Genomic DNA, 144179 nt, shown 5'->3' on the forward strand with positions numbered 1-144179 from the left:
GGCAACATTGCAACAACCGTATCCGGCAGAGAATCTTGCCTAGCGGTTATTAACGGATCTGTTTCTGTCGGATTCTTGCCATACAAGATTGGCAGAACCGTTTTGAATCGGTTCTACATTTTAGGCGTCTTGGTTAAAATATATGAAAGGCAATAAGTTATTGCCCTTCATATATACTAATCATGGATAATGTTATTGTCAATAACATTTCTTTCTCACTACCAAACATACCCATATTTCAATCTCATTTACCTCGTCTCAAGATTCGTTTTTTACGTACATGCGGGATTGACGAATATCAAATGAAGTCGAATATAAAAAGAAAAAAGAAAGTGGGGGGACATAAACAAGACACGTACGGCAAGATAATGACGCAATTTCGCCTGGACAATTTTGACCGCAGCCGGAATGCAGCCAGCCTTCTGACGGTTGCCAGAATTCCTCACAAGCGGGTATAGTTGATCACGCAGAAAATTGCTTGATTGTTGAAGTCAACGTAACGATTACGTATCTGAGCGTTGCGGAATGGATTACGCATTGCATTACGTATGCATTACGGATCAATATGAACCATCAATCCTCTGGTTGGAAGCAGAAAAGCCAAGTCTGCGGAATTGTCTGTATATATCCACATTATCAGATCCGAATGGATTCCGAATCAGCGAGAAATTTTCATTCGGAATTTCATGTGGAAATCATAATGGATTCCGAATCAATTCCAACTCCAGTGCAACAACCGATTCCGAATGAACCGGTTCGCCTACAACCGGTTGATTCGGAAATCATTCGGAATTGAGTGAGAAGATGCGGACTGAATTGTCAATTCGTCTTCTACTTCTTCTTTCCTAATTTTGCACGTTTTCGTGCTGATTTTCAGTTTATTTTTAAACGAAAACATTATATAACTCAAAATACAAATTTAAATCTTCAGGTTTTTCGAATATACAGAACTAGTAAATAACCAGTTCTTCTTAGAATCCCAACATAAACTATTGAAATTCGCTGGAAATTAACAAAACGGCCTACCTTAGTCAGCATCATCCATTCCTCTAGCTGGAGTGTAGTGAAATGGCTTAAGTCGCTTAAATTTGACACTAACACATTCATAAAATGAGCGAATATTCAATGACATTTCAGCTGTTTTACAAAGAAGGACGTATCTTACAAAAGTAAACAAATCGAGGTTCTCTCTCCTACCAGTAAATGCTTCAAAATCCTACAATTTTGTCTAAAAATTCGTATACTACAAAAATCTCAATCTTAGTAATACAAAGAACTATAAAAGGCGAAACTGTCATTCCATTTGTTTACGCAAGTTTCGCCCTCCGTGTTCCATGCCAACAAACAGGGCGATACTTCAATTGCTGGTAAGGAAGGGCGAAACTATTTATGTTCTTTATTTTAGATGGTTACCGAACCTTTTATTACTGGAAACAGTAAAAGAGACAATAAAACTACTCACAGATTTGTCTTAGTAGCGAAAACCAGTCAATTTCATGAAAAATGCGCAAGGGCGTATCTTTATAATTCACACAGGAAGTATAAAAGTAAACAAATCGAAAAAGGGCGAAACTCTTTTTATGTTGATTTATTCAGTGGATATAGAAGGAAAGTGGTAACATTTTCGTGCCTTTTGAAAATAAACAAACAATTCATCGACTAATCATAAATTGATCAGAGAATATACGATAATTTCTAAACACGATTTGAAACCGAAGTCGAAACATTCATCGATGATTTTCTCCATTTGCTGTCAATGTTAGATTCGCCGTTCTTTGAAAAACAGCTGATTTATAATGTCACTGTCAATCAGGTTGATCGAGCAGCCAACTCAGGCGAAAATTCTAGCACTGAACCGATCGAGCACTAAAAAATCATGCAATCGAGTAAGAATTCATTGCTCATTCCGTCATTTCGATAATGTGGGTACCGTCAAACACCCTGCCATGAATAGTGGTTCTTGAATCCAACACTTTTTGTTGTGTAGGCGTTGTTGTCAACAATATGTTAAGCTTACGTTCATACTGTATTGATTTTTCTGAAAGATCACTTACAACCACAAATGCAAATTATATAATGCAGGAAACACCTGCATTAAACACGATTCAGACGATCAATCAATTTCGGTCGACGTTAAAGTTAATAAGTTTTTAGCCAAATATTACTTGCGTACCTGACGTTAAAAGGTTCCATGAACTTGACGTTGTGTCCCTTCATATGAATTGCTTACAATTAATGTAGTCGTTCCTTAACCGTTCCATGCCGGTGTGGCTAGTTCCTACATATTGTTTTGTTTCCATCAGGAAATATATTGGGCACCCATTTTTCGCCGGACATAAAAACCTCAATTCGGTACTAACATTTTGATGCGCACAGTATATGATTATGCAAATGAATTTTTGTCTGATACTGAAAATCATGAATTTCTCAATCCGAAACAAAGGATTCTAAAGTCAAAGAATTTTCATATTAATTTTTGTAATGTAAATGTAATGTAATGTAAATACAATATCTGTTACAATTACGTTGCATCTAATATAAATATAATTCAAGCTTTGTGTCCTATGTACAACCGTTAGTTGACGTTGAAGTAATTGAATCCTCTGAGTGTGTTCGTGAGATTTACCACCAGTCACCATAAATATAGCGACTCCTTGAAAATGATGAAAATAATCTTCTTAAGGAACGCTTTAAGTTACTACGCACAGGTGCAATATTATTTCTGACGTCTCAGGCGTAAACGAGTGACGGCTTATTACTGGCCGTCGCAGAATGTTAACAACATGAGCCAAAGGCGAAACGCGGGTACGGGTGCCGAATTTTCTTATTTTCAACGGATACAGGTTGGGTTCGGGCTAAAAAATATGTCGGGTTTCGGAACATGTTTTGAGTTCGGGTCGGGTACAAATAAAGATTTTTATTTTTTATCGGGTACGGGTCGGGTTAGGGGTTTGGAAGTAAAATGGATCTCGAGTTCAGGTCGGCTAAGGGTAAAAGTTTTTTATTTTCGATCGGGCACGAGTTGGGTTCGGATTTGAAAAAATGCTTACCCGTCCATCTTTCCCGCTTGTGAGGAATTCTGGCAACCGTCAGAAGGCTGGCTGCAGTCAAAATTGTCCAGGCGAAATTGCGTCATTGTCTCGCCGTACGTGTTTTGTTTATTTCCCTCCTCTTTATTTTTTCTTTTTTTTTTATTCGACTTCATTTGATATTCATCAATCCCGCATGTACGTACAAAAAACGATTCTTGAGACGAGGTAAATGTGATTGAAATATGGGTAAGTTTGGTAGTGAGAAAGCAATGTTATTGGCAAAAACATTTTTCATGATTAGTATATATGAAGGGCAATAACTTATTGCCTTTCATATGTATCTTTTATCGAAAAAATAAAACCAAGACGCTTAAAATGTTAATGACGCTGTTATTTCGGTGCGCATGAATTTGACATTTCTCTTCTCTACTTGTGTATACGAGTTTCGATGCGGACGCGTCTGAGCTCAAGTAACAATTCCTTATGGTTTTGATTGTAATTTATAGGAGTTTTGTAATTGATTTTTCAATCACTACCTGTTTTATGACAACTATAAGAAGTGTCTCCTATGACAAGTAATCACAGACTAACAGACAGGACACTCAAATTACATTCTTCAATCATTTTAACGGTCATTTCGAATATTCCTTTATTTGGGACAGTACTCACATGTGTCATGATGGCGCCACGTTAACCTATCAAAAACATTCTGTCTGTCATCTAGACTGTGTTTATTTTTTTCATTTACCAACAGAGTTGCCATTCATGCAGAATTACCTGTAATGTATTGATTTGTATACGTCCATGCGAATTTCATGCAGGATACAGATTTAATACATATTCACTTGCTTTTGGTCTGCCGCCACTTAATTTCGGGTGAAAACTACCAACACAATAAAAAATAGTCTAGATGAACAACGTTGAGTCAAATAAATGGTTACCTTCCAACATCGCGAAAAAGTTAAATATATTATCAACGTAATCCAATAATTTATTGTGACGATTCATTTTCAAACATTTTGATGAAATCAGGCATCCCTGCAAGCAGCTGATCGGTGCTGACAAACGAGGGGAAACCAACTAGTAAAAAAACTTTTAACGTAACACAAGGGGTGTACCGATAGTAAATAGTTCGCGCAGTACAATATAGGTGGAACTAGTGCATCACGAAAAATTATTTTTATAAGAATTTACTCATACTGTCATGTCTGTTAGTCTGTGAAGTAATATCATAGTTTTTAAAGCTTCTATAAACACTTTACCTAGACTAACAACTGGACTAAAAATAAAACAATTTGTACTAGAATAAAACCACAGACTAACAGATATGACAGTATGAGTAAATTCTTATAAAATTAATTTTTCTTGATGCACTAGTTTCACCTAGAGTGCCTATAACCAGAATGACGACATCTCATCCGTAATTTTGGCAACAATTCAAAACATTCCATTAGCTTTACATTGAATTGACAGGTCGTTTGCTTGTTTGGAACTGGGAGCTGTCATTCCAAACGAACAGCTGTCGCCACTCTGATTATAGTCACTCTAGTTTCACCTATATTGTATTGCGCGAACCAGGCCCGTGCGCAGGGGGGGGTTTTGGGGGTTTTAACCCCCCCCATGAAAATTTTTTTTAAAATTAAGTTTCATGAACAATGGAGTATTTATTATATTAAAGTGCAAATAACTTGACAATTCATATTTTTTTTATAAATTTTTTTATCAATTTTAAACTGACATAATTTGAAACCCCCCCCCCCCCCCCCCCCCCCCCCCCGCGCACGATCCTATCAGAATTCGTTTTACATTTTTGGACACCCACCTCTCCCCTTGAAACCCCCCCCCCCCCCCCATGGATGATTCCTGCGCACGGGCCTGGTGCGAACTATTTACTATCGGTACATCCCTTGTGTTATGTAATTTTTTTTTACTAGTTGGTTTCCCTTCGTTTGTCAACACCGATCAGCTGCTTGCAGGGATGCCTAATTTCATCATAATATTTGAAAATTAATCGTCACAATAAATTATTGGATTACGTTGATGATATATTTAACTTTTTTAGCGATGTTGGAAGGTAAACATTCATTTTTCTCAACGTTGTTCATCCAGACTATTTTTTGATTGTGTTAGCAATCTTCACCCGAAATTAAGTGGCGGCAGACGAGAAGCAAGTAAATATTGTAACAAAACGGGTTCGATTTTGTAATGCGTTGGAAGATGAGAAGTAGGCACAATTCTGTACATAGTTTTGACAATATGTATTAAATCTGTATCCTGCATGAAATTTGCATGGACGTATACAAATCAATACATTACAAGTAGTTTTGAACGTTGAGAAAAATAAATGGTTACCTTCCAACATCGCTAAAAAGTGAAATATATTATCAACGTAATCCAATAACTTATTGTGACGATTCATTTTCAAATATTCACTCTATTGTGAATAACGACGTATCGTTTCTTCGATTGTATTTCATTCGTATTCCTAATAACGCCAGCAAAATCAAAGGTAACAAGGTGCACCGATAGTAAATAGTTCGCGCAGTACAATATAGGTGGAACTAGTGCATCACGAATCATTATTTTTATAAGAATTTACTCATACTGTCATGTCTGTTAGTCTGTGGGTGTATGCTGATTCTTCACTTTGCTTTATAAACCTTATGAAGTCCACTTATGGTCCACTTGGCAGGAGTTTAAAGTTTTATGCAAGATTCATTATGTAGCATTGAAGACAGCGACAAGTATTTATCAATATTAAAAATGTTACTTGAGAGGGCGCCATGCCCTCAAAAAAAATATGTCGCTTACTATTTGTTTATAAAATATGATAGCTGAATAAGAGCACCATGCCCTCAAGAAAAAAAAAATATGTCGCTTACTATTTGTTTATAAAATATGAGAGCTGAATGTCTTGATAATATGATTTTGATTTAACTCAATTCTCGGTTAATTTTTCAAAAGGGCGTATAAGCAAGAGACAGTTTCTCTTTGTTTACTTTCTCTTCTATTAATTACCAAGCGGTTTCCATGTTTATCAGTCAACTCTTTGCATGAAATCATACCAGAAACTTTCGACTTTCAAACAGAATAATGATTTCAAAGAAAATCTTTTTAATCACATCACAATAATCGAAAGAGAGAGTGATTAAAGAGAAACTGCCACTTGCTTATACGCCCTTTTGAAAAATTACCCGAGAATTTTCATTCCGAATTAAGGACTAATCACACATATCCGGTCCGGTTCAGTGCCGGATACTGATATTATTTCACCACTATCCGGTACCGTGCCGTTTCAGTGCAGCTCGCCGTCAGTGTAGTGTCCGTCCGGCAAATTCGCCGTCACAAATATTTTTTTATTTTCACTGAAGTCGGTATGTCACTGCATTTGCTGTGTTGGAACGGAAACGGAACGGAAGGGTTCCGACGAGTTTTGATCGTATATTGGTAAATCAATTATGAATAATTTTAAATAATCCCGTTTAAGGACTATTCACACATATCCGGTACGGTTCAGTGTCGGCACGACACCGTGCACGGATACTGATATTATTTCATTCGTTTTCTATGCGCGCATTTACACCTATCCGTCACCGTGCCGTTTCAGTGCAGCTCGCTGTCAGTGTAGCATCCGTCCGGCAAACTCAAATTCGTCGTCACCAATATTTTTTATTTTCACTGAAGTCGGTATGTCATTGCATTGGCTGTACCGGAACGGAAACAGCGCGGAAACGGAACGGAAGGGTTCCGATAAAAAAGAACACTGACGGCGCAATATTCTTATATTGAAACGTACTGAAAAATTCGAAGCGCGAAGAATCGACACGAGAAGTACGATCTTCCTATTTTTGAGAACCTGAAAACATACATCGGACGTTGTGCGTATTTCGGACTCAGAAAAACCCTTCGATCGAGTATTGTACGCCATCACACGCCATTGACCATCTAAAAAACGCTCATTAGAACGCTATTCCGAAGAGACGAATGACCTTAAGGTTACTAATAAGTGAAGTAAAATTGATAATACTTTATTTCTACTCTCCAAAGCATATTTATTATCAACTTCCTGCAGCACGATTTATATTGGTGTAGGTAGTATCTCCACTACTGCTTTTAGTACTTCATCTGTTTTGAGACACCAGTTAGCAATGTCCTTACTTACTCGGCACCATCCTTCTCCATGTTTAGGTTCAGCCGCAACACATCGTTCAAGTAGGTCATTCTGCTGTTGTTCAGTTCCGTGTTGTGATTCAAATTTGTAAAAATAAGCCCAAGCATCTCCAAAGTCTGGATCTATTTTTATCTGCGGAAGAAGGGTTTTAAAAACATCAGAGTACAACTTAATATTCGAATAATTTTTACCGTTCTATTGAACCAATCGCGGCATTTTTGAATTTTCCGCTCGCTCCAAAAAAGTTTTGAAACTGCTAACAGGACGTGTGGATCGTGCTCGCATTTTTTCAGAGCATCCACAGATTTGGACTTTCGTTGTGGTCGAGCTTCTAGGAATATTGCTTCGGCCCACAGCTCACCTGCATTTGGACAGTCCTGTAGCGCCCTTGCCATTAGTGTGTTTGCCATGTCTTTCAAACCGGCCCGTATCTCGATTCGGATCGCAGCTAGCCAAAGAATTGAATTCTTCGGATTTTTCAAACGACCTCGCTCTAGGACAGAACGTGCTTTGGTAAGCAGAGCTCTTTGTTCCTCTAAACTTGACAATAGAAGCCAAAGTGGAATCGAGTTAGGGCATTTTTTCAAACCGGAGTTATAGGTTTCAACTGCTTGTTCATATAGCCTTTTCTGTTCTTCGATCTGTCCCTTCATCATCCATAATTTAGCAAAATCCGGAAAAACTTTCACGGCATCATCCAATAAACTAAGAGCAGTTTCCAAATTGTTGAGAGCCCACTCAAGCTTGGCAGACTTCATCATAACTCTGGGAGTGGGAGCCGAAGCTCTTGCTTTTGCCAGAAGTCGTCGCGCTCGTTCATATTCAGCATTTTCCGACTCCAGTTTAACTGCGGCCAACCAAATATCTTCCGAATTGGGATTTGCTTGAAAAGCCAGTGACAAAATACCACGAGCTGCTGGTACATCGCCGGCCAACCATTTGGACTTGGCACCCATCAACCAAAGGACTTCTGATTTCGGACAGTGAGCGACTGCCTTTTGTAGTATAGCTTCTAAACTTTCACGAGTACCGTGATTCTTTTCGAAATAGGCAGCTCGCAACCAAATACTCTTTTTAGAAGGAAACTCCGAAAGAGCAAAATTGTACACTGCCCGTGCACATTCGAAGGCCCCCTCTTTAGCACAATGATCTGCATCATCAATCCATGTTTGTTTGCGATCTTCCTCATCAATTCCAACTCCGATGACACATTTAACGATCGCCTGGCAACATTTGATGGCACCAGCTTTTTCAGCTTCCATAGCTTCCTGAAGCCACTGGTCCCGATTGATCTCAACGCCATTGGCGCTAAGCGATGTCATTGCACGATCAATGATTTTCTCAACCATATGATTATTTCCGTTGGCTTCTTCCAACTTAGCAGCTGTTGTCCAAATCTGACGATCTGTCGGAATATTCTCTCGAGCTTTGTTAAGCACTTTGCGGGCATTTTCGTACGTTTCTAACCGAGCCAAAGCAAGCCACAGTTCAACGCTGGTGTTGCAACATTCTACAGCTCTTGAAAGTAGAATTTTAGCATCTTCCGGATTCTCCATTTCAACAGCAGCTTTCCACAGCCGAACAGAATTTGGAATATGTTCCAGCGCTTTACGAAACACGCGTCTTTTTGCTTTGGTTTCCGTTTCTAAATCGGCAGCTTTGATCCATATTCTGACCGACGTAGGAATGTGCCTAGCAGCTTGTGCAATTACACCTTTTGCCGTGTCTGGGGGCTGCAAGCGTGCTGCTTCCAGCCAAAGATCTTCGCTTAGTGGATTGACTTCACAGCCTCGCATTATCAAGTTGCGAGCCATTTGTACCTTGCCTGTAACTTCTTCCAAACGAGCACTGGCTATCCATGCTGGCGGATGATTAGGATTCGTTTCACGAACACTCTTTAGCAACAGCCTAGCTTTCTTAATGTCGTTTATATCACCACCGTAGGTTGGAATCATACTCTGAAGATCTGTTAAATATCCCTTAGGATCCACAACAGTTTGGCCGGCCACCGAATCAGAAACCTGCGACAGTTTTACATTCATCAGTGTATTTCTGGCTTGACCGATTTTCCTCAAATCTAAATCTCCGCTCGGAGTGAGCATTCCAGGTGTTGCAACTCCCGGAATCATTGAAGCCAACCCCGAACGGGCGTCGATTGTACTAGCTGTTTCTCCTCCCAAATTCCTCGACAACACACTATCGGGCAGTGGTGTGAATTTCTCCGCTCGTGGATTACGTTGCTTTTTGTTGCGGCTATCACCGACTTCCGGTAGATTAGCCCACTCATCCTCGGATACGGCGATTAAATTACGTTTCAAATCGGAGAACTGTTGTTGGATTTTGGGTCGCTCTTGACGATATCGTTCCAAATCTTCTTTTAATCGTTTTTCACGATACTCTTTACGTTTCTCGTCCATTCGCTTATCGATACTTTCGTAAATGGCATCCGCTTCAGCATCATCCTTATCGTAGGGATCTTTCGAAAACAACGAACCGCTGTAACCGCTAAATTCGTCGTAATTGGAGTCATTGAGATCCTCGTCATCTTCCTCCTCCTCTTCCTTCTTCTTGCGTTTGGCCGCTGGTGGAGCATGCCGGTCATCACTACAAGATAACTTACATAAAACATGTTTTCACAAATTCAACAGGCTACTTACGAAACATCATTAGCATCTCGCGCAGGACCGATATCGGAACGGGTTGTGAAACCAGTTGCACTAAAAGAAAAATTTATACAATCGACTTTACAAAAAAAAAGAAAGTATTCTCAAAATAAAACTTACCCTCGTCCCACACCGGCGACATAGCCAAGAGGAGCAGGAACTCCTAGAAAATGTTTCTTACTTTTACTGCCTAACGAAGTAGCCGGAATATGTGCCATTGTAAACTGTTTGCAAATGTGAAGTTTATTCTGCAGTGATAATTTCTTTCCTCACTAGAAAAAAAAAAAACTAATACGAAATGCGATCTCCTAAACGTTTACTAGACATTAAACAAAAAATGTTTTGACAGCAATGTGTAGATTCTATCCACGACGTAAAACACACTGGTGGCGTGATAAGACAGTTTTGGTTGTGTTGGTAATTTTCTCACGAAAATAAGTATGGCGCGCCGGGATTCAAGCATGTAAATATAAACAAACGACCATTTCAGATCGGGATTTCACTTCTAAGTTACTCCAGTTGTCGCGCAGCCTGGCGAATCTTTGGCACTAATTGAAAATCTGGACATTTTTTCTTCAAGGGCTTGCAAGGTAACGCGAAATATAGAAAATTGTACACACATCCGATTCTGTTCATTTCGTTGGAGGAAGGATTTGGCGGATCGCACTGTGGTATATATTACAGTTATTATGGATAATGGAGTGATTGTGCTGTGGGTAGCATTTCAAATGCAGGTGATGAAAACGATTGAAACATCCCGGAACAAAACACCGCATTTCACTGCCAATATTTTCGCAAACAAAACCAACTCTAAATATTTCCATAAAAGCAACTCCCGGAACGTCATTTGTTTATGTTTTTTCTTCTTCACGTCTCTCTGTTATTCCAAAATAAAATGACAACCGCACTAACACATAGAAAAACGTGATCACCAGGGTATTTTACATCCTGGATTCTATCTATATGATTGCAAGGGGCGCTCTCAAAGTAACTAACACTAGAGTGCCTATAACCAGAGTGACGACATCTCATCCGTAAGTTTGGCAACAATTCAAAACATTCCATTAGCTTTACATTGAATTGACAGGTCGTTTGCTCGTTTGGAACTGGGAGCTGTCATTCCAAACGAACAGCTGTCGCCACTCTGATTATAGTCACTCTAACTAACACTAACGATGATTTTTTTAAATCGATTAATGAAATTAATCGATAAAATTGTGAAAAAAATCGATTAGAAGCACGAAACAAAGACTAAGGGCATATTCAGGAGTGTTCCAGTTCTAGATGCAGATTCTATGTCAGTTTTAAAATTTAAATCTGGATTTTATAACAAGAAAGACTGGCAGACCAAGTAGTGTTTTACTCGTGTTTCAAATATAGCCAAATAGATCGACATGGTCTGCTAGTTTTAAATTTGACAGAAGAACTCTTTGAATAAATAGAACCAGAACGGTTTGCTGGGGATACGTTTGTTCCAGTTTTGGTTCTAATTTAGATATTTCATATGAAATAGTTGCTGAAGTTGCTCTAATAGAAATAATTGAGATAATGATTGATCAGATAATGTGTTACCTTTTTATATAAATATAAAAAATAGGTATAGAATTCGCTCAAACTTTAGAAAAATTTTCCGAGGCCCGGAGGGCCGAATGTCATATAGCAATCGATTCAGCTCGACGAACTGAGCAAAAGTCCGTGTGTGTGTATGTATGTGTGTGGTGTGTGTGTGTGTGTGTGTGTGTTTGTGTGTGTGTTGTCAACTAAGAGGTCGAGATCTCAGAGATGGCTGGACCGACTTTGATCAAACTAGTCGCAAATGAAAGGTCTCCCCGTCACCCTGAACGCTATTGAATGGTTTTGATGATTACGTTTTCAATTACACGAAGTTTTATGTTTTTTGACAGTATCTGTCACAATTAACCTTAAAAATTGAATATATTTTCACACTTAGATTCCGGTAGTAAATATCCAACAAGCCATAGATTGTTAAAATCCATCCTTTTTTAACGGAGAAATCGAAATTTTTGAGTAAGCGACTTTTTGCCTTATTCCAGCAGTAGAAGTTTTGAGCGCTGTTTGACAAAGAAATGTTTGGGAGCAACATAAAACACGATTTTTTTTACTGTTCCATACATTTGTTGCTAAGTACCCAAAAGACTGTGTACAGCATGATATTTTGCCTCGGACCGATTTTAGCACGGTTCGTTTTTGGCAACATAATCGTTCGAATATGCCATATGTAAACCAGATGATGGCAGAATTTTCGAGTTGAAAGCAATTCCATAATTATAATGATTTAAACTTTTTTCGGTTTTTTAGCGATATCAAACTAACTAGAGATTATAAGAGGAGAAAGAATATGAAATTATAGAGCCATAGTACTCAAGGAAGAGCAATGATGTGAAGAATAAAGTGCGGAAAAGTGAGACGTGACAAGGGTCATTTAAGTAAGCAGAAGGCTTCTCGTATCTAAACTTTTACCTTCTACCAGTCGAACTTAGGCATCTTAGCGATACGAGTCATCCGAGTCTCTGATATGTCAGAAAGTAACTGTCCGAACCGGCAAAAGTAAAGTTACGAGAAGTTGTCACATTCTGCCCACGACGGTTTCTCACACACTGTGTTGTGTGCTGTGTGCTCTTCTTTGAGTACTATGGCTCTATAATTTCATATTCTTTCTCCTCTTATAATCTCTAGTTAGTTTGATATAGTTAAAAAACCGAAAAAAGTAAAAATTACTGACTGACCAGAAGTCATACCGACCGTTTTTACAAACTCAGATTCATATGAAAAGTCGTATACTCACAAACAAGATTCCTGAATTATGTTTGGTTCCGACCTCTGGTTCCGGAACTACAGGATGATATGTGAAACGAAATTAAAATTGTGTAACTCATTGTTCTCGTAAATGGCTGAACCGATCTAAGATTCAAATGAAATCTAAGAATCATCTAAGATTCAAATAAAAAGTTTTAAGATTCTATAAAACATCTTGTTTTTCAGTCAGATCCAACTTCCGGTTTCGGAGATACAGGGTGATTAGAATAGATTAAACAGGTTTATCGGGTTAGCAGATTTGGACAGTTGATAACCAAATAAACTTATTTCATTTTTGGTTGTATTCAGTTTTCGTTTCGGAAGGTACCCAAAAATTTAATTTGCACTACGTTTCCTCAAAAATGTCTACACAGCTACTCAGGTGAATTTGTCTGACTTCGGCTAAACCGAATTTCGAATTCCGGTTCCAGTATCGAATCGTTTCTCAAAGCTCAATCGTTTTCTAAAAAACAGCCAAATCGAATTTCAGAAACAAAAGTTCAAATTAAAATAAATCCAATTTTATCCAATTATGACTTTTGATTCTGCAATTGAAGGATGATGAATTTTCAAAATTCAAAGCGATATATAATCAATCCCGAAAAGCTTTAAAGTTGGACTCAAAAATATTGCAATTTATTTGTCATATGGCCATACGAATCGGTTTGGGTTATGCTGGTTCCTGAATACCGGCTCTGGAAGTACTTTAAATTACCCTAAACTCTAAAGTGTAAATTACTTCGACATATCATGGAATGTTTAATCGATTGTTACACTTTTAGATTAAAATTCGAATCGGTTTGCAGTTTCGATATTACAGAGTAATGAGTGATTAAAATCTCAAATTTCCACTTAAAATGACGGACATTAACATAATGTCATGAAAACTGAAACACCGAAGAATATTCATGCAAAAAACACATGTGGATTGGTGAAAAAGGTATCATCTCACTGCTAGGTGGATTAAGCATGTTTTTAAACATTAAAATTGCATGCTTGTATCTTTTAGATGTACAATTTATCAATATTGTACACGCAGAAAAATGAAACTCGTTAAAAAAAGTAGATTTCTAAATTTGATTTATGTTAATTTCAAGCTTCATCAAGAATTTGATTGTTTTAAACCAATTTCCTTCTCCAACATCAACAGTTATTTCTGTTTGATTTGAATTAAAATTTTGGTTGCTCCAGCTGATTATACTGTTAAAATGGATTAACTATTAATTACATGTCAACAACAGTTGAGTTAATGTTATTGGCAATATATATGTTGATTCAATCCTGCTTTACGTAAGCATTGATAATTGATTATTAGAAACTAGATAATATAACATGATAGGTTTTTGTTAACAACAATTCTTTGATGCAGGGTATCTCATTTTTGACCGGTCTGATAGAGATTTTTTTCAGTGTCGGAAAATAAGCTCTCGAGCAGGGCTATTTTTGACAACATCAAATCAACCGCTCGAGTGTCAGATTTTAACCAAAAGTTAAAATTAACCGCAAAATGGTTCACATTTGTGTGATTTGAAAATTACTTGGCTTGATATCGTATGAAAAAAAGCAAAAGATCGATAGCAACAGCGCGACTGGAACCGAGAAACATAAGATCACAAAGCACTCTGGATAAACGATTTAGCCACAGCGGCACATATTTGTTTAATGAATAATTGATACATATAAGTCCAAACAGCGTCACTTGTACACAGTGTCAATTACACTCTTAGCCTGTAAAATTCTGTACGAATGGAATATTGCATCATTTGACAAGTTAAGTAGTTATAAATTGTATCATTTCTTTCTGTGTAGTTATGAGCTGATGCGATTGGTCAATGCAGGGATGGAAAGAAAGATGTGTTACGTCCGTGTATCTGCGACGCTCTAGACTCCTTTTGAATCTCGGAGAGGGCTACGGCAAGATGATGGATGTCTCCTGTTCAATATTGTTTTCAAACGTGTTATTCTAAGAGCGAGGGTTCTTCTAAGAGTCAGTACAACTTTTTGGATTTGCTGACGACGTTGGCATTGTGACACTTAACTTGAAGAAGATGACGGAAGCATACATCGGACGAAAAGCCGAAACAAGGTGTATCGAACTGGCAATAAATTCGTCTAAAACATAATGCATGAGAGGAAGAGGCTCTAAAGAAGAAACATTACGCCTCCCATCACGAATTTTGATAGATTGACGAGTTCGTGTATTTCGGTCACCGATATGATACCAGCAGAGTTATTCAGAGACGTATTTGGTAGGAAATAGTGCGGAAACCCTTCGATCGAGACAAGTACGCCACCGCACGAAATTGATCATCTACAAAACGTTCATTTGACCGGCTGTTTCTCTATGGTCACGAGACCTGGACTACGTTGGCTGAGGACCAACGCGTCATTAGTGTTTTCGAAGGAAAAGTACTGTGGATCATCTATAGCGGAGTGCAGATGGAAGACAAAACGTGGAGACGGCGTATGAATCACGAATTGCAATAGCTGCTAGGAGAACCACCCATCGTACGGACAGCTAAAATCGGACGTCTACGATGGGCTGGGCATGTGATAAGGATGTCGAAAGGGGCTGGATCCCCTTGGGATGACTCCCGCGGCCTCAACGGAATAGGAAAACAAAACAAACATAAAAAACACAAAACTCTGTAAGCCAAAACGGTTAAATTTTATAACTTCTACCCGGTGAACGACCAAAATGGTTAAAGCCGGGGTAAAATAAATGATAGAAAATAAAGGATGTCGGACGACAGCCCAGTGAAAATGGTTCTTGAATCTAATCCGACTGGTACAAGAAGAAGAGAAGCGCAGCGAGCAAAGCGGTTCGATCAAGTGAAGGACGATCTACAAAGTATCCGTGTCTCGAGCAGAGTTGCAAATTGTCAGTCATGTCAAATGACCTTGACAGACTGACTAAAATCATCGTCAACTGTAATCGGTACGGCCAAAGTGTCTGTCAAATGAGATACTCGATAGTTCAATGAATATATGATGATTGGTAGAATCTGGTTGGCAGCAGTCCAGTGACATAAACTTTCCAATCTTCGTCGTGCAAAGTTGCTATTTACAACAAACACTGTTTATTTGAAATTGTTTAAAATGAGATTTTGCTTCATTCTATAGATACATTTTGTTTGTGACAAAAACGTGGTAGTTACCATTAAGATCCGGAATATGTACCGTTTAGTTTGAAGTTATTTCGAATGCTGAAGGAATCAATGAAACGGTTGCTAAAAATTATAAATCTGAATATGGCATATTTGGTTACATTTGCGACTCGCTACGGTCCTATAATAGGCATTTTATAAGATCTCCATTAACAAAGACATTCGAAAACGATCAACGATACACTTTCGCTTATTGTGAAACCGGAACTGAATATTTTCATTGACCCCAACATAATCTTGTATCTAACAGTCAGACATGCCAGAAACGAAAGAGTAATAAAGATTAAAAAAATTAAAATTGTGCGAGATTTAGGCGTAGTCCTAGACTCCAAACTCACTTTTGTGGTATACTACCATACCATAATTAATAAAGCAAATAGTATGCTGGGCTTTATTAAACGCTTCAGTAATAATTTCAAGGACTCATATGCAATCAAATTATTATATAATATATATGTCAGGCCTATTATTCACGAAGAACGCATTGAATTTATCCAAAAACATCTTTTATCTTTTGTATACACTTCGTAAGTTAAACTGGACAGCATTTCCTCTGCCATCGTAGGAAACACGCTGCATGCTCATCAATATACAAACACTTAAAGAACATCGTAATCATTCAGTGCTTTATTTTATTAACGACATTATTTTTCAATTCTCATCTTCACTACTACCGCTATTAAATTTTTATGTACCTGTCCGTCAATTAAGAACACGGAAATTATTTTTAGAAAGACACAATAGAACGAATTATGCAAAAAATAGTCCAGTCAATCGAATTATGCGTCACTGTAATCAGTTTTGTAATCGTCTTGACCTAACGATATATAAAAATCGAATTAAACCCCAAATTAGAAATAATGTGCACACAGAAAGAAATAATGAAATTTACACGACATACTAATCAATTGTAATATGGAATAGACATGCATTGAATCGAAAGTTTGATTGAAAACTATCATCGATGCAAAGTAACGTGAATTGCATTGAACTTTGAATGAATATACCTATATCTTTCAATTTACGCTTAGTTTTACGATTAAATTACATCGAAACGTACAGAATTATAAAGCAACTTTATGTTTAATTGTCTGCTCCAAATATGTGCATGAAAATAGATATAAATTCACAGAATATTTTTAACTGTGTAGTATAAGTAAACACCGTAAACTATTTATATGTAGTTTACATACACACAAAAAAATGAATTTACCAAGTGACTTTATCTCTCATATGATGCATTTCATAAAGACCTTATTTGTCAAATGACGGAAAATTCCACTAGTAATGACTAAATGTTGGACGAGATTGAATTTTACTGTCTCCGAATGTACTTTCCATTTGGCTAGCAAATGCGACTGCATGAATTTATATGCACCCCTTACAGTCTGTTACATAAGAGCGTGGTCACTGTTGTGAGAAAATGAAAAGACTCAACATGAAATCCAAATTTGTGAATTCGGCAAACAAGTTGTTTCAAATTGTGTGGTTAGGTTTTCCCAACTTTCATCTTCATTTGAGCCCAAACGTTCTCAATTGGATTGGCATCGAGCGACTGAGAGGGCCAATCCAAGGTCACGACACCATTTCGCTCCTTTGCCTTTTCGAGGCGTTTTTGCACATGTTTTCCACTCAACATCGGTTTTTGCCAAGTACTTCGAAAATTCAAATTATTTGTGAACAAATGTCTGCGAACAGTTCCGTACGATATATTTAAACCTTCTTCGGTCAATTTTGAAGCACCTTCGCGTAAAGTTAATGTCGGATTCTTCAAAAACAGGTCACAAATCACTTTTTCGTCTTTTTCCAAAAATACACCGACAGAGCCGCAAAATGGAAAGTCGTCGACATTTTTCATCTCTTTAAAACGATTCACCCACTTACTCACAAACTGTTTCAACTTTTTCATTAATTTCGCCGCGGCAGCTTGGGTCATTTTGGGACCTTTCGGGTGCGAGCACAAAAAAACTGCTTCGAAGCGCGTAGCGTATGCGGTACTCTTTTTGGAAAACCTGTTTTAATCCACCTAGTGGCGTAATGATGCCTTTCTCATGATCATATAATATTGTGGTATTCTATTCAAATTTTTCTCTTCGATTTTTGAAAGAAACCAAGAGATTGTTTATGCCTAACATACAGAATAAAACAGTGCTTTGATTGCGTAAGTCATCCTTAAGAAAACGAAATGGGTTCATTATTATATGCACTTCCGAACCGGAACCCGAGAACCGGTATAATCAAAGTCGGTTCGTACAGCCACCAACTAACATGACACACAAACTCTTCTAGTACGCACTCTAAAATACGATTTAAATGTTTGTTGCATCCGAAAATATTTTAAGTGACGGTGTACAATATTGAACACACTTTACTCTATAACTCCGGAACCTGAAGTCTGATCTGGATGAAATTCAGGAATTCCGTAGGGAACCGGAAAACCTTTGAATTTAAGTTTGTGGAAATCGGACAAACCATCGCTGAGAAAAGTGAGTGAGATCTATTTTGGTATATATAACCACTATTTCCGGTACTTCCGGAACCGGATACCAGGAACCAGGATAGCCGGAATCGGTTTGTTTAGTTGCCTACTGATAATGAATATCGATTTGTGTAGTTTTGAGTACAGTTTAGAAATTTTTTTACGTGTTTTGTTTCGTCGGTTTAAGTGACGGTGTACAATATTGAACACACTTTACGCTATAACTCTGGAACCGGAAGTCGGTTCCGGATAAAATTCAGGAATTCCGTATGGGACTACGAGACCTTTCATTTGAATCTAAGTTTGTTGAAATCGGTTTGAGCCATCTCCGAGAAAACCTAGTGAGATTATTTGACACATACACACACACAGACATTGCTCAGCTCGATGAACTGAGTCGAATAGTATATGACACTTGGCCCTCCGGGCCAATTTTCACTAGTCGGTTTTTCAAGTGATTGCATAACCTTTCTATATGAGAAAGGCAAAAATGCTGAAATCCAGACCCGAGCGCAGGAATCTTTCAAGGAGGGGTGGAGTGTTTAAGAGAGGGTTCAAGGGAGGGTTCAAGGGAGGGTTCAAGAGAGCGGAGGGGGGTTTAAAGGGTTGAGGTGGTTCAAGAGGAGGGGGATTCAAAGGAAGGAGGGGGTTTCGAATGGTGAGGAAGGCGGAAAATTTAAAAGAAAAGTCAAGTTATTTGCACTTTTATATAATAAGTACTCTATTGTTCATGGATATTAAAAATTAAAATAAAAATATATTAAAAACAATAGTCAGCTAAATTATTCTCACAATGCATCAAGGACACCACTGCCCTCTGTATTAAAAAAATCACACCATTTCACTTTACCGATCGCGAGTAATCGTGACCACGCTCTTATGTAACAGACTGTATCAACCAAGCGAAGTCGATTCACGAACGTGCTTTGTGTTCCAATGATTCTTGATTCAAGCCTCGGTGATCGCTGTCAGTATTTTTGTTGTTTGTTTCAATGCATTCTTTGTCAGGTAATTTTCCAATTACACACAATATTACATGTTCTTGCTTGTAAATTTGCGTCAACTGCGACGCTCCGTTTATGTGCATCTCATAAGATGCAAAATCACAGGGTTTTTTCGAAGTGTGTATGCTTGACGAAATAATTAATAAATAAATAAACAAATAAATAAATTAATAAATAAATTAATAAATACATAAATAAATAAATAAATAAATAGAAGATGAAATATGATCTTTTTACCTTAAAACATGGAACTGTAATTGATTTATAGATCATTATTTAAGTTGAATGGTTTTTCCTTGTATTTTAACAGATACAATTTTAACCATGGCCATCCCACACGAACACCTCTAGTAATGTAACACAACGTTAAATCGCCCACACGATGATTATGTTTTGGATGTTTTGGAATAAGTATTACCATATCTCAAACCCTCAAACGCCACTCTCAACTTACAATTATTCAATCCTTAAATTTTGAAGAAGTGTGTCACTTAAGCCAATTTGTTCTGAATCCTTATTCAAGTAGACCTGTAGAACAAAAAGATATTGGGTAAAGTTTTTGGACATATCAATCTGGTTCAATTTGTCCTGCAATGTGATCACTTAGATTATATAGAAGGATTTGTTTTCCTAGCTGGAATTGTGTTGGAAGCAAGCATTAACTCAAATGAACTAATTTGTATCGTCATGTAGTCAACAACGATGGAAATTATAAAACTTCTGAGAGCAGTAAAATTTAGAGTAATAATTAAACTTCGTTGTATATATGTATGAGCGTTACCTCTCCGATGGATGTTGGTTTTTATCTCACTTTGAAGTACTTATCAGAAATTGTGTCGGGAGTGAAACAATAAGAAGCGTGCGATATTTTTTATTGCTGATAACAAGAGAGAGCATTTGATTTTGGATTTCACAATTTGTTAAATCGCTTATCCGGACTGCACTGAAGCATAACGTTATGAAGTAAAATTTCATATTTTTTTGAATTTCTATTTTTAACTATAAACAAATTGAAACAAAATTTAGCACACGTTGGGGGACCTTTTCCGAACGCATGGTGCCTTGCTAACCAGAATGTAAACATTTCTCTCCCTCTCTCATGGAATACTGCAACTTTGATTGTACCTGTCGCTCGAGGAGAGCATATAAATTTTTTTCCCACAGAATGCATGCGAAAAACGTGCTTGGTCTGATGCATCACCACTGCATGGGGAGCAGAGCGAGAACACATCTCCCAGCCCACCAGATAACCTTACACTTGAAATGCACAAAACTACTAGAACCGCTCCGTCTGAGATTCAGTGTAATGCGGCATTTCGCAAGATCAACAGCTGTTTGATTGTCTCTTCTTCCTGTTGGCTCGGCGTTCTCTTTTTCGTGGTTTGATCGGTGACTGCGAAATTTTGGACTATACTCACTATTCTTAGCAGTTTTGTTTTCGAGGCGTTTGTTTTTATTTATGGCAATTGATCGACCAGTAGGAATAATTGAATCCACCGATTGTTTAGTAAAGTGTGACCTGAAAAAAACTTAAATTTACTTCTTTGTTGAAAATTACTTACGAGTTCGATGTGATACAAACTTTATGGTGTGAAACGTGAAAGCTCAGAATAAATTCAATAAGTCTTGGAAAATGGTATATATCTAGTGATATTTTGGAATAGGCTGATATTTATACAAAATATAAATAAAGTTGAGGTAAGTGTACTAAAATAGTTGCAGTAGATTATCGCCATCACTAATCGATTCAGAACTTCTGCGAGTGATTATGCACCATACGTGGACAAATTCATCAATGAAGCGGTACAGTGAATCCGGCTTTTAGTTAAAAATAAAAAAAGGAATTGAAACTACACACGTCACAGAAGTAATGCCCAAATCGTTGCCGTGCATGGTACCGAGCCAATAATTTTCGCGCTGAATTGAATGTTGACGTATGCAGTGCAGCAATTTGATGTAGAATCTTATCAACATTGAAACGGTGAATTGAAACATTTTTTTTCTTTTAGAATTGTTGTTAACAATGCGATGGTGAAAGTGTAAAATTTAATAGTCTAAAATAATCCATAGTAAGAAATGGGTTGAATGACCGCGATATTGATGACGAAAATATCACCGTTTTTTAGGGATCCTTATCGATAATTAGACCTGCAATCTGTTCACCAGCTGAAGTTGGCATGGAAGTGAAAAAGAAAAAATCTCAAATTTATTGAATGCGAAGGAGCGACGCACAGCATGGAAAAAATTTACGCCGATTTTTCCATGCTATGTTTAAATTAACTCAAGACCTTCATCGGGATACCCAACGAGATTATTTTCAACGATAAAATATTGTCATTCTAGAGCGAATGAAAACAATCACAGATCGGAATATCAACAAACACTTGTGAAGTAAACCATTGTTTTGAGGAACAAACAGTTGTATGTGTAATTTATTTAAAATAGTTTGATTTTCGATTACTCCCTTCAGAAAGTTTCACTCATTTTTAAGCCGGTACTATGAACGTTTTATCGAAACTTGCTTGAAACTCCAATTTTTACGTTACAATTGCGTGGATGCCAGTAAAAATGAGTTTAATTTTGCATAGTCTTCAGTATTTCCACATTTGTTTCTCATGATTCGAAAATTTTGTACGCTAAATATACGGAGCCGGCTTACCATTATTCATTCTTTTAAATAAAGTCAGTAACCTTTTTGAAATTGCTGGATCTTGTTGTTACTCTTTTTATTTTCTGGGAAACGCACTCTTATCACTATTCAGCAAGGGTTGAAAGACAATTGGTTAGCTGATCATGTTTTCATCAATTGTTCGTTTTGATGCTCACAAATTTAGAACTGTGCAAAAAATTAAATGAAAAAAATGCATGCACGTATTTTCTATATGGACTGATTTGCTCAAGATCAAATTAGATTAAAATAAAAACTTGTACGATTGCATATCATTTTTTGGATTCAACTTCCGAAAATTCTGGCTGAATAATGATACAAATTTCAAAGAGAACTTTCGAGAAAAGTAAGTGATGTTATTTTCATTTTTCAAAATCCATCACACTGTAATTCTGAAACCGGAAGTCGGATCCAGATGAATTTCAAGAGCTTCATATGGGACTTTAAGACCATTAATTTGAATTTTAGTTTGTAAACATTAAATCAGCCACCGACCCATTGACAGACCAAGAAAATACCCCAATAAAAAGTCTCAATATATTGTCAAACGAAGTAAGTTTTTTTTACGTTCTCTGTATTGCAATTAATATGCCATTTGATATCATGTTATTTTCAGAACAAAATAAACCCAAATAACTTCACATTCGTCGACCTTTGAAACGGGTCGCAGTTTTAGGCTGAACTCTCGAATGATATTAACTTCTGGTTAAAATTTTACATTTCGGTAGTAATTTTTTATCGAGTAGTTAGATTTAACCAAAACTTCGGTCCATTTCAAAGTTTTACGGATGGGTTTATAAAGCTCTAAAAATAAAATGATATCAAGTGGTAATTGCAATACAGAGAACGTAACTTATTTCATTTGATAATGTATTGAAACTTTTATTGGGGAATATTATTTGACTAAAAGTATGAAAAGAAGTTTCATCAAAATAATTTTTAATAACGATCCGCTATTAGAATTTTTTTCAGTTTCGGAAGATAACTATCGAGCTGTCGAATTATCATGCAGTCGAGCACGACAAAATAACCACTCGACTGTGAAATTTTAACTAAAAAATAAAATAATTTGCGAGATGGTCCACAGCCTTATTGAATTTTTCCAACTTTTCCGTTGACCAATCGACACGAGCTCCTTTTTTATTATTTGTCAAATTATACGATATCGCTAACAAATCTTGTTGATGGCCAAATGGGTATGCAGTATGGAGCATTTTGACGGCTCTGTTACGCACACAAATGCAGTGTGTATTAATATATTTGTATACGGTATATCCTCTTAGAAAAAAAACGTTCAACGGTGATCATTCATTGGTCCAATAAGTTGGACCATTTGTCCAATGAAAGTCCAATCAATCGTTCAACGGGAGGCCAACACGGGGCCTTCGTTTGCCGATTTTGAAACAGACCGTTGTACCGAATGCCATTTTTTTCTTTCAACAAACCCGGCAGACAGCGGTCCATTGTTGATCCATTTTTAATATGAGGAGTTGGAGCCCCGTTGGTTTTACTGCAGAATTTCTGAAGATTTTACCACTTATTTTTTAAACTAACACTAACATACATACCTGCGCAATACCTCCACTTCACGTAGAATAACAACAAATTTTCTCTCTATGTAAAGGTAACAATTGATTTTCACATTATTGTTGCAAGAGAAAAAACAACAACAAACCGTTCCAGCAAACTGAACGAATATTTCGTGCAATATGTCGTTCAACAAGCGCTCAAAGATCAACAAAATAGAACGGCCTGCTGAGAGGGACGGTATAAAAATTTATTCAAGCTGCACTGCACACCCTTTTTTATCAGTCCCATATTGCCAATCGGCATGTTGAGGAAAAGATGATTCAAAATTAAGACCCATTTTTTCACTTTTTGTTCCACAAAATACTAAATCTTGGTATTATTGCACGAAACATTGGTAATAAGCGACTAATGTTTCAATATTTCAATATAGTGGCGTATCTGAGGGAGGGCGCCATCTTGGCAAATCCTTGAGACCTTTTTTTGCTCATCCTCCATCGATCTTCCTAGAGTTCAGGTTTTTTTGCTCACTAAACGAACGATGGGGGATCATGTTTTGCCCCAGGTGCCAAATTTCCTCGGTACGCCACTGTTTGAATATATTTAAATTATCTCAATATGGGACCCAAGTAACCAGAAGTTCCACAATTACTTAAAACATCCACTTTCTTGCGGCTTAGAAGTACATGAGCAGAACTTGAAAGTACAGAACTAGTGCCGCGTGAACTTTCTCGCTACTTAAGAAAACACGTGGTAGTTTTTGACAGTTCGGAGTACAGTACATGAAAGTACAGGAGAAGTACCGTGTGGACTTTCTCGCTATATAGAAACTTAAGAATGAATTTTAGAAGCAGTTTAGAAGTTCATTCGGTTGCGTCGTGCGGTTTTTCAAGTGTGGATAATTACTATAACAATGGGTCAGTGTACTCAAGTTTGCCGGAGTTAAGTTCAATTGAAACCTCAATAATTTTCCAATTATTGTATTTCACAAATCACCTGAGTTGATGTTCCATTGTGTATTGTCATTATTGTTTTCGTCGTCTTCTGGTTAACATTAACCTCACCATCTGGTGCCAAGTGAAATTAATTTTAGATCTGACGATTTGAAATAAATGTTGTCATATCACAAAATTTATCGACAGGCCCGTACCCAGGATTTCGTTTCGGGAAGGGCCTAAAGATAAAAAAATAATGTTACTAAAGATTGCTTATGTACCTAATTCTCGGTGTGCCTTTTACGGGTGTTTTTAACAGACACTTTAAACTTTTCCACTGAAACTGTTATTGTGTTACATTTCTTTACGTTTACTGTCTTGTTATTTCTGCAACACATGTCTTAGACCTTCTAAATAATTATATATCTGTTTTTGATTTCGGGAGGGGCCCGGGCCCCTCGGGTCCCCGCTCTGGGTACGTGACTGCTTATCGAGCAACCCTCGTACTCGTTTTGATACTCTCCATGTAAAAGAGACAGAAGAAGGAGCTGGGGTTCATTAGGAGATTGATAGTAACTATTATCTTCCTCTTGACAAGACAAGTCTAGACGCCGTGTGGAATCCGGAAAAAAATTGGGGTCAACTGGGTTTCTACCATGAGTTTCTCTTTTCCTACTTTCGAGTACCACATTCTTTCAATGTTTCAAATCTGGAGACTATTTTCACTGAACTATCACTTTATTCAACCACTGCTGAACTGTGTACTATCAAATATCCTCCTCTCGAGACACTTGTGAAGTGAGCAGTAGTAGATACGGTCTCTAGTAACAACAAGTGTTGGACTGACAACCCTTCCTATTCCCTACCCGACCTACATGCGAAATTGGCCGGTGCCGCTAAAGATCATTCTAATCAGTGGGTTACTTGAAGGGTGATTTGCCAATCCTAAGGACTGAGATTCTCTGTACAATTTCAAATGATTCCAATCTGTAACAAACTGGCAGTCAGGAATCAAGCTCGGCCAAGCTCAAGCTCTTTATGGCAGCCCTTAGGCGGACCTTATACGAGACAATACTATTGTCAATGAAAGGAGTATTGACAATACTATTGATCGTGTAATGGAAACTTTATCGGATTAATGAAAATATTGCTAAAAAATCAAAACAGCTCATCAATAGAACAATACTTTCTCCCTGGAGAGGAATCTGTTTAATATGTAGAATGAACTCTTCTCTCAATGTTTCAATATTCAGTTGCAATATTTAAAGCTGTTAAACGTTAGATTTCTTCGAAAAATGCGGACACAAGTTACCAAGCCAACTGCATTGACGGAATTGACGAAAGTTTGGATTGATTTGGTAAGGGCCGCTTTACACGTGATACTATTATTGTCAATTCAAAGTATTGTCAATACCATAAATCCGATTGGCTTGATAAGAAGTTTTTACACACTTTAAACCGATTCTCGAGCTCGGCATTTTGGAATGCCGAAGTTGATCGGCAACACGACATTTTGCTGATTGTTCAGTAATCCACATGCTCTTTTCCGAAATTCGTGGAAGTAATATGCTGATATATCAGTAAAGCGCGTACTTTTGCAAAGTACTTTCGGCATTTAACCCGAGTAAAGTCTAACATCAAAATTAGAACAAATTGATATTTGATTATGATAGCAACATCAGATTGAAATCCTAATATGATATCAACTCATCAAATTTTAAATTAATATCACATTGTGTTATCATTTTGCTGTTTAAAGGCAAAAGTTTTGTGAAACTCAAAAAATGAAAATATTAAAATCAACAACTTAGTGAATCCATTGAAATTGAGCAAATTTCAAATGGCTGCACAAAAATACAAAGTTAAGTTTCAATGGAAGAATTATTCCTTCAATCCTTTGTTGCCTTTTACAAAAATGCTTTGACATCCTGCCGAGATCCTGCAGTTGACCGCAACCATTACCGCGAAGAAACGATTTTTTTCAACATTTTTTCAACTTTTACGCAAATAATGCTCTTTCTTTTTAACCACGAGAATATTGGTATCAAACCACACGTCTGTGAAGCATTAGATAAATTGGCGATCATCGGTACCACGTTTGTCTGAAGCAGGTCAATCTGAATAGTGGCTTTGGCATTCCCATCTCGTTGATCGTCTGCCCTAGAAGTAGCTTATTTCTGAATTTGATATGAGAAATATATTTGACGTCATCTATTTCCTTCTAGATACGTTAAGTATCCGATCCTGTAACAGTTTTTGCGTTCAGTTTTAAAAAAATGTTTCGATATTTGTAATCATACGACGTTGCGAAGTTCATTCCAAAGTTCTTAGACCATTATTTTCAGTGCATCCAGAAATCGGGGACCTGGATGGCGAAAATAATCTACTCGCCAAACCCGTTCTGAAAATGTCCATAACTTTATATTCAACAGTATGGAAAAATTAATTGTTTACGAAGTTCGAACATCGAATATTGAATGTCTCAGATTTCAGAACCTAGCGCTAATTCTTAATAATACTTTAGTGGCTTAAAGAAGCCACCAAGAAAATATATGTTTAATTTGTATATTCCTAAGTAGTCCACAAACTGTGTCGAAGAACCTCTTCAAAACAATTCTCATTCCTAGTTATAAATGCTTAGAACTTCATATTCTCACTAACGCTAGATGCTATGAGAAGTATTTTATCAATCATCTAATAGATCTTGAGACTTCAATACACTTTTCTAAAGAACCCAACTAAATCTTCATAATTTTGAGTCACAGGACTAATTCTGCATCAAATGATCGTAAATTATAAGTCTACACAAGAACTGAAGAAATTCTGGTTCTATCTGTGGTCAGAAGCGAGATAATCGTTCATTGTCCCAATTAGCCGAAAAAACAAATGATCTGGGATACCTTATTGCCGAATTCCTAATTCACGTTCCCTGTGTTGTAAAAGACTTTACTGTAAAAGGTTCGGTCTTCAGAGCCTCTAAATTCGTATTTCAAAGTGATTACATGTGCGAGTTATATGCCAACAAGTAGATAACTCAATTTGATGTTATAATGTTTGAATGCTACAGCTTTGGATATGAGAAGGACAATGAGAACATTTTTATACTGTACTCAAATAGCCACACTGCTATTCACGGTGGATGCGGGATGGAAGCGACGCAACGATTGTGCACTGACAGAAACTACCTGCATACAACTTTGTGAACCAACACTGCTTGTCATATAACCGAAAATTTTCCATCTCCTGATAGCTAGCGCTTACAGTCCATCGCAATCGCCAAAAGTTCACATTCCAAATCACCTAAGTTCGAAACCGGATTCTCTCCGCGGTAGTGTGAAGATTGCATGAAATCGTTTTTCTTGTTTGCGACTAATATGGAGATTGCATAAAATCTTTTTTCTTGCTTGCGAGTAATATCGCCTAAATGTATACTATCCCGGACCTTTTCTGGCTGTTCTATTTTTAGATTATGCTCGTGACGTGTCATTTCAAGAAAATCTACATCATATTAAGTTTTCAATGTGCTTTCACTGAGAGCAAAATTAGTTGCCAGTTTGATGTCACACAGCATTTTTTTTGCCTTCAATTTTGATCTTTTAACCGTTAAAACGACCAAAACGATAGCAAATTAAGAAATCGATATATACGAACAGCACAACATCAAATTGAGTTTTCTTTTTAATCTCACACTCTACTCGGGAAGTGTGCACATAGTGTCAGATTTATAAAATAATCTAGTGTTTAGAGCTTTAAATATTGCAAATGAATGTTGAGCCATTTAGAGAAGAGTCCGTTGTAGGGGAGAGTGTTCGGTTACCAGCACCATTTTATTTTGAGCTTATAGCTTCTGACTAAGTGCACATTATGCGGACATATATATAAATGAAAAGCTAAATTTCCTAGCTAACACCTGATTAAGAAACTAAGTTGATTCATTTAATTGAAAAAAAAACTTTATTATCAATTTAGTGAAGTGGTAAATTTTGGCTATTTCAAAAAAGGTGTTCGGTTACCGGCACCTCAAGAAATTTCGGAAAAATATACGTAAAGACTAAAATTATTTAAAGAAAAAACGTAATTCATTCTTTTTGGAGGCGTTTTATACAAAAATCTTCATTGTCTGATGGTGACTTCGCCTTGCCTCTCTGGGCCGATCTTAGAGCAAATTCAGCAGCTGAAAATTTTATATGGGAGATCAATAATAGAACTAAAACTGGAACAAATGTATCCTCAGAAAATCGTTTTAGTTTTATTTATTCGAACAGTTCTACTGCCACATTTAAAACTGACATTCGCTGCCATTCTATTTTGGAAACACAAGTAAAACGCTACAAGGACTGCCAGTTTTTTTTGTCATAATTTCTAGATTTAAATTTTAAAACTGACATAAATTATGCATCTAGAACTAGAACACTCCTGAATATGCCATTACTCATGTTTCAAATATGGCAAAATGGAACGGCAGCGTATACCAGTTTTAAATTTGACAGCAGAACTGCTCGAACTAACAAAACCAAAACCGCTTGCTGGGGACACGTTTGTTCCAGTTTTAGTTAAATTATCAGTTTTCAATTGTTAAGGTTCTACCGTCCGCAATCGTTCTAACTCAAGTGAATTGAAAAAGTCGTTTGATATGTCAAAAGCATCACCATTACGCTATATCGTGGTAAATATTCTGATTGGATTTCTCATTTGCAACATTATTCACGTATAACAATTTTTTTTGAGAAAAATTTGTGTTGTATTCAAAAGATATTTTTTATTAGATGGTTATAAATGTTATTCACAACGAGTCAAACTTTCAAACTGCAAGTGACTTCGTTTGATCAGATATGATAGACAGACATTAAGTTAATTTTTGTTTATTTGCTTGTGTATATTTCTGTACAGCTTACGTTTGCTGTTCATATAATCAAAACAACATTGTAGGGTTATTGTACCAATAGTCATCTCGTAACTTGTGCAATAGCGACGCGAAAACTCGAAGCGAATGCTTTTTACCTTTTTCATATATATAATAAATAGGTATAGAATTCGCTCAAACTTTAGAAAATTTTTCCGAGGCCTGGAAGGCCGAATGTCATATACCAATCGATTCAGCTTGACGAACTGAGCAAATGTCAGCGCGCGCGTGTGTGTCTGTATGTGTGTTGTCAACAAAGAGGTCGAGATCTCACAGATGGCTGGACCGACTTTGATTAAACTAGTCGCAAATGAAAGGTCCTCCCGTCACCCAGAACGCTGTAGAATGGTTTTGAGATCGGATGTTTACTTTTTGAGTTATACGAAGTTTTATGTCAAAATTTTTAGTTTGTTGACAGTATCTGTCACACTTGACCTTGAAAACCGAATATGTTTCCAGACTTAGATTCCGCACGGTACAAGCTATCCAATTAGCCATCGATTGTTAAAATCAGTCCATCTTCAACGGAGATATCGACATTTTTGTGTACGCGACTTTTTTCCCTATTCCAGCAGTAGGAGTTTTGAGCGCTGTATGACAAAGCAATGCTTGGGAACAACGTAAAACACGATTTTTTATACTGTTACATACAATTATTTCCAAGTACCAAAAACACAAAAAAGGATGCTATTTTCATGACATTTTGCCTCGGACCGATTTTAGCACGGTTCGTTTTTGGCAACATAATCGTTCGAATATGACATATGTAAACCAGATGATGGCAGCATTTTCGAGTTGAAAACAATTCTATAAATATATTGATTTAAGCTACTCACAGCAATAAATGCTGGATGAATATAACACCCTTAAACCATTCGAATCAGTTCGTCGAGATCAGCAAATGCGTGTGGAACAAATAATTTCACTCAATTTTCTTGGTGATGGCTCAGCCGTTTTCTACAAACTCAAATTCATATGAAAAGTCGTATACTCCCAAACAAGGTTCCTGAATTACATTTGGTTCCGACTTATGGTTCCGGAACTAAAGAATGATATGTAATAACAGAAATAAAATTAAAATAATGTAATTCATTTTTCTCGTAAATGGCTCAACCGATCTAAGATTCAAATGAACGGTCTTAAGATCCTATAAAACATCTTGCTTTTTAGTCAGATCCGACCTCCAGTACAGGAGATACATGGCGATTAGTATTAAAGTGTCCATTTCACATGAATTAATCAGGTTTATCGGGTTTGCAGATTTCGATAGTCGATAACCGAATAAACTTATTTTACTTTTAGCGGTATTCAGTTTTTCGATCCGGAAGGTACACAAACATTTAATTCGCACTACGGTTTCTCAAAGATGTCTACATTGATTTTCAAACATTTTGAGTCAAATGTAAACTATACAGCTTCTCAGGTGAATTTATCTGACTTCGGCTACACCGATTTTCGAATTCCGGTTCCAGTATTGAATCGTTTCTCAAAGCTCAATTGTTTTCTCAAAAACAGTCAAATCGAATTGCAGAAACAAACGTTCAAAATAAAATAAACTTATAGTCCCATACAAAATTAATTAATTTTATCTAATTCTGAATTCCGATTCTGGAATTACAGGATGATGAATTTTTAAAATTCATACCGATATAGAAGATGACAATCCAAAAAAGCTTCAAAGGAAGACTCGAAACTATTGCAATTTATTCGTCGTATGGCCATACGCATCGGTTTAGGTTATGCTGGTTCCTGAATACCGGCTCTGGAAGTACCTTAAATTACCCTAAACTCTAAAGTGAAAATTACTTCGACATATCATGGAATGTTTAAAAGATTGTCACACTTTTAGAATCAAATTCGATCCGAATGCAGTGTCGACATTATAGAATAATAAGTAATGATGATTAAAATCTCAAATTGCCACTCAAAACGACGGTCATTAAAATAATGTCATGAAAACTGAAACACCGAAGAATATTCATGCAAAAAAAAAACACATGCGGAATGAAAAAAAAGGTATCATCTCACTGCTAGGTGTATTAGGTACGTTTTTCATCTTAATCTTGAAATCAATCTATCAAACAGAGACAGTAGATCTCACTCCTGGTTTTCGTATGTGAGAAGACTACTGGAGCTGAGATGACTAAGGGGAACTGTTTCCCTGTGTCCTAATATACTGTATGCGTTTCCTTTGCTTTCGGGTGCAAAAGTAATAAGCGCGTCAGAGAATCACCGTGTTAACAGTCAGTATAATATAATAATCATTTGACTGAAAATAAAACTAATCTTTGAAATTAGATTAACTAATTAGGCACAGCATGAGAAACTGATAGTTAATTGGTTACGTTTCGAACGGTAATTGTGTGGCGATATCACAGGATCTATCATTGTTCACACGAATTGATGGTATATGATAGTAAGTATCGCTAAAGCCGTTTTTAATATTGATGTATATTCTTCACTAATTGTCTGAACTATCCTGATATCAATCATGTGCCTAATGAATAATGTACTAAACAATCTTTACTGATTTGTACTGCTTCGTTACTTCGAAAAATTTCTCATTTTCGCAAAAGGCAATTCTGCTCGAATCAGCGTTTGTTGAATTTGTTATACATTGATAATAATACCAACTTTGCAATCCTGTACCAAGCATGGCCGAATATGAAGCACTTCTTTCTGCTTAAGTCATAACTAGACAGAACTAAACAACATTTCATTCAACTTCCTGAATAATGTTTTTATATCAAACGCCATGCGACTCCATCAAATCGCAGTGCGCTACTGACAAAAAAATGATAAAGAATACTGTTATCATAACACAAAGTAAAACGCAATTGATGCAAATTGTCTCGATAAACACTGCCGCACATCAGTCTAATAAATATCGCATAAAGATTGATTGTATCAGTTCATCATGATTAATAGTTGTATTCACGATCCTCCCAACCGGGCGACGGCTTTACAGCAAACAAGTCGAAATTATTCCCATAGGAAGTTTCCTCTCGTTATGCTAGACATGTTCACAGTTGATTTCGCTCTTATTGTGCAACCGTGCTTAGACATCTATGCACCTGCAACAACAGTACGTCAACAATAATCTCCGTACCTAGCGCTTCTTTCATTAAAAATGGTTGCAGTGCGATGAATGCGATTAGATTTATCCCATAGTCCGATTCTGAACAATCATGTGAAAATTATCGAGCATCATAGTTGCTCTCGATAATTATGCAAATCAGAACAATGCTCATCTGGTCGGTCAACACCGAGAGTTAGACAAAAATATCAATTTACAATGTAGCGGAAATTTTTCATGTAATGTGTTTTCGGGATTTCATTCCTTGCAAACTAAGTTCCACCTAGACAGTATAGCTCATGAAATTAAACCGAGTTCAAAAGTTTTTACAAATCCGGTTGTTGAAGTATTTCAGCCGAGAATTTGACTCTCCGGTTCCTGTACTAAAGTCTAGTATTCTAACGAAGCGTGACAAGTGAAATACTGAAACTGCCAAATTTCGTGATTTCGTGCAGTCGAAATCAGTCAATGATCAAACGAAAGTTAGAGTATACGTGAAAAATAACTCGCAGATGATTTGGTGTTGAAAATAAATAGTTGTAGAGATTGAACAGTCTTGCGAGCGGTTGATAAAGACGTTTGAGAACACCGTTTGAATAAAGTTACGTTTTTTTTATATGAAAGTACAATAACATGCATTAATTTGGACTAAATTATATTTTTTATGTTACTCACTCCATTTCCAATTACTAGGAATTCAGAAAGTAATCCACCGAGTACAAGGTTGGGTGAAAGTAAAATCAGTCTCAGTTTTAAGTCTTCAGCTTGAAACTTCTACTGTTGTGTTTTGTTATGGAGAGATTCAATAGAACCTATACGTTCCAAAAGAGCCTTCATTTAAACTTGCGACATAATCCAACGTCAAAGTTCTCAAACTGACTAGTCGTCAAATAATTTCATTTCGCGTAATGTTTCTTTTTGCCTCCGCGGAAGATCCCAACGAATTCGGGCTCCAAATACTTCCCATCCACGTTATACGCCCGATTTGTCTCCCTTGGATTATTATGTTCCCATACCTCAAAAGAAGGCTACAAACTTTAGCTTGCATGATGAGATCATCGACGTCACAGAAGAGTAGGGGAAAGGCGGACAATAATGCGGGGTACACATTAGTGCGCATCTCATTGTGAGCTCCAGTTAATGTTTATCACTGTTTTTTTAGATAAACATTGAGATCTGGTCCTATTAACTTCATTCGAATACATTGCACCTACACTGTTTATTTCACATCAATACGACATACGTAAATACAAAATCTGTCATTCTCTTAGCGTTTTAGGGCCATAGAGAATAAGCTTTATATCTTATCAAGTATAAGCGACTGGCACAATACAGGTGATTATGAATATACTCTACTGCCCAGTGCTTGAGTGAAAGAATAGATATAGAGCGAGAAGACTAGTGTTGGTTGCCTGATGAACAGAGAAGATGTTTAGATATATGATACCGGTAGTGAGGCGGCTAGGATTTAAACCAATGTCGTTGTACGCTTTACTAGACCCAGTCGTGTGATAGAGCCGTGTCTATCACAGTGCTTAGGGTAGCGTGTGCACGGAATGCATAAGAACGCAGGTTCGAGTCCTGCCTCTGAGCGTATCTTTTTCAAAAAAATCATATTTTCTGTGAGTTTCTCACTTATTTGGCTTTTCCAATATATGTTTGCAAAAACTGATTTTAGTTATGGCGACTTTACGTCTAAACAACTAAAAAAGTAATAAACCGTTTACTACAGTAAATCAACAAGAAACTGGACCTAAAACCTATCTTCTAAAAAGTCATCAACTACAAGCAATGTACAACAAAGTACATCTGTCACTGTTCTGTTACTGTTAACAACAACCTAAGCTATAAGGTATCGGAAAAATTGAGAAAAGGCAAACAGTACAAAAAAATCCAACAACGATACTTCCAAAAATGAAAACTAAAGCCAGGGCAGAAACGACGGATGAATGGACGAAGGCGCAACTAATGAAACCCCTAACTCAGCATTATCATGAGATTTTGTTTCTCGTAGAAAAAAATGGCTTAACTGATTTCAAAAAGATACAAAAATAAATGGCAACCAATTTCAATTTTCCTGTTTTTCGCATCGCCTATAAATGACGGTTTAATATTTTTCACCATCACCGGAATCGGATGTTGGATCCGGATGAAATTCAAGAGCCTGAAGGCTACTATAACCACCTCTCATGTGAGCCTAAGTTTTTGATAATCGGAGTCTGTGAGAAAATAAGCTTTTAAATTTTTGACCACTATTACCGAAACCAGGAACTGGGAACCGATATAGCCGAAATCGATTCGTTTGGTCAGCAACTAACGAAACTTACAAATCGAAATAATTTTAAGCTAAATTTAGAGGAATTTTTCCTTATTTTGCATTGTCGATATTTTTTCTCAATTACAAACACGCTTCGCACTGTAATTCTGTAACAAAAACCAGATCTGAACAAAATTCTACTTATGGTACCAGATGACCTTTAATTCGAGTTTACGTTGGTGAATATTGGTTCAGCCGTTTCTGAGGAATTGGTGTGGTTTCTGGTTTGGAGTATGCGATCACTTTTACCGGTAATTCTGGACCCGAGAACTGGGATTCATTATTTTCATTTTCATTTCATTATTAACCAACCTGAACCGCCCAGCTGAAGAATTATAAGGCTAGTTGAAAGAATTCGCTTGATTTTTCTAGTGTCATGTATACAAATACACATTGAAATTTAAATGTTTATGTTTATATTCCAGAACCAGAAATCGCATCTCGATAAATTTCATTAGAGTACAGTGGGATTGTGGAATCTTTAATTTGAATCTATTCTTGTGAAAATTGGTCGAGCAGTTTCTGAAAAAAATCGAGTGTAATTCCATTTTACCCCGTTACTCCGGAACTGGAAGTCTGATCAGGATGAAATTCAAAAGCAGGCTATGGGGCTATAGAACATTTCATTCGAATCTGAATCTGTCTCTGAAAAAAAACGTGTGCAGTTTTTATTTATATTTGGCACATTTACTGCTGAACCGGTACATCAATAGCAGGCTAAGGGACTACCACAATGATATATGACCTTCAGTCCTCCTGGCCTTAGATCTGAAGTCGGGTTTCACACTGATATTTCCGTTTCCACGTGATGCGCACTAGTCAAATTCTCAGGCCAGCAGTCAAACCAACCGAAAGTTTGTAACCATACAATTTGGAATTATGAACAAATTCGCTCAGGTGGCACATTCCTCTAATTATCTGAAGACTTGCGCCTAAGCATAGCAAGGAAATGCATTTCATAAATAGCAAACGAAGAGTTTCCTGCTTTTCGTTTTAAGTTTTCTTTACCGACTGGTTTTCGATCCGGAGCCAATTGATCCCGGAAGCGTTTAACAGCGTTCGAACGAGGAATTCCGAGTAACTTTACTGAGCCATGAGGCTATATTGACGGATTTTCCACTCATATTTTTCCTCGCACTTGTTCATTCGACTCCATTTTCAAAACAATTTTTTTGTGTCAGCCAACTTTATGTCTAAATGTTCGCACATACATTGTCATTGCGTTGGCGGTATTTGTTTCGGTTCGGTGCAAGTAGTGCATTTCTCCCTTTTTTTAATTTAATCAAAAAACTACTCGGTAGCTTAGTAACGTGCTTACTCTGAGTTAAGCTCATTTGTTATAGCTGATAAGACTTAGAACATTATTCTATGATTATTATTCGATTGAGATGTTTTCTGAGCTAGGATTAATCTGCATAGCAATCAGAATGTTTTTCATTTCGAGTGTGTTCCGACGAAACATCCGAGACAGAACGATGTAATAGGAACTAGAGGGTGCTAAAGCGAAAACAGAACCTTACGCAATTAGTGATCAACTCCTCAAACAATTATGTCAGCTGTGTGAAAAAAAACATTAATACTTGTAAACACATAATTTCTTCACTGTTGTTCGCCGGAGAAGCGTGCCCACAGTAAATACTCAAGTTGAATTAATGAGGCGGAAAGGAAAATAAGTTCAACGCATTCTCAACCAATTCACAAATCGGAAGCATTAGAACGCGAAAGTTAGCTTAACCGGTTTCGGTGCGTGTCTGGTCTGAGCAGTGTGATAACGACTGTGATTTGTTGCTGATAGTACGGATATCTTTTCAGCCATTTTAACAAACAAACGATTAGAATCGTTGCCTTCGGGGAGATTAAGACATGTTCAGGTTTGAATGTTTCGCGCCGAAACAAGATGCTGCTGATGCGGTAACTAGTTTCGTTACAAGTAGTCGGATTCAGATTCACTTCCCTGTACACTCTCGGCGGACAACCTCGGAATGATGTAACGGTGGTTGAACTTTAAATGCTCGGAACGAGCAAGATTTTCTTTGTTCTTTTTTTTTTCACTTACGTTTGACACTGCATGGAGGGAACCGTGAATCAGAGTAATGGTTTTCCACAATTTTCCTAATGGGAAGGGAAACATGTGAAGGGAATGTGAAAAGCAGTTGTGCGCTGGATGAAGGAGTCTTTCTCATTCATTTCTCATGGTCTTTTTATTCTCATAGGCATAAAACAAAAACGAATCATTATGCAATCACGACGGGATGTTGAACGATTTGAAAGTACCAATTTTTCTAACATATTTAACAAAAACAATTATTGTCTAACGCTTGTGGAATATCAAATTAGAATCAATTGCAATTATTACGTGGGTCGTGATGGATACCTAGTATTCTGCAATATCCTTATTAGATCAAGTCTAGCAAGAGTTCATCAACTTCATGAAAAAGGATGATCTACTCCGATTACAGCTCTTACCCAATTGAGAGACAAACCTCCCTAGCAGTCAAAAGTTCCACAATAGCTGAAAACTTCCACTTTCTTACTGCTTAAAAGTACACGTGGAACTTTTGAGAACTTGAAAGTACAGAACTAGTTCTGTGTGAACTTTCTCGCTGCTTAAGAAAACACGTTTTGACAGGTGGGAAGTGCTGAACAAGTTCCACGTGAACTTCCTGGCTGCATAGAAGCTGAACAATAGGGTGGGACAAGGTTGTATGGGAAAAATTATTTTCTCGCTCCACCAAACTTTTCGTGTTCCTTTTGGGTCCCATAGAAACTATGCAAAATTTTAGCTCGATAGGAGAAACTATATTTTCGCGCCCGCGGTTCACAGTTTGTATGGGATTTTGTATGGGAAAACAAACTTTTAACAAAAAAATCATCTGGAGGTCACCCTATATACACAAAAAATCAGCGGGCATGTAATTTTTGTAGGAAATTTAATGAGGAAGAAAACCTTCGAAGACTGTAACGTAATCTGACATCTGTAAAAAATGTTATTAAAGAAAAACCCACACAAGGTCCGAACGATGGCTCATTCCTTAATGTATCTAGCACCACTGCTGCCCGCTGATTTTTTGAGTATATAGGGTGACCTCCAGATGATTTTTTTGTTAAAAGTTTGTTTTCCCATACTAAATCCCATACAAACTTTGAACCGCGGGTGCGAAAATATAGTCTCTTCTATCGAGCTAAGATTTTGCATGGTGCTTATGGGACCCAAACGGAACACGAAAAGTTTAGTGGAGCTGAAATCAATATTTTGTCCCACCCTACTGAACAATGTATTCTAGACGCTGGTTAGAAGTTCGATTGGTTGCGTTGCGCGAACCTTCAAGTATGGATAATTACTTTAAAAACGGGCTGCTTAGGTCCTGGACCATATCGAAAATTATTTTAGCTTCTAGGTGAAATTTGACAGTCGAGTAGCTGTTTTTTATCGAGTTAGTTTATCTCGACTATTTAATTGTTTGACGTATGGGAAGCTATTTGGATTTATCATGCACTGAAAATAAAATGATATCTAGAGGTATAATAACAGCAATGTAGAGAACGTAAGAAAATTTTCGAGAAAACTCACCTCGTTTGATAATGAATTGACACATTTTATTGAGGACTGAAGGTATAAAAAGTTATTACACAGTAGAAATTAGATTTTTTTTTTGAAAATTTTTATTTGTCGGAAAAAAACTATCGAGCTAATTATATTTTCGAGCAGGGTTATTTTTGACAACGACACAAAACTGCTCGACTGTCAAATTTGAATTAAATATTTAAACAATTCGCGAGATGGTCCACAACCTTAGAAAGTTATTCATGAATTGCATAAGCTAGTAACAGTAAGATTACAGTAACATATACAATTGTCGAAAATTTATACTAAATATAAAAACTAACCCTATGATATAATAATATTTATTCAACAGGCCCTCTTCATACAGGATACAGATCGTAGATGACGCAAATCCATATAATAAGAACGTAATTCCAGAAATGTCAGAATACCCCGCCTTCCTTTCAGACTTGTAAATTTACACATTCTAGCACTTAAAAATATGTCAAAATGCCTGAAACTTTAAATATGAGCCATTTTGTATGCAATATTTTTGAAATCATCTCTAGGCGATAATTCATTTATGTCAAATTTGACGAATATTTTACACATTATTTGGGTCTGTGTCCCGCTCGTCTTTTGACTGTCTGGGCAGCCATGGCCACCAGACGGCTACCAAAATTGATTCAGTGACGGCTGTCAAATCCAATTTGGGAAAACATAGTCGCCTGTATCTTAGTTTGCCGAGCGTTTTCATCTGTTCACCTTCGCTGGAAATGTCAAAAATTTCTTTGTGGAAAAATCCTGGTGGATACAGTTGTATCGTTTGAGGTGTATGTCTGGCAGCGGGGAGGCTGTCGGTCACCAGAATGGCTGCCAGCCATATTTTGCCCGCTGGCAGCATTTAGGCGACCGTATAGCAGCCATGCTCATGCGGGGTCTAGCAGTCTAACTGTCACATCACGAATAACATTAATTACTAGCTGGTATGCAAGAGACTTTTTTCCCCTATGTGGGCTACTTTTGCCGTTAGTGCTTCACCCGATCACCGGTCGGGGGTCGTGCGTATCGTATCGGTATTTTGTCAATCTACCAACTGCTTCTTTATTGTTCATGACTTCGTTAGAGAAATTTCGTGTTGTATCCACTTCGGTTTTGGCACTGCTTTCCTATATAGTCATCTATGTTTGAAGCGGTACAAGCGATTAGTACTTTAATTATCTACAAGAGATATCGAAATTCTTGGTCTACTAACACTAACTTTTCTAATCTGTTCTAATTGTTTCTATCCTTGTCGCATGAGAATATGTCAGAAAATTCATAAATAACTTTAAAAATATGCACTCAATCTGCAATCTAGAAAGTGGAAATAAATGTATTTCGCATAGTCAAGTATGAATGATGATTAATGAGTGAGTGAAGTATTAGTATGGATCTGAGTGAAAGCAACCCAGAACGCAATTTAGGAGAAAGCTATATTTAACATGAAACCAAATTACTAGTTGTGCAAATTGTGGACGACGTTGTGACGCTGTTTACGGCTTCCAAAGATAGCAAAGAGACCGTGATTAGTTAAATTACTGCAAAAGAGATGAGTTTTGATTAATAGATAGCTTCTATTTCATAGATGAAAGTGTAGTATTTGTTCTAGTATGGATAATTTCTGTCAAGTTTGGTATATTCAGAATACGGAACATATCCATTATATTGTTCGTATTGTTTGTATTCTTTGCTCTTTTTTCAGATACCACCCATGGCTCCATTGGTGTGCATTTTTGTTCTATTGAATAAGGTTGATTTAATTAGTTTTCTAACACATAAATCAAACCATTAAAAGTCAACTTTAGACATTCGTTTGGAGTTGTTGGAATTTGGTTATAGGAATGAATAACGACGACAAAAATTAGGGAAAAGTAAGCAATTTTCTACTAAATAGCCGCTCATGAGTAAGAGAACTAAATGTCATGCTGTTTTCGGAGTGTGATTAATATTTGCACACAATGATGTTAAATATATTCAACTGTTTGGTTTTACGCAATAGTGTTGATGAAGCTGAGATACAAAAAAATATCAAACGTCTTCACCGGACGAACGATAGGAAAGAAAATGAGTTTCCTCGTAAAGTGCTTCAAATAAATAATTTCACTGAACGACGAAGTTGTGTTAGTTTGAGCTTGGCATCTGAGGTGTATTTTGTACTATTTTCTTCCTCAATTTCAACCATTTCGTTAGTAGAGTCGCCATATTATTGTGCGGATTACTTGCACCTATTTGCACCTATACCTTATATTTTAATGTCAATGTTACGAACAGAGACAGCAGATCTCACTCCAACTTATGGTTTCAGCATGTGAAATTAATATATCTTAATAATTCAAATATATCAATGAGACTACGTAGACTATGTTATGTTAAGACAAATCCACCTTTCCCTTTCGTTATCAAATCATGAAACGAGAGTTGTACATTTGATATAAAAAAATATATTCGAAATCTTTTTCATTCACTACAATTATTCATAACAATTATCAAAATAGCTGTTTTTGGTAGAAGCGACTATTTTATCTTTTAACCTCTCTCGTAGATTGAGTTATTATTATTAACAAAGACTAAAACAAATCGTTGAAGGTCAATAAAAGGTTTCTTTACCTTTACCATTGTGTTTGAGATCACACAATCGTCACTGCTGCTACTACACAGTAGTGGAGATCCATGAAATCGATGGATGAAACTATCGTGTGGAGATCCATGAAATCGATGGATGAAACTATAGACAAAAACAAAGGTCTCGGCAAAAAATGATGGGTAGAAATAGACTCGTGATCATTGTACATGTTTCTGTTGAATTTGTTTCCGTCGATACGGGACTGTAAGTGAATACCGTAAGTACAGCGAAGCATGCTTAGTTTCGTCCAATCAATTGGACTTTCTCTTCATGTGTTTTCATATGCAGGGTAGTTTAATTGGTAAAACAATTTCCCCGGTTAGGAGTTAGCTACGGGTTCGAGTCCCGTCTCTGCGGTAACATTTTCGCGGTTTTCATTACATCATTGTGTTAATATGTCAGTTTTCCAATCTGTTTCCCCGTTAGATACTGATCATATTATTATTATCCGTTATTTTCGTATATAGTTCAATGAAATTCACTTTCACTTAGTCTTGTGGTGCCGCTATTCCAAGTCGCTTTGTTTTTTGCGAAATACTCGGAAATTCATCATAAGTTAGTTATAGTAAGACTTTGTAGAATCCTACCTCGCTGCCGGTAGCCTATATTGTGAAGCACATCACACTGTTACATACGCTTTGTCAGTGGAATATTTCCTAATAGTGACGACACAAGTCCCACTGTAATTACCAGTTTGTTCATAGAACCAATTTGTATGTGGCTTTTCTAATTTTCTTTCGTTGTCACTTACTTTATACTTTGTACATTTGCAGCTCCTGAGCCTACCACATAATCAAGTCCAAACGACATATTTTTCGGATAGTTAAGTCACAGAAAACAGGCTCACAAATGAACTGTGTGTAAAATTTGCTCATTCAGCGTGGCGAGCACTTGCAGATGTCCCCACGATCGACACGAGGTGACACCACGATTTGGGTGCCAATTTCACATGAGACATAATTTTGGGTGCAACATTCACTATACGGTATAGATTTTTGCTATTGGTTGAATTGATAAATTTGTTTTTGTTTCATTCCGGTCGAATTCTCGTATGATTTATGCGACATGGAAACAAAGTTGTCTTCAACACTTAGGGAAATCATGTGATAAGTGTTAAAATTGTTGTAGTTGGAATATTTATATAACAGGCAGGAGGATTTTGTTATCGTTCCGGAACGTAGTGGAACGTTTTGAAAGATTGCGGCGAATGGTCGAGTAGGTGGCAGTAGTGTTTCCAACGTATTTGAAATTTACACAGGATTTCGAAAAACTTTGTTCGAACCTGTATATCTGTTATCTGTGGTTAAGTGGACACGCTACACACGTGCGCCATTCCCGATACAAAGAATTAAATTCCGGCACGTTTTACTTTCGACAGAAAGAATCCCTCTGTTTAGATTTAGATTATATTCATCGATCGGTAAGCTCGGAAGATCATCGATCCTCGTAACTAGGAAGTATCTGGTGTTTTAAAGTTCGACACGAAACACATTGACATTTTCAGCAACGAACCTCACTACCGATAGAACTGTGTAAAATTCCTATTCCTTTTTGAAAATATTTCTTTGTTAATGACTGTACAGAACTAGACACAAAAGTGAACTAACATTTATGAATTGGTTTTTCTCAACAGCTGGAACTTGTATTAATAAATGTACAAGAGAAGATTGGCTTTACAATAGAGTAAAGATCATTTCTAAAACAATAGTTTAAGGAGTTATATATCTTCCGGCTCGAGTAAAGTAGCCCAATCTTTCGATTGATCTGGGGAGTGTAAAAATTATTTAATTTTAAAGAATTATAAAGCATCGAGAAACACATGTTCGGCAATGTCTGTAAAATTATTTTTATTCCTATATGTGGAAGATTGTAGTACCCTGCCGCAAAACGCTTTTTATTTTATAGTCATTCGCGGTGAGCACGATATCTCAAATATTATTGAATCGTTAAATTTCAGGTGTTGTTCTTATTTGCTATAGCTATTTCGTCAACGAAGGGTGGCCAAAAAGCGCTTCTTATACAGCAAAGCAAAGTCTTGGTATTATATTTAACAAAGAATTCTTTCCCGTTTGGGCTTAATTGCTCCAAATGACTGTTTAAAATTTTAATCGCGTCTCACTCTGTTGTTCCGAAATCGGAAGTCAGAACTGAACAAAAGTATTTTTATAGACCATTTTGTTTGAGTCTAAGTTTTTGAAAATCGACTCAGCTGTTTCTAGTTGCGTTTTAGAGTTTTTACCAGTATTTTCTGAACCGGTTGAGCTGGGAATCGGTAGAGCTGAAATCGTTTGGACAGCAATCAGCATAACCTATAAATTGGAACATTTCGATCCAAATTAAGCATCATTTTTATGTTTGTTTTGCACTATCGCTCTATATGACTGGTTGCAATTTCACACTACCCTGTATTTCCAGAATTGGAAACCGGTCCTGGATGAAATTCTACCTTAAGTTATGGAAACATTATTGTTCATTTAAATCTGAGTTTGTGAAGATAGGTCAAGTCGTTTCTGAGAAATTGGAGTGATTTCCGGTTTGGATCACACGAGCACTTTTCCGGTACATCCGATGATCCAGAGGATCCGGTATACCTAAAATAAAAGAGTTTGGTCATCAACTATTCAACCGGCTATTTGAAAGTATTTCTCTCGATCTTTCATTGAGTCTAAGCTTTTGAAAATTGTATGAGCGGTCTTTCAGAAAATCACATTTTTTCATATTTCACCCCGTAACTCCGAAAACGGAAATTCGATGCATAAGAAATTCAATAGCAGGCTATGGGACTATAAGGTCGTTAATTTAAATCTAATTTGAAGAAAATCGATAAGGCGGTCTTTGAAAAAAGGATGCACTTTTTTCATTTTTTCCGTTACTCGAAAACCGGAAGCTCGATCCCGGTAAATTTAAAATGCAGGCTGTGGGACAAAGAGACCTTCCATTTGAATATAAGTTTCTGAAATCGGTCCAGCTATCTCCGAGAAGATCGAGTGCAAATTTTTGTTACATACACACACAGACATTTTCCGTACTTGACGAACTGAGTCGAATGGTATTTGACACTCGGCTCTCCGGGCCTCGGTTAAAATATCGGTTTTCACAATAATTGCATAACCTTTCTCTATGAGAAAGGCAAAAATACTTGAGGACTGAAATGAATTTCGAGTAGTCAGGTGAGTCGATGTACTTGTCAACGAAATATGGCCTGAGCTCTGAGACTTAGTGAATATTTAGTTTTCTATAAACACTCTTGCTTATGTAGAGTCGAGCACAACGTTTTGTTGACGATGAAAAGTTTGGGGTTGATTCTACAGCTACGAATTCTTTGCCAGAACATCAGTGTATTGTAGAAAACATCTTTGAATTTGACAAGAAAATAATCCAGTACAGTAACCAGATGGAAATTATGTTCGGTAACTAACCTGAAATCTTTCAAGATATAGATTTTGTCATTCACGAGAAAGCTCGTTTTTCTACTTCATCGAAAACCTATCGTTGTTGTTTTGTTCTCTTACTTGAACACAGAAAAAATGTGAACTGCTTCAAAACAAAAATCCGAGATGAGATCAATTGACGGAAAACTACATAACTGCTTGTAGTGAACGATTGGATCTACAGTGCTGGACAAAACGAAGCATACACTTGATACAGAGCCCAAGCTGTAAATCATTGGAAGTTTCTTTTTTGCCAAACTAGTTTTTACCTGAAATTTTGTTTTTTTTTATAGACAAATTAAATCATACACTTCAAAAATCGGATTCGACTAAAGCTTGCTTCATTTAGAATTGGAACAAAGACAATTGCCTGTATTTCAGTTATTTATTATTGTATTCAAGATCTTTTTTTTAGACAAATGTAGCGTTTTCTTCATACTTTTAAGAAAAAATACGGATAAAATTATTCGTCACGGTTTTGAAGGAATTCTCGAATTTTTCCTGTAACACGGCTCAGTAGGCGGCGCACACCTTCTTCGTCCATCGTTTTAGCTATCTTATTCCACCAGGTCGTCATCTGATTGATGTCTTTGACAACGTTTCCCTTTGCCTTGAGTCTCCTCTTCATGATTGCCCAGTATTTCTCAATAGGGCGGAACTGGGGGCAGTTGAGAGGGTTAAGGTTTTTCGGAACAAACTGGACCACTTTCTCTGCATACCATTCTTAAACGGCTTTGCTGTAATGACAGCTTGCCAAATCTGGCCAAAACATTACAGGATGGTCGTGGGATCGAATGAACGGCTAAATTCGTTTTTGGAGACACTCTTTTTGGTATAGTTCCGATGTCATTGTCTTATTTGTAACGAAAACTTTCGTTTTTTTTTGCCACAGCTGCAAATGCCCTGCCAAATCATAAATTTTCTTGCAAATTTGTCGGCAAAAACCAATTTAAATTTGGTCGGAACATCCCCCCGAGCCGTTGCCAAGTAAAATTTTTGACCTGGGATTTGACCGAAGTCAGCCTTGACACAGGTTTCATCGTCCATCAGAAGACACCCGTTGAACTTGGTCAGCACCTGGTCATATAGTTTCCGAGCACGAATTTTGACCACACTATTCTGTTTCATGGTCCGATTTGGCTGTTTGCTAGCTCGATACGACTTGATTCCTTCCCGGAGTCGAGTTCTCCTCACGGTACTATGGGCAGCACCGAATTTTCTGGCCAAATCACGGTCCGACAGATTAGGATTCCTCTTAATCGTCTTCAAAATCTTACCACGCAATTTCCGGTCGTCAGTTCGACTCCGACGATCGGCTTGAGGCTTCCGAATCGTCGTCAATGTTTTCTTATACCGTTTGATAACGCGCCATACGGTATTTCTGGGCAATTTCAGCTGTTTAGCTAGCCTAGATGCAGACCACAATGGATTTTCCAAATAACTGTGCACAATTTTTTTTCCTTCTTTCGGCTTCCATGTTGATTGTTTACAAAGTACAGTCGATTTTCGGAATGTCAAAAATCATACGTGAAGCTGACAAAATTCCCGACACGTGGGCGCCAAGAGCTTCCAAATCCGTCCACCAGGAGCGCCACAATATGAGCAAAAGTTTGTTCCAATTCTAAATTAAGCAAGCTTTATTTGATTAAAGGTAAAGTTTTAATATTTTTTTCAAAGTAAACAAAGAGAATATGTCATTGGCTTTTAAGCCCATTAGAAATATTCACAACGCAGATGAGGTATTTTTCCGTCGAAGTTGGTTCTGTGTGTATTCAAAAAGTTCAAAATGCCCGGAAAATTAATTCCAAAGCAAAGCCTTGGTATTACAATCCTGTTGTGGATTTTGACCTTAAGTTTTCAACAGACTTCGCAACCGATTCTAATCGTACAGAATCAGAGCATGGCTAGTGCTACGATCCTATTGACACTAGGAATCCTTACGGGTTGGAGCTCGAACGTACGACAATTGGCTTGTAAGATCAGCGCTGAAACTAATTTCGCTTGATAATCTGGGTGTTGATCGACCGCTCAACGACCGTGGATTGAAAAGCTGTTTGGTGTCCAATCGACATTTCATTAGCAAATGGAATCAGAAAAAGCGAATTAAGAATAATCATGAATCCTGAAAGTTTGACACATATAAATAGGATCATGACTGTTTGACTTGCTGTGCGAATATTTGGAGGTCCTTGTTCTGAAAACTGGTCTGAAAACCAACTACCTTTTTTAACAGGACAACGATTCAAAGCCCATCACGCAGAAAACTGTTGCATTAAAATACTCCAAAAACCTTCTCAATTACCTGATTTGAATCCGATTGAATATGTGTAGGGTTATCTGGATACACGATAAAGTAGACAAGAAATCAGTAACCAACAATAATAACTATTTGGAAGTTCTCGAAACAGCCTGGGAACATATTGATCCGGGATACCTTTAGTAGCTTGTCGAAAGTATACCGAGTAGACTGGAAGCACTTGTACCAAACAGTGTTCACTTACTATCGCCTAATGGCATATTCAGCAGTGTTCTTGTTCTAGACGCATAATTTATGTCAGTTTTAGAATTTAAATCTGGATTTTATAACAAGAAAAACTGGCAGCCCCAATAGTGTTTTACTCGTGTTCCAACTATAGAAAAAATAGACCGGCATCGTATGCCAGTTTTAAATTTGACAGAAGAGCTGTTCGAATAAATAAAACTAGAAGGGGCTTGCTGGGGATACTTTTGTTCCAGTTTCAGAGCTATTATAGATCATCTATATAAAACTGCTAGCTGCTGAATTTGCTCTAAAGATGATAACGGCACAACGTGATGATTGAAACAAAAACTTAGAATACTACGTTATCTCACATTTTAACGACCTAATATTGATTTTGTCTAAGTACATTGAAACCAGACTGTCAATGTGTTCATTGCATTTTATGGCTATAACAAAAATATTGACAACATGCTTACATACTCCTAACTAGCTCATTGATGACCTAGCTAGTCGTGCTTATGTGTTAGAAACCACGTGTTTGCCGTTGGTTTTCTTTGGTGTAGTGGTGAACTGAGAAGTTTGTTATTCATCGAAGCACCCTTGAGTATGATATTTGTGAAACAATCATCACACAATCCAGAGGATGATCCCATCGCGCTTAGAAAGATCAGCTATCACGGTACAGCGGTCCACTACGCTAGATAGGAATCCTTATCAGATCAAAGCAGCTCTGACTGTCTCTGCCTGTGTGTCTGGAAATGACCGACTATACTCTCGATGTTCGATTCAACGCGCTGACCGATGGCAGTATTGATGGAGGCCCAAGCCTTAAGGGCCTGCCTGATTAGTCTACCGATGCAACGCGATCATCAACTTACGTTGCATTGTTTACACCTAGCTGAGGTTTATATTTGTATATAAAGCAAAAAATATTAAGTAACCATTTCCCAGCATTGTGCGGTAAATACACCGGTCCGGTGCGGTGAGTTCAATCAGTGTGATGTTTAGCATACACTAAATCCATTAGGTTCATTTATCTGGAGCCTCTAACACTGCGCTTAAGGTAAGGGATAATTGAAACTACCTGACCGCTTCCACCATGGTTTAATCATTAGCTTAATTTGAAAAAAAATACTGAATGCACAATTGAAACACCATACGGGTTCAGAACAAATCACATCCCTGTTTTGATCACAATAATCTCTCGACTCCTTACCATGATTTACTCGTTTCAATGAATATGACGAAACTCAATGAGCAGAAATGATATTCCTTACGTTTCACATGCACCAAATAGTTAGCAGACAGTGCCGAGTAACAGCGTGTCATCGCAGAGCTATAAATTAATTTCAATCAATGTGCGACAGTAAAATTCCCATTGGCGCGGAAATTTCACAAAGTGAACAAAATACTGGTAGCAATAGTCCAAGTGGACTCCCTGCACGCTTTGGTTCCCGAGTTGTAAGCCATCAAGTTAAATACAGTTCTCAAGTAAAAATCCAACGAATGTCAATATTTATGGTGTGTACTGGAACGAACCTTACAACAATAAAACCGCGACAGGGAATTGACGTGATCGATTCAAAGGTTTTACCAATTAGTAGCTAATTAGTCAGTGTCTAGTAACTGTAGGCAAATTCCATTAGACGAATCAATAAACAGGCAGGACACTGTATAGTAATTATTGATACAAATTCTTATTTTTCAATACTGATTTTTGAAAATATACCTAATTTTTTTCTTTGTTGTAACATTTGAATTACTGAAAAACTACCAAGTAAAGTTGAAGTATTATATGTTCTTGTATGAAACTTAACTTTGTCTCAATATACTTTGCAGCCAAGGGTATAGTGCAATTGTATGACTAATGGTACGATCCTACTGACACTAAAGCTGACATGACTGATTGCTCGTTCTCATTTACTAATCTGATTTAAAATATTCAGTACAGGAATGAGTAGCTTGCTGAGTATTAAAGAAAATTCGATTATCATCGAATTACAGAGCAGTATTGAAATTCAGTAAACTTAGTATTGTTTTATTTTTTATGGCTGACCTTTGGAATTCGCATCATGTATGCGAGTAACACTTTTCCTGAACTCGTGAGCTTATTTATTTTAATGAATATTAATTCTAAAGTTAAAACGATATGCAGTGGCATTCTTATCAGCAACTATTGTTCAATATGTCGTTCAGGCACTGTTTTATTTTGCCCAAGAAAAACGGTTCATTCTTGCCAGTAATGTTTGAGCGAGTGGCTTCAATTGCACTCAGACTATCTGTGAAGAGGAAATAATAGTTTGGGGATAATATGACGATTACATTCAAGCTATAATGAACTGCTGCTAACGCTGCTATATAAACAGATGCAGGCTCTTGAAGCTTGAATGAGGCCGAAACATTATTGTTGAACATACCAAACCCTGTCGCTTCTTCAATTCGCGATCCGTCCGTGTTTTCTCAGAGTCAATATGCCTGAACTTACTTGAAAATAATTTTTGGATCTCCATAGAGCGTAGGTGATCCGGGATTCCACGCACTTCGCGTTGCATGGATGTGTCGAAAAATAAAGTTGGGTCAGGGACATTTAGGAGGCTGTCACGGATAGAAATATATCTTGAAGGATCGATTTCCTGTGACATATGGTTAAAATATACTGTCATGAATCTTGTTTGAGATTGAAGCTCAACTAACCTTTCGAAGTTATTAATAACCAGGGGATTCAGTACCTCACATCTTATTAGCAGTCACGACGAAAGCTCCCAAAAACAATCCTTCAATGGAAGAACTCCCGCCAGAATTTCAAGACTCATTGGGCCGTATGAATAAAATGTAGTAAAGTCTGTTGTTTGTAGTATCTTCTCAAAAACAAAGTCCACAGAGTAAAACGCGTTTGATATGAAAAAAAAACAAGTTCGAACATGTAGTTAATGTTGCCTTCGAATTTGAGCATTTATTGCATGCCGTATCGAATTGGAGCTGGAAAAGCTGGAATAAATATGCACAAATCAAGAAACGTACTTACTGATGCAAAAATGCCAGTTTATTTAATTTCTCTACTTCAATTTATCAGCAAACACACGAGTAGCAACCTCTGGAGCTACCCACCGAAAAATTGTAGTAAATACTTCATATTCGAACGTTGTTGTGTAGTAAAGTCTCTGCTTTTGACAGGAACGTGATCCACATGTAGCATTTACTACCGAAATTCAAGCATGCTACGTTTTATTCATACGGCCTATTGTTTGTGTGGAATGCATGCAGCCTAAGGCAATTCGCAAACAGCGATACTGGATTCGCTCCAGTTTGATAATATGACAGTTTGCAGCGGATCGAAAGCAAACGCATCCATATTTCATCACTGAAAGTATCGTTGACTGATACAGTTTTATTAGATCTTCCGGATGAGCACCCCACCAAGATCCTGTTATTGTTCGAAGAAAATTTACTATTTGTTGGCACTTTGTTATCAGATACCTAATGTGTCCTCCCCACGTGCATTTGGAATCAAACCACACCCCGAGGTATTTGAAAGTCAAAACCTGTTGGATCATTCTTCCCATCATATGAAGCTGAAGTTGCGCGGGATCATGCTATCTTGAACAGGCGACCAGCTCTGTTTTCTCCGCAGAGAATTCGATACCCAGATGAACAGCCCAAACGGACAATTTATCGAAGGTATCTGGCAATGGTTTTTGCAGATCAATAGTTTTGGGTCCAGTAACTGGAACCACGCCATCATCTGCCAATTGTCTTAGTGTACATGGGGTTACGAGACAGCTGTCAATGTCGTTTACTTAGAAATTATACAGGAGCGGACTGAGGCATGAGCCTTGCGGGAGACCTATGTAGCTAATTCTGATTGTTGCCAAATCGCCATGTGAAAAATACATGCACTTCTGTGACAAAAGGTTGTGCAAATAATTATTTATAACCGCTGGAAGTCCATGTTGGTGGAGCTTGTCTGAAAGAACATCAATGAAAACTGAACCAAATGCTCCTTTAATGTCTAAAAATGCAAAGGCCATTTGTTGTTTTTGAGCGAGGGCAATTTGGATGTCAGACGAAAGTAATGCAAGGCAATCATTCGTCCCTTTATTTCTTCGGAAGCCAAATTGAGTATCTGACAACAAACCGTTCGTCTCGACCCAAGTGTCGAGACGTCGAAGAATAATTTTTTCGAACAACTTTCTGATGCAGAACAACATTGCAATGGGTCTATATGAGTTGTGATTAGAAGCTGGTTTCCCCGGCGATAACTTTCACTTGCCTCCAGTCAGGTGGAACAATATTTTGCTCAAGAAACTTGTTGAACAATTCCAACAAACGTCTTTTTGCGAGGTCGGGCAGATTCTTCACCAAGTTGAATTTAATTCTGTCCAACCCAGGAGCGTTATTGTTACAAGACATGAGTGCTATGGAAAATTCCATCATTGAAAAGGGGCTATCAATGGTACCATTGTTTGGAGAAGACTCCCTAATAATGCTATGCATAGGAACAGAATCTAAACAAATTTTCCTCGCAAAATCAAATATCCATCGGTTCGAGTATTCCTCACTCTTATTTCCTACGTAACGATTCCTCATTCGTCTGGCCGTATTCCAAAGAGTGCTCATTGAGGTTTTCAAACCTTCCACAACATGTCTCCAATAGCTGCATTTCTTGACCCGAAGTATGTTCTTGTACTTGGTTTCTAAAACCAAGAATTTTTCAAAATTTTGAGGAGTTCCTCCTCCTCGTTTTAAAAACGTCTTGAAAGCATTTTGTTTCGCGTGTTTAGCATCTGAGCACTCTTTGTCCCACCAAGGGTTTGGAGGCCTTCTGTTAGACGATGAACAAAGAAATCGTTTGGTTTGTGCTTGTTCAGCGGCCTCCAGAATCGAACAAACGAGGAAGTCATATTTTTCCAGTGGGGGGAGCTCTTCCATTAAATTTAAGATACTTGACATATTACTTTGGAATTTATTCCAGTCAATATTTTTTGTCAAATCATATGGAATATTAACTGAATTAGCAATGCCTTTGTTACTGCTAATTGAGATGATGATTGGTAAATGATCGCTACCGTGTAAATCAGGAAATACTTTCCAGGTGCAATCTAGTCGAATTGAATTCGAGCAAAGAGATAAATCTAATGCACTTGGACGTGCAGGAGGTCTTGGAATCCGTGTCAAGCTACCCATATTCAATACTGTCATGTTGAAATTATCGCAAATATTATATATTAAAGATGATCTGCTATCATTGCAATATTCCTTCGACTTCTAGCATGTTGCTTGTCAAATGAACATTAAAGGAAAGGATATTTGAATTACTTCGGTATATATTCCTCCAAGAGCACAAGTTGGACAGCGACAGCTTACTGAAATGGTCGAAGCCCTTCCTGCTCCACGATTGATTTTGGGAGATTTCAATTCGCACCGAATGATGTGGGGTTCCGTTTACAATGCATTGTAAACGGAACCCCACATTATTCGGTGCGAATTGAAATCGCCTAAAATCGAATGTGGAGCAGGAAGGGCTTCGACCATTTCATTAAGCTGTCGCTGTCCAACTTGAGCTCTTGGAGAAATATATACCAAAGCAATGCAAATGTTCTTTCCTTTAATGTTTATTTGACAAGCAACAACTTCTATACCAGAAGTCGAAGGATTGTTTAATTTATAAAATGAATAACATTTCTTAATTCCTAAAAGCACTCCACCATACGGAGAGTCTCTATCGAGACGTATAATGTTAAAGTAATTAAAATTTAAGGCTATGTTTGATGTAAGCCATGTTTCGCACAAAGCAAATACATCACATTTTTGACTATGCAACAAAACTTTAAATGAATCAAGTTTTGGCATGATGCTTCGACAATTCCACTGCAGAACAGTAATTGAGTAATTTGCGGCGGATGATAAATTATCCATCAAATGATACAAAATCTGAAAGAACTGGCCATTGAGCTGATAACTGTTTCAAAAAAGTTCTAGCTATTGGAAGGAATGCCGTTATGATAGTCTTTAGAGGTTCAGAAATATTGAATGCTGCGAAAATCCATTCTACAATTTTCGAAAACTTCAGTAATCCTGAAGGTGGCTTTGAAACGGAGCCTTGTGCTAGTTCCTTGATTGGTTTGTGAATTTGACAAACCAGGAGGCACAGTTTTTGGTTTTAAATTTGGCTTTTTAGATTTAACACGGGTATCTTTTTTTGAAGGTGTAATTTTAGGTGTCCTTTTTGGTATTTTGTGGTTTGTTAATCTCCTCTTAACAGACCCTTGAGAAGTGACAAACGAGGTATCTTCACTATTTCCGTCAGAGTCAGATTCCTCTGGTTCCGCAAGGTTTGAAAAACCGTTTGCGGATTCCAAAGGTGAGACATAAATGATCGTTTTGAGCATTTCTGCATATGTGCGCTTAGACCGTGCTTTTAAAGAAGGCTTCATTTTGTACTTACGCAACTTAAATGCAGCGCATACTGAAAAATCATCATGAGGACTCTCCCCACAATAAACACATTTTTCAATATGTTTATCGCAAAGATTATCCTTACACTTAATACATTTCGACTTATTATCATAGTAAATAGCTGTGTAGCTAAATTTTTTTGCAGATAGTGCAATTCATAACATTTAGTATGAAAAGCCGAACAAGCTTGCACTCGAGTATCCTTACTCCCTCAAGCATAGAGTTTTTAAAACGTCCAACTCCATGCTCAAGCAACTCTTTAACCGAAAGACCCGCTTCGGTGATAACACCGTCTATTTCAACGTCTTTCGAAGGAATATATACGCGATATTCGCGGGTAAATAATTCACAAACAACAATCTCGTTAGCCTGCTTTAAGGAATCGACTACAACGCGGATCATGTCTTTATGGACTCTTTCTATCTCTTTGGTAGCGGGAAATCGTGATGTCAATTCTTTAGATATATAAAATAAATTTAATGCCTTCATTTTACGCCGAAAATAGAGTATCCATGGGCCCGCAGAAGTTTCATTGTGTTCTCTGCGAGTTAGGAAACTTACTTGTAAATATTTTTGGGACTTCCATCGAGCGTAGGTGTTCCGGGAGTCTACGCACTTCGCGCTGCATGGATGTGTCGAAAAATAAAGTTGAGTCAGGGAGTTAATAATAATAATAATAATAATAATAATAACAATAATAATAATAATAATAATAATAATAATAATAATAATAATAATAATAATAATAATAATAATGATAATAATAATAATAATAATAATAATAATAATAATAATAATAATAATAATAATAATAATAATAATAATAATAAAAATAATAATACAAATAATAATAAAGTGAAGATTTTCGGGACGGGTTGAATTTCTTGACCGCCGAGCAATCATCATCAATTCTAAATAATGATTTTGCTGAGTGGAATCCTTTAATGCAATTTACCATGAGTTTTCAATAAAAGAATCAAATCCAACTGCCTCATTTTCGTTTTTGCCTTTCTCTATAGGCACGTTTGGTTCCGGAGATATGATGGTATAAGTGACGTAGCCGACAAAACACGATGTTTTTTACCGCTCTAATGTAGGGCTCAAAAGTTTAATCACCTCGAAAAAAGTCCCATGGAAAAGTTGAGCTATATCGGGTATGGGTAATTTGGTTTGTTAATTTTCGATCTTGAAAAATCACCGTAGGGGGAAGCATGAAATTTCTGAAATCGAAAGTTTTTTTTGACACCCACTGCCTTAAAATTACATGAAAGGTCGAGATCGTCGAAAAAAGCATTATTCTTCTCATACAAAAACAACGCAAATATCAAGCACTTGGTTTGAGAAATGATGCCAAATATGTGACATAAACGTTGAAGCAGGCTTTTGTGAATTGTTCGAATCAATTTGATTTGATGTCATAAATGAGCCCAAATTAGTGTCAGCAATTATCTCAATAAAAAGATAAAACAATATTTTAATGAGGCTGTCTCGTTGAAAGAGAAAGGCATTATCACAGCACTAGGTTTTTTAATTATGAATTTAAATGAGCATTGATAAAACACCCCCTTTCCCAAACCTTAGTGATAATTGTTTCATACAATAAAAAATAAAAATCTTTTCTACGCTCAACTACTGATGACTTGGCCATTCATGATTCAATCCATGATGCTTTTTCTGAGCTAACAGCAAAATTGATGCTGACAAGTTCGGCAATAATTGACAGTTACCAAATTCTGGTTTTCTGAGATTCTCAGTAATTAAAACATCTTGGAAATTTTTTCGTCGACATTCAGCAATAACATTTACTTGTGTATGCTAAATTTAAACATGATCGTAAAAAACACCGATTAAATTGGTGAAAATAGTAGGAGCGAACTGACATTGTAACAAAGGGGAGTGTATTCACAATTCTACCATATTCATCAGATTTTGCCCTCAGCAATATAAAAAATAAGCTTGATGGGATAAAATCGAATGATGTCATCGCTGTGACTGAAGCGTTTTTTTTAAGGATAAGGAGAAATCGCGATTTAAAAGTAGTGTAAAAGATTTTATTTCAATGAATTAAAAAGCATTTTTATGATTGTAAAAAAAATCATCGTAATTGTAGATTGTAGATTATCCCATAACGCAAAATGTGTCCATGATATCTCAAAAACCATCATCAATAAATTCCAACTTCGCCAGCTGAAAGCTAGATTTTCGAGAATCCGCGATGACATAGTCTAATGATACTACTCTAGTTTTAAGTTAGTCGTTAATTAAGCAGTGTGCCTAAAATTATATTATATTATTGAACAAAAAAATAAATTCCAAATTTTAAAGTTCTTTCTAAATGTTATAAAAAGTGTGCAAAAAAGTATTCGTGATTTTCTTATATTTTTCGGAACATTTCATTGGAATCATTGTTAAGTATGCAACTGTTCTAATTTAAAAACTTTCATCACTATACAATCAATCACTACAAAAATTCACATGGTCTAATTTGGCCTTGATGGTGGTGCAAATGTTAACCTTTAGATTTTCAATATCCAATTCTAAATACTGTAATAAAGTTTTGGGTTACATAAGCACGAGTTGGGAACCGATTCCAAACAGGCTGGTTGGCGATTCCCAATTATTTCAGCTCATGATTGCCAGCCATTAAAGGCACGAGGACCACTTCGTCAGCCTAATTTTTTTTCCGTTCCCTTTTATTCGTTGGACTTCATTCATTTTGTGCCTGACACATCAGTTTTATCAACTGAGTTTTGCTGAGTTATCCATCTGCTGTTCTAATGATATGCTTAGATTTTCTACTGCTGATCATTTTCTTGTTGGTTTCCGGTCTGTTGTTGGAGGTCTAGTTTACTTTCTTTGAAGCAGCTCTTCTCAGGAGGTCTTTAAAGCAATATTGAAATCCAAACACAGTCGTTTGCTTCTGAATCTCGTATTTATCTCTACCATCGTCAAAATCAAAGCATCATTTAAGTTTTAGACATTATGGAACAGTGATTGGGAATGCAATCGTTCTACATTAGAACACGCTGAGATTGTCTTAGAAAAAAAGCATAACCAAAGCTATCGATTGGCAAAAACCGAATAAAATCGCATGTGTTCATTAGCACCTAGTTAGTTTTGATTGCCGTGATTGGTTTGGGAAAGGAGATGTAGGGAACCGAAAGATTGTTTAATATTTGATGAATTATTGGCTTTAGAAGATTACTTCGGGGTTACTCATAAATCACGTACACTCTCGAAGAGAAGATGTTTAGCTACACAAATTCGTTCTAACGGACTACTGAAAGAAGAGTTCTCCATCGAATGAATGAACATTTTACATTAGGAATTTTTTGGTTTGTACAAAAAACACACATTTTATTTCGTTTTCTTATCGTTTCTTTTTCGGCTCATCAAGTTTAAATTGATCTGCCATGTTCTTCTAGCAGTTTTATTTAAGCAAAGACATCGTATTATCAAGATATCCAGCTCTCACATTTTACCAATAAATCATAAGCAACACCTATACAATTGACATTATATGTTCAATGTGATGCCTTGCGATGGCGTAGCTGAACTGAAGACTGATTCTTCTCTAAGCTGACAGAGTCTGATATACATCGCTAAGTAGACGCAAAGTTTTCACTATTTATGTAACACTTTAGGGATATTTCACCGAGGCGCAATCTAGGAATTAACATATCGAGTTTTTGGCCAAAATGTCTGCAAACAACAATCAATTTGGTGTTTTCGCAGTTTCGAATGTACACAAAGTTCCATTTGTGAGGAATTCTGGCAGCTGATAGAAGCCTATCTGGAATCCTGCAAGTGCCAAACTGGCACAATGTTTCGCAAAACTTAGTTTCTCATTACTTCTGTGGAACATAAGTAATTTTAGATCAGATAAATATATTCTCCCAACAATCGTATTATAAGATGAAGATCTGGGTATTTTCATTTCGAGACTTAAGGAGATATATGTATCCTGCTTGCTGGTGCAAAAGATAGATTTCTTAAAACAAAACCGAAAAGGAACCGGACATGTCCAAAGGTTTCTGACAGTGTTGTAGGGCAACAATCCGGTAAAAAAAGAACCATAAATCTGGCGACATTATCTGCCGGAAATAGTTGTTGTGTTGTTTCCACACTCTAGCCCAAATTTTGGCGGAATGTCGGAAAAATGGCTGACAGACATTAGAGATGATCGGGTATGCAATTTCTTGAACTCGAACCCGACCCGTATTCGATCAAAAGTAAAAAAAAAAACTTTCACCCGTACCCGACCCGAACCCAAGAATATTTTTTCTTCGAGTATTCGAGTTGTAATAGCCCAAACCCGACCAAGTATTTGAACCCGAAGTCGACCCGCATCCGTAAAAAAAAATCACCACCCGTACCTGACCTGAACCCGATAAATATATTTTTTCTGATCCCGAACTCGACCAGTACTCGTCTCCAACAGATATGTGTGGAATTTGTCCTCCGCGTACAACCGGGGTACAGTTTCTCATTTGGAAGAAAAAGTTGATAAGTAAATTAGATTTTCTGTTAATATTTACGTCAATCTGGTGAGATTATATTGATCAAATGTATTACTAAGTATATTCAAAATAAATTGCCGTTCGAGTCGGCTAAGGATAACGATTTTTTTTTTCATTTTAAACGGAAACGGGTCGGGTTTCTGATATTCGAACCAAACTACTAAAGTTTTTTCGGTTTCGAGTTGGTTACGGGTAAAGACTTCGGGTCGGGTTCGGGTTTGGAATGAAATTCATGCTAGGGTTCGGGTCGGGAGCTGGTCATTTTTGCCTTTCTCTATAGAAAGGTATTAGAATTGCTGGACAAGCCGACTATCGAACGGATCCTCGGGGACCCATAGTGTTATATACCAATCCACTCAGCCCGACGTGATCGGTAAATGTCGATTTGACGATTTTTTTACCGCGCAATTCTCTCAGAGATGGCTTAACCGATTTTAACAAGCTCGGTTGAAAGCTAGTAATGGACCATTGATCAAGTTCGAAGATTTAATGCCTGCGACTTCTTGTTCGGAAGATATGATGATATAATTGACGTAACTGACAAAACGCGTAGTTGTTTTACCACGCAAGTTTCTCAGAGATGGCTGAACCGATTTTAACAAGTCTAGATCCGTTTGAAAGCTATTGTTAGGTCATTGACCAAGTTCAAAGATCAAATGGCTGTGATTTTTGGTTCCGGAGATATGATGATGTAAGTGACGTAACCGACAAAACACATCGTTTTACCGCTCGAATGTATATAAGGGTGCCAATATTTTGGGATCACCTGTAATTTCGTAAAGCGGTAGAGCTCAAAAGTTTAAGCACCTCGAAAAAAGTCCCCATGAAAAATTTGAGCTAAATAGGATATGGGTAAGGGGTGCTACCCGGCGGTTAAAAATTTTCTATCTTGACAAATCACCATAGGGGGGGAGCACACGAGATTTCCGAAATTGGAATTTTTTTTTAAGCCAAACGTCTTAGAATTGCATGAAACAACGACGTTACATTGCAATTCTAAGACTTTTGGCATCAAAATTTTTTTTCCAATTTCGTAAATTTCATGTTTTCAAAGATCTTTAATTGGTAGTGAGTATTAACAGTTCGGCTGAAAAGTTCGTATCGTTTAATAGAAACACACATTTTTTTACCAAAATTCGTTTTTATTATTCAACATAATTGCCATCAGAGGCGATACAGCGATTATAGCGATCTTCCAACTTTTCGATACCATTTTTGTAGTACGATTTGTCCTTTGCCTCAAAATAGGCCTCAGTTTCAGCGATTACCTCTTCATTGCTTCTAAATTTTTTACCAGCGAGCATTCTCTTGAGGTCTGAGAACAGGAAAAAGTCACTGGGGGCCAAATCTGGAGAATACGGTGGATGAGGGAGCAATTCGAAGCACAAATCTGGATAACAGATATAACAGCTCCAAACACTGCTTAGAATCATCAATTCGTTGTTGTTTTTGATCGATTGTGAGCTCACGCGGCACCCATTTTGCACAAAGCTTTCTCATATCCAAATATTCGTGAATAATATGTCCAACACGTTCCTTTGATATCTTTAGGGTGTCAGCTATCTCGATCAACTTCACTTTACGGTCATTGAAATTCATTTTGTGGATTTTTTTCACATTTTCACCGCCTCTTTTGGACGTCCACAGCGTTCATCGTCTTCGGTGCTCATATGACCAGTACGAAATTTTGCAAACCACCTACGAATTGTTGCTTCGCCCGGTGCAGAGTCTGGATAACACTCATCAAGCCATTTTTTGGTGTCGGCGGCACTTTTTTTCATCAAAAAGTAGTGTTTCATCAAAACCCGAAATTTTCCATTTTTTTCACATTTTTTTCCATTTTTTTCACAATAACAAAAGTAGCTTCACTCAAAATGCAATATCTCACAAACTAATAATCAGACAGCTGTCAAATTTATACACGTATCTTTTGAAGCTTGGTACTAACTGAAAATGGTATGGATTTAATTCTAGTGGCGCCCTCTCATAGAAACGATACGAACTTTTCAGCCGATCTGTTATGTTCCCATGAAAAATGAAAAACTATTCGTTCTAAGACAAAACCAGGGTTATGAGCAGAGATGGCATTTCACCAGAGTGATACACGCTAGAGTCAGATTTTTGCCACACCGAGGATGAAAAAACGAAGCACCGCACAAAGAGGAAAGCGCACTTCTTCTCAGTGTCGAATAGACAGCATTTGAGTGTGTGCTTGTGGTTAAAGCAGCTGGCGCGAGTGGAACACATTCTCTTCGCATGAATCGCTCACACGCGCTCTCGTCTAAATACTTCCAAGTGACCACTGGCGCGTGATGGTGAGCGATCACTTCTGTGAACTTCAATTAATTGAGAGTAGATCTGGCCTTGCTATGAAAAATTTGCATGGAAAACCGAAAATTTTACGATAAATTGTTTTATTTTGCTGATTTTGCGTGTCCACGCTTCATCTACGAAAACCATACAGCAGAGTGCTCACCGGCGTGTACACCTCTGTGAAAGTATCTGCATCCACCTCGGAGAATTTATTAGCTAATGCTCTAGCACTTTGGTGCGATTCAGTGAAAGAGGTAAAAGGAAATAAACAAACGCACTCATGATGTGCACTCTATACAACAGTGGTGTATAAATGTGAAAGAGAAGAGCTCTCGTTGAAGTTGTCAGTGCGAGGGGAGAAATTTTGCTTGCTCTTCGTCACACAGAGGAGATAGACATCTCTGGTTATGAGAAGTTTGAAATTTGTTCAGAACGTCTAAACTAGTAGTGTTTTGAATTTTGAATTTAAGTTCTAATGATGTTTCTGCATCGTCATTGAAGAAAACCGATTAGCAATTCATGAAAGACGATGTACAAATGTATGAGCAAAAGGTACACTAACGACTTACATTTCGTTCTCCTAAATTCACTTGAAGGGTAAAGTGTTATAAAATGTCACCCTTAAAAAAATGTTGAGACATTTCTATATGCAATATTATATTTTGCTTGAGAATGTTGGTATTTTATTACAATACGGCTGAGCATTCATTGATGAACGATGATTGCTGCAAACACATTTTCCGCAATGACCGCATTCTCAGTTTTTTCATTTGCCGTGGACATAATGGTCCAGCAACCGTTTAGAGTGCCTCGCAAAAAATCAGTGGTATGACCCATAACAAAAGACTTTATGCCCCATAACAATAATATATTATGTGATTTGTCAAAATAGAAAAGAAGCATCAGAAATTATTCGCGTAATAAACTAATTTCAATTTGGAACCAACAATTTCGGTTCTCCCAATGATACATTTCGTTCAATAATAGTTATAAATCTATAAAGTAACATTTTAAAATGAAGCATACTGCTCAATCGAGAGTGCGGCATTATGTCCATAGAGTGACTGTTATGAAAAAACTAATATATCGAAGATATGGCTTTGTTTCTTTGCATGTTTAAGCCCTCTCTTCATGGCTAAGCATTGCTAAGGTTGTTCGCAACGCTGTTTTATTTCATATGTACTGATCTATTTTAGAAACATGTCAAGCGCAACGTTGAGATCTAGTTTTAGTTTTCGAACACTAATTTGAAACAGATTTAAAACTGCTCGACGAAATTGTTTTAAATTAATGAATATTTGAAACACGAATAGAACACTGTTTTAAATTTGTTTTGCGTGAGTGTCTGTAACAAAATCTTCTAGAGACAAGATGTCAAAGCGTCGAATGACATTTCAGAAATTATCAATATAAGCTTTAAATGTGCTGTACTGAATAATACTGTTTTATTTAGAAGCATTCTAGCTCACTATGATCCAGAAATTCTAGAAGTTCCTGTCAAAAATTGATATCGTTTTCGAAATCGTTTATTTCGAAACATCATATTGAATAGACACAACACCAATACATTTACAGAAATATATAGAACAGATTTGAAATCTTCGCGTTGAGGTCATCAAGCTGGAATTTTATTTTTGAAATTATACGACATTCTGTCATTTTAGAACAGATATCCATCACCGCGTTGTGAATGGCCTAAAAGTTAGCTACTAAATACATTATTCATATATTTTATATGAACATAATGCGTATTTAATCGACGTTAAATATTTCATCCGAAAGCTGCCTCAATTTCCAGTTTATTTATGTTTTGTAGCGGTCGACAACTTCCAAACTTGCATAGCAGGAAGATCCTACGAAAAGATAGTGTTGGTGATAAAAATTTTGTTCGCAAAAGTCTTGTATACTCAAAATCAGATAGCGGGACATTTTAGTTTGTATGGTCACTTTATACTACGTTCCCCTTACCCAGAACCTATATCATAATAAACAATTATTTGCTTTTCAGGTCCGCATGTTCTCTCTATAACCATAAACCAGTTTCTCATCATAAGAATTTCAAATCTCAGAGCATTAGGCTGTTTGGGCTCAGACAATGTTGTTTTCATTTGCTTTCAGACAAAAAAAGTTGTTAGATGGTTTTACTTTTCGTTCTTCGACAATGAAAAGAACAAGTGAACAACAGAAGACCTAAAACTCAAAAGTAAAAATCATTCATTAGTACATTGCAGTACATGGTGCCATGTGGAAGCTGAAGCGACCTTAGCCTTATTTCGCTTCCATCGAAGAAAGAAAAAAATGGTTGAGTCTGGTTTCATCCGTCGAAATCAAGATTCGAACCAAATCCGACTTGAGAAATCATTCGGATCTCACTCGTCGGTTTTGTTAAACCTAATCTTACAATTTTTGTTTTTAGGTGTGACATAAATTTAGGCTCTAGCAAGAATTCATCATTGAGCATATCTCACCCGAGTTGTTTACTATATTGTAATAAGTGTGTAAGAAAGTGTCTCAAACACTTGTACACTCGTACATCGTTCAACCAGATAGGGGTGAGCCGTCTCAGCTTAGAATCAATAATATCGTGTTTTATCATACGACAGCGTAAGGTGCGATCTTCCGTTAACTTGTTGAATATTGAACAAGCTGCCTTCAGTTCGAGAGCTTTGAAGCTAATGAAGAGGCTGCGATCACTGTTTACGAACTCATAATCGGTGTTGATGATGGCTATAAATGAAATTGAACTTGACTTGAGTATAGAACCTTACGGCCTAAAGAACTTAGAATAATCTAAGTTATGTTAACCTGTTGTTAAAAATATTATCCAACTTTGGTGATTATGAAGATTTGTCATCGAAAAATATTCAGAGAAATCACAACAAGTTGAGATCATTAGAATGTTTTGTTTTAACTGATACTTCCCTGAAAACAGAGTCTCTTCATCGCGAGTGTAAACTAATTTGACAGGTGCAAAATCAACTTCTACAAATGTTCATTGTTCCGTAGCGTGTAATTATTTCGCAATGAACGTAGCCAATGACCTAAAGATCTGTGAAAGTGTTAGCGAAATGTTACAATATCGTGAATCAGCAACTAGCATAGTCCATTTCCATTAAACACAGCGCCCAAGGGTAAGTCCCGCTTCCGCAGAATGCCGGTGCGGTGCCGGTAGTTTTCTGGCTACGGGTTCGGAATTGTTAAGCAAGTTGTCTTCTCTTGCCGCGATTCCACCGCGCGGGGAATTCCATGTCAGCGATCGCCTTCGACAACAACGGGGGAGTCATTTGGTTGCCTTCGAGGAAATCACGCACGGGAAGCGAAAAATGCGTCGCTTCGGAGAGAAACTCGATCGTTAGTGCAGCGTGTTCGGGGCTTGTTCCCGTCTAGTTCTGGCGTTGTTCTGCGTTAGCCCAGTATCACTGTTCGCGTGTTGCTGAATGATGTTACCGTTGGCGATGATGATGCTGGTGGGAGGGAGATTCCAGCCCAACTGTCCGCTATAGGTTGCGAAAGTTCTTGATCGAAGCGTTAGTTTGACGGAGATCGTCGCGTGAATCGGACGCGAATCGTGCGGTGCTGTTGCAAACTGGTGAATTGTTCTAAGATGAATAGTAATAAAGTATTATAAAGATAAACCGGCTACCATCGAGATAAGTTTCTACAGAGTAGTTAGTGCTGTTGGCCGAAGTGTGAAAATAGTGTATCCTACAAAAAATTCATCAGTTAGATAAAGCACTGTGAATGTGAATGTTGACTGTTAATTGTTCAACTAAATTTGAGGTTCAGTGCTATAAAAGAAGAGTTGGGAGTATAATGAAAGCAGGAGCTTCAGTGGCCAAGTAGAAATTGTTCAAATATATGCAGCTCAAATTAGGATAATTTCTGTAGTGGATGCTTATTTCGAGGTATATTTTTACACGCTGTTTCTTTTCCTAAACTGTACTCTTAAATAGTTACACATAATTGACATAGTATCGTAAATTCTTCGTGTTCAGGAAATGAATCGTATTTGTTGGAGTTCAAACTAAAATCATAAACTGTCTTGAAAACAATGTTACGTATATTGACAAAAATGTCGCATATCATATCCAGCGTATGATGTAAATATTTATTACTTTTCTGAACTTCTAGGCGTCAGAAGGTAACTTAGTACTACTACGATTTAACATATTTTAATGCTGCAATGTTTACAGGAAATCAGATCAAAATAGTTCATACAACATGCAATACAAATATATGGTAATCGAATCGCAAGTCTTTTGGTTTTAGAGGAATTGATGTTTTTTTAAGATTACGAAATGTAAATTTGAGATCTCTATTATTAAATAATAAATCTTGGAAAAAATGCGCAAAGGTAAAGCAAAAACAGAACTGCGAACTATATCTTAAATGGTTATTAGAAGATATAATTGTTATTATCTCTGAACGGTTATGGTCTAACAAATTAGGTACTGCATTCAAATATGATAGAAGATCAATTTGTATGAGATTGATGACACTAGAAAACGCCATTCAACAATGATTCCTAGTTTCCTATCTGAAAATTCACAGACTTAAGGCATAACGTTTGATGTTATATTATTGCCTTTTGTACCTAGTACTGCAGGGTCAAAAAGCGAGTTTTTCCTGAATTTGAAAAACTGGTTCTGATAAGCAACAACTGTTCTTCCTTTCCGACAATTCATAAATTTCGAACCCAAAGCTGTCTCGTCTATTGCAACCAAGGTGGGACGGAATTAATATTTGACTCCCTCGAAAGAGGTGAAGCGTAATCAGATGGCGCCAATTTTGAATTGCATGGCGGATTCCGTAGAATCTCTCATCTACTATTATCCTTAGTTTTAACGAAGTCACAATGTGTGACCGAACGTTGTCGAGATAAAAAAAATGTGGACTCGTACTTGCTCACATATTTTGCCTTTCTCATATATAAAGGTTTAGCTCACTGTGAAAATCGACGTGTGAAAGGAAGCCCGGAGGACCGAGTGCTATATACCATTCGACTCAGTTCGTTGAGATCACAAAATGTCTGTTTGTATATGTGTATGTGTTTGTGACAAATAATGTCACTCGATTTTCTCAGAGAAGGCTGAACCGATTTTCACAATCTCGAATTCACATGAAAGGTCTTATGATCCCACAGATCGCTATTGAATTTTATCCCGATCTGACTTCCGGTTCCGGAATTACAAGGCAATATGTTCAAATCTATGAGAAAATGCGCATTGAGTTTTCTCGGGAATTTATCAACCGATTTCTACAAACTAAGAGAAAAATAAACGGTCTTGAGATTCTTTGAAAAGTTTCCGAAAATTTGATCCAGATCCGACTTTTGGTTCCGGTATTACATCGCAATAATTGAAAAACTTTCAATTTCATAAGTAGTTTTTAGACTTACTGGTAAATTCATCTAAATCGCAGACTTTATTACTTAGTGGATATATAGATCTATTTTGGGATTACGAGTTGTTTTATGTGGAGATTACACATGCATGGTTGATCCATGTTGGCGGAATACATATGACTGTTATAGCAATACCGTTATATTATTATAGCAATACCGTAGGCAGGAGAAAAAGTTTATCATTTTGTGTGCAATGAAATCAGTTTGAAGAATAAATAAATTATTGAACAAATCAATGTTATGATTATACTGTTGATTCTATTAGGTCAAACTAAAAAATTCTCCTTGAGTTTAACGTTCTAATTATTTAGCTAAGATTAGATGATGGTTACATAATGAATTAATACAAGTATTTTAAATTTCATATTTTTGTGACGAATTTTCAAATTGGTAAGATTGGTGATCTCTCCAAGCAACCGAAAGCTTCACAGCATCTGAAATATATTCACTTTCTTGCTGCTTGAAATAAACGAGGATTTTTCGGCAACTTGAAGATACATAATAAGCTTAGAGCAAGATTCTCGCTGTTTGGCAGATGGGCTTAGATGACTTTTGATATGGCTATTTTACGGATTCGGACGGAACGGATTAACGGATATTTTATAACATTTTCTTTTTTACTACTGAATGTTCAAGAATTTCTCATTTTCTCGCTAAATTATTCGAAATTTGTTGTCATAATTGTCATCTATGAACATTTATCAAACATGACTACGTAATATCACTAGTTTTTATTAACAACCATCTAAAAAAATTATTTATTTCTATCTAGATTAAAGGATTTGGCATTTAATTTTAAACATCTTTAGTCTACAATTAAGCCTACACATGCAACACCGAAGAAGTCGCTCAGTTCTACTCTTAAAGACTGTCCCAGAAAGTATGGACGCAACCAAAAACCGCTGCCATTTCGCAATGGTTCAGAATCTGTCAATTTTTATGGCTGCGTCCTGTTGTTTACACTCTTCTCTAACCACTTGTGCAGTTGTTTATTCGTTTTCATTAGTTTGTTTCGAAATGCGTGGACTTTAAGCATAACAACGTCGAAAAATTGTGTACAAATGGTGCACAGAACGCGGACTGTCACTGAGAAAGATAGCAAAAATGGAATGAGTAAGTGAAAAAGCCGTGCGAAATGCAATCAGGAAGTTCGGTGAGGATAACACATTTGAGGATAAACCGAAAACGGGTCGAAAAAAAGGTCCTGCTAACCCTCAGTTGGATAAACGTATACTGAAGGCGTTCGAGCCAAAAAAGTGGGCACTTCGAAGTCAAATATTCTTCGTGCTAAAGAACGTTTGAATCTTCGAACCTATAAGAAGCAGAAACAACCAAAACGTAGTCCGAAACAAGAAGCATCGATTAGGCCGAGGGTTCGAAAGCTGTACAATACGATTCTTGCTGGAAATTTGAACTGCATAATCATGGACGACGAAACCTACGTGAAACTCGTTTACAAATTCTTGTTGGGACCACAATATTATACGGTGAGAGAAGGGCAAGTGGTAAACCAGTCCGAGACATCGATTGAAGTCGAAAAATTTGGTAAGAAAGTTATGGTCTGGCAAACAGTTTGTAGCTGCGGTAAGATTTCGAAACCCTTCATCACCTCATTGAACAGCTAAATATACATCAAGAAATGTTTACAAAAACGACTTCTACCCATGATTCGAAGCCACAAGGATCCTGTTGTCTTCTGGCTAGATCTTGCTTCTTGCCACTACTCGAAATCAACGGTAGAATGGTATACTACCAAAAATGTCACTTTCGTCCCAAAAGACATGAATCCACCAAATTGCCCACAACTTCGACCAATTGAGGAATTTTGAGCATTAACGAAGGCACATCTTAGGAAACATGTCTCGGCAGCCGAAACCATTCAACAGTTCGAAAAAGATTGGAAAAAAGTGTCAAAACTTGTCGCCAAGAGGTTTGTACGGAAATTAATGAAAAACGAAGGTGCGCCAACTATTCTACAATGGATAAGTAGCAAATGTAGAATAATATTCTTTTGTTGTAGTCTAATAGTATCAGTATATCGAATAAAATTTGAATATCTAACACTAGTAAATTGTTTACAGCGAAATCAAAGTGCGTCCATACACTCTGGGACAGTTTTTAATATGTCGAAACCATTAGCTTAAGAGAGATCTGCTATAAACCTTCAATGGATTCGCTTAAAGGATAACATGACAGTTGGTTTATTCACTCCATTTTTGCGTAACAGAAGTTGCACATTTTCACATTAAATTTTGGTGATATTTCTTTTTCAAAGCGAAACGAAATCGTTGACACTGAATTTGTTGTAATCCGTTCATTGTAGGCCAAGTAATAATTGATAGAAACGTTGACGTCGCTTCGCAATTCTGCTGTCCGAAAAAATAAATTCGAACAAATAATTTTTAGGCGAAACGAAGTTCGACGGATCAGCTAGTAATAAATAAAAGCTCCAAAAACAGAACTCACTTCAATTTCTCAGCAACGATTAAACCGATTTTCACGAATTTTAATTCAAATTAAAGCTCTCAGTGTCATAAAAGATGAGTATCAAAACTTTCAAACTGTCATACAAAATGATGCAAAATCGCACGGAACGACCGAAATTAGCTCTGTGCCTAATTCGTATTACTGTTTTTGAATTAGTTGATTTTAACAACAAAATTTCCAAAATAACTATGAAATTAGTTAAAATTGAGAATTTACTTTGCTGGAAAAAACTCTTACTTTTAGAGAATTTGTTTAGTTGGCGAATATCGTGGACAAAAACCAGCAATATTTCAATCCAACACGAAATTCGCATTGACAACTAATTTGTTATTAAAATCAGAAAATTTGTATCTATTTATCTATCACCATCATTACTGAAGGACAGCACAAAGAACACAAAAATGAAATTGGTTTAATTAACAAGTTTATTAGCCAAAAACCCATGAGAAGTGTCAAAGCAAAACAATCCATTAAAAAGCTAAAAAGGACAGTCTTATTGAAACTGCTTGCAAATTGTTTTGATGGTTTTCGTATGTGTTACGATATATCCATATATAAATTTCTGATTCGACTTGTAAAAATGACGTAAACTCTTAGTGGAAAGTGTATTTATTCAGAGTTTGTGCGCATTTGAAGCGGTTGTGCGAAATAATGATTTTGCGCAGAACAGTGAAGTGAGTTTTGAATGTTGCACTCTAATTGTATATGTCAAATGATGTTTTTTGTATCTTCCAACCTTCCGGGCTACGCCGTCCGATGTATTACTTGTATACGGTTTTTGTTTTCAGAGTGCTCAAAGTTTTCAGTGAGAGAGTACCGCGACTGAAATATTTTTCGGTAGTAGTGTGCCATCTAGTGGCTAGTAGTCATTACGGTGTTAACGTTTTTTTCGGTGACAGTGCGCCACATAGTTGCAAATTGCAGAAGCCAATTCAGCCATTTATGTTGGTTGAAAACAACGTTTTAATTCTCTAATTCAACTAAAAAATTAATTGAATGGAAATGAAGTGTGCCTTAGCTAAGAAATGACAGCACGTTGAATTGGTGAATTCAACTAAAAAAATAGCCATTTCAATAAATATTTTATTATCATTAAGGGAATCAGAAATAAAAAATCTAAATTAGCAAAAGTATGATTTTTTTAGTTGTCTCAAAAAATAACTAACTAAAATCAGAGAATCAACTAATTTTTTCGCCAAAATGCTGATTTCGGTCTTTCCGTGCGGTACGCGTCGGTACGTGCTGGTACGGAAAAAGAAAACCACCGCCTAGCACACAGCGTGCTTTGTTCAATTTTGTATTGCGTGCAGGGTGGCCACATTCAAATCTATATTAACTTGACATAACTGTTTACAAATTGAAAAGGTTATGGTAGTTTATACCCAAAGAAAATTTTTGATTTTATTCAAGTTTGAAAAAAAATCTTAACAGCATCTTTTTGTGATGTTTTTGAAAATATAAGTAACATTAGTAAGGTATCATTACACCACTAGGTGGATTAAAAATGTTTTTCTTCAAGCGAGCATCAAACGAATTAATTAGGTTTTCAACTATGGTGATGGCTTCACAGCTTTGAAACAAATCGTAATTTACGACTCCTTCCGCGTCCCACGATTCGACTCTTCTTGCGTTTGGTACGAATATTCATACACCAAAACCTTAAATATCCAGTCTGAAAATATTGGCCTTTCCTTCAATATCAGAATCACCATTTTTGTACAGCTAGAAATAATTACGATTTTTCGAAAACACATTTAACTATCTTTGGACACAATTTCATCCAAATTATAAAAAAAAAATCTTTTTGTCTTTCTCATAAAGAAAAGTTCTGCTATCACTGTGAAAATCGGCTTTAAAAATGACGCCCGACACAGTTCGTCGAGTTCGCAAAATATCTGTGTGTGTCTGAAATTTTTGTGCATTCACTTTTCTCAGAGATGGCTGAATCGATTTTCACAAATTAGATTGAAATGAAAGTTCTTAAAACGCCATAGAAAATTCCTGAATAATGCATCCGCTTCCGGTATTATAGGGTGATTGGAGTAAAAACTTCAATTACAAATAACTTGCTGAGAAAATTGTTCTCAGAGATGGCGTAATGAAAATTAAATGTCTGACGGTTTCATACAGAATTCCTGATTTTGTTACGGATGTTCCCTCAGGTTTCGAAGCTATAGGGTGTTTTTGTTTGTAGTTTTTGCTAGTTTACGTCCGAACAAACTTTCCTGTTTCTATTCAATGAAAAATTTGTAATATTTATGAAAGATTGAGTAATGAGAATAAGATAACACGCGTAAAGCAAGGGTTGGGTGTAGAAATAAAAATTCTAAAATTCTGTACTATTGGTTATTTACAAAATTAAATACATTTCAGTTTCATTATCCGAAAAAGTGTGGAATTCATTTTTATCTAACTGTTCAAAACAAATCAGTGGAATCATCGTCCAAGTTTGAAATGAAACCATAGTAGTTATTGAGCTGCTTCATCACTAATCATCATTTGTGCATTTTGTTTCGTTATATTAAGCACGATGGAGATTCAATGCATAGGACTCTAGTCTTACAAACCAGTTGCCATATGTTCAAGCCCAGCATTATTAGACTCAATAGGCTCGTAGCACTGTTAGTTCAACAGTTATTTCGCTAAGACTCGGCTGTGCAATTAAGTTAAACGGAATGGTCAAATCCCACAAGTAAAATGTAATACTAAAACCTTGCATTGAAAACACAACAAACTTTTCATAAAATTCTGTAATTTCATTCTGTTGATTATTTCTAACCACTGGTACGTGTCATAACATATTATTCCTCTCGATTAAATTTGTCTCTATTGTCCAAATGTCATAAAAACTTTTACTATCACTGCTTTCCAACTGCTATGGTTATTGCTTCACTCATCCAGCGCTTTAATTGATAAACAGTAGTTTGAGGAACCCTCAACGGGTTCAAGTATCGCGAATAAAAAAGTTGGGTCTGCTTCCTACCTAGAACAATACACTCGTTATCAGTTCAAACTTACTGAAATCATAATAAAATGCAGGCTGTTGACTAATTTACTTTACAACATCTTATGCGAACGGTGAGGTAGATTGTGCTGAATGTCTTTTAGATGTAAATTAGATAGTAGATACAATTAAGTGTAGATTATAAGCTTGTGTGAAGGGTACATGGGTAGGTTAAATTGGGTGACTTGTTTATTCATAACTCCGTTCATAGATGAACATTGATGTGACGATATTCCATATTTTTTAAAATTTTATTATGGATTAACTTTTTTGTGTCCTTCGGGAAAGAAAGCTTCCTGGTACTTTTCAGTGCAATCATTTCCTTAATCATCTCAGTTACACCATTCATCTTATGTATGAGCAATTTGAGAAAAATAATTGCAGAAGTAGTGGCAATATCAGCATCGACATACTACGAGCATTCAGTTTTTTTTAATGTATTGTTTTTTAAGTGTCCAAACGATTTCGTTCAACTTCTTCGATATTATTATTTACAGTTTCTGAATTACAACGATTCAAAATTGTGATCAGTATTTAACGGGGAAAGCAGATTGGAAAACTGAAATGTGAATGCAATTATGTAATGAAAACCGCGGAAATGTTACCACAGGGACGGAGCTCGAACTGGGGAAAGGAAATTGTTTTACCAATTGAACTATTCTGCATATAAATACAACACACATGAGAAAGTCCAAATGACTTGAAGAAACCAAGTATGCTTTGCTGTATTTGATCACCACGTCACTTACAGTCCTGTATCCTCGTTAGATACTGATTATATTCAAAACTAGCTCAAGACGGCTTTACGTCTTAACAAAGACTAACAACACAAATCGTTGATTCAAAAATAGTTTTTGCTGAAATACATTCTCACTTTTAAAAATTCTTGAGTCTTGACATCAAATGGTTCGCCATACTGAACAAAGTTTCATCCAAATTCGAAGTATGTAACTATAGTTAGCGCGAAATCGGCAACTACACAGCACAAATTTATGAAAGTTATATGAGACGTAAATTCACATATGACACAATTCATAAGAACGTAATTCGTAAAATGACTGAATTTTACACGAATGTTTTAAATATGTTTCAAACATACCGCACCTTTAAAGAAGACGTGTAAAATTTACATGTTTCAGCCCTTAAAAATATATCAGAATGCATTTAAATTGTGATAGAACCACAGTAAAAGTGAGTCATTTTTGACGGGCGTATATGTCGGTCTCAGAAAACGTAATTTTACACGAGTATAGAAATCCGATAAAATCAAAGTGTGCGTTGGCCAAGAATATTACACATGCACAGCAAAAATTATGAAATTTGCAGATGACGCAAATTCACATATGACATAATTCATAAGAACGTAATCCATGGAACAACTGAATTTTACAAGAATAACAAGCATACCACGCCTTCCAAGCAAACGTGTGAATTTTAGCACTTAAAAATATGTCAAAATGCATTAAATATAAGTTACATTTCCTCTAAAATTGAGTCATTTTCGACGCTCATATTGACATCACGTACGTAACGCTTGCTTCATTTAGAATTGGAACAAACTTTTGCTCATATTGTGGCGCTCCTGGTGGACGGATTTGGAAGCTCTTGGCGCCCACGTGTCGGGAATTTTGTCAGCTTCACGTATGATTTTTGACATTCCGCAAATCGACTGTACTTTGTAAACAATCAACATGGAAGCCGAAAGAAGGAAAAAAAATTGTGCACAGTTATTTGGAAAATCCATTGTGGTCTGCATCTAGGCTAGCTAAACAGCTGAAATTGCCCAGAAATACCGTATGGCGCGTTATCAAACGGTATAAGAAAACATTGACGACGATTCGGAAGCCTCAAGCCGATCGTCGGAGTCGAATTGACGACCGGAAATTGCGTGGTAAGATTTTGAAGACGATTAAGAGGAATCCTAATCTGTCGGACCGTGATTTGGCCAGAAAATTCGGTGCTGCCCATAGTACCGTGAGGAGAACTCGACTCCGGGAAAGAATCAAGTCGTATCGAGCTAGCAAACAGCCAAATCGGACCATGAAACAGAATAGTGTGGTCGAAATTCGTGCTCGGAAACTATATGACCAGGTGCTGACCAAGTTCAACGGGTGTCTTCTGATGGACGATGAAACCTGTGTCAAGGCTGGCTTCGGTCAAACCCCAGGTCAAAAATTTTACTTGGCAACGGCTCGGGGGGATGTTCTAGCCAAATTTAAATTTGTTTTTGCCGACAAATTTGCAAGAAAATTTATGATTTGGCCGGGCATTTGCAGCTGCGGCAAAAAAACGAAAGTTTTCGTTACAAATAAGACAATGACATCGGAACTATACCAAAAAGAGTGTCTCAGTTCGTGCTCGCATCGCAAACGACACAGTCGAAAATTTCTTACGGTCGCGACGACAGAAACAAAGACAATACAGTGCAGTGAACAATAGAGTGTACGAAATGGGCAAATACGATTTAACAAAGCCTGAAACTTGGCCTACAAGGCCAAATTCAATTTGTATTGATTTCAAGCGCTGCAAAGTTAGACCTGCAGCAACCGAAATTGAAATCTTGCTTAAGGAACGAATGCATCTAAACGTTAATGATGTAAGTGAGATTCAATTCAACAAGGCGTCGAACTGTGTGTACATTATGTTTAAACGTGAAAAAGATGCAATTGCATTTGCTTCGGGTAATAACGGGGTGCACAGTTTTGATCATGACAATGTTAAATATAAAATCCCTGTGTTCATGGTGGACAATGCCATAGAAGTACGCGTGCATGACCTTCCCCCGCAGACCAGCGAGGGGTATGTTCGGGAATGTATGTCGCAGTACGGTGAAGTTCTTTCCATCGAAAAGGAAGTATGGCGGAATTTTTTTCCGGGTATCCGGAATGGCGTGCGAGTGGTACGTATGCAACTACGTAAAGCAATTCCATCTTACATCATTTGTGGTCAAGACGGGATGCATCCGTGTAAAACGTTGATTACGTATGAAAATCAATTGGTTACATGTCAGTTTTGTGAACAACCTGCACACTACGGCAAACCATGCACTGAAACTGCGAAAACAAACAAAACAACAAAAACAAGGACAACCACCCGACAACGGAAACTAGTGAATGCAGTGCTCCTGTTTCAAAAGCACCTTCACCATCTAACCAACTATCAACTGCAAATGAACCCAAGACTGCGATCAACAATGAAAACAAGGAAACGGAAACCACTCACAATTCCAACGATGTAGCAATGGATGATATGAGCAACGGACAAAATGACGAACAATCTTCGCTAGAAGGAAATGGAAGCTTCTCTCCCCCTAGAAGAAGGGTGACAACGTGATCCAACAATAAAAAAATAATTTTATGTAACAAAAACATGGGTAAATCGGCCACGTAAAGCTATACGCAAATTGGCCTGAATAAAAAATTGTTATAAATAAAATAAAAAAAAAAGAGTGTCTCCAAAAACGAATTTTGCCGTTCATTCGATCCCACGACCATCCTGTAATGTTTTGTCCAGATTTGGCAAGCTGTCATTACAGCAAAGCCGTTTAAGAATGGTATGCAGAGAAAGTGATCCAGTTTGTTCCGAAAAACCTTAACCCACTCAACTGCCCCCAGTTCCGCCCTATTGAGAAATACTGGGCAATCATGAAGAGGAGACTCAAGGCAAAGGGAAACGTTGTCAAAGACATCAATCAGATGACGACCTGGTGGAATAAGATAGCTAAAACGATGGACGAAGAAGGTGTGCGCCGCCTACTGAGCCGTGTTACAGGAAAAAATCGAGAATATCTTCAAAACCGTGACGAATAATTTTATCCGTATTTTTTCTTAAAAGTATGAAGAAAACGCTACATTTGTATAAAAAAAGATCTTGAATACAATAATAAATAACTGAAATACAGGCAATGGTCTCTGTTCTAATTCTATTTGAAGCAAGCTTTAATTGACATCACAATCCGTAGATTCTACGCGAAGTGGTAAGCAGAATAATGTTCGACCAATTACATAACTAAACTACCCAATGAGGATGAAAAACAGATTCATTTTTTTTCGAAAAGCGTAGTATTATTTCCAAATTCGAGATATTGGTTCAAAATTAGATTTATTTTTAAGATCTACTGTCTCCAGGGAAGACAAAACAGCTATACTCAACCTAGATTATTCCTTCAAATTAACCCGAGAAAATGGGTAAATTTCTCTTACTTTTTCGGATGGAAAATTTGGGAATAACACCCAGTTATGATGTTTGTCATAATAAAAACTAATCACGAACCCTTAATCAACACCTCTTGGTTTGGTAAATTTGACGGTTTGCCACATCATAGTTGCATGTATTAGTGATATCATTAGTTAACCATTACAAGAGCGCAAATTATTACTGGATTTGAAAAAGTTGCTACATAAAGATGCATGGTCCTGAAAAGGGCATATCGTAATAGTAATCAACTGTATAGATTGTCTCATTACCACTCCGAATACTAAAAGTAACGGTTAAGAATGGGAACACCAATTCCTATAAGCGCATGGTAAATTTTCAGCACAATACACTACATAAAAGCAAAACATTAAACTGATGTATTCATGTTGCTAGATATTTGCATAACATATCATCTTAATCTATCCACAAAAATTTTCTTTCATACAATTTGAAATTATGAAACAAGACACGATTTGGACACGGAAAAGCTTATGTTTATTGAAAAATAATTAATCATCATCAAAATAATTCCCTTTAGTACTTGGTTTGCTTCCCATTTTTCAAAATTGTTACAAAAATTTCCTCCGTTGTATACTCGTCTGGACAGCATTTCCCAAAAATTTTCAATCGGATTCAGGGCCGGGCCTCGCGATGGCCAATCCAAAAGCGAGATGTCTCGTTCCAAAAACCACTGTTGTCTTGTTGGAAAACGAATTTGTTCTCTGTCACATCTTCCGTAAAAGGTGTCAAATCACTGTCCAGAATTATGCACAGCAATCGGGACCATCGAGAATAAACTTTTTTTCGTCAGAAAATATCACATTGCTCCATTATTACTTCCATGACATGTGGTTTCTAGCAAAGTCCAACCTCGCCTGAATGTGGTTCTGCGTGAAATTAGGCTATTTTGTGTAAATTATGTGACCTGATCCTCGCAATATTTGAGAGATACGTCTTGTTGTGATGGAGAGACCCTATTCCTGCTTAACTCCTGCAGAATTCAACTTTCCGGCCTCGCCAAGCTGGACGATTTGATTCCGCACATGGTGGTAATCTTCGATAGATATGATATGAATCGTGTTGACATAAACACTGAGCGCTTATACATGGAAAGATCGAAATCAGAATTTTGGTGAAAAAAATAGTTGAATTTCTGATCTTTTGATCTAATGACTACTAGCCACTAGATGGCACCGAAAAAAACTTTGCAGTTGCGGTTGTCTTTTCTATATTGGCAGATAAATACGATAGCGACTTTCCGTGTTGTATTTACGGAAAAAAATAAATGAAACTTAAACTTCTTTTTCCATAAAAGTTTTCTTTTAAATCCTTTCGTCACTGGCACATCAAATGCGCAAAAATTCTGAATAAATACACATTCCAGTTTACGAGTCTACGACATTTTTACATATCGTTTTTGAAATTTTTATTATGGATATATCGTAACACATGCGAAAAACATCAAAACCATTTGCAAGTATTTTCAACAAGACTAACCTGTTCAGCTTTTTAATGGATTATTTTGCTATGACACTTCTCAAGAGTTTTTGTCTAATAAACTTGCTAAGAAAACCAATTTCATTTTTGTTTTCTTTTTGCTGTTTTTCAGCATTGATGGTGATAGATAGATAGAGTCAAGTTTTTTTTCATTTTATTCGCAAAATTAGTTAACAATGAGAATTTCGTATTGGTTTGAAATTTTACTGTTTTGTGTCCAGAATATTCGCCAACTAAACACAATCTCTAGAAACGAGAATTTTTTCAGCAAAGAAAATTCTGAATTTCAACTAATTCATTAATTATTTTGGAAATTTTGTTGTTAAACTCAACTAATTTAAGAACAGTAATACGAAATAGGCGCAGAACTAATTTCGGTTGTTCCGTGTAGGAATTTCGTGGCCAAAAGATGAAATTCATATATAAACCAAACAAATGTTAACAGAAACCAATTCTGTGTCATGCAAGTTTACGTTCATGAAGCAAAAATGACAAAATGTCTGTGTGTGTATTTTTTTTTTTTTTTTTTTTACAAGGTGAAATGCATTTACGCACGGAGTGTGGGACTCTCCACAGGACTACCCAACTGTTGATTGGAACTACCCACTAAAACACCTTGGATCTCCAACCTTACCTCCCCGGCACCACCGCTAGGTATTACTTCGGGGTGGAAAGCTATTGGTGCTCACAGCACCCTGGGGAGGGCAGAATGGGGATCAGCATCCTGCTCTCGAGGGATCGACCAGTTGGATGACGAGGTCGGTCCAGTGATGCCGGCTGGAGGGTAACTTCCGGTTCACTGGCGCCTCGACGACCCAAAACTGATGCTACGTCGCGGAACTACTCGACTAGTCTCCGCCGAAAGATCTAGTCTACACCGACGGAGGGTTCCCCGACGAGGGAAGTCCTCCCGAACCGACGCTTACGGTACGCGTCTACGACCCGACCGAAAGGATGCCTAAGTCGATCCAATGATTCCGGTTGGAGCGTGGCTTCCGGTTCACTGGCGCTCAGACGATCCTATCGGTATCACGCGACGATCTACTCATCTAGTCCCCGACAAAGGATCTAGACTACTCCGACGGAGATTTCCCCGGCGAAGGAGAATCTCCCGACACCGAGTCTCTTACGCCACACGGGACACTCGATGGAGTGCCGAGGTCGGTCCCGCGATTCCGGTTGGAGCATGGCTTCCGGTTCGCTGGCGCCTCGACGACTCGAATCGGTGTTGTGGCGGCTACTCGACTAGCCCCCGCCGAAGGATCTAGCCTACACCGACGGAGAGTTCCCCGACGAAGGAGGCCCTCCCGAAACCGACGCTTTCGATACCCGTCAACACCCGACCGAGAGGATGCCTGGGTCGATCCAGTGATTCCGGTTGGAGGATAGCTTCCGGTTCACTGGCGCCCCGACGATCCTAGCAGTTTTACGTACTACTCGTCTAGTCCCCGACGATGGATCTAGACTACTCCGACGAAGAGCTTCCCGACGAAGAAGGTTCTCCCGGACCGACGTTTATTCGCTGATCCCTCTTGAGCCTACTACGGTACGCGTTGATCCGCACTCCATTTCCGCTGCAATATGCCCGCAATTTGGGATGCCGCGGTCGACACTGCGTTCCAGTTCTCTACGCAGTGGCACATTCTCTGGATCAGGTTTTCCGGTGTGGTGTCCCTGCCACATGCCTCCAGTAGCTCACTCCTTTGAGCCGCGAAACGGGAACATGCGAACAAGACGTGTTCAGCCGTCTCGATCTCGTCTGGGCAGCCAGGACATACAGGGGATGTCGCGTGGCCGAACCTGTGGAGGTACCATCTGAAGTTTTCTGCTACGCAGCCAGTCCTCCACCAAGCAAATTGAGTGTGATGCACTCAGTTCGACCTCTTCGATGGATTCGCCGTAGACTGTCAGCGTGACGTCGTCCGCGAACCCGACTATTTTGACACCCGGAGGGAGCCTCAACCTCAGTACTCCATCGTACATTATATTCCACAGGATCGGGCCCAAGATAGATCCCTGTGGTACTCCAGCCGTGATTGGAGTGCTACGTGTGCCTTCGTCGGTCTCGTAGAGCAATACTCGGTTCTGGAAGTAGCTTTCCAGAATCTTGTACAGCCCTTCCGGTACTCCTAGTCGAAGTAGGGAATCAGCAATGTCTGCCCAGCAAGCACTATTGAACGCGTTCTTGACGTCTAGCGTTACTACCGCACAGTAGCGGATCCCTCGTCGTTTGCGCTGTATAGCTACCTCCGCCGTGGTTACCACCGATGTTATGGCGTCCACCGTCGACCTGCCTCTGCGAAACCCGTACTGTTGACCGGACAGTCCTCCTGCCTCCTCTATGAAGGGGGCTAGCCTGTTGAGGATGATTTTCTCAAGGAGCTTACCCACAGTGTCTATCAGACAGATTGGTCTATACGCCGAAGGATCCCCTGGGGGTTTCCCAGGTTTCGGTAATAGTACCAACCTTTGTCTCTTCCAAATGTCTGGGAACATACGCTCGTCCAGACATCTCTGTATGACCTCCCTGAACATGTCCGGTTTTGTCATTATAGCCGCCTTTAGAGCCACGTTCGGGATACCGTCTGGCCCCGGGGCTTTCTTTGTATCGAGCGATCTCGCCGCAGTGAGCAACTCCTCGTTCGTCACCTTTACGACTTCATTCGCTGGTAGCGGAGCTGGCTGCCAGGGGGACGTTTCGTGGTGGGGAAAGAGAACCGTTATGGTTTCCTTCTACCTCGCCGGACTACGTTCAGGGGGTGTTAGCGCCCCTCTCGTTTTGGCCATCACCATCCTGTAGGCATCGCCCCATGGGTTGGAGTTGGCTCCCTCGCATATCTCAGTAGACCGGTGGTCTATTGGTCCTCGGTTGAGCCTTTCTAGGCATGGTCGCGTCACACGCCCGTGACAAGATAGCGACCAACTCGTCCCCTTTCAGGTTCGCGTTGTGCTCCTCTAATTCGAGGGCAGCGCAAAACGTTTCGCGGTCGAAGTTAGCCACCTTCCACGCTAGAGTTTTGGGAGTATTTCTCCTCCTTGTGCTTCTCGCCAATTGGCCGATCGTGTAGCGAATGGCTAGATGGTCGCTATGGGTGTAGCCATCATCAACTCTCCAATTAAGATCTCCAACTAGGCCGGGACTACAGAAAGTCAGGTCGATAAACGACTCGACTCCATTCCGCTGGAAGGTACTTTTCAGTCCATCATTCGCTAACACGACGTCCAACTTGGCGAGGGCCTCCAGTAACGTCTGTCCTCTCCTATTGGTGAAGCGGCCGTTGTCCAGGCGTTGAAGTCTCCGGCTATCACCACCGGCTTCCGACCCACCAGGTCTGCGGTCAACATGTCGACCATCCGAGTGAACTGGTCTATTGACCATCTCGGTGGTGCGTAGCAGCTACAATAGTAAACTCCGTTTACCTTAGCTATGGCTACTCCCTCCGCTTGTGTTTTCACCACCTCTTGCACTGGGTATCGACCAGTCGTCAAGATCGCCACCGTCTTGGCTTCGTCAGACACCCAGTTCCCGTTATCTACCGGTGTGTGATAGGGATCCGAAAGAATCGCGACATCAATGCCCCATTCCGTCACTGACTGGTGCAGCAATTGCTGGCCAGCTGCACAGTGATTTAGGTTCAGCTGTACTACTTGCATGCTGTTTTACTCCCTCCACTTTTTGAGCAAGTAGGTCCGCCCATGACGTGGTTTGTGGCCTTCTTCTTGCTCGCGCATAGCATGCAACGTGGCGTTCTTTCGCATGCATACGCCTTGTGCCCCTCGCCGCCGCAACGCTTGCAGAGGTTGCTCCGGTATGGGCCTTTGCAATTCCACGACTTGTGGCCAGGTTCGAAACACCTGAAGCACATGTCGACCACCGGCGGTTGGTAAGCGGTCACTGGGCATACCGACCATCCGACCTTTAGCCTGCCCACTTTGAGGACCTTATTGGCATCCGTGGCCGATAGCTTAAATGTAGCTATCTGGGTGCCCTGTGGTCCTTTCCTCATGCGGATGGATTCCCGTGAGACATCCACACCTCCTTGCTCCTTGATGGCCATGGCAAGTTCTTCTGCGGTGGCGATTTCGTCCAACCGTTTGCACTGGAGTGCAACCTCGTTACGTAGGGCTCTAACTTCGGCCGTATCGCCCAGGACTTGTTGGGCAAGCGCAACAAGCTCCGTTCCGCCCTGAGCTCCCTTTTTAAGCTCGAGCAGCATCTCTCCCGTCTTCGTACGACGGTTGCTGCGAACCTCTTTGCCAAGCTTGGCTAGTTTTGCCTCGCTCCGCATGGCCTTGAGCACATCGGCGTACTTTTCTTTGTCGGCCTTAACCAACAAAGCCTCTCCTTTATCCCTAGCCTTCCTCGCGGGAATGGGCCCGGCCTCTTTTGGGACCTTTTTCTTCTTCGCGACCTTCACCCATGGATTCTCGCCGGGTTCGCTTACATGGCTCGGATCCGGGGTTCGAGTGCCGAGGTTTGGGTTGAGCCCCTCGCCACGTTCCTTTGCCCCATTATTTCCGCCATGGTCTTTGCTCCTTTTGGCCTTGGGAGTCAGGCGTTTACTGCCTGGAGAATCCCTGGCGCGTTTTCGGCGCTGTTTATTCCGCTCAATCGTGAGCCGGAGCGCATAGTCGACCGCCTCCTGTTTTTTGTCGGTATCGAAGGTGAAGGGCTCTGTTTGAGAACACTTCTCCGACTTTCCGCCACCCTCTAGCCGCACTATCAACGCCTCTTGGTCCCTTTTAGCTACGTTCACGGCCTTACGTAGCTTCAGCAGGTTCGCCTTCAGCTCCTTGCTGATGTTGGATTTCTCCTGCGCGAATTCAATAATCGCGTCGAGTTGATCTATGACCGCTGTCATACTCGGCTTGATTATTTCCTTCCCTTGCTCCTGGGACTCAGGCTGGTTCGCTGGTTTGACATGGACATTGCTGTCACTCGTCTCCTCAGCTACGGCCTCGCTCTCCTCTCTCGCACCCGTTCTAGATGGAGATCTCCTCAAACCCCCTCTTGCGAAAGGGTTTACCTCCTTACTCGACGTCGATGTTGTTGATGTAAAGCTCATTTTATATGGGTCCCCCTTATGGCTACCGTCAAACCCAGCCGAAAGTAGTCGCTATCATGATCCCATGGTTACCTATGCGGTGCAGTGAGGCCATGCGAGGGTTGGCTTTACGCTCAGAGCCGGATCAGCGCAAATCAGGAAAAGGGCATCTGAACCTACTTCCACCCAGTCATCCCAACCGGGTGGCTGAAAGTGAGACGGCGTGCCATAAGGCCTGCCACGGTTTTATGGGACGGAAGGCAGCTGCGGCATTAGCCTACTCGTCATTTCAAGCCGGTTCCACCCTGCTTTACTGAAGGAGTAGAATACCGCAGCTGTCAGCCCTAGTTTCTCTATATATTCCGATCTACCGTATCGTATCCATGGATGGTATGGTAGCCAGCATGCCATAGTTAGGACCTCACTGGCGTTAGTCCTAACGTGCCGAGTCGGCACTCCCGTTGGGCTTGTGCACTTTGAGCGGCACACGATCGCTTTGGTAGGACTTGCTTGCGGATACATGCAGCTTTTTGTAGGGGATTAGCAGAGCCCACTGCCAAACCCCACCGCATCCTACGCAAGCCCTACAACTCGCAGTTGCCGGGGGAGGGGTCGTCAAGCCCTTAGACATAGTCCCTGCTGCCCTCTGTGTGTGTATGTGCGTGCATGTATGTATGTGTGTATGTGACAAATAATGTGACTCAATTTTCTCAGAGATGGCTAAACTGATTTTCACAAACTTAAATTCAAATAAAAGGTCTAAAGGTCGCATACAAAAGCGCCGATAGTAGTGAAGGAAATCTCTGAAAACGGATTTTCTCAGCAAAGGTTAAGCCGATTTTCACAAATCATGAATCAAATTAAAGCTCTCATTGGCTTTAAATATACTGTGCAATTTCATCCTGATCCGACTTCAGGTTCCGAAATTATAGGGCGATTTCAGGTGAAAATAAAATGTAAATTTCTAATTCTTTTATTCAATTTGTACCTACTTGTTAGTGTTATTAAAAGATCATGATAACGATGCTTTTCTATAAAAGTACATTTATTGCCTTTCTCACATAGAAAGTTTATACAATCACTTGAAAAATTGACTAGCGAAAATTGGCCCAGAGGGCTAAGTGTTCTATATCAAGTTCATCAAGCTGAGCAATGTGTATGTAGATGTGTATCTGCGTATATGTGTGTGAGTATGTATCGAATAATGTCACTCATAAAATAAAAAATCTCGTAGTCCCATAAGTTGCTATTGAATTTCACACCATCATTTATAGCGACGATGCAAAAAAGGTAAAATTCTTCTAGATTTGGGTTAAAACTAATTTAATTTGTAAGCTATATTGATTACTTACTAAACAAACCGATTTTGGCTATAATGGTTCCAAGCTCCCGGTTCCAGAAGTACCGGAAATAGTAGTCAAAAAGTTTAAAACGAAACTCACTCAATTTTCTCAGAGTTGATTGGATCGATTTCCACAAACAGGTAAAAATAAAAGTTCTTATAGTCTCATAGTTTGCTGTTTAATTTTATTCGAATCCGACTTCCGGTTCCAGAACTATAGGGTAAAATGTGTTTAATAATTTAGTGCGACGATGCAGAATAAAGACAATTCTTATTAACTTGACATAACTGTTTACAAATTGTAATGGTTATGTTAGTTTATACCCAAAGAAAGTTTCTTATTTTATCAAGAATGAAAAAAAATTTCTTCCCAGAATCTTCTAGTGATATTTTTGAAAATATAAGTAATATGCGAAAGGCATCATTACACCACTACAGGCGCGTATACAGGGGGGTGTTTTAGGGGTTCAAACCCCCTCCGAAACTCAAAAAAGTATGATATTATGTAAACTCTTTTTTTTCAAATAAGTAAAAAATAAAATGAATAATTTTCAACAAACGACTCCACAATAAAAAAATTTCAAATAATTATATAAAAAGTTCCATTTGTATGGAAATTGATCAACATGTTCTGAAACACCCCCCGAAATTTTTTTCTGGGTACGCGCCTGCACCACTAGGTGGATTAAAAAAGGTTTTTTTTGGAATGCTATAATCGTTTGTAAACCATTAAATTTAACATGATTATCCCGAACTTAGGAGTTGTTATGGCCCCTACATTTTAAGTACTCTTTACAATTGTTTATGACTCTCAATTTCCACCTTTACATAAGTCCGTAACGACGAGGTTGGGTTTTTGCTTCTATTTATTGATCACCGGTGAATCCCCGAGCGTCCTGCCTCAAGTTAAAGCATCATCTAATGCTTGGCTTGGTCTATAGATTGTGACACCTGAGTAACAAATGCCACATGCTATAGTATTCGTGTGGGGGATTCTTTGTCCAGTTAGTGTTATTCGGAGTCAGAAACCGCGTTCGGTCTCAAGTTAATCTAATTTTTCGGATTTACTGATGCGTAACCACCGAAGAAGTATATTGACTTCTGAAAACAGGTTGGACATAAACGGCAAGAAGTCTGGACGTTCACAGCGAAAGTGATCGGAGCGATCGTGTCCATACTCGTACCATGACATGCGACGAGAACTATGACTTTTTTTTATAGAATCTATCACCGCAGGTACCAAGATTTGATTTCTTAAATTAGGTTTGGTATTTTTGTTTTCCGATTTTCTGGAGAAGGAAAACTTAGGCAATATTATGCTGAGGTAGATTCATAATTTGTGTAAGAAATTTTAATTTAAGGACATCCAAGCTAATACAAATTTTTTCAAAAAAGCTGTGTAAGCATACCGATCAAATTGATAAAGCATTCCAATCAAATTGATTGATGACAGTGTCCGTCTCCAAGAGGACTTCGACAAATTAAAATAAGTTATTGTCATTCTTGAAAACGGTATACTTTAAAAACTTTCGCAGTAATTGACGGACGAAATTAAAAAAAAAGAAGCATTTTTGTGATTTGAAGTGTAATTGTGTTATTTTATTATTTAACTGTTTGTTTTGAATGGTGTTACGATCAAAATTTGATAACTTTAACTTGACGCATTTGTTGTCATCATTCATTGAAGAAACTTGCATTCGAAGGTCAAATTTATTTTCGTATTTTTTTATTTCGCTCAGGCCCGTGCGCAGGAATCATCCATGGGGGGGGTTTCAAGGGGAGAGGGGAGTGTCCAAAAGGCGAAAAGGCGCCTCATCCACTTCAAATTATGTCAGTTTATAAATTGATAAAAAATTGATAAAAAATGTGAATTTGTCAAGTTATTTGCACTTTAATATAATAAGTACTCCATTGTTCATGAAACTTAATTTAAAAAAAAATTCTTCATGGGGGGGGGTTAAAACCCCCAAAACCCCCCCCTGCGCACGGGCCTGATTTCGCTCAAATTCTTCATAAGCAAAATTCATTTGTTTGACATGACTCAGAATCCTAATGGTTAAATAGAACAATAGAAAATACTTTATTTGTTTATAAATAAAATCACTGCAATATTTTTGCCCTGATAGTTGATCAATGAAAAGGTTTTGTAAAGTTTGGTTTGCACGCTTGCTGCTCTGAAAAGAAAACGGGTGCAAAATAGTTGCCCGAGAATTGCCCCGAAAGTGCATTTTTTTCGTGCGGTGCAAATCAATGAAACACAGTGCACCTGTTTTGATTGGCTGACTGCACGAAAAGTGTACGAATCGAGCAAAACACTCCACGAGTGTTCTCAATGAAAAACGACATTACTATCCAGTAAAGTTCGGAAGACCATTGATTCACTAATCGCGCCTACTATTGTTTCGTCGGTGCGCAGTGCTGCTATTTACGCGCACGAATTTAACATTTTTCTCCCCTACTTCTATGCACAAGATTCGATGCGGACTCGCCTGAGGGCAATGTTCGCAAAAAGGATGTTGCCAATGATTTATTTCGGGAAATATGAGAGCTGTATATCGTGTTAATATGATGTCTTTGATTGTACTTTAGATCAAGATTTAGCTAAATTAAAAAAAACTTTCTAAATATCTCAAATTTTCGGACGTATTCGATTGTTTTTTTTTTTCAGTTTTGTGAATAGTAGAGAATAGATAATTTTTTATGTTAATAGTTATGTTAACAATAAAATCTATCTTTTCTTGAATCTATACAACATGTGTACTAAGAAATTGTGACCGGGGTTCATTTTAGAGACCACAAAAAGAACAGGTCCCAAAACCTTTCATCCCAACATATGCCAAACTCGAGTGTCGGTATATATCTGGTATGAATAATCGGTATTTTAGGAGAACATAACTGTTATACTGTTATTGAAGGTAAAATCGGTATAAATACTGATAAATCGATATTCCTGAATACGTTGGTGCTCAGTAAATGGTGACTTTTCAGACCTATTATAAATATGATTTTTTTATTAGCAGTAGGGCATAATTTGCTTTCGAAATTCTGTGATTTTTTGTTGGGAAAATTTTGATGCAAACTTCGAAAAAAAACTCTGGGAATCTATATTTTGTAGGATGCAAATCAATAATTGTGTGATTGTAAATTTCCATGACCTGAAAATCATTGAAATTGGAAAAAAGCACTCATAGCGACCGCTGCGACTTGAACCGAGAATCATTGGATCACAAAGTACGTCCGTTAATCGTCTGAGCCACAGAAGCACACATCTGCTTGGTCGCTTCATATTATGGTTTGAAATTTTTAGTATTCATCACTCTTCAATTCCGGAACCAGAAATTGGTTCCTGATAAAATTGCCCGACAGCAAGTGAGAATAACATTTAAATCTAAGTTTGTTAAAATCCGTTCAACCATCGTAGAAAAATCGATGTCAGTACCAGTTTGGGAGTTTTTCATCACTACTTCCTATGCTTCCGAAATCGGAAACTGGAAATCAGAGGTTCTGGAGTATCACTAACTATCACTAACTAACAACATCTGAAAACATGAAGAATTTACCATTCAGTTTTAAGGAATTTGCTCCTTTTTACATCATCACTTGTTACAAAATTCAGTCGGATCTGAGACAAATTCATGAAATTTCTCTGGAATGGATGAACTTTATTTTTCGAAAATTGGTACAGCCTGCCCTGAAAAAATTGAGTGCATATTTTTTTGTTTCAATTATAGACAATTTTGTTGTTTCATTTTGTCGTGAATACGACTTACTTTACTATGGGGTGCCTTTTCAAAATTTACCCTCTGAGAGAGTGATAAGTTTTTGATCGTGAATATCTCTTGTTGTATCTAACGAATCAACATAATTTTTGCTACATACCATCGGAAATATGATCACAATTTTATGATAAAATTTTCAGTTGTGTGACATAATCTCAAATAGTTCAAAATTAAACTTTTCTGAAATGTTTGGTATAATCGAGTATCAAAGAGGATAATTCATAAGGCGCGTTTGCCTTTCTCGTATTTTGAAAGCTCATAGCTCAGTGATCTGTGGAAGGATTTATATAATCTAACTACCAATAGAATCGAAATTTTTCAGTTTAAACGTGTACAGCATTGAAGTATTTCAATAGTACACTATTGAAAAACCTGTCTCATTTGACCCATGTCAACACCTGCCAATCAGAACGCGTTCTGAGGAAGAGAACAAAATATCTGCTACTGTACAACAAATCGTTCGAGAAAAATGTTCCGAAAAGTGGTGAATATCGTAGTGAGTTCCTCAATTTGGTCCTTCTGAATGCTAGAAACGAATCCCTACAGCATATTGATAGTTTCTTTCAATAAATTATGCAAATCCGAAATGAAATAATCGACATGAAAATTCTGTATGCGGCTATTTTTATAGCCGTTAGGACCGCCCATTAGTGAAAAAGCTACAAACGAAATCACGTAAAAGTTTACGTTTCGTCTTTGACTCATCAGTGCATAGCATCAAACTTTACGTCTGCTTAGCGGTTCAAATTGAACTGCCGAGTTTTGCATAAAGCAGTTCAATTTGAACTGCTATGCACTGATGAGTCAAAGACGAAACGTAAACATGTTAATGTCGTTTGCTTTTGATACCGAACACCAACTGGAGACTTGATCCCCCAGATTTGCAGTGATCAGCATACAACGATGTGAACCAAATACATCAATGCTATAATTCAAGAAATTATCCTTGTCTTAAGTACTGGTAAGAAAAGCCGTTGACATCTTAGAGCCTTGATAACTATATTGTTAAATAAAAAAAATAATCCATAAATTAAGAAAAATCTATTTATTGGACAAATATTTCTTCATGCTGATTTACAGTGCAATATAATTCATCAATTGTACAAAAAAATCGAAATATTAAAGATACTAAAATTATTAAAGATTATGCCTTCCTAGAGAAAATTTATGTTGAAGTTTAAATTTTGAAATGAAACAAAAAATACACAAACTATGACCTGAACCTAATTGCCTGAAACATTGCTGAAGAAACAAAATTAATTGGAACAATCGTTTATGATATTATTGTTATTATTTATTTATTGTAAGCTTTCAAAGAATTTACCGCTCAATTGTAAACCAAAGCAAAGTCTTGGCATTACATTCTTTCTGTGGAATTTGCCCATTATTTTTCAACAGATTTCGCAGGCAATTCTCATCGTTCATAATCATTGCATGGTTAGTACTACGATCCTATTGACACTGAGAATTCTTCTAGATCGATTCTTGTAAGGCCGTGCTCTACACATTAAACCGTCAACCCGGGTATCCGCTCATTTGCTCTTCAGTAACGAAAATGGCATCGAAACCAGAGGTTGATTTAAATTGTTGCTCGTGCATCGCTAAAATCTCGCTCTTCAAATATGCGAGATTATTGAATGTGTTCAAATCAAATCATTCATGAAGACTAGATCTGGAAAAATCGAAAGCCGGAGGTGGTGTCAAATCATATTTTAAAATGTTATCTAAAACAAATATAGATTTCTTTGAAACTATTTGCGTCAAGCCATTCCGTCGAAGTGCACAAACATTGAAGCTTGTTCTTTCGAATCTTCCCAGTCAGACGATAAAAACAAAACTGCTGAGCCATTCGGCACATTCTTTTTTATTTTGTAAGAGCCTCTATAAAGCATAAAAAGTTTTGCTAAAATATTTTATTACGAATACAAACAAAATAAAACCTTGTTTTTTTTGTATACTTGTTTGTTTATATATTCCTAAATATTTTACATTTCAGTAGTATCTTAGGTTCAGGTACTTGAGACATGTATCCTGAACGATTTCATATATAATTTGGAGACGAGACGCTCGATATATTCACCATTTTGATTTTTTTAACTTTTTTCTTTAGCTGTACATTAGCGATGGTCGGGTAAGCATTTTTTCATACCCGAATCTGAGACGTACCCGATCTAAAATAAAAAACTTTTACCCGCACCCGACCCGAACCCTCGGGTCGGATTTTTGGTACAAATACTTGAAACCCGACCATCTCAACTGTGCATCAACAGATACCCTAAAAGAAATGTACTGTGCCTGTACAACAAAATAAAGAAAATGTTTCTGTGCTATAAAGTAAAGACAGATAATGAAACAGTTTAAAATAACGGAAATCGAGTTTAAGCCGAACTATGGTTATCATTTCATCATTTTGGAATTTCGAAGGGCATCCGTGAGCAACTGATAGCTTCGCACGAGTTAGTTGACATGAAAACATTTGGTGGGTTTGAGCCGCTTCTAACAAATTATATAATGCTGAATAGATTGTTTTGTATCTAATCATGTGGCACCGAATGGTGACTGCATGGAAACCCCAACACGTGTTTCGCTGTTCCGTTCAGCGGTTAACCATATATACGACAACTGTTACCAGGCACCCTATAGACTAGAACGCGAGCTTCGATGCGTAAAATGAGAATTACTTGTCGCCCGCAAACTATGTCACTTGTCTTTAAGAAGTTCATAGGAACGAAACTTCCCATCGGATTAGAAATACTACCATCACAGTGCAAAGCTGGGATAATCCAGCATCGGTTAGTTCATTCTTTGTTAGTTCCTATTCAAATCGTAAAATTACATTTCCCCTCATTGCAATAATCATTCTTTTTTGTATAATCACTAGGCGCGAGCCGAACCGTGCCACAGGTTAACCAATCTATGGCAATTAACAGTTCATCAGTAAACCGCGACCAACCGCCTCCGTTGACTGCGACCGCATTAATTAGCGATAACGAGTTAGCGATCGATAAAAATGATGATCTTTTATTGATTTATTCATTATTGTTCGTACTCACAGATGCATTGATTTACAATTTTAATCCGGGCTCACTGGTGGTCTTATTGTTTGATCATACTGAGGGAAAGTAATTTGAATTATTCAAATTAGACTGATTGTTTTAACCATTTTCGTTTATATGTGTTTTAAATGTTTTTATTATTAATAATATTATTTGCAATGTCTGTTTTTCGTTCAGGAAATATTAGTACATATTTGTGTTTATCAACCCAGGCCAGAACAAAACAGAACCTAACTTTGAAACGAAATTAAAGCATAATTTAATTTTGAAATAATCATCATTCGATTTCTGCCAGTATGTGTAATTTAATTTTCCTAAAATTTACTCTCGTTTCAGATATTTTCAGTAGTTAGCAGCATAATAAAATGACAAACAAAAACTATCCTCAAAGCAACGGATCGCAGCAACAGCAGTCGGTGAATCTCAAACATGGCATCAGCAATGACGCGATGTCCGTGTCCAGTCACAAGGGCTCCAAGGATGTCATAAACGTAAAGTTCAGCAAAGCACCGGAGAAAGCTTTCAGCACCGCCAGCAGTTACAAACCGGTTTCATACTTCAAATTGGTGAGATTGCATTTCCCGATAGAACAAACTATCGAGCATGGCCATAATCGTTCCTTCTGATTCACAGTTCCGTTTCGCTACATGGGGCGAAATAAGTACGACCATTCTTGGGGTGCTATTGGCCTCGTTTGCATCGTTGGGACTGCCCTACGGTGTCATACTGTACGGTGAGTTCACGACGCTGCTGGTAGATCGGACCATCGGAATCGGAAAGTCTACCGATACAGCAATCCTATCCATGTTCGGCGGAGGACAAATTCTGTAAGTTGAAATGTTATTTAAAGTTTTGACCATCTGCCATCACATGCAAACATTAAGGCACCTATGCATAATTTAAATTCAATCAACACAAGCTACAGACTACAGTAATGTTAACTGCATGCATGAATCATGATTTGCCTCCCAGTGTATCAACGGCTCTAAGGGAGAATTGTTGTACAATGGCAAAGAATATGGGTTGAGCTGCTCTAATTATATGATGACTAGCACTGAACTGAGCACGTGACGGAATCGTCTGACGCAGTGAGCCTGATTAAAAGCGCTTCATATATACTTATTTTTTCGAGAAGAGTGCAAAACTTGACAAAAGAAAATAACAGAAATTTTTAAGACAAATGTACACAGAAAGCATGTCGTATCGGATGCCTTTTTGAAATTTGTCTTGCGGAAGAGGGATAGATTTGATCGTGAATATCTTCTGTTGTACTGAACGTAACAATATCATTCTTGCTGCATACCTTTGGAAATATGCTCAACAATTTATGTTAAAATTTTCGCTAGCACACACCAAAAAAATTTGAATTTTACAGGTGACTTAATCCCTCATACGATGTAATTCATAAACACCTAATATGTCAAATGACGGAAAATTTCATTTGTAGTGACTTAATGTTAGATTAGCTTGAATTTACTGGTTTCGACTGTAAGTTGCGTTCTGCTAGCAAATGCGACTACATGAATTTAAATGCACCTTTTACCAGCCAAACAGATGCATGCTTCTGTGGCTCAGTCGATTAACAGACGTACTTGCGATCCAATGATTCTCGGTTCAAGTCGCGGCGGTTGCTAACAGTATTCTATTTTTTTATTTCAATGAATTTCATGTCATGGAGTTTTAGATACAATATTAAATCTTCTGCCACGTAAATTAGCGTGAACTGTGACGCTCCATTTATGTACATCTAATAAGGTGTAAAATCACAGGGCTTTTTTTAAATCTGTACGAGATAACATAATAAAAAAAAACTATTCTAATCTACCTAATGGTGTAATGGTGTCTTTCTCATATTATTCCTTATTTCTTATATATCATAGCACAATTCATCTACAAACTAAAAAAGTTAAAAAACAGTTTTGAAGATTTCTTTTGTATAATCATGATCCATTTTAACGATTTTCATCACTATTTGCGGTTCTTCCGAAATCGAAAGCTGGACACCGGTATGGTGAAATTCGATTCAACTTACATGAGCTACAAATTGAAAAAGTTTCAAGACCAACTTGAAAGATTTTTTATGATTTTCCAGAACGGTTTGAGATTTTAAAAACGTATCGTCTTTAAAATTCCGAACCGAAAGTCGGGTTTGGATAAAATTCAGCATTTTATGAGACTATCTATTCTTTTATTGGAATTCAGGTGTCGCAAATCTACACTCTTAGAAAAAATGAAATTTACGCTTGACGTAAACTCAAGTATGCCGTAATTTCTTCGGTGATGACACAATATTACATCTACTAACATGTCAATATAAACTTTGCGTCTGTATCGATGTAAACTTCAATTAAATTAATTTTGAAGTTATTGATATGACTTATCTTTACATGCTATGTATTGTGAATGTAAGTAAATCGCAACGCTCCTTTTATGTGCATCTAAGAAGATGCAACATTTTTTAAGTGTGTACATATGACACAATTCATAGAACGCAATCCGTTAATTGACTGAATTTTACAAGAATGATAGAAATATACGCCCGTATTTCAAGCAAACGTGTAAATTTACTTGTTTCGGCACTCAAAAGCATGTTAGAATGAATGTAGAATTGATTTATTTTTGACGCTCATATATGTCGGTCTTAGAAGACGTAAATTTACACGATTTTTTCTAGGTGTGTAGAGAAACCTATTAGCCTATTCAAACAATTCGTACAAATTAGTTCGGTACGTTTTTAACAGATGGCTCTGGCTGTTATGAATATTAAACAGTAACAGTTGATGTCGATAGTTTCAAAAGGTTTGACATCTGTCATTGATATTCAGTTCATATTGCTTCGAGTTTTTCTTAAACGTTGTTTTTTACTGTGTTAATTATAAACAATTTTGTGTTAACTAAGCAGTATTAGCGGGAAGTTTTAGTTTTCGGTTTCAATTGAAAGAAAAATGCAACTGAAGCGCATCAAATGCTTGTGGATGTTCGTGGCGATAATGCTCCATTTGATAAATGTAGAGGACGTTTCAAGAATGGAGATTTCAGCGTTGAAGATAGGACTCGTTTTGGACAACCGAAAAAATTCGATGACAAACTGTTGGAGACATTACGCGATGAAGAACTGAATATGCAAGAAGAGCTTGCTGAATCATTGCAAGTGACACAACAAGCAGGTTTGTGCACGAATAAAATCCATGGGAATAATTCAACTGCAAGAAACCGAAAGACATTGAAAGGTGATTTTTACTTGCGAGTAGCTGATTCAAAGGCATCAAAGAAAGGATTTTTTACATAGAATTGTTACTGGGGATGAAAAATGGATATTCTAAGATAACCCCAGGATGAACTCCGCTATGCCCGGTCAATTGTTGCCATCGACCTAAACATCAACACCAAAGCCGAATATTCGTGGTTCGAAGTTCATGTTGTGCGTCTGGTGGGACCAAAAGGGTGTTGTGTAGTATGAGCTGCTACAACCAGGCGATAATATAACGGTCGATCGATATAGACTGCAATTAATGCGTTTGAACCGTGTACTACGAGAAAAACGGCCAGAATACAAGCAAAGACATGATTAAGTTATTCTCCTGCATGACAACGCTCGGCCTCATGTCGCAAAAGTCGTGAAAAAATATTTGGAAACGGAAAAGTGGGACATTTTTCCGCATCCGCCGAATTTTCATCACATTACTCCTTCTGATTGCTGACTGTTTCGACGGATGTATCACGATCTGGATTTACTTCTTTTGCAGAAACCGAAAATTGGTTTCAAACTAGGATTACCTCAAAAGACAAAAAACTATTTTTTCGAGATGGAACTCGAAAATTTTCTGAGAAGTGCGAAAAAGTAATAACTAGTGATGGACGATACTTTGATTACTATTTAAATTCTTCTTATTAAAAAACGCATTTTTGAACCAAACCAAAACGGATCGAATTAATTTGTACTACCAGTGAATTGTGAAAAGAAAATATTGAAATTGGCATTTTTACTCCAAGCACCTGACTCCGGTCCCACGCATCACCTATTCATTGACTTCAAAGCGGCATACGACACAATCGATCGAGAACAGCTATGGCAGATAATGCACGAATACGGTTTCCCGGATAAACTGACGCGATTTGTCAAAGCAACGATGGATAGAGTGATGTGCTACGTCCGAGTATCTGGGACGCTCTCGAGTCCCTTCGAATCTCGGAGAGGGCTACGTCAAGGTGATGGACTTTTTTTGTATCTTGTTCAATATTGCCCTGGAAGGTGTGATTCGAAGAGCGAGCATCGACAGGAGTGGCACGATCTTCCGAAAGTCCGTACAACTTTTTGGTTTCGCTGACGATATTGATATTGTGACACGTAACCTTGAGAAGATGATGGAAACCTACATCGGACTGAAAGCTGAAGCTAGGCGTATCGGACTGGCCATAAATGCGTCGAAAACCAAATACATGAGAGGAAGAGGCTCTAGAGAAGAAACACTACGCCTCCCACCACGAATATTGATAGACGGTGACGATATCGAGGTGGTTGACGAGTTCGTGTATTTGGGCTCACTGGTGACCGCCGACAATGACACTAGCAGAGAAATACAGAGACGTATTTTGGCAGGGAATCGTGCGACTCCGGAACCGGTAGTAGATTTGAATAAAAATCGGGAAATTCTTATAACATGACTCATTCCCGAACTAGAAATCAGATCCGCATGAAATTCAGAAGCTCTGTAGAAGCTTCCATGTGAATTTAAATTCGTGAAAATCGGTTAGTAATATTGTTTTTATATTTTTGACACATATCACCCTTTAATTTCAGAACCGGAAATTCAGGAATCTTATATGAGACTAGGACCGTTTATTTGAATCCGGATACCGTCACTAGACGCGGCGAAGTAGAAACGTAAAATCATTCCTCAACTTGTCTCAAAACTATTCCAATCGGTAGTCATTGTCAGTAGACGGCCAATCGAAATAATTTTGACTTTCCTGGTTTTCGATTAACGACCGAAGATTGTAGGCATAATTTTTTGCCTTATGACCAACAATTGGTGCCTCCGAGGCTCTGATTTAGAGACATTTTTTCCACTTTTCAAATTCCCGGTTCAAAAGAATTAGAGATTCGTGTCGTTTGTTTAAATAGATTTATTTTATCGTGTCGTGTAAATGTCTTTTACATGGACTCAAAATAAACGAAAAATTGATGTCACTCTCAGTTACGTTTGCCAACTATGAGAACGGATCTCATGTCCAGTCAACGACAAAAGCTGAGTAGTAGTTTCAAAATTATGTTGCTTTTTTTTTGTTTATCGTTTTAGTCTTTTAGGCTTTTAGTGAAAATCGTATACTGTGCAGTATCATAACTCAACCAAAGTTTTGCGAATCGATAATGATAGAAAACGATACACAATGATTTTTGCCTGATGGTGCTCGTATCTATAGTTGTATTAATATCCAAAGTGTAGAGTGTAATAACTATGACATTCAGAACCCTTATTAGGGAACTGTAGTAGCTTCCATTTGAATTTAAATTCGTGAAAATCGGTTAGTAATATTGTTTTCATATTTTTCACACATATCACCCTTTAATTCTAGAACCGGAATTCAGCAATTTTATATTGGATACCGTCACTAGAAGCGGCGAAGTAAAAAACGTAAAATTATTTCTAAACTTGTCTCAAAACTATTCCAATCGGTAGTTACTGTCAGTAGACGACCAATCGAATTTATTTTTGCTTTCCTGGTTTTCGATTAACGACCGAAGATTGTAGCCATAGACTCAAAAATTGATTGGGTCAAGGTTCAAGCGAAAGTTTTTACCGCTTTCCAAGTTCCAGGTTCAAAATTTGTGTTTATACATTTACGAAGTTCATGCATTGTGTGTACAACATCTCACAACATGATTAGATATTCGTGTCAATTTATCTTATCGTGTGAACGGATTCCAAAAATGTGGTTTCGAGAAAACGCGTTGAACAATATTGTGGTGAGCGGAAAAATCAAAGAGGTAATCGTACTGAGTGTGATTGAAGAAAGGTCTGTTCTCGATATTGCTTCAGACCAGAGCTAATAAATGTCTTTTACATTGACTCAAAATAAACGAAAAATAAATGTCCCTCTCAGTTTCGCTTGCCAACTATGAGAACGGATATCATGTCAACGATAAAAACTGAATAGTAGTCACAAAACTGTGTTGTTTTTTTGTTTACCGTTTTTCTAATTTTCGGTTTTCAGTGAAAGTCGTATACTGTGCAGCATCGATACTCAACCGAAGTTTTGCGAATCGATAATGATAGAAAATGATACACAATGATTTTTACCTGTTGGTGCCCGTATCTATAGTTGTATTGATTTCCAAAGAAGTTCCAGAGTGTAATAACTTCGGCTTCGTCTTGTTGTAGGAAATTGAGTGACGTTGGTATTGCTGCTCTCTTTTGTTAAAGTGAAAGATAGAAATGCTAACTCTCTCTTCGTTTGTTCTGAATGTGATAATTTATGAATGAGACAGTAAAAACAGAAGATGGTGCTGTTGGATTGTATCAAATCCTATCAGTTTAGAAAGAAATCAGTTTTCGGTTCAGCTTCGTCAGCGCTACGATGACATAAACATATTATGTCAGTTGTATGCTGCTATTTTAGAGCGCACGAATTTGACATTCATTTCACCTACTTGTGTGTACGAGATTCGATGCGGACTCGTTTGAGGGCGCCATCAGTGCCAAGAAAAATCATTAAAAAAAATAAAAGGTCCCCTAAACTCCAACTCTGGGACCCAAAATGAACAAGAAAAGTTTTGTGGAGCTGAAATCAATATTTTGTCCCACCCTAATGATGAGAAAAGTTAAATTCAAATGAAAGGTCTTGTGGTTGCATACGGAGCTTTTGAATTTCATCCGGTTCCGGGATCACATGGTAATGAGTGTAAAAAAATATTCAAGCAGTCAAGTAAACGACGACTTATAGAAGTAACGAAATTCTCAATTCTTATCTTAAAACCCTTTCAAAACTCAGGTCTTGTAAGTTGTAGGATGAGTGATGCTAAAAAATTTCAAGCTTCATATGATTGAAATCGCAAAAACAGGGACGATATCATTATGATTGGTATCAACATTATGCGGCCCATGCACTTCAGTTTCTCGGACAGTTTTTCGTGTGTGACGTCATGACTGAACGATTAACTGTAGTGACTGAAGAATTCATCCGGCCAAACGTCCAGTTTTTTTTTACTGAAGCTCTTGAGCTCAATTTCATCCGATTAACTGACAGGTCTTTAGTTAATCGTTCGGTCCATCAGATTTCTTTTAATCAGAATAATGTGCTTCCATGAAAAAGAACTGATGAAACTGAAATAAAGACGAAACGCAAAACTGACCCACACGCTCAATTCAGATAATCGTTCAGTTCTTTATTTCGTTCCAAGGTTCATTTATACTGTCCGGAAAACTGAAGATGTATGGGCCGATTAACATATATTTAATGTCATTATTTTTACGTTTCGTCTTTGACTCATCAGTGCAGAGCAGTTCAAATTGAACTGCTTAGTGCTAAACTCGGCAGTTCAATTTGAACCGCTAAGCAGACGTAAAGTTTTCGTTGCAAAACAAAAAGTGTTCTGTAAGTAGCAGAAACTTTACGTCTGCTTAGCGGTTCAAATTGAACTGCTGAGTTTAGCACTAAGCAGTTCAATTTGAACTGCTCTGCACTGATGAGTCAAAGACGAAACGTAAAAATAATGACATTAAATAAATGTTAATCGGCCCATACATCTTCAGTTTTCCGGACAGTATAAATGATCATGTACATTGTGTCATATGTGTTTACTGTTTTATACGTTCGTTTTGATTTATATTGATCTGTAGGTATTATCCCTTATTTACTTCCAGTACAAGATTTGTCAATTCTTGATGAATATTTTATTTGATGTAAAATAAGATGAAGTAATTTAGCTTCACGTTGAAATATGAAATTATGGGGTAATTTATTCAACTATTTGAATATATATGTCGCAACTGTTTTAATCTGTATATCGTTACAGTTCTAGTAATTTATTTTTAATAGTTCGGTGGTAATATCTCTTAGTGAATATAATTTTGCCTGTTACTTGAACAGTATAATTTAGTTCTTCATCTGTCAGTTCATTAGTGAAGTTCTTAGATGAGCAAATTACATCGTTCAAAGCGTGTATGATCATTGCAATGAGTTGTTATTGAGAAACTGAATCAGCGTCGTTTTGTTATAGTTTATAAACACCATTAATAACAATTTAAATTAATTAGATTCCTCCGTACTACCCCAAGATGATGGCAGTTAAGGGTAGAGTAATTTATACCAATTCATGAACAAGCCGAAGAAGATAACAGCTATCGCCACTCATACAAACATGACACTGTATCCATCAATCGTTATTAATTTTCGCGCGTTGTTAAAGTTCGCGCGAAATGATCAATCATAGAGAGACAGAACGACAGTCGGTCTGAATGTCTTTGATCTAGAGGAATTTCAAGTGACGATGTAATCAAGAACAATCTGCAGTCGACTAATGATTAAATATGACGTATTTCTAAATTTTACAGAATCAACGCCAGCGTCGAAGAGAATCGCGAGGCCATTCTAGTGGACGCCAAAGCCTTCGGTTTGGGCGTTATATTCGTGTCGGTAGTACAGTTCCTAGCCGCTGCCTTGAGTATAGATGTAATCAATCGATCGGCCAATCGACAAATCAGCCGAATAAGGCAACTGTTTCTACAGGCGGTCCTGCGGCAGGACATGACCTGGTACGATCTGAACAGCGATGACAATTTTGCGGTTCGCATCACTGAGTATGGCTTTCTGTGGATAGTTTTGTGTAGCAGATACTAATTCTAACCCTTTTTGTTTTCTTTCAGCGATCTAGACAAGCTGAAGGAAGGCATCGGAGAAAAACTTTCCATTTTCACGTACTTGGTCATGTCTTTCACCATATCTGTGATATTTTCGTTTTTCTACGGCTGGAAGTTAACGCTTGTGATATTGAGTTGTGCCCCAATTATTATATTGGCAACTGCTATAGTGGCTAAGGTCAGTCATACAGTCAGATTTACGAGGTCTGCTGCATAAATTTAATACAACTATTTTATAGATGCAAAGCTCACTGACGGAGAAAGAGTTGAAGGCCTACTCAGCAGCAGGTACGGTTGCTGAAGAAGTTCTTGGCAGTATACGAACCGTTGTGGCGTTTGGAGGAGAACGGAAAGAACTGGAACGGTATAAAGGTCGTCTAGGTGCCGCAGAAGAAAATGGTCGCAAGAAAGGTCTTTTCTCCGGTATTGGAGGTGGTATCATGTGGTTCATCATCTACTGTTGTTATGCTTTGGCCTTCTGGTATGGAATCAGTCTTATCCTGGAGGACCGCGGAAAAGATGTGAAAGACTACACTCCGGCTGTATTGATCATTGTGCTGTTTGGTGTGTTAGCTGGGGCTCAGAATCTTGGCTTGTCGTCTCCTCATTTAGAAGCCTTCTCCACCGCAAAAGGATCGGCAGCATCAATTTTTTCTGTGATCGATAGAATCCCCACTATTGATTCCCTGAGCGATAGCGGTCTAAGGCCACTGTCGTTTACAGGAAATATCAAATTCACTGATGTCCGATTCCGCTACCCGGCGCGCAGCGATGTCCAAGTATTACAAGGTTTGGACTTAACTATAGAGGCAGGAAAGACTATAGCACTAGTGGGACCATCCGGTTGTGGAAAGTCCACTTGTCTGCAGCTTATCCAGCGGTTGTACGATCCCCTACACGTAAGTTTTTCTATTTCAGCATAGATGTCAAATGCAGAACCTAAAACTTTTTTTTATTGCAACAGGGACATGTAACCATCGATGGAATTAAAGTTAATGAATTGAACATTAGTTGGTTGCGTTCCTGTATTGGTGTAGTTGGTCAGGAACCGGTTCTGTTTGCTACCAGTATAGCGGAAAACATTCGCTACGGAAATCCCGATGCCAATCAGAGTGATATAGAAAAAGCTGCCAAAATTGCTAATTGCCATAGCTTCGTAACTAAGTTGCCGAACGGATACCGAACGATGATTGGGGAACGAGGCGCTCAGTTGTCCGGTGGACAGAAGCAAAGAATTGCCATAGCACGAGCATTGGTTCGTAATCCGAAAATCCTACTGCTGGATGAAGCCACCTCCGCGCTCGATCCAAACTCCGAAAGACGTGTTCAGGATGCTCTCGAGAAGGCCAGTCGTGGCCGGACAACTTTGGTGGTATCCCATCGATTATCGACAATAACGAATGCCGATAAGATTGTATATATAGATAAGGGAATAGTCGCCGAGCAGGGGACCCATGAGGCACTGATGGCGAAAAAAGGACTGTATTATAATCTAGTAATCGCTAGTGGTGCACTCAAACAGAATGATGATACGGTCAAATCGGCTGAGGATGAAACCAATCCCGTGGGGCCGAAGAGCGAATCTGCAGATGATGCTTATTCCGATGACGAATCGGATGAAAGTAAATCCGGAGAAGTGGTGGAAGAAGATTCCGAGGATGCCTATCCGGTGTCTGTGTTTAGGCTAATGAAACTCAATTCTCCCGAATGGCCATATATCTTGTTTGGGTGTGGTGCAGCCATGGTTGTAGGAGCTTCGTTCCCATTGTTTGCCGTACTGTTTGGTGAAATGTATGGTGTAAGTGGTTTAAATATTTTTTTTTCTAGAAATGGCATAAAGATAAATGTTGTTTCTTCCACAGATCCTATCGGTAGCCGACCCGGAATATGTCAAGGAGGAATGCAATTTCTATTCGTTACTATTCCTATTACTCGGTGTTATTACTGGTATCGGGACATTCTTCCAAACATTCCTATTCAACGTGGCCGGAGTTCGACTGACGGCACGGCTTCGACAGAAAACGTTCAAAGCTATTATAAGTCAGGAAATGGCGTGGTTTGACGAATCCAACAACGCTGTCGGGGCACTATGCGCTCGTTTGTCAGGAGATTGTGCCAGTGTTCAAGGTGCAACGGGAACGCGCATCGGGTCACTGTTACAAGCTGCTTCTACTATTTGCATCGGAGTTGGGATTGCTCTGTACTATTCGTGGAACTTAACGCTCGTTTCGGTGGTTGCCATTCCGATAGTTTTGGGATCCATTCTTCTTGAATCTCGGTACATGGAATCTAGTGCTTTGAAAGAGAAGCAAGCCCTTGAAAGTGCCATCAAATTAGCAGTGGAAGCCATTTCCAATATCCGTACAGTTGCCAGCTTGGGCCAGGAGCCATACGTGCTCGAGCGATATAACACAGAAATTGTCAAAGTTGATGCTGCCTGCAAGAAAAAAACTAGATTGAGAGGCACGGTATTTGCCCTGGGACAAATCATGCCATTTATGGGATACGGATTGGCTCTGTTTTACGGTGGAAAACTTGTTTCGGAAGCACAACTCCAATACAAAGACGTGATCAAGTAGGAAAGCCTCTTTATTTTTTGGAAGCTAGATATATTAAGTGTATAATTTTTCAGAGTATCCGAAGCACTTATCTTTGGCGCATGGATGCTGGGTCAGGCTTTGGCTTACGCACCGAATGTAAATTCTGCCATGCTGTCAGCTGGACGTCTTATGAAATTACTAGATCGAACTCCAAAGATGCACAATCCGTCGAACACATATCGTCAGATTTCTCAGGTTAGTCCCAATTTATTTTGTTCTAGACTTGGACGATTTTTTTTTATTATCTTTCCAGAAACACGAAGGCAATATCAAATACAACGATGTCGAGTTTCGTTATCCCACGAGACCTACCATTCCTATCCTTCAAAAGTTGGATTTGGAAATTAAGAAAGGTACCACGGTTGCCTTGGTTGGACCTTCCGGATGTGGTAAATCTACCTGCATTCAAATGCTTCTTCGTTATTACGATCCCGATAATGGCAAAGTGGTATGTTCATGTTCTATAATAAATAACACTGTAGTGATGTAATGATATTTCCACTCCAGGACATTGACGGAATCACCACAACAGAATTCCCGCTCAGTCGAATCCGGTCCCAAATGGGTCTCGTGTCGCAGGAACCGGTTTTGTTCGATCGAACCATAGCGGAAAACATTGCCTACGGGGATAACAGTCGGGACATTCCGATGCCGGAGATCATCGAGGCAGCCAAAATGGCCAACATCCATGAGTTCATCGTGAACCTACCGAAAGGTTATGAGACCAGCTTGGGCACTAAAGGGGCACAGCTCTCGGGCGGTCAGAAGCAACGAATCGCCATTGCTCGTGCGTTAGTTAGAAATCCTCGAATACTGCTGCTGGATGAGGCAACGTCTGCGCTGGACAATCAAAGTGAAAAGATCGTACAGAATGCACTTGACCATGCTAGAAAGGGCAGGACTTGCATAATCATTGCCCATCGGTTGACGACAATTCAGAATGCCGATATGATATGTGTCATTCAAAACGGTGTGGTCGTGGAAAGCGGGACTCATGATGAACTAATGGCGCTTAACAGGCTTTACTCGAAACTGTATACCATGCAACAAGTGGCTTAGAGTGCACTTAAGAGTTCACGTGCTCAGTATTGAACATTATTTACAATCGATCGATGAAATCAGAAGACTTAACGTGCCGTAATGGATGTATGTTTCAGTACATTCGCAAAAACCTGTATCGCATATCGATTTTAGGCGTGTCTCGGCGATGGAGGTAGCGAGAGGAATTTGTGCGTAGAAATAATTTAGATGTGATATTTAAACGCCTCCTTATAACATAATTGACTTTTAACTTATTCATTATGAAACGAGTTCTTCATATTACCAAATCGAAACGTTAATGTCCTATTAATACTAACGAATAAATCATTGAATTTTATATCACTTTGAATGTCGACAGGCACTGAACCCGTTTTTTATGGATATTGTTTAAATAGTTTAGTATCCAACTATGTCGTCATAAAGTATTGTAAGCATTTCACCTATGATCAATCTTTTCAATGCAATTGACAGAATCCTACTTCAAATTTGTAAGAGTTGTTGAAAATTATTAGCTTTGAATGTTGATAGATGACGCCGTTTTTTGAAGAAAATACACTGCATAGTTTTCTTATTTATTTAAGTAAGTTGTTGTATCTTGAAAGAAATTGTCATTCTAATATTAAATTGCGTTAACGTTCTCAATTTTCTTTTTAAATCTCTGTAATTTTCGCTTGAAAATGGTCTGGTAGTTGAATTTGTTGATTTTCACCGGGATAGGCGGTCTAAATTCAAGGCTTTGTTCAAACAAGTTAGTTATTGTATATTCGAGTTCCTTATTTAAATGATTTGAAATTTCTACAGGATAGCTTCACTAGCCTTCAAACTAGACCTCACCAAGGCTATAAATTCAAGCAGAATATTTATTTTGCTTTCATATTAATTGATATTTTTGTCGACGAAAAAACTTATTCCGACAATAGTGGTAGCTTGCCAAATCTAGCCAGAACTTATCCGAATGTTTTCATGTGTTGATGAAATGTATTCCAACTAAATCTCACTTTAGATTCAATGTTATGCTAGTAATGTAATTCTTGATTTTCAGTTCGAAGCTACAAATTGCTTATCAGATCATTCGTTCCCAGGTGAATTATTAGGTAAAATCAAATTTTCATTTCCTGAAGGCTCCTTCGTTAATGAGAATGCATTGTCTGTGTTTCATTATTCCAATAATCCAGTTTTCAAGATGTCAGCTTGGCACTTATTTGTTGAGCAATCACCGCCATGATTTTACGAGAAAATGCTAACTGAAACATAGTAAGCTTCTCCGAGGAATAAAAAATCTGTGAACAGTAATGTATGTGCAATAGATAAACTACCAAAATACCTGCAACAACACGAATTCAGTTATGGATAATGACTCTCAATGCACTTTTTTCAATATTTAAAAAAAAACTGGACTGTAACTAGACTCGTACAAAAAATCGTGTGAAATCACGTTTTTTGAATTTGACACTAAAAGAGAATTGCTTAAAAATTTTAAAGTGCACTTCAATTATGAACATGATTTATATATTGCATCCGAAGGAGGAAATTAATGTTGGTTCCACGAGCTATTCCAGTTTACGAGTCTGTTCCGAATTTGAGCATTACAGAAAATAACCACGAGATGTTTGTGTTTATAAGATGAATCCATTTACTGAGAAGATCACATTTTCTTAACTTGTAATGCTGTTGTTTTTGTCACAGAAGAATTGGCGGTATGTTCCAATTGTTTTTTTCTGATAAAATGTTCATCGTGTACACAGAAAGAAATTATGAATTTTATAGGTGACATAATTCTACAAACGATACAATTCATAACTACTTAACTTCTCAAATGATGCAATGTTTCATTCGTACCGAATTTTACTGGCTTCGAGTGCAATTTTCACTCGAGTACCAAGTCCTACTGTTTGTATTTATATGTATCAATTATTCATTAAGCTGAAATGTGCTTCTGTGGCGCTGTCGACTAACTGGCGTGCTTTGTGATTTAATGTCTTTCGGTTCCAGTCGCGCTGTTGCTGTCGATCTTTTGATTTTTATTCCATTCGATTTAAAGCCATGTAAGTTTCATATCACACAATTTTACATAGTCTTGAATGTAAATTTATGTGTAAAATGATGCTCTATTTATGTGCTGATAATATGTAAAATCACATGAATTTTTCGAGCTGTGTACACACTTAAAAAAAAATCCTGTGATTTTACATCTTATTAGATGCACATAAATGGAGCGTCGCAGCTCACGCAAATTTACGTGGAAGAACAGTTAATATTGTGTCTAAAACTCCATACATGAAATTCATTGAAATAAAAAAAAAAGAATACTGAGAGCAACCGTCGCGACTTGAACCGAGAATCGTTGGATCGCAAGTACGTCTGATAATCGACCGAGCCACAGAAGCATGCATCTGCTTGGCTGGTAAAAGGTGCATTGAAATTCATACAGTCGCACCTGCTAGCAGAACGCAAGTTACAGTCGAAACCAGTAAAATTCAAGCTCATCTAACATTAAGTCATTATAAATGAGATTTTCCGTCATTTGACATATTAGGTCTTTATGAATTACATCGTATGAGGGATTAGGTCACCTGTAAAATTCAAATATTTTTGGTGTGTATGTTTAGCTCATTTCATATCAAAATCGAGAATTTCAAAGCAAAGTTAAGCAAACGTTTGGTAAACTCTCCAGTGATGACTGGTATTGAAAATCAATCCTACACTCTAAAAAATTTTGAATTTTACAGGTGACTTAATCCCTCATACGATATAATTCATAAAGACCTTCACTATCACTTTCCAACTTGGCGAGGGCCTCCATTCAACGAATTTCATGTCATGGAGTTTTAGACACAATATTAAATGTTCTTCCACGTAAATTTGCGTGAACTGCGACGCTCCATTTATGTGCATCTTATAAGATGTAAAATCAAAGGGATTTTTATAAGTGTGTAGTTGAAGCTTACCACTATAGAACTAATTTTAACCATGTTTTAGTTCAATATACACGTACCTTGACCCATGTTACTTGATTATCAAAACAAATTCAAATGAATTTGACCTTTTTTAAACAAAATCATTTCTTTAACTGTGTTTTTTTAGCTTCGATAACAATATTTTTCCAGAATTTTTCAGCAACAATGGGCCGTATGAATAAACGAATCAATCCTAGTTGAAGCTTACCACTATAGAACTAATTTTAACCATGTTTTAGTGCCACCTTTTCCGGCTCTGTGTCGATACGGTATGCAGTAAATGCTTAAATTCGGAAGTAGCATTAACTACATATTCGAACTTGTTTTTACTCATACCATACCGCGTTATACTCTGTGGACTTTGTTTTTGAGAAGATACTACAAACAACAGACTTTACTACATTTTATTCATACGGCCCAATGTTTATTGGCTTTGCTGGGTCGTCAAATGGTGAGACAACTAAGTCCTCACAAGTTCCTATCTCATGCCTCCCCGTGTGTCTATGATGACATTTGGTTAATAGAACGGCGTCGACTGGGTGCTATCGCCTTCTGCGTTAGTAGTAGAATGAGAGGGTGCGAAGTTGCATATAAGGTAAAGCCCATCCTAAAATGCAATATTTATCATAGTTTATTGCAACATATAATTCAGTTGTTTTTACATTATTCATTACATATTGAATTGAATTATATTACATTACGTATATTATATAATCATTATCATTATTATTATTATTATTATTATTATCTATATTATTATTATTATTATTATTATTATTATTATTATTATTATTATTATTATTATTATTATTATTATTATTATTATTATTATTATTATTATTATTTTTATTATTATTATTATTATTATTATTATTGTTATTATTATTATTGAAAGAGGAATATATTTCCTACAGTACTGCGACGAAACAAGAGCATAACTTACACTGCGACATTAACTGTTATATATTGTATCATAACATATTATTTCACACATTATTTCTAGAGTTGTTCATTCGGTTGAGTAGGATATATTTACAATTTGTATTTAACCCAAGTAACCAAAAGTTCGTAAAAAAGATTTGTCTTATGCAGCATACAAAGCATTCTGAATTATACGTTTTCAAGGAATTACTCACATTTGAATGTTCACCCAGTTCTTTGTACAGCTTTTAAGCAGCTAGAAAGTTTTCTCAGAACTTATTCTGTATGTTCAAGTTGCTAAAATGTGGCACGCGTACTTTAGAGCTCTTATAAAGTGGACATTTTTCATGTACTGTTGTTTTTGCTTGGAGAATCGACGTTTAAATTTTAATTTGATATTGATCCTACCAATTCGAAAATTCTTCACAGAATATGAAATATGAAATATAAATATAACAGTCTCAATCCATTATGGTTATCATCTTGAACTATCAACTAATCATTGATATCTAATTGCCACTTATTGTGTGCGCTTAGTCTAATCTAAATCATTATAAAGCAAAATGCAAGGAAAATCTCTCAGTTTGACATTAGTGCTTCTACAGCATAATCTTTTCATTGATTCATTCACATTTTTTCTGAATTGTTAAACTCAGAAGTTTTACTTCTGCCTACAGCGGTTTTCTAGAACAGTCATATGCATTCCGTCATTGAGTCATATGGAAAGCAATAATTTTGATAACCAATTTAGCACGTGGCTTGAAACTCTGTTAACTCGTTGCGCGCTAAAAGATTCTTTCAAGAATCTAGTATTCCTTTCTTCGAAGGCCAAACACTTATGCAAGTCGTTATGCGCCAAACACCTAACGATGATCTAGCAATCATTGGTGACTTTTTCAGTGGAAAATTAAACAACTTTATGGATTTTTCCCACTTTTCCGGTAAATTTTTCTAATTTTTTTTTATGTACGAACCCGGTGGGGGTAAAAACTGATCAAACAAAAAAAGAATCATGTAAATTCGTCCGTCCGTAAGAACGGATTCTTACGTGATGCGATTACAAAGAATGATCTCTGCATTTATATATATATATATATATATATATATATATATATATATATATATATATATATATATATATATATATATATATATATATATATATATATATATATATATATATATATATATATATATATATATATATATATACGAGATAAACCTTAGTTAAGGGAACCTGTACGCTATCTCTTACAAAATGAAACGAAAAATGTTCCTATTATTACAATACATCTACTATAATCATAGCAAAAAATCGAGAACTTTGAATTTTAACCGTATCTTTGAGATCAATGCGATATGACTTCTACAACTTTTAGAAGAGAATAAATTCGCCCATCAGGGGTTGGATCTAATACGTTGAACTGTTACCTCGTACTTTCACTCCGGGACATGTTTGCGTGTGAGAAAACGCTTCGCGTGACGCTTGCACTTTGACAGCACCTTAAGAAGAATGTAAATACCGTTGATGTAAATTATTTTTCATTACCATAAATTACAGTTCATTCACGATAAAAATCAATCGACAATTAGGACAATACCAACAAAGTCCTAATCATAAAACCTTGATAAACAATATACATAACAAAAATATCGTCTCTGTTATTAAGATCCGGTATTTGGTAATATCAGCGACGACGTACCAGTTATATCAAAGTACAGTGTTGCTCTAACAGTATATCGCATACCTAGAACCGTGTCGAAAATTTGACGGAACAATCCGTATTTCGGTTTGTACTTGAAGAAACTATCAAATAGATACTTGATAGCTAGTGAAAGATAGAAATTTTTAACTAATTATTTTATTTATTTAATATTTCTTTTTGTCAATCTGAATCAACACATTTTGTTGGAAACATAATTAAAACTTAACGCTAGCACAGAACTCATTAATCCATGATTTTACCACTTCCAGGAGCAGCCATTGTAGATCGGATCCATAGTGATTAAAATGAGTTTATAATTCTCTTCAAAGCTGGGACCTTCTGAGTCATCTTTCACAATGAAAGATGAGATCCAGAAGACAGTTTCTTCCGTTTTCTCGGCTTAATGTAGATGATCCTTCTAGGTGGGTCGATAGAATGTAGGTGAGTTGTTCTCATTTCAGATGCCCGTACACCAATGGTAACTTCTATAGGGGATTATTTATATATGTAGGATTTATTAGAGGTTTGAATACCTATGTGAAAATAGATACTTCTTTGTTTTCTATTAACTTATGTTTATGAATAAGAGGAACCAGGTACCGTGTAACGAATAAGCAGGTACAGATAACGGAAATGTTGTTTTGCGAACACATATTGTTTACCTAAAATCCTTTTCAAAATGTGGATAAACGGTTACACGTCAAATGATTTATTCGTGCTGTATATTCTGCTTTTTTATTCGTTAAAAATATTTGTAATTTCTTTTTCGACGATATATCGATTTTAGCTTGGCAGTTTAAACGAATCGATTTTCAAACAATCTGGTAGATTTAATCGAGTGGCTACCATCTGTCAAAAAACTACTAAGTGAAGATGTATCCACAGGAAACAGTTATTAAATCTTGCATATGAACTGTGTGTAAAATTTAGAATGAGTTACTTAGCCAAATTTTAACAACAAGTTGTTTTTCTAACTCAGGTTTATGTTGCAAGCGTTCGTTTTGATTTTGATCGAATTCGAACAACATGGGAAGAAAATGTGAGTGTCGAAACTGCGTGAGTTGAATCTAAAACGACTGTAATAGACAAACAAAACTTTTATCGTTCCGAAACGAAGAGGAGTTTGTAATAATATTGAGGTAAACACTCGAGCTCGTTTTGTAATATTGAGGTAAACACTCGAGCAGTGTATTGTTGGTGGAATCAAAATTGAATAAAACTAGAAAATACTTGAAACTCTGTTGATAGTCGTATTCATCACAAGATTTATACAGCGTGGGAACTTTGTTATGATAATTTAGAGTCTATGTTCAAAATAATTAGAACGTTCGTTGTGCTGCTAAAGTGTCAAGCATAGAACTAATCAATTATAATATTGTTACAGTCTGCTTACAAATTAGAAAACTATTTCATTTTCTATTTCTACTTCAAATAAATTCCAATATAAAAACATCAGTAAAAAAATCAATCGTGCATGTTTCTGTGAATCTTTGCAAAATATTTGAATAATTTCTTTGGGTTTCTTCTTTTTGTAAACTAAAGTATTAAAATCGTAGAATTAAAGTTGTACGTTGTTTCCGATTTTCAGTTCATGGTTTTAAAGTTGATCGGACTCCTCATCTACCTTAAAACTTTTCGGAAATAAAAATGAAACGTTATCAGCTCTTATTTAAAAAGATCGCATCATCACGTGGCAGATTCTTTTGGGGTTGCTTCCTTTTCAATTCACATTTGTTCACATATACATTGGTTGCTCACATTGATTATTAAATATTCACATTGTTTTTTTTTTTAAATTAGTGTTGAATCGAATGGGTCTTCCTATCTGTGGGTTCTGCGTAAAATGGTGCAATTTTAATTTCATTTTTGACGATAATGCACGAATGGACAAACTTGAGGAAATGATCTATCCATTTCATTTCATTGTGCACCGAAGAACCCGAGGGAGCCGAATCGGATGTGGGCACAGGAAATTTATATATTTCGACTTTACCTTGCAGGTTCGATTCAATAGAAGATTTCGAACGAGTTACGTCACTTGTTCCATACCATACCATATCATATACAGCAACCAGAAGTCACAGTCATTTGATCTCCAAACATGATCAATGACCCAATAGTAGCTTTCAAACGAGCCTAAGCTTGTTGAAATCGGGTAATCCAGCTCTTGATCAATGACCTTTTATACAATAAGTACTCTATTGTTCTTGGAAGACTTATAGTTGAAAAATTTTCCATGGGAGTTAAAACCTCTGAAACCATCCCTGAGCACGGACCTGGGTTGACCCATCTCTGAAAAAGTTGAGCGGCAAAAACAACGTGTTTTGTAGGTTATGTCACTTATACATTTATATCTTCGGAACCGAAAGTGACACAAACAATGCATTCGGTTTCCTGCTCTAGTAACTCTTCATTCCGCTCCGGCAAAGGTGTTAATATTGTAAATTTGTTTATTGTCAGTTCTAAGCAATTAGTATCATTTTCAGAAAACTCGAAAGTATACACGTTTTTTTTATTTTTAAATGTTTTTTTGGGTTATTTCACATCAATCGATGCACAACGTATTTCGTCAACAAACAAGTAATTTGTCCTTAAGCATGCAATGTTGTGTATCTACAGTTGCACATAATTTTAAGACATGACGCATACAATTAATAAATGGCTTTGGAGTTTTTTGAGTGTCCTGCAGAATTTTCACGCAGTCATTAATATCTAAATTTTGTGGTTCCTGTTTAGGCATATATCATTTCTCGATAAAGCAGTCCTATTCGTCCAGATCTTTAGGGATTCTGATAAACCCGTCGAATTGTACGAAGAGACGTACGTGAATTAACCCAAAATACCGCGGTGTTTAGTCTATTAACTCACCATGTAAGATAGCCATAATGTTCTCGCTGCGTAATGCTGAAATGTACTAAAAATAAATGAATCCAATGCCTATGAAGTTAACAAATCCTACCTAGAAAAACTCATTTGAGCCGAATAATTTAGTTAAAGTTATACTTATTTTCCTTGTTTTCATGATCGAAACTGGTAACCACGGTGAAGGTTTCTGTTATTCAAAAACAAAACTTGTTTAGTCTTGGTTGCCAGTTTCCAAAAATTTCTTTTTGACATTACAAGTTACTGGGGGGTAGTTAAATTTACGATACAGTTTTTATAGGCGAGTGGCAGGTCGTGTTGTCGGTTTAGATTTTAGTTAAATTGTAACAATGAATAACGAATGAATCAAATTTACGCGAAACATTTATGAAAGTAAAAAAATCGAGTAGTTTACTGTGAACAACCCGTTCAAATATTTCCGGCACAAAATATTAACACAGGGACTGAAAAGTTCCGGGCCTAACACATAGATGGCGCTAGTTTTATTGCAGTCACATTTCTTCAGTAAATACTAACCTTTAAAAGACAGCTGTTTAAATTTCATCATATTCTATTCATTAGTTTGTGAGTTACTGTGCTAAGAGTGACGCTACTTATGTTATTTTCAAAACAACGGGTCAAAAACAATCTTGTGTTTTATTTTTTTACTGCTTCATGATGGTAAAAATTACCGTTCAAACGAAGTAATGGTTTGAAAAGTATTATGGAGACCAGAAACAACAATGAAACATTGGTTTGCTGACTTTAAACGTGATCGTAGATCGTAGAGACACCGATGATGCACAACGCAGTGGACGTCAAAATGAGGCGGTAACACCAGAAAACATAAAAAAAATCCACAAAATCGTTTTGAATGATCGAAAAGTGAAGTTGGGTGAGTTAGCTGACATCTTAAAGATATCAAACGAATGTGTTGACTTTATATTACATGAGCATTTGACTATGAGAAAGCTCTGTTCAAAGTGGGTGCTGCGTTTGCTCACTGTTGACCAAAAACGAAAGCGTGTTGATGATTCTGAGCAGTATTTGGTTTATGTTTAAATGTAACAAAACGGAATTTTTGCATCGATATGTGACAATGGATGAAACATGGATTCATCACTTCACTCCTGAATCAAAACGATCGTCATCTGAGTGGACAGCAGGTGGTGAACCTCGTCCAAAGCGCCCGGAAGCACAACAATCGGCTGGAAAGGTTATGGTCTCGGAATTTTGGAATGCGCGTGGTGTAATATTTATCGACTATCTTGAGAAAGGATATACCATTAACAGTGAATATTATAAAGCGGGATTTGAGCGTTTGAAGGCTAAAATTGCAAAGAAACGACCGCATATGGTAAAGACAAATATTTTCTTTCATCACGACAACGCACCGTGTAACAAGTCAATCAAAACAATGGCAAAACTACATGAATTGAACTTCGAATTGCTCCCACATCCACCGTATTCGTCAGTTTTGGCTCCCAGTGACTTCTGGTTGTTTGCATATCTGAAAAAAATGTTCGTCGTTAAGAAAATTTCGCACGAATGAAGAGGTTATCGCTAAAATTGAGGCCTAATTTGAAGCAAAAGATAAATCATTCTACAAAAGTGGTACTGGAATGTTAGAGTGGCACTGGAATGATTGCGTTGTACTTGATGAAGATTACATTGATGAATAAGGTTAGTTTTGACCAAAAAATAGTGTTTTCTTTGTTAGGCCCATGTGTTATCTAATAACATCTACAGCGCAAGATGCAGATGTGAAATAATTTATTTGAGTTTGACAAAGCAAATGTACGGTAGTTGTACAAAAAATCATGTGCAGATCTCATTAGTAAAGTAACCTACGTGTAACAGGTTGTGAGAAGATCTTAGCTCCTTACTCCTTACTAATAATGAGTGCAAACACACTTACTCATATTTAATCGCTATTTCCAAGTGAATTAAAAACTTTCCTACAAACAACAGATTTGAACCAACGGATGATAGCACCAGATATTTTCTCATTTAATAATGCTAACGAAATTGACGATTTTAATACTTTGTTTAATAATTTAATTTGCTATTTACACAGTTGCTAGCTCATTTTCGTAATTTAGCCTGATTTTTAAAATGCAATCACAACAATGTTTCGCTCATAGCCGACTATCTGTTATAGTTCCCGGACTGGCAAGGGCTTCTTTTCGTTCCTGGATGGCGTTACACAACCGTCTGTGCGGACCGATTGGCAAGCCCAGTGATTTTATGTCTCCCTCGGTTAGTAGCATTAATGTTTCCATGTCGATCTCATGTTTCTGGAATCTTTTCGGCAACAGGAAGAATAGGGTTAATGCAAAATATGAAAATATATATCCTTTGACAATCAAAAATCTTACGTTGGATAGTAGTCTTCGAGTTTGAATGCTGACAGAAATCGCAACACTGCCAACGAATCATTTTCCTCGTTATCGGTGCTATCATGGTCACTATCAGAATCTGAGATAATCAATTGCGAGCGTGGTTTGATAGGACCCAGTTTTTGTTTCGCTTTCATGGATCCGTCTGAGGATTCGTTGGCCGAATGTCCATTACCCAAATTTGCTAGTACGGTTGACACTGATCGGCTGTATGAATTCATATTAATATTATTATTTGAATAATTAACTGTTTAGGAATATGATTACTTACGTCATAGCTAAATTTCCTGAGGGTCTGTTGAAAATACTGGGTCGATTTTGCAACAGCACGTCGTTTGTAAGATCGTCGTTTAGATTAGCCAAAAAGTCTGGTTGACTCACAGACCTAGATATAGTGTTAAACTTGTTCACAGTAGAACAACCGTTTTCACTATCATCGTCATCCACTTCTTCGTAGCCATTTGAGTCAACATCAAACACGTCCTTTAGTTGACCTCTTTTGCTATTATCGTCGGAGCTATAAGTTCCCACGTACAAAATCTCCGAATCTCTCTGTAGTCCCTGAATTGATCGAATACTACGTTTCCCCGTTGGTTCAACTTCGCCGATTTTGAATCCTTGAGTTAACAGTTGATTATTACTTTGCTGAAAATAAGATATTATAATTTCAGCTTACCTCCATTTCCTAATTGCTGTTTAAGCTTTGTAGCTTCTGCACGTTTCTTCACAGCACCTCTTGCTCCAGTCACTGTTCCACCGACTAGTGCACTAAATTTGGTAGAGTTTTGATTGGTGTCTTTTTGAGGATTTTTCAAATTGCCCTGACTCCCGGACCAAATTTTATGTTTCAGCAGCTGAAGCACGTTGGACGGCCTGTGCGGTCGAACTCGACTGTTATCTTCCACACCTTGCTCGATTTTTTGCTGCCGTTTGGCGAACTCCCGCGCTTGTTTTTCGGACTTTTTCCTTGCTTGTTCTTTCAGGTCTCGAACTTTTTTCCTAAAACCGGTTAATCCGTTTATTGAACAATTCGGGTTAGAAAATAACTCAACACACTTATCCGTAGTCTCCAGATTAGCCGCAGCCATATCCAGATAGCGTAGGATGTTATCACGATTGTTAATGGCTGCTAAATCCTTCGCACTGTGTTTATCGATATCCAGCGCATACAAGTTTGCCCCAAATTGAACTAGGAAATCAACGCACTGCATGTGCCCTTTGGCGGAAGCTAGATGTAATGCGGTATTACCAAATTGATCCGATTTATCGGGATCCCCTCTGAAATGATTCGAATGATGTAACTGCCCGATAGTATAAGATAGCGGTAATCCTTACCCTCGTCCGACTAGTAATTTGAGAGCCTCTAAGCGTCCCTCGAAAGCTGCCCATAGCACCGGCGTCATACCGTCCACATCCTTGGAATTCACTTCCGAACGGGTGGCTTCTTTCAGGACATCGAGCAAGCCGTCCTTGGCCGCCCTGCAAACGGAATATAGAAGAAAATTTCAAGAATAATAGTTATAAGATGTTTTATAGTAGGTTTTTAATTAAAGAGCACCATTAACATTTGTTCTATTCTTGTGTAATTTACTAAATATATTTATTATAAAGTTTTCTTGGTTCAAAATTTGTGTAACCTTTAAAAGTAGAATAATCAGAGGGACGACACAGTCCCGTACCCAGGATTTTGTTTCGGGAGGGGCCCTCAGATAAAAAAAATAATGATACTGAAGATTACATATGTACATAATTTTCGGTGCGCTTTTTACCGGCGTTTTTAACAAACACTTTTCCACTGGAATAATCATTATTAGGTATTAAACAAAAATTGCGACTGTGACCGAGAGAATGTTATATTTATTACATTTCTTAATGTTTACTGTCATGCCATTTCAGTCGCACATGTCTAAGACCTTCTAAATGTCCATTTATAAAGCACAAAAATTCACTAGACTCGTGAAAGATTTTGGGAAGTGGTCCGAGATAGCTCCCTTAATTCGATTCGTGGAGAGCGGAAAAGATCTTCTAAATTTGTAGGTCATATTAGTTGATGGCCATACAAACTTACTTTGGTTATGCAGATTCCAAAAGTAGCGGTCTAAAATTACATAACGAAAGTCACATCGATTTCTCAAAGATGACTTGAGGTTTGGAAACAGATAATAGTTCGAGGAGGCCAATTCAGGTGAACAAGCTGGATGGGCAATTAATTGGAGCACTAAACCGTTGATTTTAAATATGGTAGCGATGCTCATTTGCTTCCTGTAAGGCCCTTTCACAGCGATTTCGGTCTTAAATCGCTCTAATGCTTGTATTTTTTATTTTTTTTGAGGTAGTCCTTCAAAAGCATGACAATCCCAGAAAACCGGCATTATGATCTCTCCGACCCAATGAGCCTTTCTTCCAGGCACTAGTGGCGCTTCGAAGCACGACTTCAGTCCACTGTCGGGTAATCATTTTATTTTATGGCGTATAATAATGGAACCAGCCAAACACTTGCATTCGCTTTTTAGGAATTCAAAATGCTTCTGTGATACAATAGAACATAAAGCTTGCTTCAAATAGAATTGGAACAAAGAAAATTGCATGTATTTCAGTTAATTATTATTGAATTCAAGATCTTTTTTCATACAAATATAGCGTTTTCTTCATACTTTTAAGAGAAAATACGGATAAAATTATTCGTCACGGTTTCGAAGGAATTCTCGAATTTTTCCTGTAACACGGCTCAGTAGGCGGCGCACACCTCCTTCGTCCATCGTTTTAGCTATCTTATTCCACCAGGTCGTCATCTGATTGATGTCTTTGACAACCTTTCCCTTTGCCTTGAGTCTCCTCTTCATGATTGCCCAGTATTTCTCAATAGGGCGGAACTGGGGGTAGGTGGGTGGGTTAAGGTTTTTCGGAACAAACTGGACCCCTTTCTCTGCATACCATTCTTTAACGACTTTGCTGTAATGACAGCTTGCCAAATCTGGCCAAAATATTACGGGATGGTCGTTTCATCGTCCATCAGAAGACACCCGTCGAACTTGGTCAGCACCTGGTCATATAGTTTCCGAGCACGAATTTTGACTACACTATTCTGTTTTATGGTCCGATTTGGCTGTTTGCTATCTCGATACGACTTGATCCTTCCCGAAGTCCAGTTCTCCTCACGGTACTATGGGCAGCACCGAATTTTCTGGCCAAATCACCGAAAGATAAGGATTCCTCTTAATCGTTTTCAAAATCTTACCACGCAGTTTCCGGTCGATAGTTTCACTCCGACGATTGGCTTGAGGCTTCCGAATCGTCGTTAATGTTTCCTTATACCGTTTGATAACGCGCCATACGGTATTTCTGGACGATTTCAGCTGTTTAGCTAGCCTAGAAGCAGACCACAATGGATTTTCCAAAAAACTGTGCACAATTTTTTCCCTTCTTTCGGCTTCCATGTTGATTGTTTACAAAGTACAGTCGATTTGCGGAATGTCAAAAATCATACGTAAAGCTGACAAAATTCCCGACACGTGGGCGCCAATAACTTCCAAATCCGTCCACCAGGAGCGCCACAATATGAGCAAAAGTTTGTTCCAATTCTAAATGAAGCATGCTTTATGTGCGAGACCCAGTGACTGGAAATCTTTCTCATCTGCAGAAACTGGTCCAACTATGGTAAGCTCGCACACTTTCTCTTTCCAGTCATCCAGGACAATTTAGTGTCTTATTATTATTGTTGTTGATTTGTCCTTGGATTCAATCTCCATTTTATTTAGTTTTGACACTGTTCGCTTCGTATCAAACATTTTTGCATATCATATAGAAAGGCTATGCAATCACTGTGAAAATCGACTTTTTAACCGAGGCCCGGAGGGCCGAATGTCATATACCATTCGACTCAGCTCGACGAACAGAGCAAATGTCTGTGTGTGTGTGTGTCCGTGTGTATGTAACAAAAATATGCACTCACTTTTCTCAGAGATGGCTAAACCGATTTTCACAAACAAAGATTCAAATGAAAGGTCTCATAGTCCCATAGCCTGCTATTGAATTTCATTCAGATCCGACTTCCGGTTCCGGAGATATAGGATAATATGTACCAAAGAAGTGAAAAAAATATGCGATCACTTTTTTCAGAGATGGCTGAACCGATTTTCACAAACTAAAATTCAAATAAAGGGTTTTATGGTTCCATAGCTTGCTATTGAATTTAATTTGAATATGACTTCCGGTTCCGGAGTTATATGGTAATATGTGAAAATTTGAGAAAAAGTTTTCACTCAATTATCTCTGGAACAACTCAACCGATTTTTGCAAACTAAGATTCAAATGATATCTTTCTCTTCTGCAGAATCTGGCCCAAATGTGGTAATCTCGCACACTTTCTCTTTCCAGTCATCCAGGACAATTTAGTGTCTTATTATTATTATTATTGTTGATTTGTTCTTGGATTTAATCTCCATTTTATTTAGTTTTGACACTGTTCGCTTCGTATCAAACATTTTTTGTTTCTGTTTCGGATTTCGAGAGCCCCCCTCTAGGTACGACATCTCACCCGTAATTTTGGCAACAATTCAAAATATTTAATCCGAAATGTTGGCAGTTTCGTTAGCTTTACATTGTATTTAACAGGTCGTTTGCTCGTTAAGAACAAAGCTGTCTTTCCAAACAAACAGCTGTCGTCACTCTGATAATTGACACTCTATTTCAAAGACTACGAATACGTTGAAGGAACACCAAAGTGTTGTTGCAAAGCTTTCAAAATTATTCAGACTGAACAGGCAAGATTCCATTATTGTGAAGTCGGAAAAAGATTTATATTACAATCGATCGAGCCTTGTCAAAACCCAATTATTTGACGAACTATGTGTCTACAAGTTAGTGCGTATATAAATTGGCTATACACGAAAACTTCGTAATTTTTTAGGTGTAACAGAACGAAAAATTGTTACTTGACATTCATCTGACATTTGAGTATTAGAACAAAACTACTGCACAGTATGTTGAATTGTGTACTTACAAAACGTTTTCCAGCACTTTGCTTACTGTTCTAAAATTTCAGTTTGGAAAAAAATTTTAAAAAAAGAATATCACTGAGTAGCTGCTTATAAGATGTACGGAAACTCCCACAGTCGAGAAACAACTGAAATATAATATATTTTGTCCAGTAGGTTGTTTTACTTTCGGTACAACTAAACGATAATTGCTTCAATTAGATAGTTTTTTTTAAATTAGATAGTTTTAAACTACTACAACTGTGTGTTTTCACAGTTGTTAGTTTTAAATCACACAATATTACATATTCATACATATAATAAGATGTAAAATAACAGGTCGTCAAATGGTGAGATAACTAAGTCCTCACAAGTTCCTATCTCATGCCTCCCTGAGCGTCTATGATGACATTTGGTCAATAGAACGGCGTCGACTGGGTGCTATCGCCTTCTGCGTTAGTAGCAGAATGAGAGGGTGCGAAATGGATTGTAGTTTGAAGCCCATCCTAAAGTGCTATATCATAGTATATTGCAACATGTTGTTTGTATTGTTGTTGTTGTTGTTAATATTATTATTATTATTTGAAATTATTATTATTATTATTATTACTATTATTATTATTATTATTATTATTATTATTATTATTATTATTATTATTATTAATAAAAAAGAAATATTATATATCCTGCAAAACTGCGACGAAAGAAGAGCATAACTTACACTGCGAAGCAACTGTTATAGATTGTATCATAGCATATTATTTCATATATTATATTATATTATATTATATTATATTATATTATTTTATATTATATTATATTATATTATATTATATTATATTATATTATATTATATTATATTATATTATATTATATTATATTATATTATATTATATTATATTATATTATATTATATTATATTATATTATATTATATTATATTATATTATATTATATTATATTATATTATATTATATTATATTATATTATATTATATTATATTATATTATATTATATTATATTATGTTATATTATATTGTGTTATGCTCAAGTATATCGACAACGGGGAGGGGCAGGGAGTGCATCAGGGTATCTTACAAGTGAATGACTGGATGATGGAGTGGATTGCCAACCTGAGTCACGTGGGGGAAGCTTTGTGTTTCTCCCTGAAGGTCTGAAATGAGTAAGACGCACCCTTCTAACAATCAAACCATCAGGCGGGTTTAAGCTGGTACAGCGAAATTCTTTATTATATGGCCGGATGTTCTTGCTGGAAGGCGCCGGGTCCTCAAAACCCATTTTGGCCTTCTTAACAGTAATTATATGAAAGCTATCTGATAATCAAATTCGGATCTACTGTAAGTCTACCCGCATACACTGGTAATGCCTTGAACTGATGGTGGCTTCACACATACATACATATAATAAGATGTAAAACCACAATGCTTTTTAGAACTGAATGGTAGTTTTTAGCAATTGTAGTTCCTCCATGAAAACATCTAAAGACTGTACTTAAAAAAAATGCAAAAAAAGCAAAAATGTACACCAATAATGCCTTCTACCCTCCTATCCCAGGCTAAATATCCGCACCCAAGGCTAAATATCCACATACCATGCCATAACCGGTTTCGCTTAATGGCACGATGCCAGATTCGGCCAATTCAGAGTTCCGTGTTCGTAGGATCGGATAAAGGCCCGAAGGAACCTTCGGATGCATTCTTCTTTATGGATTTGGGAAATGACGGTGCCGGTCGGTCGTTATGTACGGCTTGCAGAGTTTTCTACATTACATTTTCGTTGCAAATTACAACCGATAACTATCCGAATCAGTGCAGAGATTGTATGTTACAATCTTGTAATATCTATGTTACTACTATTTCAATTCACAGTAACGATTTGTACATACGGTTACGTGTTTATAATGGTTTCGCAGCGGCCAAAAGCATAGCTGTGTTTGAAGATAAGATCAAAGTTAGTAACGATAACATATAAATAATAATTACTCCAATGTTTATGTTATGAAGAAACATTGCTGTCACCTTGTTTTAACCAGTGTTTTAACATAAAAAACAAGTTCGCGTTGGGTTCAGTAGTATCAGAACTATGGCAAATATATTATATATCAATATTAGTCACTCCAGGGAATCCAATAAAAATCGAAAAGACATCGTAGTTGCACCATCTCGTGACGGAAATGGTTACTAATTTTACTATTGTTTAATATTTTGCGTTTAGCATGCACCGAAATCTGAAATGTCAAATATAATCGAGTATGATGTCCAAATATAGGTGTGAACTTTTTTTTGTTTTGCCTTTCTCATAAAGAAAGGGTCTGCAATCTCTGTGAAAACCGACTTCTGAACCAAGACTCGGAAGGCCGAGTGTCATATACCATTCAACTCAGTTTGTCGAGTACGAAAAATGTCTGTATGTGTGTATGTGTATGTGTGAATATATGTATGTATGTAACATTTTTTGTACTCACTTTTCTCGGAGATGGCTGAACCGATTTTCATTAACTTAGGTTTAAATGAAAGGTCTTGTAATCCCACACAAAGTTCCTGAATTTTATTCGAATCCGACATCCAGTTCCGGAATTACATGGTGATATGCGCAAAAAAATTAGTGCACTTACTTTCCTCGGAGACGGCTAAACCGATTCTCACAAACTTATATTCAAATGAAAGGTACAATTCTTCTATTCCTGAATTTTATTTTGATCTGACTTCCGGTTCCGGAGTTGCAGGGTGATCAGTGAAAAAATTCTTATTTCAAACTACTCCCTCACTTTTCTCAGAGATGGCGCGACCGATTTCAACAAAGTTAGATTCAAATGAATTGTCTCATTGTTCTATACAAAACTTCCAAATTTCATCCGGTTCCGGAATTATATGGTGAAGTGTGTTAAACATTGAATACCGTCACTTGAAGCGGCGAAACAAAACACGTAAAAAAATTCTTAGCTTGCCTCATAACTATTCAAATCGGTAGCCATTGTCGATAGACAACCAAACAACTCGATTTTGACTATGCTGGTTCGGTTTCTGATTCCAAAAGCACCGGCAATAAAATGTAAAATAATTTTTAAACTTGCCTCAAAACCTTTCCAATCGGTAGTCATTGTCAGTAGACCGCCAAACATTAATTTGGCTTTCCTTGTTCTTGTTTTTTTTTAAGAACGACCGAAGATTGTAGCCATAGACTCAAAAATGGATCCCAGTCGCTTTTCTCGAACCTACTTCGCTTATACCGGTTCCTAGATTCCGGTTTTGGAAGTACCTCTTTTCGTTTCCTCAGGTTTTTCTAATGAAATAAAATATCACCTATGAACAATACGACAATCAAAATAACAACTCGTTCAAAGTTTTGTGCAGAATTAGAATTACGATTATCGTCTTCACATTCAAAAGTGATGAAGTGTTGTTCAACTTTTATGAAAATGAAACGACTGAAATCTGAAATCATTATCATCACAAACCTGAGTACAAGTGGATTGATTCCTAAAATCAAGAAATCGTAATACTTTTTTCGGAAATGTTTGTGGTGAATTCTGAAATTAGCATTACGATGAATTTGTCTCGTTCTCCGTTAACATTTAGAGTTTTGCATAGATTAAAAATGAATTTCACATACACTTATATCAAAAGGGATTTTTGATTTAACAATGTATTCTCTCGCGAATTAGATTGTATAGCTTATTTTTTCCGTACAGTGCATAAAGAGGAATGTTTCATATACATATTTAGAGTTGATCGATTCAGTGTACTGGTTGGAAATGCTGTCAAGTGTGCATAAATAGATTTGTAGTGTATTAGTAACCTTTTTTGTCACTGCAGTGTTACTGTAATGTCCCTCGTGAATCGCAAGAGTGATCCATATTGATGTATAATATGTTTGACTAGTTACTATGGGCATTAATTAAATTTATTTATATTCAACTAGTATATGAAAGCTGTTACGTTTGATTTATTTTGCGGTAAAAACTCAGATAAATCATTAGCCGATTAATAAGAAAATTAGCAACCACCCGACTTGATAAGAAAAACGGTCAGCTCAAACATCACTTCCAACTGTCAATTCAAATCTACTCGCCGAAACTACCTGCCGCAAAGTGACGCTGCAAAAAAACAGAATGCGTAGAATGGGCGAAATCAAACGCAACAATGAGACCGCTTCCAACTGTCAGAAATACTTCCGAGAAGAGTGCCAAACCAGAAAGCAGAACGGACACATTTTGCTCAACGCGGTGCGGATTAGATTGAACTACTTCGAAAAGCACTGGAAAGTGCGAGTTCGTGGAAAAGCAGTAACAGAAACACTTTAATACGCAGGTGAATAAACAGCAAACTATTACTCTAAAATGACCGCTAATGGACATTCACTCAATATGCAGTTACGACGGACAGGTAAATCTCGACAAGCAAAGAGCAATATCGAGCAAACAACGTGGTGGCACTGTCTTTCCCCGTACTCACGATAGCACGACGCACACGGACTTGCATTTGAAGTAAGTGAAATGAAATAAAAGCAAGTGATCATCCCAAAAAGCACATTGCACATTCGCACAGGAACCAATTTGTTCACTGGATCAGGACTCTGCATGAGAGACCACGTCACGAACCCGTGTTGGTCAATAATCACGTATCTCGATTAGACAGAAGCGAAGGGGATCGTCAAGTAAGATCTGATTCTCACGAAGCAAAAGAATTGAACTGATCGTCGATGCCCAATAGGGTCCCCTTACTTTACAGATCGGACTTCGGTGTACCGTGTTGGCGACCCACTGTCATGTGATGGCGATGACCGTGTAGTATTCGTGAACTGAAGGCAGCAGTGTGCCTTATCAGCTGGTTTGTGAAAGGAGCGAGAGCACTCTACCCGTGTGCTGATTTACCGTACAGTGACGCTGGAATGAACCAGTTCGAAGATTGCAGCGGCTAACGAATCGGGAGTGGCAACATTGCGCGAAGAGCTGGTTAGTTTTGCATGCTGGCATTTAGGAAGGTTAGCGGCAGTGAGGCGGAGGTTGGATGATTGGCTGGCGAGAATAAACATAATCGGGATGGCGATGGCATGAGTAAGTGAAGAGCGGGAGAGAAATGCATGCAGGAACATAAGGTTAGTGACCGGTACCGAGGAGGATGTTAGAGGCTAAGGAATAAATAGTAATGAAAGTAAATGAAAATGCATGTTAGAATTAGGTAATAGTAAGAGGAGAAAGAAATAAGTTGAGGGAGAAAATTAGGAGAGAGAAGGAGAAGATGGAATGTCGGGGGATAGCATGTAGGATTGAATACATTATCATGTGACAGTATCGTAACACCTTTTTATTTGAGTTGGTGCACATTGCCCTTAGTGTTTGTGTTTTGGTCCACTTTGGGTAGTTCTGCTCTACCCACAGCTAAAACATTGTAACAAAGCATAGCTGGGATGAAATGTAACGGTAGCTTATAAATTATAGTTAATTCTATATCACAAAAAAGATGTGGTGATTGAAAACCGAAAATAACTGTTTCGTAACTAGTTATGTTATGAAGAAACATTGCCGTCACCTTGTTTTACTCAGTGCTCTTGTTGCAACATAGTTTGGACTTACACATATCAGAATTAGTTACGAATTGTTACTTGGGTAGTAACCGGTTAAACGAATCCATGGAATACATGAATACAAAACCATACAATAGGTAATACTTTGGCATTGATTTCAAATAAATTCGAACGTTTTTATCTCTGTGCCCTTCTTTTCTTATGTTGGGGTCATTTTACACCCTTTCTTTATAAATACCCAAATGGCACTCTCGAGTAGCAAGAAATATCTAAACTGTTATTTTGTTAGGCAAACTATCGCATATAAGGGAATGGGGGCAAGGCAGTATATGCTTGATATTTTTTTTGGATTATGGTGCCATCTACCAAAATAATTTGGAATTTCGTGTTGAAACATCCTCGGACTTTAACATGCGTAACCGCTTTATTTCGATGTGCCGTTATAATCGTTAAAGATTTTCAATCGCATGTAAGTAGTTATCTCAAACCATATTAAATAAAACTTAGTTTCGTAGTGTTTCTTAGTGCTTATTTTGTGCTCCTATAACTTATTATTAATAAAACTTTCATTGTGTTCAGTGACGTGTAACATTATTTTGACTGTGTGGGTGCAAACTCTAATTCATCCTACTGACACAATTTCGACGAGCAAAAAGAATATAATTTTTATTGTAGTCGTTGTATATTTTTTTTCAATAGGATGGTGTATACTCATAACTGTAAATTTTTTTTTTGCGTGAAAATAAAAGAAATAATTTTTTAATTATCGTTTGTTGATTGTTGGTATATTGGCTTCTTAAATATATGTTATTACAAACGGGATAATGTTAATGTTAAAGACTGTCCCAGAAAGTATGGACGCAACCAAAAACCGCTGCCACTTCGCAATGGATCATAATCTGTCAATTTTTATGGCTGCGTCCTGTTGTTTACACTCTTCTTTAACCACTTGTGCAGTTGTTTATTCGTTTTTATTAGTTTGTTTCGAAATGCGTGGAGAACAGCTGAACAACGTCGAAGAATTGTGTACAATTGGTGCACAGAACGCGGACTGTCACTGAGAAAGATAGCAAAAAATGGATGGAGTAAGTGAAAAAGCCGTGCGAAATGCAATCAGGAAGTTCGGTCAGGAAGAAGACCTTTGAAGACAAACCGAAAACGGGTCGAAAAAAAGGCCGAAGTCAGATGTTCTTCGTGCTAAAGAACGTTTGAATCTTCGAACCTATAAAAAGCAGAAACAACCAAAATGTAGTCCGAAACAAGAAGCATCGATCAGGCCGAGGGTTCGAAAGTTGCACAATACGATTCTTGCTGGAAATTTGAACTGCATAATCATGGACGATGAAACCAACGTGAAACTCGATTACAAATCCTTGCCGGGACCACAATATTATACGGTGTGAGAAGGGCAAGTGTTAAACCAGTTCGAGACATCGATTGAAGTCGAAAAATTTGGTAAGAAAGCTATGGTCTGGCAAGCAATTTGTAGCTGCGGTAGGATTTCGAAACCCTTCATCAACAGCGAAATATACATCAAGGAATGTTTATAAAAACGACTTCTACACATGATTCGAAACCACAAGGATCCTGCTGTCTTCTGACCAGATCCAGATTGGAAAAAAGTGTCAAAACTTGTCGCCAAGAAGTCTGTACGGAATTTAATGAGGAACGTTTGCAAGAAGGTGCGCCAGCTAATCTATAATGGCTAAGTAGCAAATGTTGAGAATAAGGTTCTGTTGTTGTAGTCTAATATTATCAGTATATAGAATAAAATTTGAATATCTAACATTTGTGAATTATTTACAGCGAAATCAAAGTGCGTCCATAGTTTCTGGGACAGTCTTTAAATGTTAAAGTACACTGCTTTGTCTCCTACATGGGGTATAGCGAGGCACAAGAAACCTTTTTTAAGACGTTCTGACATAACGTAACGAATATTCAAGTCACTAAGGACAGCGCAATTTTTTAAACGCAATATATATTTCTTTTGAAATGCAAAACAATAATTAGACAAAAAAGGTCCCCGGTTTGACACCCATCCCCGCTTCTTTTTCTTCTAAGAATACACCAATTTGTTTGAGAAATAAAATAATACCTGTCGGCAATTAAGCTGTATCATCAAAGTAAATTTATTCAGGCTTTACATCAAATAATGCAGAATGATAACACATCAATCGGCAAAAGAAGGGCAGCACAATTCAACTCACCTGTGTATTCTATCCGATGACATTGTTTCGTTATCTGCTAGCTTGCCGTTTCCGTATTCATTGAGGCGCAATGTTCAGTTTACCGTCCGCATACAATCAGTTATCTATTTTTCACTCTAAACACTGAATCGACTATTACACGAGGTTTCACTCATTCATCTTCATCACTAGCGCAGAATCTTTGTGTAAAAAAAAGTAAAAACTGTGGTTTGTTTCCGATAAAAGTTGTTAAAGAAAAAAGCACCATTGAGTTGAGATGCTTGAGAGCTCTTTGATGTCGGAACAGCCAGAGTTCCTTCCGATATCACTTTCTTTCGTGATTTCGTTGCATGATTAAGATATGCGGGCGTGTGTACGCATCTGTACGTGTGAAATGAGCTGAATCGTAACCCTGTATAGGCAAATCAAAACTGAATGCACCGCTAGAAGATGTAGGTTTCACTTTGCGAAAATGTGGAGAGAAAAAAAGCGGGGCCGAGAAAATCCAAACAAAAGTAGCTTTTAGAGTTACTGTAAAAAGTGTTGTTCGCATGGTTGGGAAATCATGCGGCTTTCGTGGCACTTGGATAGATAGGGGGAACTGCACGAGTTTGTGAAAGAAAAACATTAAACACAATACAAGCAGAAGTAGGCTGTGACAAAACACGATGGAACTTGACAGTTTGTCATGGAGTACACTGATAATACATATGATAATAATTTGTTTCATAAAATAAATTCGGTACTAACCAGAATATTTCCACTAAAAACGCGTCGTTTGAACAATTCACTTATGGCGTTTTCGTTTTTAATTTGCACTACACCGGTGTAGTGCTACACTGAGGCATGAATAAACGAACAAAAATGACGAAAACATAAACAGTAACCATTGACTACAATAAACGATTCCATTGCACAGAGCTACACCAAACTTTTGATGAGTGCTACACCAGTGGTATCGGTGCAGAAAAAGTGTAGCACTGGTGTAGTGCAATTGGTAAAAACGAACGGTTTCAGTGCAGCTTTCGCTACACCAGTGTAGTGCAATTTAAAAACGAAAACGACATTAGATTGTTTTGTACGCTTGAAACTAGGGATAAGAGGAAATAATTCCAATGGCAATGTTGATGCATAATCGCACGACTAAAATTATTCCGATGTTGTCTACCGCAATAATTCAACTATATACATTCTCACACCGTCAATTTCGGACCCCCTTTGAACCATTCAACGAAGAAAGAGCAGAACATAACAAACAACACGAAGAACACCCCAACCCGAATATTCTCGGTGCGTTATTCCACTTGTGGATTTAGAACTCCAACGGAAAATGTGATAACATCAGGTGTAAGTAGCAAGTCCACTTCCCCTTTCGCAAAGCTACGATCAAGCCGAGCCTTCCTGTGTGAGTGAATAGGCAACCGGCTCTCATTGGAATAGCTGTATTCGCACTGAGCGTTCTGAAACATTATGATTTGGAATGAAACATTTTAGACTAACACTTACTAATTTTAAAATATTTCTTGAACAAAGAATTGAAATATTGTAAGAGCGCCATTACAATATGCACCCGGCATAAATGGTTTTAATTTTGATCATTCTCTGGATTAGTAGCAAAATAACAGAGTGTGAATGGGATTCCGAACTAGAGCGCAGTTGCAATCGCGGAATCGATGAAAGGTTCACCAAATAGGTTTAATAATATGGTTAACATTCATAAGTATACCAGGTATGCAAGTATGAAGTTAGCGTTTTTACCTTTTTTTATGAATATAAAAAATAGGTATAGAATTCGCTCAAACTTTAGAAAAATTTCCCGAAGCCTGGGGGCCGAGTTACATATACCAATGGATTCAGCTCGATAAACTGAGCAAAGGCTCGTGTGTGGTGTCAATGAAGAGGTAGAGATCTCAGAGATGACTGGACCGATTTTGATCAAACTGGTCGCAAATGAAAGTCTCTCCGTCACCCTGAACGCCATGAGATCTGTCACAATTGACCTTGAAAACAGAATATGGGGTTGGACTAAAATTCCGCACTACTATAGCTATCCAACAAGTCATAGATTGTTATAATCCGTCTATTTTTAACGGAGATATCGATGTTTTTGTGTAACCAATTTTTTTTGCATTATTTCAGTAATAAGAGTTTTACGCGCTTGATGATAAAGCGATGTTTCGGAGCAAAGTGAAACACGATTTTCAATACTGTTTTATGCAGTTGTTTCTTAGTACCTAGAAGACGATGCACAGTACCGTTTTTCATGACGTTTCGCTTTTAGCACGGTATATTTTTGCAACATAATCGATCGAACATGACATATGTATTAGAAAGATTTTTCAAATTCAAAACAATTTCAAATTTATATTGATTCATACTGCTTGCTTACTGGAAGAACACAACATCTTACACCCAAATAATAAGCAAATTTGTGTGTTAAAAATAAGTTTAATCATTTTTCTTGGAGATGACTTAACTGATTTCTACAAACTTAAACTCGTATGAACAGTCATATGCTTCCATATAAGGTTTCTGAATTTCATTTGGATCCGACTTTTGGTTCCGGAACTACAGGATGATATATGTAATGAAATTAAAATAATGTCACTCATTTTGCTAGCAGATGGCTGAACCGATTTCGTTCATCTAATATTCAAATGAAAGGTCTCAAGATCCTATAAAAACTGCATTTGTATTAACAGTTTCATCAGGTCTTAAAGGGCTAATGATACACCACACCTTTCTGATCCCACCAAACACAGAAGACCTTGTCTTCTTGCCGAATCGATCTGGTTATGAAATCGATGTTGATGGTTGTCCCGAAATAATCCATGATTTTTTCCGTTCTAGATTTTATAATTAAATCCATTTTTCTTTGCCGTTCGAAGCAAAACTAATTTTACTTCGTGTCTTTGATGCAAAATTTAACATGTGTTTTTTTTTACGGTTTTCCATCTGTCTTTTATTCAATTCATGTGGCACCCGTTTTCCACATTTGTTGATGTTAAATTTATGACAAATGAAAACTTCCCGATTTTACCCTTCAAGAGTGAAAGTGAGATTTTTTTCTCTTAATGTTAAATAAGTAAACTGACTGTGAATTATTGTTTTTCTTCTTGATTGGACACACTCGTACTTGACCGGTCTTGAAATGATAGTGAAGATTGGCGAAACATCACCATTCATTCCTCAGTTCTGATGCCTCACAGAGAAGTCATCTCGGATCGTTCCTCTTCCTTATTTAGCTACACGATTTAAAAGGTATGCAGCGTGAAGGATGATTTAAAGCTGTTCAACATCATTTAATGAACTGATGACTACGAATTCTGGCAGATGCAATTAGACTATCTTTCAGTAGGGTACGAAGTTAATAGGATGATATTAAATCCTTCAAAGTGTTCTGTTGTCTCCTTTAGTCGCAAACTCTCGATCTTAAAGCTCGATTATAATATTTGAAAAATTATAAATATTGAAGATCGAATAACATTAGTGAAGGGCTTAGGAATTATATTTGATTTTAAATTGAATATCAAAGAGCACATAGAACACATTGTTTCTATAGCTTATAAGCTTCCAGGATTTATTTTTTTATAATTCAATGAGCTTCAATTACATATACAGTCTGAACGCAATGTACTGTTCCTTGATTCGCTCTACTCAAAAATATGCATCTGTCGATTGGTTACCTTATTACCATCAGAAATTACAACACCACGAAGCAATCGAATAAAAAATCGTCCGTTTTGCGTCTTCCGTGGAGAGACCTCTTATACATTAGTTTTCGTGACGGCTCGTCTTAGACTCATCCGGGCATAACAGTTTACAATGAACTGTTATGGCATCTAGCATTTAAACCTATCTAGATTTGAGGCTACGAAGATCATTGTCAGCTTGACTGATCTATATTTATTATTTGTTAGATGTGACATTTGAAAGGTTACATTTTCTGCTCATATACTACAAGCACGTATAGACTGTTTAGATCTTCTACAGTTTTTACAATTTTATATTCCTCCACAGTTTCCACCGTTTTTCGTACTCTACTTTCACCTATTTCTGAGGATACCTATATCTAGAATATGAATGCAAGTTGCTGGTAGAGAACGAGGCAGTCCAAAAGATCCGAGGTGAAAATTGATGAGATACGATACGTTTTCGAAGACAGCTGCAAGGCAAATGATTTGATGCGACTCCAAATGAGATTTTCTGCGGACTCTGTAGGCAGCTCTCTCTCTCGGCTTTGACATCCAAGTTCTAAACTGGGGAGGGAAGGCATCTATTAATGGGGACCCGTGAACGGCAGCTGGTCTAGTTGGTAGAAGTTCTGCAAAGTGCTACGAAATTTTGAGCACATGTTGGGTGTGCAAGGAATAGACTAGACTCATCAAAAGAGGGTAGAAAAACATTATCATCATCAAACCCAATAATTGCGAAAAAATAAATTGGTGCGAAAATCGATATTTATAAGTTTTATCGCTCGTTACTTTGTAACTTCGAACTTTTACCTGCAAGACTAGCTGCCTGGCCTCCATTTATAGATGCCTTTTCTTCCATTTACTTTGTATTTGATTTTCAAAACCATATATTTTTTATAAATAAATTGTCTAATGTCTGTGCAAAATTTCAGCTGCGTACCTTTCATACAACCGTAACAAATAGTCAACAAGAAATGAAATAATGTCGAGCCCACAAGAAAAACTTGTTTTAATCCACCTTGTGGTGTAATGGATCCTTTCTCATATTACTTATATTTTCATAAATATCATTAGACGATTCTTCCAAAAAATATATCTGAAACTTGAACAAAAACTAGAAAGTGTATTTGGATATAAACTAACATGACCTTTCGATTTGTATACAATTATCCAAAATTGAGAGGAATTTTCCCGTTTAACGGTTTGACATTTTCGACACACTTCACTCTCTTGTTTCGGAACCGCGATTCGGATCCGGATGAAATTGAATAGCAGCTTATTAGTCTATAAAACCTTTCATTTGAGTTTGTAAAAATCGGTTAAACCGTTTCTGAGAAAATCAAGTGAGTTCCATTTTGAAGTTTTTGAATACTATTTTTGGTACTTCCGGAACCGGGAAATGGGAGCCGATGTAGCTGAAGTTGGTTCGTTGAGCACGAAACTATCATAACCTTCAAATTGAAATAGTTGCTAGCCGATTTTTTACCTTCTTTTCCTTCGTTCCTAATTTTTCCTTCTTTTGCTTCGTCGTCTATAGTTCTGAAATCGGAAGTTGGATCCGGATAAAATAAAATAGCCTCAATGGGACCCGGCTTATGCAAAGTCGGATCGTTTGGCAAGCAATTATCATGAACTACAAATTGAAACAGTTCTGAGCCGATTTTAGAATAATTGTTCCCTCTTTAGCTTCGGCGCTCTAAATGACGGTTTGCAAATTTAAACACGTCGCTCTAAATGACGGTTTCGAAACCTGATGTCGGATCCGGATAAATTTCAATAGTGTTCTATGGGACCATACAACTTTTCATTTGAACCAAATTTAGCGGATCTCGGTTCAGCCATCTCTGAGAAAATTAAGTGCGTATTTTTTGTCACATACACACATTTTGCTATCTCGACGAATTTATTTGAATGGTTCAACCAACTCACAGTGATTGCATATCCTTTTTATATGAGAAAGGCGAAAAGCTCCCCATAATCAGTTATGCGTTAAGAACATATTTGATAACATTCGAAGCTCATTTGCACATTCTCGAAAAATTGTTGCATTTGAACATGTTACGGTGTTGCGATCAATTCAGCTTGATAAATTTTGTTTTCATCGCACGTAGAAAAAAAAAATACACAACCCACATTGTAAAGGTGATTTTAACACTGGGTCTTCAGCTTATAAAATGGCTTCAAAGAAAAAGGAGCACCAAGTGTAAATTTTGCTCGCGCATCGCGAAAATCCACTCTATTCTCATATCAAGCTGGCGAATTTGTTACCGTAGTCAATCCAACTGTCATCAACGTAATAAAAGTTATCGGAGAAGATTATATCGAGAGGAAATCGAAAATTGAAGACCGTAAAATAATATTGAAAAGAATACCCAGCTGCCATTTGTTTCATCAATCATTAATCATAAAATTTATTTTTCAACCAGAAAAAAAACATCACATTTTGTTGTTGTTTCATACTTTTTGTTTAACCTAATAAAAATAAATTAGCATATGGAGCTTTCCCTTGAAGTAGTCTCACATCCAAAATGCCGCATGTGGCTCACGAGCCGCAGGTTCTCGATTCCTGCTACAGAATAAATGGCCGCGATCAGTGTCTAAGTGGTGCCCAAGGACATGAATCCTTTCAACACACCAGAGATTCGCTTAACAGAAAAATATTGTGCCATCGTCAAGCGGAACCTCAAAAAGTGGCGGAAAACAGTCATCAGCGAGATGCAGTTCAAGGTAAACTGGCGTTCGGCGGCAAGGAAAGTGGTTGTAAAATTGAAAAGCCCGACAATTCGTATTCGCTAGAACGGAAGCTGGAGAATAGAACAGGAAAAATCCACATGATTTGAAATTTGGCTGATTTGCACACATTCTCGCTTGACCAATTTTTGATCGTAACACCCTTTATAAAACCAATCAATGGCATGTCGCGAATGACCGATATACTTTTGAATTTCACAGGAAAATATAACAATAATTATAGATAACGAGCGGTAGATTGGTACAAAACGTGTTGTTCCAGATGTAGATCTTTGCCATTTTTTACTGCATTCTAACGAAACTAGCAGCTTCAATGTCGGACATCGGAGTGATCGAAACAATCTCAAACGGAGGCAATAAAATGCAAAACAAGGCTCAACTTATCAAGAGAAAAAGGTCTTAATGGTTTGAATCGTTGCAATGACGTAGCAGTGCGTACGACCCCAAAACGCAACCATTTCAACCAATCATTTGGTTAATGACGGTTACAGCTATTCTTTAAAGGTTGTAGAAAAAATAATCTGTTCCATCTGATAATAGTAATCTCGAAGAAACATATGCTAAATTGTTCGCTTGATGGTATTGCTCTCCACTAGGTAGTTACGTAGATTCACTGCTTTTCACATTTTCAAAGGCTTTCCGAATGTATTACCACAAAACAGACACTTATCGATCATATTCGTGATGGTAGATTTTTGATCACTGACCGTGTTCTGGTAATTACTGTTTTTGTTTTGGATCACTTAACCGATAATATGACAGAATAGGAATTGCAATTTAACGACTTGTTCGATTTTCGATTACGTTCACTTCTTTGTCACCTGAAAGCCTGTTTGCCGGCCCAGTAGAGGGAAAATTAGTAATTCACGTATTGTCTCTTATCTTCGTTTTAGTACACTGATAAGATAGCTGCTGAACAATTGATGATTTCACGAATGAGCCAATAAATATTTTCGATCAACAACAGGGCTGGAAGCATAGATGACAATCCCAGCTAATAAAGGTTTCACTCGAATAAGAGCAACACTATAACAATCGATCTTCATTAGGTCTCAATTATTAAGTTCCTGTTTTCAGTATACCGAATTTGGCGCAAGATTATAGAACCATTTAAACAAACGAAATGATCGATATATTCTCACTTCTCTGCACTAGTTTGGTTTGTATTATCCAAATGACGATACAGCAAATTATGTTTTTGCAAATTGACGTCCCCACGCTGCACTCCAAGGAAAATATACAACACCAACACCACGACTTTACTGACCAACGAAATTGTTGTAGGCACCGCGAAAGACAGGTTTAATTCGCCATAGCTCAAGTGATACCTTTAGAAATGTAAAAAAAGTCGATGGTAAGCCGCGACTTCGCGTCTTTATTCCACGCGTCCCGATCTAGCACTGACACGAACTGCAGGCGGCGAACGGGTGCTTCATAACTACCGAGCTATCTCTCCTATTACTTGGTACAGTTGTATTGTGCCCCCAGGTGTTATGGCAATACCAACATGAAAGCGATCATTAATTGATAGTGGTGCACAAGAACGTTGGTTAGGAAACAGAAAATAAGCGACCGGTACGATGTCCGCTATCGGAACAAGTTGGAATACAAACACATATTTATGGTTGAGCTTTCGAGTTAAAATTACTTGACTTGAAGAGTGCTTTTTATGGCAAAAGCTGGTACATTTTGTGGCTTTAAACTTTAAAGTGTGTTCCGTGAAAAAGGGAAGCAAACAATGAACACTAAACAAAGGGCTAATCACTCCGAAAATACGTGTTGAATTTGCGTTTTATTCGTTATTTATTTATTTTGTTTCCATTTTCGCATGACCTTACTGATTTTGAAAGTAATAATGGTACACGCTGATGAAAAAGTAAATCGTGATTCAGACTTAATGTCATTCAATTTTGCTGTCCTCGAAACCCCAACTTATACTCCTGTGTCTAGTTTTCATATGGGAAGGTAATGATAAACAAAACAAAAAAAACTCAATTCGTTACGATAGTGTTTTTGAAATATATTTATTCAACGCACCTCATTGCTCTAGCTCAGGTGACAAAATCCTATAAAACTAAACCATAGTTAAATCACTTTTGAGGAATTTTTAGGGGAAGGTGTTCGGTTGCCGGCACCCCACCGTAACTTTTGACAGAAAGCAGATAGCGTCAATCCGACAAATGTCATGTGTGTGCAATAGCAGCACGTTCTTTTTGTGCCGAATTGCAAAGCAAACAGTCACTTGTACTTTTTGCTGCGTTCAAAATAACTTTTAATTACGTGAATATCAACACAGAAGTTTTTTTGACTTTTTTTTTACTTTTATTAGAGTATCATGAATTAAAGAGCATCTATCGGAAAGGAGGAATGAATATTTATGAGGTGAAATAGATCTATTTCGTGATTTAATACCGGATGCTATCAACATTTTCGCAACCAAAGATTTTTTTGTCATTTTCAAAATGTCTACCCAAAATGTGTTCGGTTACCGCCACCCCATTTTTTCGACAAATCGTGAAAAATTGTCAGTGATATGCAGGCTGCTGTTGAGACAAACATCTAACTGCTCATACAGCAGATGCTCCGGCTAAGAAAAAATGTTGAAGACCGGCCAAATTAATACCAAAGGTTCCACCATCCAAATATTCGACCAAGAGAGCCAAGGCGAAGTGAAGACTTTTGTCAAAAATGCCTCCAGAAAGAATCAATTTTGTTTTTTCTTTGAATAGCTGCAGTCTTTACTTATATTTATTCATTTTTAGAGAAATTTCTTGGGGTGCCGGTAACCGAACACCTTTTTATAAAATTGCCAAAATCTATCGCTTTACTAAATTGATAACAATTTTTTTTTTCAATCAAATGAATCAGCTTAGTTTCTTAATCTAACAACAACTGAACTAGGGACTTTAGCTTTCGATTGATGTCCGCATAATGTGTACTAGGTTAGAAGTTATATGAGCTGTGCCGGTAACCGAACACTCTCCCTTACCATTTTTAAGTCGGCGCTTGTAGAACGGTTTGAGCTTTTCAATTCTCCACATTTACCCATTAACCATTAAGACTACACAGAAAAAAATAATGAACACGACATGTTCATCAATACTAATTTGAAATATAGAGCAGGTGAATCGCAAACTTGATTGAAAATCATCATCGATTCAAAACTATATTGATATACATTGATTTTTCAAAGAATAAGTCTGTAGATTGAAAGCTTGCTTTTGAAGTATACTTGAAGAAAAAACTGTGATGTAACTTTATTTCCAATTTCTTGTACCAAATATCTGCATGCAAATATTTTACAAAATATTTTATACTATATTTTTATATGTGTACAAAACCTACCTCGTTTGACTCCTTCTATAATGTTTTGCACAGCCTCTATGATCATGACATAGTCATAAAATGCCAGTTTATCTTGAATCGCTGATAACTGCCTTTTCCATCTTATTCAAGTTCCTCTTGACGATGGCCCAATATTTTTTCTATTGAGCGGAGCTCTGGCAGGTTGAAGAGCTTCGTATCCTTGGGCCTTATCTGCATGTTTTTCGCAACATACCACTCCATGACCATTTTCCGTAATGGCAACATGCTTAACCTCATCAAACCGTTCAAACAGACCGTTGTCCTTTCAACCAATGGAACAGAAGGCCTGCCACACGAGATACGAGATGCCAGATACTTATTTAATTTAGTGTATTTGGAAATTTCTGCCCCCTTCCCACTTCAAGTCAAGACTCAAGACTAATTTTTAATTAGGCACAGTCGAATGATTTCTAAAAAAATAAAAAAGACAGTACTAGCGTCAACTTAGAAACTTATTTACAAATTTGTGATCAATTCGATTTGTCAATTGAAATTGCTTCTGAGGAGTACTATTCAAAAAAGGAGAGTGAAATCAAATCTTTCCCGAAGAATTTCTTCAATTACGTGAAAAATAAATAAAATTCTAAAAATTTTCCCGCCAAAATGTTTTTCAAGGGTAAGGCTGCTGACAACTCGGAAGATATTTGTACACTATTTGCAAATTGCTTCCGAGAAACCTATACTAAGATTTCCGAAGAGGATCGAGACCGTGAATATTCTATTTTTTCCCCTGAACATGTTTTTGACATTAATATTCATCACATTGATGTCCAAAAAATTATGCAAGCGCTCCATTCATTAAATATCTCTAAAGGTCCCGGAACTGATGGAATTCCTCCTGTATTCCTGGAAAAATTATCATTGGAACTAGCCACACCCTTGTTCTTCTTTTCAATAAATCACTCATGGAAGGACTCCTATTTGGTACCGATTTTCAAAAGTGGAAAAAATCAGATGTGTGTAATTATCGAGGAATTGCAGTTATCTCCTGTATTCCTAAACTTTTTGAAGCGACAATCAATGAAAAAATGTTTTATCAAGTCAAAACTAGAATCACTAAAGGGGACGGGTAAGGTTAAGGTTAAAACCAATATAATTGAACCAAAAAAAATAGAATCACTAATATGCACATGGATTTTTTAAGGGTCGCTCGACTAATACAAATTTACTCGAATTTGTCAATTACTCATTGACTGCAATGGATAACTACAACTACATAGAAGCTCTCTATACTGACTTCAACAAACTATTTGTAGTATATCAATACATGATATCATAATAACATAATAATAATATAATAATAACATAATTATTCAAATTACAAAAATAGGTACTGGCTCGATTTAAAGGGAGGATAATCAACCATATTCTAGTCACCTCAAGAGTTCCACAAGGCCCCCTCTTATTCATTTTATTTGTAAACGATATGTCTCTTATTTTAAAACACATAAATGTTTTGATATATGCCGATGACATAAAGCTCTTCCTAAAAATAGAAACTGAAGTAGATAAAGCGGTATTTCAAGATCAAGTGCAAACGTTCCATGTCTGATGTAACAAAAGCCTTTTGAAACTAAATTTTAATAAATGTAAAGTAGGAAACAAAACACACCAGCTTTCACACACACCAGATATCACAATTAAACTAGGTGATCAAACAGTAGAAAGACGTATCAGAATTAGAGATCTGGGAGTAATTTTAGAAAAAAAGTTGACTTTCATCGATCACTATAATACGATAATGGGCAAAGTTAATAACATGCTTGCATTTATGAAAAGCTTAAGCTATAACTTTCACGATCCTTCTACGATTAAAATATTATATATATTACATTAGGTAGGCAGTAGAGATGGTCGGGTATCGGGTATTTTACCCGAAACCTGACCCGTACCCGTACCCGACGGGTTTTTGGTCGGGTACGGGTAAAAATTTTTATTTTCAATCGGGTACGGGTCGGGTACGGGTAAAAAATTTTACTGCTCACTCAGGTACGGGTAGGGTACGGGTAAAAAAATTTACCGCTCACTCGGGTACGGGTAAATTTTTTTTTCGGATCGATTACCCGACCATTTGTACTTCACATAAATATGTTTACACGTTGACGAGATTTTTTCATTGCAAAACAGTTCTTCCGAAAAATAATCAATTTGATTCAAGGGGTCTTGACATTCGCGCCTAGGACCAGACCTGTCAACTGGCATCTTTTTCCAGAAAAAAACATTTTTTTCTTCATGAAAAGTTATGTGAATATTTCCCGCCCTACTTTGTTTATAACATATTTAATAAGACACACTGCCTTAGCTCTATGATGTTGCGGTCGGAATCTACTTTTCACGTAGGTTTTAATGGACTGCCATTTTAAAGCTGTTTAATGCACAATCTAGTAAAAATTATTTGATTCATATACTGCCCATACTCGCATATCAGTCTCATATCGATTTTCGCCAATTTTGAGTTAGCTTGAGGAATGGAATCTTTCCTCAATATACTCTCAGAAATTGCAATGAAAGTTGAGGGTTTGTTCAGTAAAATATAAAAAAATATCAACTCATTTCTGTGTTCCATATGCTAAAGTACCCGCATATCAGTCCCATTCAGTGCAAAATTTCAATAATTTCATTTGTTGCAATATTGGAACAGCAAAGGTGTATTACCGATATTTCATGTAATAATACCAAGATTTAGCATTAGGGAGCAAAGCAAAGTCTTGGCATTACATTCCTTTCGTGGAATTTGGCCTTTCTGTTTCAACAGACTTCGCAGCCAATTCTTAGCGTACAGAATCATTGCATTGCAATCGGGTACGGGTCGGGTTCGGGTATAAGAATTTCTATACCCGACCATCTCTAGTAGGCAGGTCAATACTTGAATATTGTAGCATTATTTGGTCCCCATTTTCAGTCACTCACAAGGAACGTATAGAATCATGTCAAAAACAATTCCTATTATTTTCACTCCGTACGTTAGGCTGGGCAAGATTTCCTTTAACATCATACAAAGCTCGTTGCATGCTCATTGACATCTACACATGTTAGAGGAGCATCGAGAACAATTAATGGTATCATTTATACATAACATTGTTACACATCGTAATGACTCATCTGGACTTCTGTCTAAACTTAATTTTCATATACCTTCTCGGTTGATACGGAACCAAGCTATATTATATATTCGGAGGATTTATATAGATATAAACCATTATCGTACCAACTATGCAAAATTTGGCCCATTATGATGAAGTCAACTTATAATAAGTAATGTAATGGTCTCTTATAAATAAATAAATAAATAAATAAATTGAAAAGTGAAGAAATGAAATGATTTTTAGACAGATTTACCGCTATAAAGACTTCCCAGAAAGTATGGACGCAACCAAAAACCGCTGCCATTTTGCAATGGTTCAGAATCTGTCAATTTTTTTGGCTGCGTCCTGTTGTTTACACTCTTCTCTAACCACTTGTGCAGTTGTTTATTCGTTTTCATTAGTTTGTTTCGAAATGCGTGGACTTTCAGCAGAACAACGTCGAAAAATTGTGTACAAATGCAAAAATGGAAAGAGTAAGTGAAAAAGCCGTGCGAAATGCAATCAGGAAGTTCGGTGAGGATAACACCTTTGAGAATAAACCGTAAACGGGTCGAAAAAAAGGTCCTGCTAACCCTCAGTTGGATAAACGTATACTGAAGGCGTTCGAGCAAAAGAAGGAGGTTTCAGTTCGGAATACCTGACTAAAAAAGTGAGCACTTCGAAGTCAAATGTTCTTCGTGCTAAAGAACGTTTGAATCTTCGAACCTATGAGAAGCAGAAACAACCGAAAAGTAGTCCGAAACCAGAAGCATCGATCAGGCCGAGGGTTCGAAAGCTGTACAATACGATTCTTGTTGGAAATTTGAACTGCATAATCATGGACGACGAAATCTACGTGAAACTCGATTACAAATCCTTGCCGGGACCACAATATTATACGGTGCGAGAAGGGCAAGTGTTAAACCAGTCCGAGACATCGATTGAAGTCGAAAAATTTGGTAAGAAAGCTATGGTCTGACAAGCAATTTGTGGCTGCAGTAAGATTTCGAAACCCTTCATCACCACTGCTTCAATGAACAGCGAAATATACATCAAGGAATGTTTACAAAAACGGTGTTTACCCATGATTCGAAGCCACATGGATTCTGTTGTCTTCTGGCAAGATCTTGCTTCTTGCCACTACTCGAAATCAACGGTATACTACCAAAAATGTCACTTTCGTCCCAAAAGACATGAATCCACCAAATTGCCCACAACTTCGACCAGTTGAGGAATTTTGAGCATTGAGGAATTAAGATTTTAATTGTGTATACGTTTTTAAGAGTGCCCAAGCGATTTTCAACGACATCTTCTTCGACACGATAGTTGTACACAGATAAAAATATTTACATCTTTTCTCGTGCACATATTTGGAGTAGGAAATTTGATTATAAAGTTTCTTCTCAGGTCTTAATATTTCAATATACAGAAAAACTAAGCGTAAATTAAAATATGTTATATTTTTCATTGAAAAATTAAGACATTCGAATTCACTTTTACATCGATGATGGTTTTCTATTTAATAGTATCATTGATTTACATGTTTTGTTAATTACATTCCTTTTCTCATATAGAAAGGTTATTCAATCACTGTGGAAACCGATTTTTTAATCGAGGCCCGGAAGGCTGAGTGTTACATACTATTTGATTCAGCTCGTCGAGTACCTAAATTGTCTGTGTGTATGTGTGTATGTAACGTTGTTTTGCACTAACTTTTCTCAGAGATGGCTAAACCGATTTTCACAAACTTAGATTCAAATGAAAGGTGTTGAGGTTCCATACAAAATTCCTGAATATTTTTTGGATCCGACTTCTGGTTTCGGAAGTATTTAGTAAAATTGGATAAAAGCTGTGAAAATAAGTGCTCCAACTTTTCTCGGAGATGACTGAACCTATTTTCAAAAAGGTAGATTCAAATTAACCCTTATGCACTCGAATGGGTACCCGGGTACCTTTTCGAATTTCAAAATAAGAAATTTCTGAGTTAGGTTTAAACTAAGATTCTGCAATTCGGTCAATTCCAAGAACTAGTTGGACCATAACTTCTCATGCTTTGACTTTTCATTTTACAGTAAGGGGGGTCGAATGGGGGGGCTCAAATTTTTTTTATTACGTAAACACCCGAATGGGTACCCGGGTACCCACAAATAAAAATGCTTGTAACTAAGGCAAATTCCATCCGATTTGAATTTTTTCAGTACGGGTAAATTCAGAAATTTATCCACTTTTCGATGGCCGTGTATATTGCTGTAGTAGGTTCTTCTGGTTCCCGTTAATCCGGATTTCCGTAGAATGTTCCGACACTTGTGTTTTCCACCATAAATGTCACTTACTAATTTGAAACTTTTCCAAACCAGCTATTTGAGAAAGGCCGTACCAAAATGAAACATATGTAGAATACACAACGCTGCCAACTGTTGCAGGACATCTCACTTATACATATTTACATCGCCTGAGGCCGAGGGGCACGCAGACCGAATTGATTACATGTTCAATTTCAAAATTTATTGTTTTTGTTACATTTTCATTACACTCCTTATATTTTTATTACCTGAAATTTACTACTGCTTTCACTAATTTTGATTGCATTAAATTACATTGCATACATAACACAAAATTTGGTATTGCGTGCTCCTCGCAATAGGCCTGAAGTACATAATAATTTTCAAACTGAAGATAAGAAAGTGAAGTATATAAGGGAACATACATAAAGTACGTCACGCGTTTAGGGGGGAGAGGTTTCAAAAATACGTGACAATACATGGTGAAAAGATTGAGAAATGCTCGACAAAGGGGGAAAGGAGTGGTAGAAAAATTCAAAATTTTATGTTACGTACATAACGGATGCCCCCTGAAATATATAAACATAACAACTCAGCATAGCACTTGATTTCATATAGCAATTCTTAGATAAGATTACAAAAATACGTGAAATCCGTGTATAAATGCCTCGATGTCGGAACTCATTTAGGATATCCGGGTTCCTGGGAACCAGGAGCACCATGTCCATCTTTATGGGTACCAATCCCAAAGAGCTTAAGTTCCTGAATCCAACAGTGCTAAAATTACTTCAATCGGTTGAAAAATGCTCAACTTACAGCGATTTAAAAAAATGGGTACCCGGGTACCCATTCGGGTGGTTAAAGGTGTTTTTTTTTTCGAGTGCACAACGGTTAAAGGTCTTGCAGTCCTATACAAAATTCCTGAAGTTTGTTTTGATTTGACATCCGGTTATGGGGTAAAACGTGCAAAAAATGAAAATATGTGTGCTAATTTTTCTCAGAGATGGCTTGACCGATTTTTACACACTTAAATTCAAATGAATGGTCTTATGGTCTCCTAGATAACTTCCAAATGTTATCTGGATCCGACTTCCGGTTCTGGCATTATAAAGAGATTAGTGTAAAAAATCCAATTTCAAAATACTTTCTCGCTTTTCTCAGAGTTGGTGTGACCGATTTTCACAAATTTAGATTTAAATGAATGGTCTTATGGTTTCATACAAAACTTCTAAATTTCATCTGTATCCTACTTTCGGTTCCGGAATTAGAGGCAAAGTGTGTTAAAAATTCTACACCATCACTTAAAGGGGCGAAACAATTCACGTAAAATATTTTCTACTGGCCTCAGAACTACTTCATCCGATAGTTGTTATCAGTAGACGGCCAAACCAACCGATTCCTGTTATCCTGGTTCTCGGTTTCCGATTCCGGATGCACCGAAAATAGTGATCACATTTTCTCAAATGTACCTCACTTACTTTTCTTAGCGATGGTTTGACCGATTTTGATCAAACTTAAATTCAAATGAGAGTTTAAAAATTTTACAGGGGCGAAACAAAAAACGTAAAAAACATTTAAACCGGCCTCAACATTACTTTAATAGGTCATTATCAGTAGATGACCAAACAAACCGATTCCGGTTTTTCTTTCAAGAATCGAAGCAAATTATTTTGAAGACTACCACAGTATTACATATGATTGTATGATTGATATGAAAAAGGCATCAATATACCACTAGGTTGATTAAAACAGTATTAAAGAATTGAGTTTTTGCCATTCTCTATGCAATCACTGTGAAAACCGACTGTTCAACCGATGCCGGAAGGGCCGAATGTCATATACTATCCGATCCAGCTAGACAAACTGAGCAAATGGCTGTGTGTGTATGTGTGTATGTATGCTGAACCGTTTTTCACAAACTTAGATTCAAATGATATTTCAATATATGGTCAGTCTTATGGTCCCATAGCCTGCTGTTGAATTTAATCCCGATCCGACTTTCGATTTCGGAGATACAGGGTAATATATTAAAATTAGAGAAAATGTGTGCAATCAATTTTCTCGGAAACGGCTTAATTTTCGCAAACTAAGATTCAAATGAAAGATCTTATAGTTTCCTATTCGTATGTTTTTTCTGGAACATTTTATCCGGATCCGACATCCGGTTCCGTAACTAAAGTGTGATAACATAAGTAGAAAACTACCAATTTCATGAGCATTTTTCCACAAACGATGGTCAAAAACATGAAATATAGAAGTTTTGTATCGGTTGCATCAGTTTTAAGAGTGTAATTTTGATTTTCTTCAACATACTTACAACGATTTGAAGTCTTTTAATTACATTTTTTCTATTTCGCCTTCGGCTCATCAGTTCATTAGCAGATTATGTTGGACTGTTAATGGTTCAATTTGATCCGCTTAGAAGACGTAAAGTATTAGCTATTTCCGGTTTGTGCTAAAGTGCAATCGAATGATTTAATTTTTTACGTTTCTCCTTCGGCTACTCAAAGCATTAACAGATTATGTAGCACTGCTAATACCACCTCGCGGACTCACATAATCCGCTAAGCGCTTGTCTTTTAATCAAACAGGCTAGTAATCGAGTCGTCATGAGTATACAAAAAATTAACGAAAAAAATACATTGAAATGCACAAGAGACAATCGATTATTCAAAGACGAACTTCATGTACACCGTTTTCAGTCATAAACAAATAATATATTCTTGAACATTGTTTTTTATTACTCTAATTAGATACTTCACAGAATTTCAAATTGTTTAACATAAACTATTTCTTTTTCCTAATATTTACAAATGTTCGATGCCATCCTATAATTGACGGTGCTATTATTGGAACAAAACATTATATACTAACATATATTGCACAGATACGCGGATCACTTAACATCGTACAAGTAATAGTTTAGACCAGCTATGCTCACTATAGTATAAGAACGCTATATTTTCATTGATGCTGCAAGTTTT

General features: G+C 37.3%; 4 protein-coding genes and 1 long non-coding RNA gene across 16 annotated transcripts in view; 2 read left to right on the forward strand and 3 right to left on the reverse strand.

Moving 5' to 3' along the window:
- Nucleotides 1–7048: 7048 nt before the first annotated feature.
- Nucleotides 7049–10231, reverse strand: LOC131437174 (pre-mRNA-processing factor 6). Its single transcript, XM_058606344.1, has 4 exons — nucleotides 9987–10231; nucleotides 9861–9920; nucleotides 7395–9807; nucleotides 7049–7335 (listed from the first exon to the last, which is right to left on the reverse strand). The coding sequence occupies exons 1-4, from the start codon at nucleotides 10082–10084 to the stop codon at nucleotides 7111–7113; spliced, it is 2796 nt and encodes a 931-aa protein (XP_058462327.1). The 5' UTR covers nucleotides 10085–10231; the 3' UTR covers nucleotides 7049–7110.
- A 10414-nt stretch (nucleotides 10232–20645) lies between these two features.
- LOC131434041 (multidrug resistance protein homolog 49) lies at nucleotides 20646–103063 on the forward strand. 2 transcript variants are annotated; one of them, XM_058600674.1, is made up of 11 exons: nucleotides 20646–21031; nucleotides 90318–90547; nucleotides 90615–90808; nucleotides 98537–98782; nucleotides 98849–99020; nucleotides 99082–99741; nucleotides 99807–100640; nucleotides 100705–101417; nucleotides 101475–101637; nucleotides 101696–101890; nucleotides 101950–103063. In XM_058600674.1, the coding sequence occupies exons 2-11, from the start codon at nucleotides 90347–90349 to the stop codon at nucleotides 102499–102501; spliced, it is 3930 nt and encodes a 1309-aa protein (XP_058456657.1). In that variant the 5' UTR covers nucleotides 20646–21031; nucleotides 90318–90346; the 3' UTR covers nucleotides 102502–103063. The 2 variants fall into 2 exon arrangements, with proteins under 2 accessions (XP_058456657.1, XP_058456656.1); XM_058600673.1 differs by lacking the exon at nucleotides 20646–21031 and adding an exon at nucleotides 63692–64075.
- Nucleotides 103064–112957: 9894 nt separating this feature from the next.
- LOC131436375 (pre-mRNA splicing regulator USH1G) lies at nucleotides 112958–133900 on the reverse strand. Of its 7 annotated transcripts, XM_058605068.1 has the most exons (9): nucleotides 133750–133870; nucleotides 126302–126448; nucleotides 126058–126236; nucleotides 114664–114807; nucleotides 114385–114606; nucleotides 114005–114327; nucleotides 113600–113945; nucleotides 113308–113535; nucleotides 112958–113233 (listed from the first exon to the last, which is right to left on the reverse strand). In XM_058605068.1, the coding sequence occupies exons 3-9, from the start codon at nucleotides 126078–126080 to the stop codon at nucleotides 113068–113070; spliced, it is 1452 nt and encodes a 483-aa protein (XP_058461051.1). In that variant the 5' UTR covers nucleotides 126081–126236; nucleotides 126302–126448; nucleotides 133750–133870; the 3' UTR covers nucleotides 112958–113067. The 7 variants fall into 7 exon arrangements, with proteins under 7 accessions (XP_058461051.1, XP_058461050.1, XP_058461049.1 ...); XM_058605067.1 differs by lacking the exon at nucleotides 126302–126448 and having other exon boundaries at nucleotides 133811–133900; XM_058605066.1 differs by lacking the exon at nucleotides 126302–126448 and having other exon boundaries at nucleotides 133625–133871.
- On the forward strand, nucleotides 122329–124494 carry LOC131436377 (uncharacterized). The gene is made up of 4 exons (XR_009230616.1): nucleotides 122329–122634; nucleotides 122697–122810; nucleotides 122872–122980; nucleotides 123037–124494. It is a non-coding gene; the product is annotated as an uncharacterized LOC131436377 (long non-coding RNA).
- A 10013-nt stretch (nucleotides 133901–143913) lies between the features above and the next one.
- Nucleotides 143914–144179, reverse strand: part of LOC131436132 (UDP-glycosyltransferase UGT5-like) — a 10568-nt gene continuing 10302 nt past the window's right edge. For all 5 annotated transcript variants that reach the window (XM_058604637.1, XM_058604639.1, XM_058604642.1 and 2 more), the window contains exon 4: nucleotides 143914–144179. This exon is cut by the window's right edge and continues 926 nt beyond it. The gene's annotated coding sequence lies outside the window, so the exon portion shown is untranslated.

Source organism: Malaya genurostris, chromosome 3, assembly GCF_030247185.1.
Source record: "Malaya genurostris strain Urasoe2022 chromosome 3, Malgen_1.1, whole genome shotgun sequence".
Lineage (NCBI taxonomy): Eukaryota > Metazoa > Arthropoda > Insecta > Diptera > Culicidae > Malaya > Malaya genurostris.

Bases quoted from the DNA above. Each gene is read 5' to 3' on its own strand.
- LOC131434041 (XM_058600674.1), top strand. From the start codon at position 90,347: ATGACAAACAAAAACTATCCTCAAAGCAACGGATCGCAGCAACAGCAG. The intron at 99,021-99,081 runs GTCAGTCATACA...ACTATTTTATAG, and splicing joins CAACTGCTATAGTGGCTAAG to ATGCAAAGCTCACTGACGGA. The intron at 100,641-100,704 runs GTAAGTGGTTTA...TTTCTTCCACAG, and splicing joins TGTTTGGTGAAATGTATGGT to ATCCTATCGGTAGCCGACCC.
- LOC131436375 (XM_058605067.1), bottom strand. From the start codon at position 126,080: ATGTCATCGGATAGAATACACAG. The intron at 114,808-126,057 runs GTGAGTTGAATT...TTCCGTTTGCAG, and splicing joins TCATCGGATAGAATACACAG to GGCGGCCAAGGACGGCTTGC. The intron at 113,536-113,599 runs GTAAGTAATCAT...GAATTCATACAG, and splicing joins TCAGGAAATTTAGCTATGAC to CCGATCAGTGTCAACCGTAC.
- LOC131437174 (XM_058606344.1), bottom strand. From the start codon at position 10,084: ATGGCACATATTCCGGCTACTTCGTTAGGCAGTAAAAGTAAGAAACAT. The intron at 9,921-9,986 runs GTAAGTTTTATT...TTTTTCTTTTAG, and splicing joins GTCGCCGGTGTGGGACGAGG to TGCAACTGGTTTCACAACCC. The intron at 7,336-7,394 runs GTAAAAATTATT...CTTCTTCCGCAG, and splicing joins GCGATTGGTTCAATAGAACG to ATAAAAATAGATCCAGACTT.